We start from the raw sequence: 144,179 nt of genomic DNA on the forward strand, positions 1-144,179 counted from the left end.
AACATTTCTTTTTAACATCTTTCATTCCCCTCATCTCTTCCCCAGCACAGGGTAGCCAGCTGGTCTAAGAACTGGCTAACTTCCCTGTCTTTCCGCTTAAACTTTCTTCCTCCTTTCCACCAGTCACGTACCTTCGTCATCCATTGATGTCACATGATACCAAATTCGGCGTTGGCGTATGTGAAGCTATTCAAACGACCGCGAGCGTACCAAAAGTGTGGCATGTAGTCATGCTGTTACATGACACGTATGTTGTTATTCTCATGTTTGAATGTGTCATTTACTTATGTCGTCCGTTCGCGTTGCGTAATACCAAGTTTGGTACATGTGAAGCTAGCGAAACGGCCGCCAGTGCATGATGAGCATTACATGTAGTCTTCTTGTTACATGACACGCATCTCATGATTATCATGTTTGCACCAGTCACATACCTTCTTCATCCATTCACGTTCCATAATACCAAGTTTGTTATATATGACGCTAGCAAGACGGTCGCGAGCACATCATGAGCGTGGCTTGTAGTCATTTTGTTACATGACACGCATCTCATGTTTATCATGTTTGAACCAGTATCATACCTTCGTCATTCGTTCACATCCAGTAATACCAGATTTGGTATATGTGACGCTAGCGAGACGCCCGCGAACGCATCATGAACGTAGCATGTAGTCAGTTTGTTACATGACACGCATGTCATAGAGCTGCAGGATTGTGAAATGCCAATCATGACATTCATGACATCCGTGTCATAATTTTCATGTTATGACTAGTCAAATATGTTCTTCAGACAGTCATATTATGCCATACCAAGTTTGGTATCGATACCATTATCAAAACGGCCCGGAGAGCTAAAAGTCGTAGGCGGATAGATAGATAGATAGATAGATAGATAGATAGATAGATAGATAGATAGATAGATAGATAGATAGATAGATAGATAGATAGATAGATAGATAGATAGATAGATAGATAGATAGATAGATAGATAGATAGATAGATAGATAGATAGATAGATAGATAGATAGATAGATAGATAGATACGCTCAAATCGCCGAAGTTCGCTAAGAAATGCTTCGCATTTAAAACAAAAGTTCGTTTTTCTATTATACGCAGTCTTACGTCTTTCTAATGATGCTATAGGCTAACCTTTCACGGGAGAGGTATGGTTTACCGGTTATCTCCCCCTCTCGAGCTTCGCCCACTTATCATCATTCATTCTGTGGATGTTGTGTGATTTTTTACAACTTGGGGAACACAAACATTTCCGTAACTAGTGAAACACACCTTCACATTTGCGTTCCTTCATTTGTTATTTCTAATTTTGAAAGGACCGAGCAACGCAACAAGTCTTTATTTTGTTTATCGAGATGCATCGTTTTATTCTCATTGTGTCGCTTTCAGCTGCAAGCGCCATGCTTTCGGCATAGCATCTTCGAAAGAAAACACCCAAAGGAAATGGTTGGTGCCGTGTATCGGCGCCGCGACGCCTTTTTTTTTAAGTATTTCAGCTTTGTAAAATACCGCTTATGTAAAAGGCTTTTTTTTTTGCGTCCATAAAGCTCAGTTATAACTTCTTCACTGTGTAGCCATGGGTTTTGCATTGAAACTAGAGTGGCAACGCTAAATGTTAGAGGCCTTGCTGCTGAATGGAAACAGAGCCAAGCCTATATGATGCTTGTAGACCATGATCTGGATGCATTAGCTGTACAACCTAAGGTTTACGGCGCGTTATTACGCAATTATAGGTCGCGCAATAGGGACGTCTGCAGGCTGTGTCTTGTTTATTAAGAAGGTACCGAGTCTCGTAGTGCAAGATACCATCTCTTGCCCGTCTGGTAGATTTGTTTCCTGTGATTTATCATGTAACAAATACCAGAGGCGTATTGTGTGTATTCATGCACTGATTCTTTGCGAGAAACGCTAACTTTTTTCTCAAAGCCAAAATACCACTTGAAGGGGTCGTGAAATGGTCAGTTTACAACGACAATGCGGCACCATCGGCAGCCACACACTCTAACTATATCAGCCCGAGTGGACCAACATAGATGCTTTTCCTATCGATGAATGCGGAATTATACGGCATATCGAGTGTGCACAAGAGGCGCTCATCGGCGTTTGCCATACGTGATCGACGTCTCACAAGCAGGCTGCCTAATATGACTATAGTGAAATATAATATGATCTAGTGACGTGACCGGCTGGGCTCCGGCGTCAGCTTTCACGCAGATGCCGCCTGGTGGTGCCGCTGCTACTTTTCATGTAATACAAATATGCAATACGAATATCTGGGCGTATGGATAAGCAGTGGTACCGAGTACCTGAGGGAACACGAAATATACGTGACGACTAAAGGTAACAGGAATGCAGCAGTGATGAAAAATAGGGCACTGTGGAATTACAATAGGTATGATGTTGTGAGAGGAATATGGAAAGAGGTCATGGTTTCTGGGCTGACGTTCGGCAATGCGGTCTTGTGCATGAGATCAGAAGTTCAAGCAAGATTAGAAATTAAGCAACGTGGAATAGGTAAACTTGCTTTAGGAGCTCACGGGAATACACCAAATCAGGGAGTACAAGGTGATATGGGATGGACATCATTTGAGGGCAGGGAAGCTAGCAGCAAGATAAAATTTGAGAAGCGATTGAGAGAAATGGGGGAGGAGCGTTGGGCTAGGAAGGTTTTCAGCCACTTGTACATGAAGAATGTCGATACAAAATGAAGGACGCGAACCAGAAAATTGACAGGTAAATACTTAGAAAACAGCAGATGGCCAAACCAAAAAGAACTATCGGTTAAGAAGAAAGTGAAGGAAACGGAGACTGACATGTGGAGAATGGGCATGATTAAGAAGTCCGCACTAGAGATCTATCGAAGTTTTAAGCAGGAAATCGCCAAGGAAAGTATCTATGATAATACTCGGGGTAGTTCTCTATTGTTTGAGGCCAGGACGGGAGTACTGCGAACCAAGACATATCGGGCCAAATACGAAGGGGTAGACACAGTATGCAGAGCGTGTGGAGAGGAAGAAGAAACTGCCGAACACTTGATAATGTTCTGTAAAGGGCTTCACCCTATAGTTCAGGATGATGGCGCAGAGTTTTTCAAAGCACTGGGGTTTAGGAACCGAGAGGGCAAACTAGACTTTAAGCGAGTAGACTAAACTAGAAGGAGGTTATCTGATTGGTGGCTAAAGTCAAGGCACGAGTGAAAATTAAACTCTTCACTGCAAAGTACGAATCCTCAAACTCACTTCTTAAAGAAAAAAATAAATCTAGTTTTTTGTTCATTGAGTGTTACGGCTTGGTGGCGCAAGCCACCGCCCGATCTAAAGGGTACAGCCATATCCATCCATCCATCCATCCATGCCTCTGACCGATGATGAAAAACAGGGCACTGTGGAAATACAATAGGTATGACGTTATGAGAGGAATATGGAAAGGGGTCATGGTTACTGGTCTGACGTTCGGCAATGCGGTCTTGTGCATGAGATCAGAAGTTGAAGCATGATTAGAAATTAAGCAACGTTGAATAGGTTGGTTTGTTTTAGGAGCTCACGAAAATACATCAAGCAGGGAGTACAAGGCGATATGAGATAGACATCATTTGAGGGCAGGGAAGCTAGCAGCAAGATAAAATTTGAGAAGCGATTGAGAGAAATGGGGGAGGAGCGTTGGGCTAGGAAGGTATTCAACTACTTGGACATGAAGAATGTCGATACAAAATGGACGAAACGAACCAGAAAATAGACTGGTAAATACTTAGAAAACATCAGGAAGCCAAACCAAAAAATAATATCGGTTAAGAAGAATGTGAAGGAAGCTGATATCGATGTGTGGAGAATTGGCATGATTAAGAAGTCCGCACTAGAGATCTATCAAACCTTTAAGCAGGCAATTGCCGAGGAAAGGATATATGAGAATACTCGCGGCAGTTCTCTACTGTTTGAGGCCAGGACGGGAGTATGGCGAACCAAGACATATCGGGCCAAATACGAATGGGTAGACACGGTATGCAGTGCGTGTGGAGAGGAGGAAGAAACTGCCGAACACTTGATAATGTTCTATAAAGGGCTTCACCCCATTGTTCAGGATGATGGTGCAGAGTTTTTCAAAGCACTGAGGTTTAGGGAAAGGGACGGCAAAATAGACTTTAAGCGGGTCGAATTGACAAGAAGGAGACTATCTGATTGGTGGCCAAAGTCAAGGCACGAGTGAAAATTAAACTCTTCACTGCAAAGTACGAATCCTCAACCTCACTATTTAAAAAAATTGTTTTTAATTCACTAAGTATCAAGGCTTGGTAACGTTAGCCACCGCCCGATCTAAAGGGTACAGTCATATCAATTCATCCATCCAACCATGCCAGCTTCGGCTGCGTTGTCGGGCCGTCGTTACGACACTGCATAACTGCGGATATGATTACTTCTAACACGCGTTTACTTTCTGGTTCGTGCATACGTAAAATTGCTAGGTTAGTTACTGCGTGGACAACCTGGAAAAAGCGTTAGCACGGCATCAGGAACCAGTGACATTTTCCCTCAGGAAATGCACTCTTCCATGCCGTTTATCACGTGCACATTTTCGCACGGGATGTCCCTTGGCTCCAAATTATGTTAGCGCACCACTGAAGTTTCGGTCAGAGGCTTGCCAGCCCTCCGGAGGTTGCGCTCCCATTTACTGCGGAGATCGTCATCCATGGGAGCTGCAAACAGGTACGCCTTCAGAGCGCCCGGTCACCGATTGGGCAACCCGGAGCAAAGCGATGAGAATGCGTTTTTCGCTACGACATGTCGCGAGCTGCATGTTTGTTGGTGCGGGATATCTCACAAAGTACAAACTCCACCCCGGTACTGGGCAGAGAATGCATCACATTGCACCGGCATACTTGCAGTAGAGTATCTTGTTACAACTGGAAATGCAATAATCCGGCATGCACGCTCATCGGCTTCGCTCTCTTACGCTGCCCGCGTCCCACAAGAGCGCGGTACGCGCACCGCAAGAACACTTGTGGAGAATCACGCACACAGACCGGGGGAATAAAAAGTGTGTCTCGTGTCAGCTAGGAATTTTTTCTGGCCGTCACTGGCCCTCTCATCTACATCACTTGGTTTTAAATATATTTCGATCATCTGCAAATGACAAAAACGTGACAGCATTATGCTTCCCCTTTATGGTATTGGCCTTAACGCGCACTTAGAAACGCGCGCATGGGATAAAAGTGACACGGAATAACTTGACACTATATGTAATGCGTACAATACACGAAACTAAAGGAACTTTACTTTTTCTTGTTTTGTTGGGCTGACACTATCCCTTACGATAGCCTGATTCTGTGCCTTCCGCATGCGTTGGTCAGCTTAAAATTCGAATACATACACTCGCGGCCCAGATTGGTGGTTTCCATGAAAATGTGGACACAACACTTGCTTGGCACAACATCTGCTTGCAACTTGGTCACTAACCAACGAACACGAGAACAACCACAAGCCGCTAACATCTCGACTCTGAAGAGCCCGACGGCACACATAGAACGATGCAACATTCGTTCTTTCTCGTCGAAGCGCAGTATAATGCTGCAGGGACTGCAACGCCGATGCAAACGCGCCGCCGAATGCCGGTGTCTGTTGCAGTGTGTACCACCACAGCGTAGAACGCAACCAGCGTCGTCAGCCCACTGAGATGTGCTGTAGATCTTCCAGGCCTTCACGATGTATCTTCAGGTGGCGGTGGCTCAACGCACCAAACTCACACACATACTCACGCACACGCACTGATTTATTCCCGCGCTGCCCGCGCTATCCAGAGAGGACGTCACCGGCGCGCACTCAACTCGCGCACATGACATGAAAAGGCGCCGCAAGAAATTCTAGTGGCTGTCCGTGTCGTTTTGGGCCAGCGAGACAGCAGCCACGGCCTGCCGGTTGCGCCACTAGATCAATTTCTAGTTCACTATAATATGACGTCAGCTGGAGAGTTCAAGTTAGTGCATTCGCGTATGGCAAAGACGCTGATGGTGGTGTCCCAATTTCACGCACTCTCAATACCGAAGAGTTCGACATTCCTCGATAGGCAAGCAAAATTACTTAAGATGACGTCACCAAGTTAGTGCCTACGCACACCGGTGTCCTCGCATTGTCATTTTAGAGCGAGCGTTTCACAACTCCTTTAAGTTTGAAAAAAAAATGGCAACATATCCACGGAGTGAATGATGCAGTTTGGGGCGAAGCATCCGTCCATCCAAGCGTTCTCGCTTCCGTCCATCCATGCGTGCGTCTGTGTGGCCGCCCGTGCGTCCAATCGCCTGTCCGTGCGCGTGCGTCTGTTCGTGCGTCCGTCCCTGCGGTCGTCCATGCATCCGCCCCTGCGTCCGTCCATGCGTCCATACGTCGGTGCAGCCATCCGTGAGTCCATTCATGCATCTGTTTGTGTCCGTTCGTCCATCTATTCAACACTCCAAGTATTACCATCTCGCATCTTTTCATCATATATTCCCGATATAGAAGAACCGCCATCCAGCGGACATTCCGAGGACTAAGCGAGAGGTAGCACTCGCACACTTTGTTACAGCTTGCGCTTCGGGTCTACTTCCCATCTTTAACCACCTCGAGTTCATGGTATATACTAGTTCACTGTATTCATGGCACTACGGCCCAACGCTCGCTAAACCTTTCTAAAACCAAGGAGGTTATGCCCGGCGAGTATAACGTAGCAACCCTTTCTTGTCAGATGTTTCTCAATGTACATGCCAATGGCTGCTAATGGGGAATGAGAGACAGGAGAATCCGGCTTTTACCTTCTTACGGCTTGCGCTTCGTACCTACTTTCCACCTTTTACCACCTTGAGTTTATGGTATTTACTACTTAACTGTATTCATGGCACTGTGGCTCAACGCTCGCTAAACCTTTCTAAAACCAAGGAGGTTACGCCCCCGTAGCAACCCTTTCTTGTCAGATAGTGCTCAATGTACATGCCAATGACTGCTGATGGGGAATGTGAGACAGGATAATTCGGCTTTTAGTTCATGCGCACGCAACGATTTTTTTATTGTTCAACAACGCACAGGAGAAATCTCCCACCGGCATCACCTTGCAGGTAAAAACGTAAGACTGGTTACACACTATGACTACGACTACGACAACGACTACGATTACGAGGGATGAATGGGTGCCGCTATAAGGAGCTTCGCCCCTAAAAGTAAATTTGTAGTAGTAGTAGACAACCTCATTAAGGCAGCCCATGGTTTCTCATGTGGCGAAGGCTGTCAGGCCATGCCTGGTCGCCACTTAGCGCATTTGATGATCCGGAGCTGGGCAGCCAGGCTCGTGGTCATGAGGATTCTCTCCCAAGCCTCATTCAAAGGTGACTGTCCTAAGGGGTCGGGTGGGGGAGGATTCTTGCTGCATCCCCAAATGATGTGGTCCAAGGTTGCGGTCTGTTCCAAAGGTGCACGTAGATGTGAATAGGACTGGGTATACAAACCCAACAATCGCCACTGTCATTACATTTAAAGTACACTTCGCTTTCTCGTGTAGCAGCGAACCGCCAAAAGGACACTTTGTGAGCGTAAGTACACTCGATCAAAGTGCACTTAAGTTGCCACTTGTGACAGAGGTATGAGACGGAGGTCCTGACTCAGTTGTCATAGCGTCATGCCTCTTTTGTTCGCTTGTAGACAGCCCCATTCAAGGTGCCTAGAGTATAATTCTCCCAATATAAGCAGTTTTGCACCTCGGGATAGCGTTGTGGCTTTTTGGTAAAACAGGTTGAGGTCATCGGCACGTGCACGAGGTGCGCAATATACGTTGAGGACAAAGACTGACTGATTCGAGCGTTTTTGCGGGAGAATCTCCACAATCGTGTGTGGAATGTCAGGGATTTCTGAGTCGTGTCGTTTTGCCGTGATGCTCTTGTGGACGCGCGTGTCTGTACTTGGGGCTTCTTGGTTGTACAGGTCGGTTAATTGTTGAAAAGCACCGTAACCAGGGAGTGAGACAGCAGCCGTTGTTTCTTGCAGTACGATGACGTCTGGAGGCATTAGACGATTTGGCAGTTGCGATTCTTGTACGAATAGCAGTAGGTGGTCTTTCTTTTTACGGAAGCCCTAGCTGTTTCAATGCCGTATAGTGAAGTGGGTGCTGGTCACGATGCATCAGCTGGAGCGTTACTTGAGGGCATTGTGGGTTCACTTTGCTGGGTAGAAGAGTGAGAGGACGCTCTGTTTCGTATGATAGATAGCTTGTGCTCTGGCCAAGCTTTTTTCAATTACTGCAAAATAGGTGTCTGTGGCAGTTCTGAGTGCTTCTAATCTGGCTACGGTGTTGTTGGCGGTGGCTTCCGTGTTTGAGAATAGTGTCTCTATGTTCGTTAGGCGTGAGTGTATGGTTGTGAAAGCTTCTGTTACGGCAGCGCGAACGGCCCCTGTGCCCGTGGTATGGACTGTCGTGCAGAAGGCTCCGACAACAGATGCGTTGACTAATTGAATTATTCTCGCCATCGTGTCCTCTTAGCCCACCTTCGGACACTGGTCCAAGTGCGGTGGGCGATCGTCGTTCGAGGTTGGCTGCGTTGCTGGTGACTCGGGTTGTACCGTGTTTCCGCTTGTGCAGCGTTGACTGGTTCAAGCTTTTTGGCGAAGCGGCACTGGCATTTAAGCTGTTTGTCATGTGTCCTCCTTGACAGGTGTGATGAGTGAAGAAAACGACGACAATGACGGAAGTGCGGGGCAAGGTGCGTGTGATTTCGAGGCGATAAGGCGTGCTTGGCATGTTGGTGGCGTTCCTTGCGGTAGTGGCTCGTGGTCTTCTCCACAGTGCCCGCAGCGTCGATGCCTACGTTGAGGGCCCACATCGGAGCGGAACCATACGTCTACTTTGGGATGGAAAGGATATACTCAGGTTGGACCTCCATGGCGTGGGAGCTATCTATGTAGGTGGTCACCGAGCAGCGTTATCAGTAAATTTTTCGTTTTACCTATGCGTCTTCACCCATACTACCGGCAGATTGTGATCAAGGCCTCCTAGAAAAAACTGCAATAAACTGAAGCCGAGAAAAGTGCCGAAGGTCAAGAAGTATACAAGAGAGCGATAAAGTGTAATTTTGATAAAAGGCACAACAGCGACACCACCCATCACGCCTGGAGATTATATCCTTGTGAGAACAGGAGTTACTTCTTTAAATGCCAAATATTACGCGGGCCATTTCAAGTTAAAAGGCCACATCTCAGCACGATATTCTGAAGAACGTGCGGTACTCTGCAGCTGAAGCTGGTGAAAGAGAGTGTGCTTCCATTGACAGCATATTCAAGTATTACATTAGGAAGTGTAATTAAGGAAGTTGGGAAAAGTGAAGTGGACTGCAATGCCCAAGAAGTCAATGATTTTGAGTGGGCAAAGCTTCAGGGGATTATTTTGGTAACCGTGAATCCCTCCTCGAACATACAAATGAGTGACAACACGTGTCTGCAGTAAGTTTCTGACTTTTGTTGATACTACGTCTCTCTGTCATTCATTTTGCCTAAAACGAGAATTGGCACCCACATACAAAGAGGTAAGTTTCACAGCGAAGGCTGCTATGAGATCACAACATGGCTCATGTGCGTGCCGTAGTTGTCCGCCGCCGCCCGGTGCCCGCAACCACTATCGTACGAATTAAGAAAAGATGTCAGTAAATGAGAAACACCATGGGAACAATGGACTTCAAACCAAGGTCCCCTGCGTGCCAGTCATATATGCGACCACTGAGCCACGCCGGTGCTTGGAACTTCCTTGCACCTTTCAGATTGGTTCTAGATAGGCTTGATTCCAGGAAAATAATCGCGTTAATATGAGCAATAAAGCGTTATAGAACAGCAAAGGAACAATCAGGTCGCAGATAATACGAAGTTCACACTGAGTGGGTCATCAAACGATCCAACCCTTTACAAAAACTTGATCTTGTTCACCTATTAACTGCGGTGCATACCCACTGTGGCAATTGTGGGGATTAGAAAAGCTTCAGGCCTAATTCTTCATCGTCGTCAGCCACAGCACACAAAAACTGCACAAAGTTCCTCGAAAGTTTGCTGCAGGTACCACGCTTCTCCAAAGAATGACGAAGGATAGCATAGTGAATGCTTGCCTACTACACAGTGATTAATGGCATAGTGGATACCCTGCAAGTGTGGTTGCAGCAGCTATCCAAAAAGTGTTAAAAAGGCTCTTAATTTCACTCTTCTACCTTTCGCTGTAATATTGCTGCGTTCAGCGTAGGCCTTGCGCTTTGTTATAAAGGCTAAGCTCCTCAAGCCGTGCGCCTGTGCTTCCTAACTGATACGCGACTGCCTAGTTCGTTGACTCATTTAAGAGGTGCGGATGAACAGACAGAAGGGCGGAAGGACAGACAGATAGACAAACAGATGGACAGATGGATGGGCAGACAGATGAACGGACAGACAGACATACGGACGCACGGACGGACGGATGGATGGATGGACAGACTGACAGACAGACAGAAAGACAGACAGACAGACAGACAAACGGACGGACAGACGGAAGAACGGACGGACGGACGGGTGGATGGTTGGACCATTCATGGTTTACCGATGAAACCCTCTGAAGCTTCGCCCCATTCATCATCATTCCCTCCGTGGATATGCTGTGATTTTTTTAAAGCTTCACCACAAAGTGAGGGCTGAAAGGCTTTCAGTTCGGCTTCATCGCCACAGACCACGAATTGCTCAGTTTATTTTGAGACTATGTCTCTGTAGTCCCTTTTGCAAATGAAACCCATCTGTATCTGAACCACGCATATAGCGCGACTTCCCTTCATGCCCCACCCACTCAGCTCTCCTTCACCTCACAACATCTGCCTTCCCCTACCCTACCTTTCTCATAGTTCATGAACCGAATCTGCCCTGGAACTTGGCTGGACACGTGAAGACAATATTAAGACGCCCTTGCGTATGTGCCAATGTATGGTTAAGTTAGGCTCATATTAAACGAACAGGCAACGTTTTCATGCCACCAGCCTGAAACACCCCCAGCCAACGACTCCGAATCCACGTATGATTCATATTGAATTCAAATGGAAGAGTCGGAGCAGCCTCCTTGAGTGCCCACTCTGCTTTGGGCTTAGAGCAACGCCTCCAGATCTGTTATGAAAACACAACACGTGCCGCAGGAGCAAGGCGAAGCGGAATGTCTATCTTTTGAATGACAAGTGGCCCAGAGTACTTTACATGTGTATCTGATCGGGCTATCGCGCATGTCCCCAGATACTCCTTCTTTCCTTTTGCATTCCCTTCCCCTCACTGGCCATGCAGCTACACAAGCGATACGAATACGAATGGGGGTTTATTCCTTGATCAGCAACGTGTCGCCTCGCTTCGTTACAACGAACACGGTACAACATGTAGTTATTCTATACCACTGTCGAATTTTGTAGAATTGCAGCTCACACGCGGCACTTCCAGCGTTGCTTTCACTATGCGATGAACGGCTCGTGCAGGAACATCCTTCTGACTCGGCGCTACCGCTATGGAGCAGCTGAAGCAACGCCGCAAGATTTCCCGACTTACACATGTCCTCCGCCCTTACCACTGAAACAAGCGACTACCGGCGGCGCTCCCAAGCAGGTACCAAGAAAGTGCGTCACGCCGAGTTTCGGTCAACTCCGCTGATTTTTTTCCTGCTTCATGCAGTGACTCCCGCTCTTAATCCGCTTCGACTCCCCCATTGGAACGATTGACTCCCGCCCTCACTCCATCAGGAGCAAGCTTGCTCCGCAATGACCAGAAAAACTTGCTCCGATTCCTCCATTGAAATTCAACATAATCTAACTCCCTCCACGGGTTTTACTTCAAAACAAAGTAGCGTCGCTTCATAAGCCATGGAGATAAATGATAGTAAATGTTGTGTTCACTTCAAGAAGTGCAGTCTCTTTTCGTTATTTCATGTAAATCCATTGTGGAGCAACAGTATGAATGATTTGCTTGTGCAGCCACCATTTACAGAGTGTGCTCGTAACTAAATGAACGTGCTGTCGTATTTAACTCTCGCTACGCTTCAATATTAGTAGTTCAAAGTGAAATTGTGGCCTTACACTATTCAGAATGAGTTTGTACGAGACAAAGTGCTTGTTCTAAAGATTGCGCCTAGAGTGTAAAAGCACCTGTCTTCTTTCTTGTTCGTAAGTTTCAACCTGGAGCATTGAAAACACTGGTTGACAGAACGGGTCGCTACACTACACAATGTAAGTAAGTGATTTTCGCATTCGATAACAATGCACATTCAGTACAGCTTGCGTAGTTCGAAAGACAATGTTTTAGTAAATCTTCTGCTCACCGTAACCGCACAGCAGCCTCATTTGTTTTCTTGCTGCATTTAGAGCGCCGCTTTCACCCTAAGTATGTTCACGTTAGCTCTTCTGCGTTATTTCACCTTCACGACAATAATTTTGCTTCCTTCATGCACGTATGGCAACAATGGGCTGCGAGAGCTTCTTCAAGTAAGTTGACATCTCAGTCACGTGTGATGCTGTGGCCCGCTTCATTCATTTCTATGCACTAGACACACAATTACCGTACAAGTATTAATGAGAACTAATCGACAATAACGCCAAGGAGAGCATGGGGGATCCGGGGATATTAGAAGAAGTATTTTCAGTGTAAATGTGAAGAAAGAAAGGTGCATCAGAATATCACTCGCCACCGGCAGGAATCGAACCTGCGACCAGAATGTGCGCGTGCGTGCGCGCCCGCGTATGTGTGTGGTTGTTTGTTTCTGTGTGTGTGCGTGGGTGTGTGCGCGCGCGCGTGTGTGTGCGTGTGTGTGCGTGTGTGTCTGTTTGTGTGTGTGTGCGTGTGTGTGCGCGTGTGTGTGTGTGTGTGTGCGTGTGCGTGCACATGTGTGCGCGTGTGTGTGTGCGCGTGTGTAAGTGTGTAAGTGTGTTTGTGTGTTTGTGTGCGTGTGTGTGTGTGCTCGTGTATGTGTGTTTGTGCGTGTGTGCGCGCGTGTGTGCATGTGTGTGTGCGCGTGTGTGCGCGCGTGTGTGCATGTGTGTGTTTGTGTGCGTGTGTGCGTGTGTGTGTGCGTGTATAGGAACGTGTGTGCGTGTGTGTGCGCGCGTGTGTGCGTGTGTGTGTGTGCGTGTGTGTGCGCGCGTGTGTGTATGCGTGTGTGTGCACGTGTCTGTGTGTGTGTGGGCACGTGTGTGCGTGTGTGTGTGCGTGTGTGCGCGCGTGTGTGCATGTGTGTGTGCACGTGTGTGCGCGTGTGCGCGTGGGTGTGTGCGTGTGTGTGTGTGCATGTGTGTGCGTGTCTGTTTGTGTGTGTGTGTGTGTGCGTGCGTGTGTGTGTGCTTGTGTGTGCGCGCGTGTGTGCATGTGTGTGTTTGTGTGCGTGTGTGCGTGTGTGTGTGCGTGTATGGGAACGTGTGTGCGCGTGTATGCGCGTGTGTGCGAGTGTGTGCGTGTGTGTGTAAGTGTGTGCGCGTGTGTGCGTGTGTGTGCATGTTTGTGTGTTTGTGTGTGTGTGCGCGTGTGTGCGTGTGTGTGCATGTTTGTGTGTTTGTGTGTGTGCGCGTGTGTGTGCGTGTGGGTGTGTGTGTGTGCGTGTGTGCATGTTTGTGTGTGTTTTTGCGTTTGTGTGCGCGTGGGTACGTGTGTGTGCACGTGTGTGCGCGTACGTATGTGTACGCGTGTGTGCGCGTTTGCGTTTGTGTGCGCGCGCGCGCGTGTGTGTGTGTGTGTGTGTGTGTGTGTGTGTGTGTGTGTGTGTGTGTGTGTGTGTGTGTGTGTGTGTGTGTGTGTGTGTGTGTGTGTGTGTGTGTGTGTGTGTGTGTCGCTCATATCGAGAAGACAGGAAAGTAGCCAAGGCAACTTTTCTGTCATTACTTTCCAACGAGAAACCAAATTGGAGCAGTGTAGCCAAACCTGGCAACCCTGCCTCGTGGCTCAGTTGCAACACAAAGATTTTTGCAGCTCCTGTTATTCAGTTCATTTTTTTTCCAACACACAATTATCGGGCATGATTTTCGTTGGTCATGTTAACCTTAATTGGACAGCTATCGCATCGGTACAATTGCCTCTATGCAGTATTTTAATTTTTATTGAAGTGCAGATTCCATTTCCAAAGCAGTGTTTAACCACTGTCTGCTTGAGGCGCAGCCAATTACTGCTGCTACGAAGTCGCGTAGACTGATACATCCCTCTCGCAGGTCGCTTTCACATGCGCTAGGCATGATTTCGTAGCAGCCAGCAATGCAGCAAATACCAACTCGCATCAATATCCTATGCTTCAAGGAATTCTAAAAGTGAATAGCTTCGTCTAATTTATAAGTAATATTCAGGATTATTTATTTTTCATGTAATAGCGCCTGAGTACAGCGGTACACATGTGTAACACTTTTCATGACCGGCTAAAAAGCAGTGGTAGATATATCTACCACTTTTTTCTCGGAATTTATTATGCCTACTTTCTTGAAAATAGTGTCAAACGTTTCGCTAGGTCACTTGAATTGTTTTTCTGAAGATATTAAATAAGAAATATCGGTTTCAAGGTACGGCTGGACAACAAATTAATTCAATGTCACCAGTGAATGTAACGTTAATTCTAGGTACTCTTCATTAACTGTTATTCCTAAATTTTCCTAATGTAGCTTCCTGAAAAACTCCACTTTAAGTACACAGTGTATAGCATTGGTAAGGTTGTATCTTCTTGTCTTACGCCATTCTTTATTGGTATTTTGTCGATTTTGTCTGTAGAGAACGGTCGTGGCTGTGGATTCACTGTCCATTTCTTCTAGTATGTTATATAGTAACAGCTTGTCAATTCGAACTCGACCGAAATTATAGAATTTTTCTAATTAAGTAGAGTTTGTATTCGTGGGTGGCGCTGGAATCAACGTTGATTCCAGCGTGTGGGCACTATAATGAATGAACATCGCGCCGCACTGCGCGGGCAGAATCTTGAGTAGCCACCTCTCAACTCGTTATCGTGACTTAAGCGCTACTCAGCTTGTGGCAGGTGGTTTCGCGAATTACGTTCATGGACAGACATCTAACAGTGAATATTAACTATTTTATCGGTCACTGACACTCCGAAACCAGGCCCCCACACACACTCCTGTGAACATTGAGATGTTAATTTCAAAATACATGGCAAAAAATGTGCGCAGCGCTATTCATGCTCCAAAACACGTTTATTTACAAGGCAACGCCATCTATATTAAAACTAATCAATATTTTGTATCTGCTTGCAGTTCTGTCACGATTCTATGGGCATCTTATGGTGTTGCGCAAGAGCTTCAGTGCAGCTTTAAAATTTTCATGTGCTGAGAAGTTCTCCGGTTTCGTTGTTTTGCTTCTCTAGTGAATTTCGTTCATTTTAGTGCTGCAACACATTCTGATCACTCGGGACCGACTTTGGCAAGCATCGATGAAAACAAGGCGCTCCCACTTCAAATAGACTTTTGCGCATACCGGTGCCTTCGAATTGTCACAATTTTTTTCAAGAGAAATGTACAGGTCTATGTCGGGACCAGGGCTTCTGTCGAATTAACTGTGTTCTAAATAATGAGTTTTTTTCTGTATAAGCTTTGTCTACATTCTAATTACAGTGCTTGCATGACTGCTGCAGTCTCAACCAAATCAAATGCCCTCTCGCAATCTATGAAGGCTATATATGTATAAGGTTGGTTTGTAATCTGCGTACTTTTTTAACGCGAGAGCATGAAAGAGCTCATTTCGCATAAACTCAGACGTCGGCGTTGGTGTCATTGCTTGTGAGCTAAAAATAATCATCTTCGCGTGACTGAAAAATCTATCATGTTTGCGTGACAAAAAAATAGAGAAAGGTGAAAGTAACATAACTAATAAAAAGTCCGTGTCTCAGTCGACCTCGAGTCGTCTGCGTGGCAAGCGGGTGTTCTATCACTCAGCCACGATTTTTTTTCATGGTGTGTATTATAATGTGTATTTGAAATTATACCCTTTGTTTGACGTAGTGATCCATTCACTCAGCGAGAATAATCACGTAACTACTGCACAAGCATTCCAAGGTTTACGTAAATCCAGAAAAAAAGGTAAAGCCCTTCAAAAGGTTGTTAATAATGTACCCTTTAACAGGATGGGTGCCAGTCTGTTTTGGAATCAAGTTATTCGTTAATGTAATTTAGACTAAAAGCATGCATACTCATGAAACGCATACTTGAAGCAGTCGTTGGTTTTGCATTAAGGTCTAGCATGCGTGTTTTCTACAGAGTGCGCAGTCCCATAAGAAAGAGCGCATCAAAGGGCACTTCAACAAGACACGTTGGGAGAAGGTAACTTATAGCATATAAACCAATATTAAAATCTCATTAACAGCTATTTGAAGCCTGCCCCAAAAGAGAATGGCATATTTGCAGCTAATAAATCTTTGACATCCGCTGCGTTAAATATTAAAATCATGTAAGCATTCGTTGGAGACGTTTGCGTTCTCACCGTCCAGAGGCACTTCGTATGCAGGATGGAAAGTTTTTTTTCACAAAATCTATCCACCGTCTTTCTACAAATTCGATATTATCTCTGGTACATTGCAGAGATGGCAATGGACTCACGAAACAAAAATACCCTTTCTTTTGCAACCATGCTTTTACCGGCAGCGTATCAGCAAGGAGTTTATTAAAGCAGTTTTTGTATCAGGATAACTATATATTTTCCGTACTCATTTTAGTATATCATGTCCTGGAAGGTCGGAATATGATGAGTGGTAAAGTGGCGGAGGAGAAAGCAAGGATAGTAAATATTTTTTTAGTTTTCTGCGTGATGCTGTATATCTGTATGTTATGAAAAATCGCACTTTGAATTATAGTTTTGACTATGAGGTACTACGGTATGCATGTTCACAGGAATGAATTGCACTAGTATTCCACTAACGTACTTTGTTCTGCCAGTAGATGCGAACAGATTCAGTGTCCGTTACTGGAAAGAGCGTGTTACTAAGCTTGAGCGGCAATCGCAAACTTTTTCATCTTTGGGAGAGTTGGAGCTTGCAATATTTCTTTAGCTACAAAGCTTTACTATGTATAGCAACTTATTGACTGCATTCGATCTCACATACAGCGTTTTCATCAAAATTTCGCAGATTTCGTGTGATCTTCGGCTTTTGAATCAATGAAACGGGACAACCTATTCACGCCAGTCAGAGATGGAGGGCTGGGATTTGTTCATTTACTTCTATGCCAAATAGTTTCGCGGTTCTCTTTTCGTGACAGTTCCCATGCCAAAATTCGATCATTCTTCCAGATTACCTGACTTGATTGTTTCTTGAGATTTCTCTGTACGCCTGTGTTTCTTGAAATTTATGCAAGAGGTTTTGATCGCTGTCCAGCTTCTCAAACTACTCAGTCACGCATCTGCTTGTGAAAGCACGGAAGTTGATTTCATCTGCTAAAATTCAGTGAAAGTAACTTTCATGCTTTAAAAACACACACGTTCTGTGTACATGCTTGACAATACAACATGAAATATTGCCGTAATAATAGGTGGTACAAGCGTGCGTTGTCATCGGGTATCATAGTATAGGATTATCATAATAACTTCATAGTTTAAAGCCAGTCACCCACTACAAAAGGCACACACGCTACTGCACCCTTATGACTACGTAGTGGGTGCATAGCAAGCTCGAAAATATTTCATACACCAAGTGTTTGCATTACGCACTAAGAACAGGACATCGCTACCTCTTTCAACTCTTAAAGGGGAATCTTAAAGGTCCCTCAATTTTTTATCACCGGACTTATAGTATGAATATGGTCTGTTGTTGAGTAGCCTGTACGAAATCTCGGTTCCTACTTGAGTCGACTAAATTTTATAGTGTTTTACTTCTGTTTGCTGGTACTTTTGTAAATACTCTTTAGACGACGGGCAATGAACTGATCGGCCTGTAATTCTTCAAATCTTTGACATCCGCTGCGTTAAATATTAAAATCATGTAAGCATTCGTTGGAGACGTTTGCGTTCTCACCGTCCAGAGGCACTTTGTATGCAGGATGGAAAGTTTTTTTTCACAAAATCTATCCACCGTCTTTCTACAAATTCGATATTACCTGATCCTCGCCAGCGACTTTGCCTCTTTACTAATAATACCTAAAAGAATTTTCTTACTTCCGCTTTCGTTACTGGCAGTATGTGCACTTACACTGAGCTATTCATACTTCTCATATTATCGACCTTGAGGCACCGACTAGTACTATTGTACAGTTCACTGTAGAAATCCTGCTCTGCTTCAACTATCCTATGCATTTGGTAGTGACTTTGCTATTCTTATGGCTTTGTGCATACTTCTTGTTTTTCCCTATTCCTAGTTCTTCCATCAGGCTTCGTCTTCCTACACGTAAGGTAGTGAACCTGTTATCTTGGACTGGTTAACCACTCTACATTATCTTTTTTTTAATATTTCGTTCTAGATTGAGGCTTTGTTCGTTTTTTTCTTTGAAAAATGTTTAATTCTCTCCATGTTGCACCTTCTTATCTCAGGTACGTTACGCTTATTGATTACTTTAATGGCTCCGAAAGTTCTATTTTGTCGGAAATGATTCAGGTTTTGTTATTTTGAGCGGGCTTGCGAGTGTCCGGTTTAATACCTCTACCCCTGCCTTCCATCACACACTCCTTAATGATTCTAGTCAGGTTATCACTAATTGCGTCAATGCTATGATCAGCTTCTTTGGTTATAGCCGAGTAACTGTTCTGAAGTAAGACACCGAATTCGTGTACTTTCGCTCTCAGCGCATACTCATTAACTGGCTTCTTGCATATGAGTTTCTGCCGTTCCTTCACCAAATCTACATGAAATCAAGACATCATCTTTCTATGGTCACTGCATCGGATCTTACCGTCAACTTCCACATCTTGTACAACGACCGGGCGTGAACACCGTATGAAGCCCATTTCATAATTTGTTACACCATTAGGGCTCCTCTACGTTCACCTACAATTCACCCTCTTTCAGTATAACGTATTGAAGATTCATAAGTTATTACATTCGGCGAACTCTACTGGTATCTCGCCTCTGGCTTTCTAAAACCGATGCCATATTCCCTCGGTGCGGGGTCTCCAGCCTGCTTCCTGCCTACCTTAGCTCTAATGTCATTCATTATTGCATTATACGGAGTATTCACGTTATTCATCGATGATTCTGCGTCTTCGTTTAAGCATTCAACTAGATGATCGTCATGGCGTAATGTAGGTACAACCTTAGTATTGTACATCTTGTTAAGTTTATCTACGATACTTGCCACCATCTCACTAATACTATACTGTTCTTCCATGTATGCAGCTATGTTGTTGTGGATAAAGAACCCCACCCCCAGTTCTCTTCTGTCAACCAAGCCATGCTAGCATAGGGCGAGCTTGTTCTTTAGCAGTGTGTTAGCACCGTCTGTCCAAATTTAACTACTATATCCCATTTAACACCCTCCAGTTCCTTAAATAGCCCAACTAGGTTCAAGCCACTCGATAACATTACAGCGTTAATCATTCCCAGATCCCAGGGGTGGCTAGCCCGGATTCAGATATACTTAGCATTCTCCACTATCTCGCAGGTCCGATCAACACCTTTGTCTGTTTCTTGATGACATATTGTAGTCGCAAAATCTTCCATACACAAAGCAAGGAAACACGCGACGACAAGATGAGTCACCCATCCTGCCAATGTGTTTTTCTTCGCTATGTATATGTGCTGTTTCGCAACTAAAATATGTAATTATGCAACTACTCACTAGGCCAACAAACAGTTTTATCAGTTGCTTCGCAGCCGCTGGTGACCAAGGGCCGAGAGATCATTTGTATAGTCATGAGTGAAGTTTGCCACAATACTGCACAATGGTGGTAAGTGCTGCTCTAGTGAGGGAGTGCATTGCCAGCTGTGGTCACCGGTGACGCCGCATTCCAGGCCTCTTTATGCAATTCCATCATATCACGCAAATTTCTCCTAATCTTGTGGTGAATTGTGTGAAGTGCTTGTTTGGGCTAGTTCGTACTCTTCTGAACTGTTAGGTAGTGCAAACTTCAGGGACGAGAGACCTAGAGAAGTAACTATGCGGCACCGGTTTTTGAACCTTGGACCTCTTGCATACAAGGCTGATACAATACGTCTACGCCACCAGCGTCATAATTCAGCGGCTCTCCTATAATCAGCATCGTTGTAATTCACAGGCGCTTGCATTTGGTTATCTGTTACGATGTCAGTGCGGCTTCGTTTAGTGCCTTTACATCTGTTGGGACTTAAGAAAGAAAAAGAAAACGAAGAGGAAGCGAAGAGGCTGACCCACCACGCTCGCACCATGCCCCGATTGCCTGACTTTACGCCAATTCATCTCACAAAATTCCGGGCTATTACATTGGCTCTTCAAAAACTAAGTTCTCAGCAATCAAAAGCTATTATTGTTTCGGATGTTTTGTCGGTTTTTACGCATTTAACCTCCGCAAAGAAGTCTCCTCTTCTGAAGATATTTTGGTCTCTCGTACCACCTTCACCTATCAACTACCACCTATCACCTTTACCTATCAGAAGTTTGGTTTCTTTGGGTCCCTGGGCATGCTGGAATTGCACTAAATGAAACTGCTGACTTGCTCGTTTCAGCATCCTTAAATGTCCCGGGAGTACTAGTAGCTCCTCAGTTTTCTTTTATTACTGCCGAACAATTCAACGGCCTGTTAATCTTAAAAATCAACGAAACATCGCTCCTACAATCTGAAGAGTTTCGGCACTTGCAATTCACTTGGAACACCGCAAAATGCCTTCGCCGTCAATGTGAGGTGACCCTCACGAGCTTTCGCTGTAGAGCTCCTCAGTTAAATTTTTATTTCTACAAATCAGAATTTTCATTAACTAACCTATGTGCAGTTTGCGGAAACCGTACATCACTTTCTTCTCACATGCCGCCACTTAGCCTCACTGCACTGAATAATTCTTGAAAGACCGATTGGTATGCTCGGATTGGCAGATAACACATCCACCCTTTTATCGTTTGGAGCCAGCCAGTTTGGTGTGGGCCACAGTGCTAGTTTGTCAGCGCTACATAAATTCATTCAGGCAACCGAAAGAATACGCTGGTAGTGGTACTACCAATGATATCTCATTCTTTGTCCCCCTTCTTCATTTTTGCTAATTTGTTTTATATATTCTAGTTTATTGAATTTTTCTGCACTTCCCACCTTTCTTTAAAGGAACAATATTTCTCTTCTTATCTAATTTTTCTCTGTTTTAGCAAACGTTGGGTACAAAATTTATTTTATAAGGTACAGTGTGGCCAATACCCCTTGTGGGTATAAGCCAAGATCTAGGCGACAAGACATGTTTTTCTTCTCCAGATTCTCTGTTGCCATTAAAGGCTTCCTTAGTTTTGTCCTGTACGGTATGATTTTTTGTGGCCGTTTGGTACGGTATGTCCATTTACTCTTCTTGACTCCAACTATAATATTCTTAACCCCGGTTTGTTCCCTAATCCACTGTTCTCTCTTCTTGTCTCTTAAGATTACACCTACCGGTTTCCTTGCCATTTCTCGCTGCGTCGTCTTCAATTTAAGCTGAACCCTCTTTGTAAGTCTCCAGGTGTCTGCTCCGTAGCACTGGCAGGATACAGCTGTTATATACCTTCCTCTTGAGAGACAGTGGCAATCTACCTGTCATAATTTGATAGTGCTTGCCAAATGTGATCCACCCCATTCTTATTCTTCTAGTTACTTCAATCTCGTGGTTCGGCTCCGCGGCTATTACGTGTCCTAAGTAGACATAGTCTTTTACAACTTGAAGTGCATTATTGCCTATATCGAAGCGCTGCTCTCTTACGAGGTTGTTGTACATTACTGTCGTTTTCTGCAGATTGATTTTAAGACTCACCTTTCTGCTCTCCTTGTCTAACTCCATAATCATGAGTTGCAATTCACCCCTGAGCTCAGCAATGCAATGTAATCGGCGAAGCGCAGGTTATTAAGGTACTCTCCATTAACTCTTATACCTGTTTGTTCCTATTCTAGGCCTCTTAAAACCTTCTGTAAGCACGCGGTAAATAGCATTGGGGAGATTGTACCCCCTGCCTTACACCCTTCTTGATTGGTATTCTGTTGCTTTCTTTATGAAGCACTATGGTGGCAGTTGATTCCCTGTACATATCTTTCATGATGTTTATATAGTCTTCGTTGACGCCCTGATTCCGCAGTGTCTGCACGACTGCTGATAGTTCTACTTAATCAAACGCCTTCTCATAATCTATGAAGGCTATGTATAGTGGTTGTCTGTATTCTTAGTATTTCTCTATTACCTGATTGATGGTATGAATGTGGTCAATTGTTGAGTAGCCTGTTCGAAATCCTGCTTATTCCTTTGGTTGATTGAATTCTAATGTTTCCTTAACTGTGTTAGCAATTACCTTTGTAAGTAGCATGTATACTATGGAGAGCAAGCTTATTGGCCTGTGATACTTCAAGACCTTGTCATCTCCTTTCTTATGTATTAAGATGATGTTAGCATTTTTCCAAGATTCTGGTACTCTACTCGTCAGAAGACACCTCGTAAACTGGGTGGCTAGTTTTTCTACACAATCTGTCCTCCAACACAATCTGTCCTCCATCTTTCAGCAGATCTGATGTTACCTGATCCTCGCCAGCAGGTTTGCATCTTTGCATGCTCTCCAAGGCTTTTCTGACTTCTTCTATCATTACTGGTGAGGCTTCATCTGGGCTACTGTGCAGATCTTTGTAAAACTCCTCCGCTAATTTAACTAATATATCCACCTTGGTAGTTATTTTGCCTTATTTGTCTCTTAGTGCATACATCTGATTTTTTTTCCTATCCCAAGTTTTCTCTTCACTGCTTTGACTCTTCCTCCGTTCTTTAGAGCGTGTTCTTTTTACATCGTATACTCTATGCTAATTATTCAACTTCGAAAGCTCTACCAACTCTATTTTGTCTGTTGTACTTGAAGCTTTCATGCTTTGACGCTTCTTAATACAATTCTTCGTTTCCTACGACAGCATGTCTGCGCATTGTCTAACTACCGTTACTCCTACTTCAACTGCACACCCCGTAATGATACTCGTATGATTATTATTAATTGTGTCAACGCTAAGGCTGGTTTCCTCGATGAGAGTTGAGTACCTGTTCTGAGCGATACTCTCAATTCATGTACTTTCTCTCTCAGTGCTCGCTCATTGATTGGCTTTTTGCGTATCAGTTTCTGTCGATCCTTCTTCCCGTCTATTCGAATTCAAGACCGTACCTTTCTGTGGTCACTGCATCGTACCTTGCCAAGCACTTCCACATCCTGCACGATGCCTGGATGTATACGTATACGATTTACACGTATCTAGATATATGAAAACGCAAGAAAGAAAAAAAGACCCTAGTGCGCGGAATCAAACGGGGGACCTCAGCGTCGTGAATGCGAGGCGTTAACCACTGAGCCGCCGAAAAGTACTTTCTGCAACGTTTAAACGGCAAGCTGTTCATATCTACCACTTACCTCTGTTGGCGAGCGTCCAGAGGGGGGGGGGGGGAGGGGAGAGGTACCATAGTGTTTTCAGAATTATCTTCAAAATGGCGCAGTGAGTGCGCGGCGGCTCTCTTCTCCCACGCGTACTTTGGCCCACATAGTGAATAAGGGTGTGTACGCTCGATCACGCACCCTTGTCTTGCAGTGGGGAGTACTGTACGTCTTCGCTAGCCTTCGAGTTTCATCGGAGCGATTCTGTTGTAGTTACCGGGAACACAAAGGTCGCTGCAATTGTTGCACAGCCTCCTTTTGCGAAAAGGGCGCGCTTTTCCGGCACAGCGAAGTAACAACTGAGACGCCTATTCGCGTTAATCTGTACCTGTGAGTACGTTTCATGCGTTTTTTGTGCGTGAGGAACGCGGGGCACGTTTCTATCTGCTTGCCAATCTGCGCGCGACCTTCCAATTGGTTGCTATCGCATTCATTTCTTCACCCTTGCGGCAAAGCTGTGACTTTTTTCGCAATGTTGTAAATGGCTCTTAAGTTCTAAATAAAATTATTGAGGTAACAGCGCACAGTGACTTCTGCAAAGTTAAAATAAAGCCATGTGTTTCTTGTTTCAGAAGTGCCGAACAAACTCGCTCTTTTTCAGATGCTCACTTCTCAACGTGTTTGGATATTTGCCCAGAGTTATACAAAATATTACCGAGGTAGGCCTGCTGGCTGTTTTGCTTATAACAAAGAAACCCTAAGAAGAACATTTTACAATTTTTCTTTTGATATTGTGACTGATTTGAAAACGTGAGTATGTTTATTTCAGAGGAGAGTGTGGTGCTATTTACCATTCTATAGCTCGTCAAACTGTCCACGTGCGTTTTGTTAGGCAAGAATGACAGAATTTTAAACGTGTACATCGCTTTTTTGTTGTTGTTATTGCTGCTGCTAGAATTTTAGAGAGAGAGAAAAAAGGCCGAGAATTACCGAATGCATACCCGGTTGCCTACGCTACACTCGAGAGCAGAGAAAGGATTCTCTGTTTGGCCATGTATATACATTCCAAGATAGTGTCGCATGAAGTGGCTTAAATGAGCTCACTTTTCCTGGGTTTAATATGAATGGGTGGGTGTAAAAGATCGTCACACTAATCAGTAGTAGTGGAAACTTTATTGCAATATATAGAGGAAATTAGGAAGAAAGTGGGTGGTTTCCATAGTCCAGGGCCCCACTGGCCTTTACAGCCTGATCAAGCTGTAGTGTAATGTAGGTCATTTATGGTCAATGTTTACACAAAATCGCTTTGAGCTTGACTACTTATGTACACGGAAGAGTTACGTGAATCCACTACAGTATGCAGAATGCAGTCACACTAGCCACTCCTGATGTTCCCTTTTTACGTAGGCCTACGCCGCGATTGTTTAAACTAGTGTCATCAATCCAGCGATTGGCACCACTCATCTAGCGTGGCATGTTGACCTTATTGCAGTACCACCACCGATGACCTTGCTGTCGGCCCGGCTTTGCGTAAACGGAAGCTGCATTAAGGGAAACGCTTCATTGGAAATTTGTGGTCATTTATGCGGCCTTTAACATTGAGCTGTATATAGACACTATAAACACTCCCCGCATTACTTACTTCAAAAGACACAAAAAAAGACATAAACATGTTAAAAATTACCGAGGTTAAAACACCGTGCACTTGACAAAGATGAACAAATGGCTATTCAGGACAGATTACATGTGCTGTGGCGTGACGGACATACGATGGGTGTATAGTGGGTAGGGTACCTCGCATGCGCTGCACCAGACAACGGACAACTCACAACCGATAACGGACAATGCTTGACCCCAAGGTGCTTCGCCCCTAAAGGCTACTTTTAGAATAGCATGTGCTAAGTTAGAAGCTGGCCGTATCGCGTGGACTTGTGGTTGTGTATTTGTGTGGTGCCGAGGGTCGTCGAGGTGTATACATTTAAGCTGGCTCCATGTGATGAGTGATGCAAACACTTCATTACTTTCTTGCGAAGTTTCTTGCCTTTCGCCCCTCTCCAGAATCGGAAATAATTCGCTCCTTTACTTTGTCATGCACTATTTTACGTTATTAGGCTAGCCGTAAATGTAATTACTAGTAGGTATATCGGACTCCTGGCTGAAGATCACTACTATACCTACTTCCCATAGTTTTATTTACTACTCCAAAACACCAATGAAATAAGATGCAGCTTTAAAGGCAGCGCCAGTTTACTGTTTAACAGTTAGAAACTTCTCACGTTTACTTTTCATGCACTCCAACCACCCGCGACGTATACGCTCAATGTAACAATAGCATAGAAGTAGCTGATTATTCCGCAAAACAGGAGCGCGCAACTCCTCATTTGACAGGAAACATCCAAGTAGGAGTGCTGCCACTCGAAATCAGCGAGACTCTGACATTGTGGACACCTTCAAGCCAACAATGCCAAAATGTAGGGAGACATGAAGAAGTTAGGAGAGCATGAACGCTTGAGAAGTATGGTTATCCAGGACGCTGGATCGGCCTACGCTCGCAAGGTCAGAAGTTCGAAACCGCATTGTTGTTTTAATATTCGAAATGTGGACTTTAAAACAGTCTATTATGAAAAAAAACAAGTATATTATAGCAATTAGTGAAAAAGGAAAGTGAGAGCGAGGCTGGGAGAAACGGAGCGATGAAATGAAGTATAGAACAATCTTGTTTACTATAGTATACTAAGGGGTTGAAAAAAAAAAGTGGGGTGAGGAGGAAGAAAAGATAAAGGGCAACACCACCAGCTCACACCATTGATGCACAGCTACGCTAATCTTTTTTTCATTCTCACACGACCACAGTAAATGCTTTCCGAAAACAGGTATAACCCGACTTTTTTGCGGAAGGTATCAGAGAGGTTATAATCTCATTATACGCTATTACAAACGCTACGATGAATATTTTTCATATCACTTGTTCGCACCTACCTTGAATTGGAAAATGTTATGCATTACCCAAAACACGATATGTTAACATCATATTTTAGCCGAACAGCGCCCTGGCTAGTATCATATTGAAATGAATCCTAATACCCATCTTTTTGCATAGTGAATTGTAGCAGCTATGTTTTAAACAGCACTGACTCACGCGGGAATCGCTTGAGGAAGGGGCATCCCCACTTTTTGTACATTCGTAGACGAACTTGTTTCGCATTGAACAACAAAATGCCCGCCGAAATGCCACGTACGCAGTACCGGGGCCGCTTGCGTGGATGGGCGCCCAGTGAAACGGTACATCTATTGTACGCAAAAAACGCAGCGAGCACAGTCGAAGCGACCCAAGCAACTAGACGGTTTCGGCTGTCGGGAAAAGAAAGGTTGAATACAAACGTAAAAAAAAAATCAGGAATTGTCTAAAGTGCAAAATGAATGCTAATTCTATAAATAGCTACGAAATGGAACCAGTTAATAACTTTGCACCTACAAAATAAATTTTAGAAGTGCATTGTTGCTACTTCTGCCAGTATTGATTCATTATTATAAAAAAGCGAAAAATCTCTGCATGTTCATGGAGTGAATCATGATGAGTGGGCTGCGCTAGGTCCTAAGGTCGGTTATTTCTACGTTGAAGTCGTTGACTTGATTGATTGATTGATATGTGGGGTTTAACGTCCCAAAACCACTATATGATTATGAGAGACGCCGTAGTGGAGGGCTCCGGAAATTTAGACCACCTGGGGTTCTTTAACGTGCACCCAAATCTGAGCACACGGGCGGTCGTTGACTTGTGTAAATTCTTTCTGCTCGTAGGTGTTTTGTATTGTTTTGTCCCAATACGATTGATTTTAGTGTATTGTTAAACCTTTTTTTGTGTCACATGGTCTAGTGGCTAAGGTACTCGGCTGCTGACCCGCAGGTCACAGGATCGAATCTTGGCTGCAGCGGCTGCATTTTCGGTTTAGGCGGAAATGTGGTAGGGCCGTGTGCTCAGATTTGGGGTGCACGTTAAAGAACACCAGGTGGTCGAGATATCTGGAGCCCTCCACTACGGCATCTCTCATAATCATATGGTAGTTTTGTGATGTTAAACCCTACATATCTATCAATCATGTCATATGTTTCGACTACAGCCATGACAAATGACACCGTGGGTGGACAAGCCCTGCTATAGCGAACTAGATAAATGCAGAGGGACGAGGGTGGTCCTCCCAGTGAGGCCAGTGACATAGAAACCACTCTACGGCACCTTTTTTCTTTAGTGGACGCTTGTTTGCCGCACTTTAAAATTACTAGTGCAATAGGCTTCAAATAATTCTTGACTCCTGATGTACAAAACTGTACACTGTGTCAACAACAGAGAATGAATAGTTCTGTCTTGAAAGCTCGAAGACGTGTGGTTTTGGGGACAAACCTGTCAGAATGATTTTGGAACTGTGCGTGGTTACTCAGACAGAATAGATGTCGCCTTGCACAGCTGATGGCATGCACGCAAAAACACAAGAAACTGACAGCTAACTAACTGAAAGAAGGAATCAAACTATTTCAATCAACACAGTGACACTCTTAAAAAACTGTATGTTGGAACACCAACCAAGGCAGTTAGGTCGTTCAGCTCGACTTAATGATGTGTGTTTTGCTCTCTGTCTAAGCACCGATACGTGAAGACACAGACGAAATAACTGTCGTGTTTGTTTCTTTCTTGTGAGCCTCCCATGTAATACCATTTGATCACAGGAAGTTGCTTTTCACAAGAACCACAATGCAACAATAGCTGTTCGTGTGTTGCTTCGTGACAATGAAGCATTCAGCATATATGTATTTTGAAGAGCGTCTGTGAATGCGCAAAAATCAGGGCTTGACAGAGATACTCATAAAAGTATTCTGAAAATAAAAATATCAAAGTACACATGCTCAAACCCTAAAAATGCAGGTGCTGAGAAACATTCATAAATGCATAACGGAATATTACGAAGACGATTTTGCAAAAAAAGTGTTGGTGATTAAAATTACAGTAATCGTTGATAATGCTGCAGATAATTACACTGCAAGTCAGTCGCATCGCTCGACTCACTGACAAACCCCACTGATGTAAAAGAAAGTATGCCCTCGATTTTTTTTACAAGCATGATCGACTTGTGTTGCTGAGAATGATTACGCTAAAAACACAAAAGTAACAGCAACTTCTAAAATAGAATGGTAGTAGACAGCGCTGATTCAGTTTCAATTCAAGATTGTCAATATAGAAAACGATGTCTAATATTGTAGGCGAACAGAACTTTGTGTTATAACTACTAAATACCGCAGATATCCTGAAAAAATGAAAACTGACAATGCTTCAACAGCCTTGAGTGAGATCTAAGATCGCCAGCACTGCCTCGTCTATTTTGCCGTCAGTCACGTCAAACACGTGACCACATAGAAAATTATCTGCGTGTGGAGGATTCTTCGCTCAACTCTATGTATCGCCGACTGGCGAGGCACTTTTGCCCTGATAAACGCATACAAGTTTTTCTTTCGCTATTCGATACGCATCGGCTTTGTTCCGACAAACGAGTCGCGAGATAACCATGTATTCACAGTATTTCGATGCATTTGATACATAGTAAAAACATTTCTATACTGGAATAAAATACATTTTTCTAGATACAGGATCTAAGATGTATCACTGAGATACTACAGCTTCGCGATACCATCCAACTATGTACGACAAATCTTGTGAAGGGTAGAAATGACAACCCCACTCATTCAGTATAGTCAGAGGGCACCAGTTTCTCTCTGCTATAACCAGTTTTACAACTTGCCGCAAAATAACATTTATGTCACGAAGGTTTTCCTATCCAACTCAGCGTTTCTTTATTAACACCCCCAAAAATACCACGCACAAGCAACTACAATCGTCAGTGTTTGTTGTGAGAACGCACGTTGCTATGCTGAGGCTTCAGGAGAAAGACGCAGTGGCGCCACCACGCCGCGCACGAAGATTTCCGTGCATTTCGCCTCGCCGCCGGTGCTTGCTTTTTCTCTCCACTCATCCCCCTACCCCTATCCAGTTCACTATAGCCTCGCTTTTGTTTCTAAGTATCGTGCTTCAGTTTCCCCTCCTATATCTCTGTGAATGGATATGAACGTCGCACCACCCGATTTCAGAATATTTGTTGAGCTAGGGCGACGTTAGGATAACGCAGTATGCTGGAACTTCTCTGAAACTTTGAATGCGGCTTGCTGAAATTTATAGCGACGAGGTGATTCGTACGAAAACTTGACGGCGATGCCACCCCTTGCATTTTTTTTTTTGCCGCATTTTCTCGCTTACCGCAAGAGTTTTCTGCTCGCCGCAAGAGTTGTACTTTTCGTATACGATGAAAGGGTACTCCATTAGTAAAGAAAACATTAACTTCCTTTGTATTGTCCTTTGAACAGCTTGTGTAAATTAAAAAACAATGTGAATGTTTGACTAGTTCGTAGCATATGACTGACCGAGATAAATTAGCGAAAATAAAAACAATAAATAGAAGAAAGGAGGTAAGGACAAACGCCTCCTTCGTTGTTCTTTGTCGTTTTTTTATTTGAACTAATTTATCTCAACCAGTTTTCGAGTGACCATGCAATGTTCTAACGCCACCATTTATCTTCATTATACCGTTTCAGATATTACCTCGAATATCATGCAAGGCTGGGAGTAGATTGTCAAGGCAATGCTTACATGAATATACACGAACGCCGACGTAAGAACCAAATCATGTTATTTGACGGCGTAAAGTCTCTGGAAAGCGTGGATATATTTTTTATATATAAGCCAAAACAAAAATGGCTAGAAAGCTGCGGTTAATAACTTGGCATTTTATTTTACACAAAAGTGCCAATGTTCTCACATGAACAGAATTAAGAGGAGTCGGTGTACTTCAAGCTGCCCTAATGAGCTGGTGTTGACTCCATGACACTAAAAATATAAGAAACAATTGTGTTTTAACGTTTGCACTTTTACAAATTACCTTCTAATTCACCCAGTTGTTTTGATTTTGTTAAGCCTTATTCTGCAGCATCTGCCATTTACTTGAATTATACAAACATGCAGAGAGTGGTGAAATAATAAATAGCGGCGTCGTGTGCTCCAGGAGTGTGAATTGATAGGCCGCTTGATATCGGTACCTATTTGTTCAGCGACGACCAGCTAAACTATGTCACCTTTTTTGAGGTAATAGCGTTAAAGAGCTCGTTTCGCAGAAATGTCTGTGTCGGCCTCGGCGCCGGCATCAGCGTCATTGGTTCTTACGAAAAAGTCATTCTTGTGCGTGACCGAAAAATCGAGAACGATTCAAATAAAATAAATAAGTGATAAAAAATCCTGGAGCAAAGTGGGGACTGAACAAAGGTTGTTTGCGAGTGGAGATCGAACCCGGGTCATTCATGTTGCAAGCGGCTGTTCAACGACACAGCCACGTCTCTTTTTTTTCTTTCTTACATGATATTTAATACAAATGCAGCGTACGTATACACATATCGTACAGCACACATAAGGTCAATTCGACAAATGTACAGTGGATGTTACAGAGCAAATCTCATTCAGCACAATGTCTAAAGGTGTACTTGTGCTGCACACTTCATGAACTCACTATAGCAGTCCGGCTGGAACTGCAATTGGTCATAAAGGTTTTTTAGCTGCACAGTCATTTGTACAAAGTGGCATCGCGAAGACATCATTGGCTCCACATGCCTATCCAACATGCGATTTTTCTATAAACTTTGCATGCCCGTTAACGACAGCATGTCAACTGGCATATCATTGCATTTGGGTGGCACAAGATAACGGATACTATGAGAATTTGAAAGCGTTTTCAAAAGTACCCTGCAGGACGTCCAAGAAAAGGATGGCGTCCTTACAGCTAATAAAGCAATGTTCTATTGTTTCTCAAGCTTTACTGACCCGGCAGTTAATTGAGGATACAAATATGCCTTCGGTGTTTAACCAAGCCTATGCAACTTCCTCTGCTCGGGAATGCAGTGAAAGTAGCTTTCATGCTTCACAAACACACGCGTCCTGTATACATGCTTCACAGTGCAACATGAAATATTGAAGTAATAATGCGCGGTACAAGCGTCCATTCCCAACAGGCGTCAGAATATGTTATCATCATATTGGCTCCATGGTTGAAGGCCAGTACCCCACTACAAATGGCACACACGCTGCTGTGCCTATTCCCTTAAGGCCACGTATAGTGGGCGCATAGCAAATTCGAAAAGGTTTCATGCACTGTGTGTTTGAAATACGCACTAGGAACAGAAGGTCACTATCGTGTTTAACTCTTAAAGGCAAGGCTTTCGTTTCCTGTAATTTTTATGTGTTTTTCAAAGAACCCGGTATTATCCACAGCAACAGCATTGCAGTAGAATAAAATATATCATTAGCAATCGAAATCACACTCTAGCGAAACCACCGTTATCAAGCTAACCTTGAACCAATTTGCTCCGAGCTTACAACCGATACAATGTGAATGTTCCTAGAGAATCGTTCGAATTTGGCCTTCGTTCGCACCAGAATTAAGGTTACGGTACCTACCACTTGCCAAGGAGCATTCATGTTACAACAGCTTGAAACTACAAAAATGGGGTTGTTTAGTGATGCTTCTTAGCTTATGGAAAGCAAAAAAACACCACACTTTCGCACTTGACCTGTAGCTATTTCAGTGTGCAATAACTGCATTGGGCAGCCTCATTATTCGATCGGGTCACCAGATGCATCACCTTGGAAGGGAAGGGGGGCGGGTGCAAATAATGTTGCCAACTCTTCACGAAAGAAGTCGAGGTAGGGCTCTACGTACACTAGCATACTAACAAAAAAAAAGCCAGTGAAAGCAAAACTGCTAGCCGGCCTCTTTTGAACAAATTAATCTTTTACCCAGTTTGCGTTCGTCCTTGTTTGTTCCACGTACAGTGACCAACGGCAAAATCAGCTTTTTTATTCCTTTATCTCTCAGACAAATTTATTATTTCTTTGTTGTAGAGGCCTCTTAAAGTGGTACTCCAACATGTTCCTCCCTTCGTTTCGCATTGCTCAAGGATCTACCCCTAAAGGTGGTCGAACTTCAAGGGGAACTTTAGCTGTCAAGTGCCTTTAGCTGTCAAGGCGCTGCATCACCGCTCACGGAGCTGCTGTTTTGTACCGTTAAGCGGGCCGAACATTAAAGGGACACTAAAGATAAACAATTACTTCGGTAAGATTCATAAGCTTCACTCTGAGAGCTTTAATGCCATAAGTTTCCCATCATAAGTTCCTTATTAGCCGACTCGATGGCCTTGGTCACGCCTAATAGCATACCCTCCTGGGAAAAGGCATTCGGCAAGGATTGTGCAGCGAATTCCAATAAAGATATATTCCCTCGGGAGCAGAACTCACTGTGCAACGAGTTTATAAATACAACATCAAAAAACCTATAGCACTCTTTGTTCATTCGCCTAATATATGACAAAAAGGTGCAATCTGCCTCTCTTTGTGTTTTTGTATTTGCATTATAATTTATTTGCCCGCCGCCTTTGAGAACTTTCTATAACTGCCGTGATTTTTCACTCATGCACAATAAGAGACACTGCAAGCTCTTGCACTTAACTTGCCTCCGCGATTGGCTCACCTTGTTAGTGCTGACGACATCAGATGACGCCATCGTTGGATAGTTACGTTGCATGACGTTACAGTAACGTCACTAGGACTTCATGATGATGTTGCCAATTTTGGTGATGTCTTAGGGGGACGTCATCACAGGAATCACAGGATTGTAATTTTTTGTACCCCTCGTTTTGACGCCCTCCCGGGCAGTCACTTTTCGTGCTTGATTAGCCTTATATGACTTTCTCAATATACTAACTGTATATGCGAGCTTCATTGCCTTTTTTTTTAGCTCAGTTTACGCGGCGCTGTTTAGAATCGACCTCGGCATGGTGTTTTAGTGGCTAAGGTACTCGGCTGCTGACCCGCAGGTCGCGGGATCGAATCCCAGCTGCGGTGGCTGCAATATTGATGGAGACGCAAATGCAGTAGGCCCGTGTGCTCAGATTTTAGTGCTAGTTAAAGAACCTCAGGTGGTCAAAATCTTAGCACCCCTCCACTATGGCGTCTCACATAATCATATGTTCGTTTTGGGATGTTAAACCCCAAATAATATAATATTAATAATATGTTTGGAATCGCTACTTCTAGTAAGTGATCAGTCCTAAATATCTTTCCCGTTGTCTCCTGCTTCATATATATTATCTTGAAGTGAAAGCAACATATCAAAACAAATTGGTCAATCGTGAAACAGGGAGTTTGCGGCAATCTTTGGTGTTTCGGACATGAGCTCTCTAGTTTCGTCGTTCTTACTTACTTATGTTCAAATAGCTGTACCTTCCGGCCTGTTTTTATTGCAGTCAGTTTCTTTTAATTCATGTTTCAACAATAATTTACCTTATCTTTGTGGCAAATGTTTTTTAAAGGGAAAGCAACTTAGCCGTGCTTTGCATTTCCCTCAAATGTAGCCCTGTATCTGTTTTTAAATTTGGCTCTGTTGGAAAAAAGAAAGCCCTGCGTGAGGTGGCATTCTGGTCCTTCAAAACTGGTTAACACCCCTGCCTTTCCGTTCTCTCCTCTTCCTTCCTTCCTTCAGTTTTTGAGCCCAAAGTTTCTTTTTTTTATTTCAATTTCATTTCAGAATATAATAGATATTATACTACGTTGTAAGCTGGCTCTGAAATCAAGCTGTCGTGAATGAATTATTGTTGTGCAGATCGCAGACAACTAGTGAAGACGCTTAGGCACTGGGACAATGTTAAACGTTGTGGAATACTTACGCTACAGCGTCAAGGTAAGCGGCGCTGTTTTGTTCCAAACTTGACCCCTCTAAGCATCTCGGCATGCGCGAGCCTATGCAAACCGCCAGCAGGCGACCGCATGGACAGTTGACGCTACATTCAGTAGTAAACTGCCCGCCAAAATCCCGACCACACTGAAAGCGAAGAAACACATAGACGGAACAACAGCGTGGTCGCGATTTTGGTGCGAATTTGACTCTTGATTTCAGACATGGACCAACCAGCCTAACAGCGAGTAAAACTATTGTTGACGCTACTTTTTTAAGTATTTTTCGATGTGTGTTTTCTAAGACAATAGGGTCTTGAGCCCTTCATAAGCCACTTTTGAAACAGTCTGCTTGTTCCGTAGGTGTAATTTGTTCTTAAAAAGTCAACAAATCTATATTTGCATAATAATAACGACTGCATATTTACGCATTTTGCGTGTAGTGTGTTTTCAGGAGTCGATTTATAAAATTAGCTATTTCACATACTGAGATCGTCCTTAATATTTCACTTTGTTATTATTGAAATGTAGAAAAAAACATTATAGGAATTCACTTAACCTTTTCGTAAATAGGAGTTTTACACTTATAGGAACGACTCTCAGATGTCACGACCTTCGCGATAAGTGACTCCTTACTCGTGACGCAATGCCGATAAAGTATAGCAGTGTTGAAATTTTTGGAAACATCTCGAGCACAAAGTTTTAAAGGTTCTACTTTTTGATGTGTTAGAAACGTTTTACGCTAATCCTACGATCCACCTGATTTTATTTCATAGGGCTACATCACTGCGAGCTTCTTGTGTGGGACCGTAGAATACGAGAAGTTTATCAGCACCACAAAAGCTACACTGACTGTCACAACGAATACAGAATGCACTGCGGCAATGCTTCTTTCTTGGTACAGCTTCATCCCAGCTGCCCGAATTTCGTTAGTAATGTTCAGAATTGGAGATATGAATAAAATTATTGTTTCATATAGCTATAGTAATATTATTACGCAGGGGAGTGTGCAGAAACAGGTGCTCCCTTTTTTGTTTTCTGTTAGTAGTAGTTTGAGTTTGTGGATAGCCCTACGTGGTTATCTCTGGAGTTTATAGCCCAAATAAAACACAACTGTGGGAGTTGACTAGGACTTGCAGTGCTGAGAAACTAGCAGATGAGTAATATGGTTAAAGCCACTGTTTTGTTTGAGAAATATCTGGCGACGAACACTGGTAGTTTTCCCTTTTGTCGGAATCCATCTATTGGCCCAAACATTGAACTCCCCTACTCCCCCTGTAACGCAATGAATTGCTGAAAAAAAAAAAAACAGGCAGCGCCACAATCTAAATCACAAGCAGGTTGTGATATCTTACATGAAGAGCATAAACGGTTGGCTCGCCCATAATAAAGCGGTTGATGTCAACATAAAAAAAATCTATCGGCATAACAGGTTTGTTTAACGTGACAACCCCTATTTTAACATGCGGCCACAAGCGATGCATAACTGAAAGCTTACTTTCTGCCGAACCTCGTCGCAACCATATCGCATCGCCTTCTCTTTCACACGGATGCTGTTGCGTGTTCATGCAACACGGCTCACTCTCTCGACGGAGTCCACGCAAAAACTTTGCCGCGAAACTCACAGAACGCTGACGTTGGAAAGAGCACAGAAAACTATGTCTCCTCACCAACAGATGGTAGTCGAGTGCACGGTACGCTTTACCTGCCTTTAGAACGCTGTTATTGGAAATAAGAAATATATTTTCAGTGTACTACAAGTTAGTGTCAGTGAAAAGGTGAGCGCACGCAAGAACTATGAAGCAATACTTTAGTAACTTGTTTGGGCAGTAATTACGCATGTAATGTGATACCACGCAAAGGTTTTGGGCACAGAAACTGCAATGTTGAGCTTTTCGACTTTTCCCGGATTATGTTGTATTGTTCTCGCCACAATTCCCGGATTTTCTCTTTTTATATCTTTGATAGTGGTTCTGGTTTCGGGTTCTGGTTCACTTAAAAGTAGCATAAAAACGAGCTGAAAATATTTAACGCTTTTAATTAAGACGTTGCTCAAGGGAACAATATTTCGCACCAATGCCACTTGAAGCAAGATACTTGCGGTCCATATATCATGCCGTAAGCCCGTTACACATCTAGTTTCATTCGATTTGACGAGAAATGTTCACCGCCGCCTGTTGCTGTGGCTGCTATAGTCAGCAAACAAATTATGTACTTCACAGACATTTTACGTTAAAAACTTCAATTGCAATATGGCGTGAATAATGCCTTGTTGCCTTGAGGTTAAATGAAAATATACCGACCCGTCACGAGCTTCTATAGAAATATATTCCAAAAACCATTGCTTTAGTCACAAACATTCAATGTTCCTACGAGCATGTATAGGCTCATTTTCTGATCTAATACTTACAATCATGGCATATAACTGAGGAGCTATTAATCATTTCGTTGTCATTTTGCGTCGGCATACAGTTATCTTCTCCGGGAACTGGCCTACGCTGTCTTAATTTTCTTCCTGATCGTCTGCTTCACTTTGAGAACAAGTGCATTGGTTCATCCGACCTGGTATGCCATAACTTTTATTGGCGAGATAACGTTTTCTTAAATAGAAAAAAGTGATAGAAGTAAAACAAAATAGAAATGCCAAGTGAATAAAAAAATCCTTGTGAGGCGAGGCTCGTAGCCATTAACCACGAACGCAATACTAGCACCGTAACACCTCCGCAATCCCGGCGGAGAAGTGAGAGTGAGTGGATGAAAAAGAGAAGGGTGACGTGAAGGCAAGCGTAGAACGAAATACAAGAGAAAGGAGAGTCACAACAATGAAGAGAAGTATCTAGACAGAAAGAAAAAAAGTGGTAGAAATGGGAAGTCAGAAATATAGAAAAGGTGAAAAAAGAACGAAACGTATATAAAGAGAGAAATAACTACAACTAAACAGCGACAAGATGACATCAAAAAGATAGAGAGAGAAGAGCTAAAACAGAAATACCAAATAAATAGACACAGAGAAAGCCGCCCCGCTCACCACTTCCTACTGGTGTGGCGCCACCAAGGGTGAAGGTGCCTTCAGCTGTTTTTTTTTTTCTTATATTTGCTGCTAGTTCAGGCAAACTATATGCTCTGATTCAAATATATCTCATATAAGTTACTGTTACTATTTGAACATGGGATCTACCTGACTGAAATGCTACTGTAATTACATTATCGCTAATACTCAAATACAAGCTAGTTGATACGGGCACATCGTCATAACTTTTTTCCGTAGCACCGAATGGCACGCCGACAACTAGAGGGAACGACTCTAGCACCCCGATTATTTGAAGGCTTTATTCAGCAAAGAAAAACATACACACCGACACTGTCAACCGTTCCCCGTGCACATGGTCGTAAGTGCTGACCGAGCTATCGTGCCGTATCTGCTGCCACTCATCATTCCCTTCAGAAGTGACACTTCTTTCTCATGAATATTTACTGGCGGGTGGCTGATTCGAGGTAATTGCCTGATGCGAATGTGATATGCCTCTGCGATCTCCCGTGCGGTGGGATCATGCTGCCTAAAGAAAATCACTCTACTCGAAAAGTGTGTCTCGCACCCACACTGCGCACAATGGGCCACCGAATGCGTTAGCGGCCGGCTCTTTAAAGACGCGTGGCGCTCCCTTAGGGGTATGTTTATGCGGCGACCAGTATGCCCTACATAAGCTACTTCACCAGGCTGCCTCGTACCGAATTAAAAGGACTGCCCATTCAACTTGGACTGCCCATTCAAAGGTGGAAGAACCTGCCATTAAAAGGCTCATGAACCTGCCAAGATAAGCACCAGATTAGTTTTGTTTCATGTGAGTCTAACCTTTTTTGCTGTATTCCTCTAACATGTGGACGAGCGTATGTGGGGCAGGCTGGTTGCTGCAACATGGTGCTCATTGGCCGCTAATGGCCCTTGTGCCACAAAATCCCACTAATCGTGATCACCATTCGATGTTATCATCTCCGAACCTTCAAATATGTCCTCGTTCCAGTCTCGTCTGCCTCTTTCTCAAACTCACACATATCATGCCCACGCTAATGTGAGCAGCTGGTCGTGAGCAGTTGTCTCAAAGCCTTCGAGTCTCTCTCTCTCTCGCTTTCGTCTTTAAAGTGTAGGGTGATAACGTTACTATGCCTTGTTCGCAATTTTTTTCAGTCACTTTCCATACTTTAGTTCTCGATGTGTACGTTAACTAATACGTGTAAGGAAAGGATAGTGTCGACGCATGACATCGACTCTTCTATACATTCCAAGGGTGCCTAGTGCAAGAACAGTTTCGAGTGTTCCCCCCTGCACTTTTTTTTTCATGTAGCAAAGTACCCACTACGCGTCTCTTAGTAAATACACGCACCTACGCAGTTTCATGCTTTCATTCATACACTGAGGCGGTTGATGATGATGATGATGAACTATAGCTGTACACTCTATAGAAAGTAGACTGCTTTAAGCTTTCCCCTCGTCACAAAATGCATGGGTGCAACGACAGGTACGATTCCACGCTTCTGCCACACAATGGTACGTCGGTTAACTTGACCATTCGCCTAATATGACACCTGTGTATGGAATTTCCCGAAGTGGCTCCATGTCAGCAAACTTTTTAGTGCTTTGAGGTTGTACCTCCCTAGGAGTTGAAGGGGCATAATAATGTTCTGTCTGTTGTATATTCATGCAAGCGCCACCTCTATTTGTAATAAACACCGCGAAAAAAAAGGAAGCACTGGCGTTCATATGGGGAAGGGTACCTGAATTAAACGTCGATTTTCTGTGTGCCGGTTCGAACACTGATTTTTATTCTTTGCACCGATCAGGTTTCTGGCTCATGGACAGCACTGCTATTTCGTTCGAGTGACACCCGCATAATCGGTAAAATCGCATTATTGCTACTCCTGTGGCTGGCAGCCACGTTTATAGACAATCACGATAGCGCTTGCTGGTATGCACGGTGCTTCCCACGAAAAACTGAGAGAGATATAATCAGGAGAGAGAGATAAAATACTTTATGGAGTTATCCGGTGGATGACTATCCCAGCCCCGCGAGGAAAGGGTCATTGTCATGCGGCCACACATCAACTCGGCGTGTGGTGTGACCGCCACACAGAGGGCTGAGCCAGGTAGACTACTCGGCGCTGGAGAAAGGAGAATGGGGAAGAAAAGCTATTAAAGAATGAATTGGGTCTAATAACACTTGCTTTTGGGCTATTTGGTGCATTGCACCAAAAAAAATATATACAGCCAAATATAAAACGAACGCAGGGAACGAAGGACACAGGAAGGCGACAAGACTACCAAGTTTTTGTTCACGTTCACGAGGCTCAAGTATATGTACTGATGCGGTCACACGGTCATACTACAAGCGCTTAACGAAAATTGCAAAATACAATAAACTGACGTACAATCAATTTATACATTTCTTGCCCAGCTGATCACTCAATAATACAGAAAAAAATTGCAGGAAACCTTTTTCATTCCTGTGCAACGCCACAGAACTACCACTACAACATGCCCCGTCATTCTTCGTGATGTCAAAAGATCGAGGTATTTCAAGTGCCATTTTTTTATGACTTCTGTGCGAAATCCTTATTGTGTACAGCACTGGCTTACCTTTGCACTGTTTACAATGAAGGGCTAAATTAAAGCCTGTTCCTTTTTTCAAGAATTGAAAATGTTCCCAGGCTCTAATATTCACACAGCGACCTGTTTGGCCTATGCACACCATCCCGCAAGTCAGTGTAACTTTATTCATCACGCCAACAACACCATTCACGAACTTGTGCTCATGCTTCGCCTCACACTGTGGCTTCTTTTTTTTTTTTGCCCGATGCGTGCGCATACACAAACCTGTTACCTTGGTGTGGGAGACACCACGGGCACGCCATACCAGACGGCAACTATTTCAGCCATGCGCAACCCAGTGCGTATAGGGCACCACTTGTGGTCTCCTCTCTTCTGGCCAGGTCTGTATGTTTCACTTTTTTTTTAAAGACCATAGTCTTTCTTGGCAACCTTCGACGCAAAAACGTCTGTTTGTCCACCATTACTGCGAACTGAGTACTCTAAACAGCATCAGCCACTACCACGAACGGCCGACCCCATCTGAAGGGACCACCAATGTTGCTCAAAGATAAGCGTTCATACGTGTGCGATTGTCAATTAAAAAGCATTTATTGTGCATATCTGAGGCGCCATAACACACGTGTATATTCTGCATGTTCGTCTTTTGCTAGAAAAGGCATACATAAGTAATACGAAGGACCGTAACGCTTATCACGCCGCACTGACCATCCAACGCTTGCACGGAAAGGCGAGTGTTTCCAACGCTTTGCTAAAACGAGATGGTGGTGGCACCTACCCGTTGCCTTGCGTTCTTCACCTTATTATCTATTAGGCGGGCGCGCACACTTGTCTCAGAGCCAGGCGCTCTGTTTTTGAAAAAACTGCCAGATGGCAGTTATGTGTGCACTCATTTGCCACCGCTGCACGCTCGAGGCACTCTAACGCAGCGCCTCCAGAATACCATTCACCTATTTTCTTCAACATAACATCAAATAAATGTTTTGTTCACTCTCTCCCCACGCAAGACTACTGTCTTTTTTGTCTTTTAACGACATTTGCAGATTAAATGCAGATACGGGGCCTACTTTTTCTTTCATTTTTCGTCGCAAAGATTCAACTACAGCAGATAAAATATATCTGGGCAAGCCGGCGTGTTTCAGTCTATCAATCTGGGCCCTAAAGCTTGTCTCAAGCTTGAGTTCACAGGACTTTGCTAGGGCAGATTCCAGGCAAAAAGAACAGTTGGTCCTCTTAGTAGTTTTAGTGTGTTTAGACCCATACGGTAACGATTCTTTCTTGGCTTTTGGCAAATACATTCAACACAAGTGTCTTTCAAAACACATAATGTTTATGTCTAGAACTGTTGATTGTTAACCATCAACCGACGCGTAAAGCTCTGGCTTTTCCTAGGTTTCTAAGCAGCACAATATTGTTTTCACGGTGTTGTCATAGACAACGTTAAAATCAGTTGCTAAAATTACCAGAAATTTATCAACCTATCTAAAAAGTCACCAGGACAGTGCACTTGTCAAAGGTAGATTCCAACTCCCGGTCAATAGAAAATAAAAAAGTTTAACAACACAGAAGCAACACAGGATTATATGGCATTTTTTTCAGAATGGCTACACCATTTAGTGGTCACTTCAAGCGCATCTGCTGGATCATGAAGTCAGAAATTTAGAGGCAGGTTGAACTACTGTACGATTTGATTTCGGTGCCGTGCTGTGCTCCTGATGTGGCGTGGATTGCTGAAAAAAAAAATGAAGACCTTCAGGCAGATCGCAATCTAGAACACCGAGTTCTTGTGGCAACGAGTCATTCAGTGTCTTGCCTAGAAAGGCTGGAAAGGCGCCCACGAAACCTTGCGGTCTGGTTCTTTTAGACGAGGCGTCTGTACCTGAGGGTGTAGCTGCCATTTTGCAGAAAGGATCCCGGCTCACGATCTACTCGCCTGAAGCAGTAATTTAGCTTATATAGCGGGCGAAGAGAGTGAGAGGTGCTTGTTGGATGGTGTGGGCAGCATCACGAATACTGCACAAAAATGGGTCTTCTATACCAAGGAACAGCATGCAGCATGTCGTCTCCTACTTTAAAAGTAATGGCCTACGACTACTGCAAGCAGACAAAGAAGGTGGATTTGTGGTGATGTCTTCGTAAACGTACAAAGAAAAGGCCGCGGAAGCATTATCAAAGAGCTTTGTACAGGTGAACAGCAGAACTGGCACAGTGAAGACAAAGGCGTTAGCTATGTGTAACGATATGCAGCTTCCCAGATGAGCGAATGCTATTATTATAACGTAAAAATAAGCTCTGAACATGTTTTTATGCAAAGATGAATGAGCAAGACATGTCATTGAGATGTATGGTCGATGAACGTGGTACTTGGTTATAGCAGCTTAGCTCATCTACCCTTGACCACTTTAAAAGGCTTGAGTTGCGTGACCCATTCCTAACGAGGAATTGGACAGACATCATTGCTTTTTTTTCGAAAAACCAGAAAGAAATAGGTTTTATGTTTTCTATTGATGCTGAGGATTTATATTATTTCAGGCCGCACCATGTTGCGTATCGCCTGAAAAACGTTGCCGCCAGGTATGGTGTGCCCATACAGTTTTCCGCGCTGAAGTATAACAGGGTGGTTTATTAGCACGCATCGGAGAAAAGAAGCCACAGTGTGAGCAAGCATAGGCTGGCGTTCGTGAAATGTGTTCTTGGCATGGTGTATGAAATTTCACTGACTTGTGGGATGGTTTACATAGGCCAAACAGGTTGTTGTGTGAATACTAGAGCCTGGCAACATTTTAAATTGTTCGAGAAAGGAATGAGCTCCAATTTATCCTTTCATTGTAAACAGTGCAAATGTAAGCCAGTGCTGAACAAACAATGATTTTGCGCAGAAGCCACGAAAAATTGACATGTGAAATAGTTGAATATTTTCACATCGCAAAGAATGGCGAGGCATGTTATAACGAGAGCTCTGAGGCGTTGCGCAGGAAGGAAAAAAATTTCTGCAATTATTTCTGTAATATTGAGTGATTTAGGGTGAAGAATGCGCACAGTGATTTCTCATTAGTTCATTGTGTTTTGATTTTTTTTTGCTAAGAGCTTGTAGCATGACCATGTGACCGCATCAGTACATATACTTTATCCTCGCGTATACATGAATAAACCGTTGGTAGTCGCGCCACTCTCGTGTCTCCTTCGTTACCTTGTTTGTTATTTTATTGGCTGAATACATTTTCTGCTGATGCATTGGGACAACGAATTGTTGGTGTGAACCTACACCATGCCGGAATAATTGACGAGTACTTCACCGGCCTGCCATCACCGTTCGTCCGGGCACTTCCCGCAGTGCACCTGCTGCATACCCTCACTCATGGCTCTGGAATTTCAATTACACCTAGCACTGCTGCAGCAAAAAATTTCATCGATTGGCCCCAACGTGGACGGCAAGACACAACATATGCGGGACTGTTTCACACTACTACATTTTACCGTCGTATACGCTCTCGATCGAGTTTCAACACCGATTGCATACGCAGCCTTCCGCTGGAATCCAAAGGCGCACACACGGGTTCTCTCTGTAAGCCTTATTGCAGTGAGAAAAACAGAAACAATCTTATGTGAGTTGTTATAGCACCATACTGGCTAACAAAGTTAAGCTCGTTGCGTGAACATGGCTTTGCGTGAAGCGTACAGGCGCCTTCACTTGTTTAGCGGCTGCAGTAATCTGAGGGAACATGAGTACAATTGCAATTGCACGTCTTACTTTCTTAAAAAGGAGAACGGAAGCACGTATTTCGAAAGCAGTAGCCGGAGCACACGCTCGCAACGTCATCAGCTTGAAAAAATAACAAGGGGCAAAGTTTACGGCCTATCTTTCTTCGTTCAGCATTCCGAGTTCCTCCTTGTGTCCAGCAAGAGACGCAGCAATTCGTCGGCACTGCAATAGACGCCTCACGTCGATACGCCTTACGTATGCGTAAACACACGCGGACTGCATCGCGCTCCAGCCTCTAACATGTCGGTATGCACGCGACGGCCGACAGATGGCAGCAATTTCGCACGAGGTAAGTACTGCTTGGTGGCGTTAGCCACCACCCAATTTAAAGGGTACAGCCATATCAATTCATCCATCCATCCATCTAGTACTAGTCACAAGGGAGCAAAATCGGGCCAGGAAGATTTCGGTTGTCCCAGATATTACAAAATAGCTTTTTCTTACACACAACGCATTTTTCGCTGCACCCTTCCCACAGCTAATGTCCTTCCGCAAGGCTTGATCACGGGGCTCAGTTTTACAATCAAGGTTTATTTTTTAAAGGAGTACCATCCAGCCATTCTCCTAAGTACAAAAACCCAATGTAACCTTGGCGGAAGTACAACTGTTTTTTTTTTCGAACACGTGGCAGCCTGGAGATGACGGTGTTTGCATTTGGAACACGCCTGTTTTTTTATGTTGAGCCCAACACGTGCGCAAACTACGGCAGCCACCTGTACTCTATTTAACCGATTAGCATGCGCCAGAGGTGCGTTTGTTTGATTTTACCCCTTTGAAGCGCTACGCCACCTGTCGTTTCTTTTTTTTTTTTTTTTAGGCTGACGGTTGAAGAGGACAAGCATTGCCTTTTTCGACGACATCAGCGTGCTGAGTTCTGAAGTGCGTCCTACGGCCATAGATTATTTGGTAGTGAATTTCGCTACTACCACGCGCTTACGAGGGCAACGAATCCTTTACAGTCGGCGTTGTCTACGGTACATGGGGATACGATTAGCTCACCCCTGTGTGCACGAAAAGTAAGTGCAGGTTCCATCTTATTGCTCGATTTCCGGAAACTCGAACCAAACAAGCGCCTCATGCATTCTTCTCTTCGCGTATCTAAAAACGCACTATCCTTTAGTAAGGCAATTAGTCCTGTGAGTTGGCCCGCCACTATACCGACTTTTCTTCAGTGACGAACATGTAGTTTGTACAGTCGACTGGCCACCGCGACATATGACAACGTTTGTGTTTATATTTTTTTTGTAAAAATGGGTTGTCAGTGCCTGCTTGCCGTATGTTTTAAATGGGTATGGTCCGGCCATATGCGTGGCATTTTTCACGCATCATTAGATTTTATATAACATTCAACTTGTCTAGGTGCAATCTTAGAAAGAAATGTTTGTACATTCGCAATTTAGTTACCAACCCATTACTTGTCACAAACAGCACGAAACTCTTAGTGAGTCAAGATTTTAAGCTGCACGTTAGTGAAATATGCTTGATTTTATTTTAAAGCGATAGCGAAAGGCAGGTCGGTAGAATATATTTTATTTTATTTCAAAGCGATTGCGTTAAACAGGTAGTATCGCAGAAATTACGTTGACAGCGTTGGCGTCGTTAGTTGTGAGCAAAACACTGGAGATGTTCGTGAACGAAATGTTTAAACAGATGCAAGGAAACAATCAGTGGTATAGTGGCTAAGCTACTCGGCAGCTGACCTGTCGGTCGCGGAATCGAATCCCAGCTACGGCGGCCACATTTTCGATGAAGGCGAAAGGGCTGCAGGCCTGTGTGCTCATATTTGGGTGCAGGTTAAAGAACCCCAGGTGGTCAAAGTTTCTGGAGCCCTCCGCTACGGCGTCTCTCATATACATATGGTGGTTTCGGGACGTTAAGCCCCACATATCTCAATCAACCAATGGAGCAAGCAAATAAATAAATAATAAAAAAATCTTCGTTCAGGTTGCGCCCACGTGCCCGAACACTCACTTCTCCGCCTCGTTCATCCCCCGAACTGCCAAAGACTGGAACGGCCTTCCTGCCCATCATTGTTTCAGCAGCATATAACTAATCAATATGAAATGTCTATGTGAAAAGTTGTAACCCACCCCTTATGTAATGCTTCCTTCGGGAAGCCCTTAAGGTTAATAAACTGAACTGAACTGAATTGAACTCAGCCCTTCCGCGTGCCAAACAGGGCCTTACCATGAAATCATTGCAGTGCTTGAAGCCATCTATAAAAAGAAAACGCTGTAAGGGTGTCATATTATGGGTGGGGTCTCCTTAGCACATGTGATATTACATCACAAAATCGCAGAACCCCAACAAGTGTCAAAAGATGAGAATTTAGGCCTTCCTGCCATCCCCCCCCCCCCCCCCGTAAGCAACCCTCCGCTTAGAAAGTGGGCAACTATACGCAGAAGCGCCTGGTACTTTACTGAAGCGTAGTAGGTTCTTTGGCGATTCGTAGAAGGTAGAATTTTGGCGCAGTGAAGATTCATGAGGCGTATATTTGGTAGACATTCAAGGATAGCCTGAGAAGGCCATCGTCATGAGCACAAGTGTTTTTTCGCTTTCGACCCGGATTAAGACCATGGGTGGGGGGCCTGAATACGATATTGCCTCTACTCCTAAAAACTAATGGGACCATCGAACGCCTCGGGCTTTCACCGGCATGATTCTGTTGTAGTTACCAGGCGCACAAAGGTCACTGCACTTGTTGCACAGTCTCCGTTTGCGAAAGGGCGTGCTTTTCATGCAGAGCCGCCACGCTCCTTTCTTGAAGTTTGGTTGTCGCCCCTTTACACTATGTTCAGCGCAAACCGCGCCTACGCTGTTAAAGAAGCTTCGAGGCTGTACGAGATTGTTTTGTTGAGATTACGCCCAATTCGTGAATTTCTCAGATTATTTTGGAACCAACGTCACTGCTAGCGATAACGCTAGAATGTTCGATGGCAAGTGTACGAATACCGACACACTTCGCCGATGTTCAGTTGATTGACGGCCGACGCTGCATGAGTACTTCATGGGAACCATAAGTGCTGGCGACTTCGAGCCGACCCTGAATTTAGAGGGCTAGTGGAATACCTCGAGAGCCGGACTAGTGTCGTCCCAAAAGTACTCAGGTTGGGTCTGGTAATTTTTTCTTGAAAAACAACTTCCTCGTAAAGAACTTTTCTCCGGCCCGAGCCAGCTACTTTATCGCTGTGCCTTCGGCGATGTGACCAGAAATTCGGCAGGCCCTTTGCGACAACCCGGCGGCTGGCCACCTTTGTTTTTTTCACACACTAGCGAGAATAGAAGGAAAAATTGGGGACCCTTACGCTTTGCCTTTGAGAGTTGAACACGATAGCGAAATCTGACCCCTAGTGCGCCCTTCAACCGCTAAGTGCATACTTAATGACGTGTTGTGTTAAAAACACAAACACGCACACACCCAGGCACACAGTAGATCCTACCAGCACGCGCGAGCAAATGGTACATCGAGATTTTTGATCTAAAGCAAGAATCACATGGCCTCCAAGAGACACGCCGCGTGCTCGCCATTTCGGAGGCCATAGAAAGTCTCACAATGTCTGAGATAGCAGCACAGTATCTAGCATTTGCTCTTTGTTTAATCTCATGCCTCTGGAAAGGCATGATAGGTTTTCTGCTAGATGGACATAGTTGTCCATTTTTAGAGCTGTTTGAAATTTCCTGTGTGTCTTTAGCGGCGATGGCTGCTCCCGGCCTTTTTCGGCGTAGTTTTAGGCTTCTCAAATGGGCCTACAAATTGCCGAATGGGCTCGTTTTTGTCGTGACACCTGTCGAACGAAGTGCGTTAAAAGGGCCCTGAAACATTTTTTCAAGTAACCATGGAATGAATTCACTAGAAGAGCTTATTGCCTCACGAATTCAGTGCCACAAAAGTGTTAAGAACCCATTCAGTGCGAGTGAAGTTACAAAGGTTTGTCACATTCTGCTATTACATTATCTCTTCACTCATCCCGACCAAAGCGCTGGAGGCTAAGCAGGGAGGAGTGGCAGGGGCAAAGAAACTACAATGCATCGTGACCTTGAGTACTTTTTCTTCTTCGAACGCGCGGCTTTTTTAGCGCGATCGCGTGGACAAGCAGCGGCCTCCCGCAGCGATCTCTGTAGTTTGCTTTTTCGCTCACAACCAACGGGGCCGACACCAACGGCGGGATTTCTGTGACACGCGCTCTCAAACGCTATCGCGCTACAATACTACTGGCCACGCCTTGCGTCCGACGTCACTCATTACGTGAGGACATGCTGGGACGGCCAGTGACGCAAGACACCACCGACAAGGCCAGCAGCACTTCTGCAGCCCATCGAACCACCTCGCCGACCATTCCAGCAAATCGGTATGGACTTACTTGGGCCGTTCCCGTTATCAGCTGTCGGAAACATGGATCCCCATAGCTACCAACTACCTTACCCGCAACACCGAGATAAAAATCCTGCCCAAAGGTAGTGCATCAGAGGTAGCCAAATTCTTCGTCGAAGTCTTCGTCACGGCGCCTCTGAGGTCCTCGTACCCGACAGAGGTACGACATGTACTGTTGAGCTAACCCAGGCGATTTCGGCATACAGCCACACAAGCCATCACCATACGACCGCGTACCCCCCATAGACGAACAATTTCACCGAGCGCCTAAACAAGACCATCACCAACATGCTGGCCATGTACCTCGACGACAAACACAAGACGTGGGATGCCATCCTTTCGTACATGACCTTCGCATACAACACCGCCGTTCAAGAAACGACGTAGATGACGCCGTGCAAACTGGTCAACGGAAAGACCCCGGCAACGACGCTCGACGCCATGTTACCCAACGTCACCGACGAAGAAAATCTCGATGTGAGTGAGTACCTTCAGCGCGCCGAAGAGGCCCGACAATCGCCCGCCTCCGAATCAAGAAAAAACGATGATGGATAGCCACCGTTACAATCTTCGACGGCACTTCATGGAATACAAGCCCGGTGAACGTGTTTGGGTATTGACGTCGATACACCAAATCGGACTCAGTGAAAAACTTCTGCGATGGCATTTTGGACCATACAAGATAATTCGATGTCTCAGCCCACTCGATTACGAGATTCTCCCCAGTTACATCACGAACTTTCGTCTTCTGTTAAAACATTGAGGCGATGCCTTTTTCGGAGGGGGGAGGCGCGGTCCTTTCCTCAAGTTTTGTTATCGTCCTGTTACTATATGTTCAGCACAAACCGTGCCTATGGTGTTAGAAGCTTCGAGGCTCCAGTAGATCGTTTTGTTAAGATTACGCCCACTTCGTGAATCTTTCAGATTATTCTGGAACCTACGTCACCGTTAGCACTAACAGTAGAATGTTCGATGGGAAGTGTATCAATACCGATACGGTTTTGCCACTGGTCAGTTGATCGACGGCCGACACTGTATTCGCTGCTATCAGTGTAAGTGTGCTACTGTAACCCGACTTTCCGTTTATCGGGCACAGATTCGCGAAAATAAAGTTTGATCTTACCATCCATTCTCCTGACTCCAGCCACGTCACGATCCCATGATACAGCGAAGTAACAACTGAGACATTTGTTCACGTTCATGTTTATCTGTATGTTTTGTGCGTAATTTGTGCGTGAGAAACACGAGACACGTTTAGGTTAGCCTGCCGTTCTTTGCGTAACCTTCCCATTTGTTGCTATCATGTTCATTGCTTCGCCTTTGCGGCAAAGCCGTGACTTTTTTAGATGCAAAGCAGCTTGAGGGAGAACTCAATCCGGTGTGCGGCCTGACCACTCTTACTGCGCATGCGCCTTCACACACCTTCTCTCTCTCCTTTCTTACGTTCCCCCTCTTTCGCCTCGCAACGCCGATGCAGGGAGCGTCTACTAACCTACACTCAGTCCCCCCTCTCTCTCCTTTAGGCGGTAGCGTCGTGCCAGTCTTGGCCAGCTGCCACGCTAGTAGTGAGCCACGTGGATCCACGAAGAATAGAGAACAGCCAAGCACCTGGCCTGACTGGGCGCTGCAGCTGCGACCTCGCCTATGCCCAGGTCCCAAATAAAAGCCGCGACCACGGCACGGCCTCATGAGCAACCGTATCGCCCCTCCTTCTTCAGCATTTGGTGACCACGTACCAATGGACAAGCGACAGGCGCTGCACCGCTGCCACTGAGCTTCGCGGCCATATTACAGACAGCTAAAGCCTTGCAGCCGCACTTTGATCCACATCTACCTCAATTCCGGACCTCCAACATGGTTCCAAGAGTTTGGCGCTGCCTTGGAGCTCAACAGCATCTGGCTCCAAGAATTCACATTTGAGGTCCTGGAGTATGTTCTTCCATCTGACCTCAAACAACGCCTCACCTATTTCTCTTAGAGCCCTCGTCCATATGATGAACTACGGGACGCCGTCTTACGGTTTTGTGGCGTTGAACACCACCTTCGACAAGCGACCGACCACACAGAAGGTGCTTGTTGATCTGCGCTGATAAAGCCTTCCTCGCGGTTCCCCTCGACCGCATCTCGTCCAGCGCTATGCCCCAACAACGAGGTAGGCGACCTTCCTACCACAACCGACTGTGCTGACGTATTGCAGTGTACGCCACCCGAAGATCGGCCTTTGGTTGACTGGTTGGTGCCTGAGGACACGTCGGTGAACACGACAACTTCAGCGCCTACTGACGCAGCGTGCGCCGCCCAAACCAGCGTTATCTGTAACCAATTCGCTGACACCACGTGTGCACCGTAACCGAACCAGCTGTCATCTCCCAAGCCAGCAGCAAAGCTACCACCAGCTTGGCAACGACTGCGGATGACGCTCCAGATCTGCCTGCAGTGGAGCGCCCCATCGTGATCCACCGGCCACGAGGGCATATGGTCAGCATGCCATCCCGCACCCAAGTCCCCTGTTCCGGCTGAACAAGGTGGTCCTGTATCTACGTACACGCCGCCCCATGCCCTGGCACAGCTTGAGCCTTCTGCGATGCACGACTAGCTGCCGAACCCCTCTGAAAACAGCGCGGAAGAACTTGGGCCAAATCAGCACTCCCGACATAAATTTCAACGACGGAGTCGTTATCACGAGTGCTGCTCAAGTACAGGCGACAGAGATGTGCCGGCGTCGGTACCATCCAGGTGCATCACGAGCTCCTGCCACCAAGCCATCTCTGTCCAACGCGCCTACCTGCCGCTTCCTCTACAGCCCGTCGGAAATCGCAGTGTGCGTTGCAGTGCTTTTCTTCCGGCATGCCGTTCTAGGGACCATCGGCCTGCTCACTCACCCAATGCAGGCAGCGTCAACTTCTCACCAACGTTCGCGCCTGCGCTGATCTCCCATGACTTGTGACGCCTGCCCACACGAGCCGTCAATGAGCTCCGCATCGCACTCAGTGAGCCGTCTCCTCAGTGGCGGCCACTGGTGTCGTCGATGCTCGTTGCCACAAGTGCATGGACATGTCACGTCACTGCTGCCTACAACATCTGTTCGGCGCGCATTTCGTCCAATTCGCGGCTCCCAGTGTCGCCCTCTCAGATACCCAACGTTTTTGAGGGTAACGACTCGGACTTTCCCACTGGCAAACCAGGGACTGCCGCTTTTGTACATAGTGTCCATCCCTCTTGATTTTTTTTGTACATGTTACAAATCGCTCAAAGCGCTAGGGGAGGGGGGGGGAGCCGAAGCAGCGTCGCGCCAGTCTTGGCCAGCTGCCAAGACTGGCGCTACACCAGCCACGAGGACTTGAGAACGGTCAAGCCTGGCTGGACGCTGCAGCTGCTACCTCACCTATGCTCGCGTCTCAAATAAAAGCTGCGACCACGGCACGCCCTCATGAGCTGCCATCTCGCCTCTCCTTCTTCAACAAGGCATTCTTCCCCGGGGCGCTTACACCCCCATAGCGCATGCGCGTCCTCTCCCCCTCTCTCGCCTCGCAACATTGCCGCCGGCAGCGTCTGTTAGCTAGTTACCTGATTGGAAAAAATATGACCGCCTAAGCACTCCGTACCAATGGTTAACCAGTGAAACCTGAAACGTGTGGCCCCGTGTATAGCAGTGGGCGCAATCCGACGTGGCACAGAATCATTTTACAATTATTGTTCTTAGGTGCGTGAACATTGGCATGCAAGTTTGTATATTGATGTGTATTGAAGTATAGATATGAAATGAAATAAAAATTACATTACAATATAATTACGAATGTCTTTACTAATGTCTTTACATTTCTTGCGGCTTCAACGTCAAGACATTTCGCCCATGACCCCCAGCCAATAGCCGCGGGGTCGCTAATGGGAATAGGTTGGCAGGCCCGATTACTGTATTGGCAGTCCGCGTGTCAGCGTAAGCGCTCCGTTTTCTATTATACAAACAAAGAATGTTCTTATAGTTTAACGTCCGGTGCCTGAAGCCTCACGGATAATCTTCAAACGAAAACACCTGGCGCAGCAAATATGATGGTTCTTAGTGAACTAAAAAAAATTAAGGGCAGGCCATTAGATCTGGTGCCAAGCATGCAGTGATTGCGGAGCTAGGTGGCCGTTTTTGTTTCTCTTTATTTTTCTCTCTCTACTGATTTTTTCTCTTTCTTTTTCGTGTTTCATTTATTTCTTTTTCTTGCTATCTAACAGTTTTTGTCTCTCGTGCTATTTCTATTTTGTTCTGTTTACTCTCTTTCTATCTCTCTCGCCGTATTTCTCGCTTCCGCTTTACTTCGGGACCTCCTCCTGTAGTAACCATGCTACTCGTAATTTCATGATGTTACAATAAACTTCCCACACTGTCTCTGTCTGTCACTCTTCATCCTGCAATTTTCTCTTGCTTTCTATGCTAAGCTTCCCCCTCTTTCCTTCTCCTTTTCCACCTCCTCGCTCTCACTTGCCCTTTCCATATCCTCGCAATACTATTGTGTACAACGCTACGCTATGTATGCTAGCGTGGCTGGATACGATGCTCACCCTTCGATCATAGGTACGAGGCTTGATATCCCACCTACGCTGAGAAATCTTTCTTTTTAACGAGGATGCTTCTCTTCCTCTATCTTACCTCTTTATTTTTTTATCTGTTTATCTCTCAGACCTCGTTCTCTCACCTATAAAAATTATTACATTCTATGCCAGACAAACTGGCGCACATATTCTGGAAGCGAAGCAAAAGATGAGGACCAAGAGAGTACACGCCATTTCGTGATGATAATAATTTTCTTGGGTGGATCACGACGGATTCTCATAAACTTTGTGTGTGTGTGTGTGTGTGTGTGTGTGTGTGTGTGTGTGTGTGTGTGTGTGTGTGTGTGTGTGTGTGTGTGTGTGTGTGTGTGTGTGTGTGTGTGTGTGTGTGTGTGTGTGTGTGTGTGTGTGTGTGTGTGTGTGTGTGTGTGCGTGCGTGCGCGCGTGTGCGCGCGTGTGTGTGTGTGTGCGTGTGCGTGTTTTCAGGTGTCATAATGTCTTCGTCTGTGACACCTTTCATAACTGTTTCCTATATAAGCACGGACACATAATTTCGAGGGCGAAACGATGAGCAAGGTGGATTTATGCGGAGAAATGCACAACATCTGCGAGATATCAAAAGGCATACATGACCTGTAACATATTTAAAATCAATTTAAAAGTGCACGCCACGCAACTGAACGAAACGTGGAGCCACTCGCAACATCGACATCAACGCAGGGGGCAATGTAAATAAACCTACGTCACCAGTTTGTGTTGCCTGGTTGCTGACACGCGCTTGGCGCTTTATACTGCGACTTCCTCCTGCCTGCCTGGGGTTTCGCGTGTGCTGAATGGGCTGGCTGTCGGTGCGCCACTCACCCCCGTATTCACAAACACTCCTCGACTCGACATTCACCCTTCACTTGACAGAGTTGAGCATTGCGCCGGTGCTCGTTGGAAAGTGATGCTGCTCTACTCAAGAATCACAGCAGATTATCGCTGATATGCAGGGACTTTCCCTGCCTAGAGACGGCGCTCCCATCGGCCATCTCGAGTGAAGGTGAAGTGTTGAGTGGAGGGACGTTCTAGAATACGGGGGTCACTCTCAAGCTCTCGTACGCGGTGCCCGCGTCGTAGTTTTGTGAGGTCACTTGGTCAGCTGTGTTTACCATGCACCCCAGAACAGCTCCTTCCCAGGTAACTGTTCTTCGAAACCTAAATTGAGACTGGGCACTCTTAAAACAAATCCAAAGAAATAACCCTCATGCACTCACGCATACGAGCTTTCCAGCCATGATAAGTGAATCATAAGCTACCTGATGCAACCCCAAAAAATAGGGTGCAAAATTTTTGTCTCAGTGCATGCTTCTTTAAGTGCGTGTGCATTGAGCTGATTTAAGTATTGTTTTACGAGACGCTTACCGCACTCCCCTTTCCATTTCCTCAGTTGATCTGCTCATGGAGGATCTCATTAGAACTGAACTACCAAAGCTACAACTTCTTCAGCATACGAGTGAAATATGCTTCAAAGAATGGGACCGCCGCAGCAGACAAGAGCATCCCAACGAATCCGAAACGGTACGAGAGCTTAGCCGCAACTTGAAGCCTGGTTGCATAAGTTGTTCCTATCATAATAATGTTTTAGTTTTTTAAATTCTCTGTATTGATAATTATTATTTAATGTGCTGGTCAAGTGCGCTTCCGTCAAGATAAAAAAGACTGTCGTTAGTTGCGAAGTCTACGAAAACAAAAATACTGCAAGTCAACATGCTTGATAGACCAAAGTAGGCAATGTTCTTCGGCAAGTTAGAGCCATAATCTATTTTTACTGTCATACGAGTAAGATCAATGGCAGCCTCAACTCGCCGAGTTGAATCGTCTATATCTTTTCATTTTTTTAAATCATGGTAAATGACTACAGGTAATGGCTTCGTTTTATTCATAGCCGCAAATTTAGTGTCTGCGTGTATTGAGGCAGTGAAAGATGCTTCCGGAACAGCGCGGAACTCTCTGCCACTTCTGTAACTTGCGTGAAGAAAACTCACCTCCCGTGATTCCTTCTGGGGTTCTTCGGCCTGCAAACAGGAGGCAATGTCTAGTTTTGAACAAGTGGTTGCCAGTAAAACAGTAGTTTACACGTACGACGGAAACTCAATTTGACGTAGAACATGTGACGTCTCAGCATTTTGGCTTACAAGGCGGTGTTGTGATTTCTGTATGCGTCGCCTCAAGGGAATGAGTGTTTTCGAAATCAAGTTTTGTCTCCGAACCTAAGTGATTGCCGTGCACTGTACTCTTACTCAAAGTGGCGGCAAGGCATATATATATATATATATATATATATATATATATATATATATATATATATATATATATATATATATATATATATATATATATATATATATATAGATGAAATAGATGATCAGAGTTTCTTCTGGCTACCGTAGTAAAAGTTATAAACTTCGAGAATAGTGCAGTATAGGAAACAAAACAATAAAATATTTATTTATACCTAACAGTTTCGGCTGGTGGACCAGCCTTCTTCGGAGGATGTAAGTGAAATGATACAAGTTCCCGTAGCAGAGGGTCACCCTCACAGTTTAAAGACCCTCCAAAAAAAGAGCGAGAAAAAGACAAGCGGGCGAACGAGGTAGCAACAGACAACAAGAAGCAGAAGAAGGAGAGGAACTAGAAAGGAGCGACGGAGAGCCGCCGTTTCCGGCGGCTCTCCGTCGCTCCTTTCTCCGTCACGTCGCCCAGTCATCGTAGCGTTATATATATATATATATATATATATATATATATATATATATATATATATATATATATATATATATATATATATATATATATATATATATATATATATATATATATATATATATTACTAACACTTCCTGCAAAGAGCTGCTTTACGTTCTCTTCTTGAGCTAATGACACCGAATGGCCTTATAACATTCAGGATTCGCTATGGCGAATGCATCGCATGCATCATACATCTATGTGCCAAATGAACATCCTAATGCAAGGCGACAATGCGGTCGTACATACTGTTCACCGGGGAATTCGGGCTATAAGTTACGTTGTATCTTGCGCGGCATGTCGCGCCCTTTTACTATAGACGTCATATAACGAACTAGATGAGTTCTAGATTCCCAGCAGTACAGAGTTCTTGGGTTTAACACGGGCAGTGCCCTATAGGAATTCATTTCCTGGGCATTCAACAACGCGTTAAGAAATGCTTGGAAAGCAGTTCTAGATAATGAACTGCTACCACTATGCTGGCATAATGTACATAGTATGGTGGCAGTTGTTCAGTGCATTCCTAAAGACATTATTTAGATGACTTACTGTACCGTCTTCAGCATCCCTGGGTTATTTTTACACTGCTTCAAAATAGCAAGGCACACTTACATTTGTACAAGGAGGTGTTGCAAAATAAATGACTCCAATTAGGCTCGCTTTTCCAGACATTGGAATTCATGGCTCATCAAAGGTTATAGTTTCGGAAAATAAATTATTACCAGAAAATTAGTGCATGTCATTGAGGAGCAAGTTTTGGCATAAGCAAATATGTGTATTTGGACTTTTCAATTTCCGTTACTCATGATATCATGATATCATTATTTCCTAATTTTTATTTGAAGGCATCAGTACGAGCCCCGATACATGAGGGCATCGTGCACTCTCCATACAAGATATCCGACGTGGTCGAGCTGTCATTTTTTGACTTCCTCGCAGAAAGCCTCCGCTCCCACGGAAAGAAAATCGCACTGGTGAGAATGTTTCTATTTATAAAGGTCCAGTAGATAACGTTTTCAGATAATAGAGCTTTCGCTATATAGAGCTGCCTTAAATTGATGAGTTGGGGAATGAAATGCGCTTATTTCTAAGGCACACACATGCACAGCACCCCGTCCCATTTTTGTAAGATTTCTTTCATTGTATTACAGCCAAGAAGAGTAATCGTTGGTTGCGAGCAACGATCACTTTTTATGGTAATCTAGTCTTTAGTTTTGAGATGATTTTAGGGCTGGCAAAACAAAACATGACAGATACATCTGTACCACATTAAACGCGCTGATGCCAAAAGAAGTCTTCTTCAAGAAATCTTGTCCTTCGAGAGAATTGACAATGATATTGGTGTGGAGCACCTTATAATAAACCACGCATCAAAATTGAAAAACGAAAAGCAAACGAATGAGGGAAAGACAGAAAGAAAAGCCAAAAATAACAAAAACAAGAAAATAAGCCGAAAGAAAAGGAAAAGAGGCAGCAAAAGCTGTAAAATTCAAAAAGAAGAAAGGCAGAAAAAAACGCAGAGAAAAAACCAAAGAAGGATGTCCTCTCTCAGGCATTACTAGTGTGAAGCCGGCCTAATTTTTCTTTGGTAGATTTTGTTTTTGCAATTACACTCTCCTGTTAGAAATTGACCTATGTATACCATATCGCGAATACACTCTGAGTGTTGGTTTTTAATCGTGAAATATTTCTCTTTCTAGATGTTTTATGCGTTTTTTGTCGTTGTCATATTGCTATGCTTTCAAAGTGATAGGGAGGACAAAGAACGGTTGAATTGTTGGCACTTGTTCCCATTGGCCACACACTTTTTCTGCGTTCCGTCGCATGCTAAACCAGTAGAATCGGCACCAATGGCGTTGGTACGTTTTGATGCAACCCATGTGCGCATTGGTTGCGTTCCAGCGGCATCAGCACGCTGGTGGCTATATACTCTCGCAACGAACGGCAAAGTAAAAATTCCCGCAAGAGCAGCGCCCACCGATCAAGGCTACCGGACAGGTCAGGTAGACTAAGCAAACAATAAAGTGAGTGGGGACCAGTAACAATCGTAAAGTGGCATTCGTATATGGATGTGCACCTCGCTGGGACAGTGGCTAGGGTGCTCGGATGCTGACATGAAGGTGGCGTGTTCGATCCCGGTCGTGGCGGTCACATTTCGATGGAGAAGAACTGCAAGAGCTCTGTGCACTGATGGATGTCAGTGCAGGGTAAAGAACACCAGATGGTCAAATTTTTCGGAGCCTCCCATAAAGGCGTCTCTCATAGTCGTACCTTGGTTTCGGGACGTCAAACTACCGCTATTATTATAACTCCTATTAATTATTAGAGATAAGAGTAGAACTATAATGGTGAGCAAGAGCCACAAAGAAGAGCTCAGTGACGGTGCAGTTCTGTTCAGCCTTGTGCAACGAACGGCTGGCGAGTATAGGAATGGCATACTCGTCGCCACCGAAACGCGGCGTGAGTACGGTGCCGATTCCAACTGCGTTGGTGTACAGCGTTGCTGTGGCAGAAGGATCAAAATGACGCAGTTTGGATCACGCATAGGGTAGGATTCTTAGTTTTTGAAAATAGCAATCGCTATCTGCTGTCAAGGTGAATTACGTAGTTAAGTCCGAAGGTACCAGGTTCACTCTCTGAAGGTGAGAAGTTATCTTTTCGTGCACTCTAATATCTTGTCATTTTTGTTTCAATTACTAATAATAGCAACGCTACAAATATGATTAGAAGTAACACTGTTTTTGGCTTGATTGCCAATTACTTCTCCGGAATTATCCTCCTAACAAAACAAAAACTTGTCCTTCGAATAGTTTTTCCACTTGGTTCATTCACGTCAAGCAGAAGACTTGATGCATTCAGGTATCACGCGAGGAATCACTCGTGAGTAACAAGCTTGGAAAAGATCATGTACTTCGTAAGGCCAGCTGGTTGAAAAGGCACCGCCATGGCTCCAATAGGCGTTGATTAACGATGCCAAGTTTAAACGCACAGAGATGCCCAATAAATGGCATAGGAGGATGAACATCGCCATAGCTACAATGGAAGAGCGTTATTCGAACATTGCAGGTTCGGTCCCTTTCACCGGTAAGCTACTGTTTAGTTCACGTTATTTCCTTTTATTGATATCAAAAATATGCGTGGTCGAGTGAAATTCGGAACTAACCCGAATACGAATCGAATAGTGGTCATACCAAATCAACCGCGAATACTTATGAAATATTATTCGAACAGATTTGAATAGTAAGGCAACCACTTTGAAGAGACCGCTATAATTTTACAGCCTATATTCTAACAAATATTCCCCTACTTTAACGAAGCAACATCTCCGTTACACTTAACAAACAAAACATGTCATAATATTGTAAACAGAGGTACGTTTTTACTCTGTAGTGACTGGAGCCCTCGAGCTATTGTTTACCTGTTGGGTTAATAGAGCAGTAACTTGAGTGTTCGAGGTGGTTCTCCGTCAGCTAGTACTTTATGGGTAACACTAAGACTTGAACTTCGAGGAACATTCCATAAATTTCATGGTTCTCGCTGGCCGTAACCTCCTTGGTTTTAGAAGGGTGGGGCCCACGGGACGGCTCTTTGCTCTCCTATAGTATACTACCAGATACTCTGAATCGTTAACTTTTTTTCCAAACACAGCCAGTTGGAAGCGAAAGTTGCTTCATCTGGTGATGAGCAGCGCTTCGATAGTGTCGTAAATGCTTAACTTGCATGAATATTGCCAATTCACTAATTAAACGAACAAAAATAGTCATTGGCTCTTCCAACTTGTTATAAATGCGAAACATTTTTTGTGAATGGCTAATACTTTGGCGTCTATCTGCGTATCTATCTATCTAGCCGCTTGCATCTGAGTGCTTTCGGGAACACCCCCTTAACTTGGCGTGAATTAGAATCAGTATGTGAAGGTACGCTGGTTTGACTACTATGACGCCCTGGCCAGGACATGAATAATGTCACAATCTCGTCGCGTACGTCATCAAACACTTCCCACCAGAGAGTCACAAACCTCCGGGCGGGTATGTCCCGCTTGGGTGTTTTGGTATGCAGGTGCGCTGGTATGGTGCGCTAGTACTGACACTTGTTCTCTACTTAGGAACGACGAGAACACACATGGGTAATTTTGACGCGTGAGCGTTAAGAAAAACCTAACATCGGCAGCGTTGATCCGATCACTACAAGGAATAAATGTCAGGGACCCAGCAAGAATAGAAACCAAGCATTGTGCGTGGCAATCAAGCATTCTCCCACAAAGGCACGCCAAGTCTCGGAACTACTTTTCATATAGACCCTAATCTTCGTGAAAGGTCAGTAGTGGGTGCTGTGCTATCCAATTGGATAAGCATTACATATGTACCCCTATTATACAGCCGTCACATCGGGCTAACGTCAATTGCAGCTAGTTGCCATGCGCTGAAATAGATTTATGTAACAGTGTCAAGAGTTACCACACACGTGATCACCAGCGCTTCATATCAGCTTATCACTTCTGGTGTTGCTAATACTCGTGTTCCTGTTGTCATTGTTGCGCAAGCGCAAAGAAGTGGTTCTATGAACACCTGCCACCCTACAACACATGTTTGTGCGTGCAATATTTATACAAATATTTACCGGTCATTTCATGACGTGTAGCTTAATAAAAAATTGGCCTGGTACCTGCATGTTAATCTGTAAATGTCGTTGAAAGACGATAGTGTTGCGTGTGGAGAGAGTGAACAAAACATTTATTTTATGTTCTATGCAAGAAAATCGGTGAATGGTATTCTGGAGGCGCTGCGTTAGAGTGCCTCGAGCGTGCAGCGGAGGTGAACGAGCGCATCAAGTCACGTCACACGTAAGACATGAGCGCTATCTGGTAGTTTTCTTAGAAAACGAAACGCGCAGCTCTGAGACAGGCGTGGGCGCCCACCACCGTGTTGTCTTAGCAAAGCGTTTACGGTCCTTAGAAGTACTTATGTATGCTGTTTCTAGTAAAAGACGCACATACAGAATATATACGTGTTGTTATGGTGCCTCAGATATGTGCAATAATTGCTTTTAAATTCAAAGCATTTCTTAGCGAACTTCGGTGACTTTGAGCGCATCTATCTATCTATCTATCTATCTATCTATCTATCTATCTATCTATCTATCTATCTACCTCTATCTATCTATCTACCCATCTACGACTTTTAGCTCTCCGGGCCGTTTCGATAATGATATCAAAAACAAACTCGGTATGGCATACCTTGACTGTATCACGAGCATAGTTGACTACTCATAACATGAAAATCACGACACGTACGGCATGAATGTCATGATTTATATTTCATGGTCCTCCTGTTCGTGCGTTGGTCTTATTTACATGAAATGTTGCAAAACTTGTATAGTATGACATGATTTCATGGTGAACACAAGCGACAGACCCTAACCTGAAAATTATGACATGCGTGTCATGTGACATGACTACGTGTTACGCTCATTATGCGCTCGCGGTCATTTCGCTAGCGTCACATATACCGAATTTGGCATTACAATACGTCAATTGATGACGGAGGTATGTAACTGGTGCAAACATGATAATCATGAGATGCGTATCATGTAACAACATGACTACATGCCACGTTCATGATGTGCTGGTGGCCGTTTTGCTAGCTTCACTTATACTAAGTTTGGTAATATGGGACGTGAATGGATGAAGAAGGTATGAGACTGGCGCAAACATGATAAACATGAGATGCGTGTCATGTACACACATGACTACATTCTACGCTCGTGATGCGCTCGCAGCCGTTTCGCTAGCTTCACATGTACCAAATTCGGTATTACATGACGTCAATGGATGACGAAGTTATATGACTGGTGCAATCATGATAATCGTATAATGAGCGTCATGTGAGAACATGACTACATGCCACAGTCAAGGCGCCAATACATTTCGACATGACGCGGTGCGCGTGCTGACCGGCGTTCATTTCGTCGCGTCACGCTAGCATTGCCACGCCAGGCGCCGCTTGCTTTGATGCATGCGCGTTTCGGCGCATCCGGCATCCCACCTTCTCGAAAAGAGGCAGACGCAGTGTTGTCTGGGTAACGCATCGGTGCGAAATGCAGCATGTCGCATTTCACCCCGGTTGCCATCAGGCCGCGCCGATGGACGCCGGTCGCGCCTATAGCGTCGGACTATATATGGAGTGCTCACGTTTTGCTAACATAGCTTCCCTGTGCCCAGCGTGCGCGCACGTCACCATTACGTTGGAGTATATTGGACCCTCCATGATGCACTCGCAGCCGTTTCGCTAGCTCCCCATAAACCAAACTTGCTGTTACGTGACGTCAATGGCTGACAAACATGATAATCATGACACGCATGGCATGCAAAAACATGAACACACACCACGTTCATAGCATGCTCGCGGCTGTTTCGCTAGTTCTACATATACTAAATTTGGCATCACGTGACTTGAATAGATTATGAAGGTAAACGACACATTCAGACAGGATAATAATGACACGGAAGTCATGTACGACATAATTTACCTCCACCTCGTAACGCTGTGGTGATTTTAGTGACATATCATTTTACCTTCCTCATTCGTGCTTCGCATATCATGGACTCTCGCTGTACGTGGGATCTGCCAATTTTTTAATCGGCAATCGCACAAGTATGAGCGCTGAATCTTGAGCAACATTGGTGGGCGCTGCTGATTGGCTCGGCTGTTTGGCGTATCGACTGGTACCGTTCAGAGTTACCGATACCGTTAGGGGTGGGCAAACAGACAAATGTACAGACAGACAGACAGACAGACAGACAGACAGACAGACAGACAGACAGACAGACAGACAGACAGACAGACAGACAGAGACAGACGCAAACAGACAGACACAGACAGACAGACACAGACAGACAGACACAGACAGACAGACACAGACAGACAGACACAGACAGACAGACAGACAGACAGACAGACAGACAGACAGACAGGCAGACAGACAGACAGGCAGACAGACAGACAGGCAGACACAGGCAGGCAGACACAGGCAGGCAGACACAGGCAGGCAGACACAGGCAGGCAAGCAGACACAGGCAGGCAGACACAGGCAGACACAGACAGGCAGGCAGACACAGACAGGCAGGCAGACACAGACAGGCAGGCAGACACAGACAGGCAGGCAGGCAGACACAGACAGGCAGGCAGACACAGACAGGCAGGCAGACACAGACAGACAAGCAGGCAGACACAGACAGGCAGGCAGACACAGACAGACAAGCAGGCAGACACAGACAGACAAGCAGGCAGACACAGACAGACAGACACAGACAGACAGACACAGACAGACAGACACAGACAGACAGACACAGAGAGACCAAAATTTTTGTGACGAAAAAAGTGCAAAATGGTCACTTTCTCTCTGCGTGGTTCGCATAACGTCGATTTCCAAGGTATATGTGGGATCTGCTGAAGTCTTTCCTAGGAGTTTTTCGGAGTGGTCTGATTATTCTCGAATTATTAAAAAAGTATTCTGCAAGTATTTGATCCAAGTACCGAATTATTACCACGGGATTCGGTTAGTTATTTGATATTTCAGAATCGTGCCACATACCTAATCAGGATGACTACAAATAACATCCCCTTAGCTATATATTAGGGGCGAAGCTGAAGTGACTTTGAACTTTGAAAAGAGAAAAAGGAATATCAAGCGCAGTTCGTTACTGCCTCTCTCAAATGAGGACACCTCCACAGTTCTGTCCAGGGGATGGGGTAATTGTAATTAAATCGAGAGGAGAAAACTTGGCGAAAAAAGGTAGAGGAGAAAAAAAACGCATTCAAACTGCGAGTCGTGCGCGCGCAAGAAGACACGTACGTTACACGCAGTCAACTAAGATTACCACCAAGAAGGCCGGGGGTACAGTTATGTGCACTTTTTAACACGAGCCAAAAATGAACTCGCGAAATGCAGTCGGTTCAACCAGGGAGAGGCCAAACCGTTCAGCCATGGACTCGAAGGCGAGCAGGAGCACAGCACAGAAATTGCGCTCGTGGGAGCCAACTGGGAGAGCCCTGAACGCCATTTGAAATCCCGAAGCAAGCCCACTGAGGATTTCATTCCTGGTTTTGATGTCAGCTTGCTGCGAGGTCGAGGTAGCGGGCTCAGTCGTCGTGCTTCTAATGACGGTGACAGGAACCAGCGGTTGTGAAAAAGCGCGCGGTGTCTGCATCGCCTTCGAGGGCTTTCGGACGACGGTAGGGGCCGGCTGAGCTGTGGATGAGCGCGGGGGCATCGTCGTTGCTGTGGGGACGACAGGCGCACTCGTTGTGGGACGAGAGGCCGCCTTCGTGGCCGTGTCACTGATACCGGCAAGCGCATCTCGGAAGGAGCGTTCCTTGATGATGGAGGCGTTGCTGCCAGGGGACCTAGCCTGCTGCAGGGCTTGGCGGTGAGTCACGGTGCCGTCGGTTCAGGATATGATGACCGCAGCCCTGCGATAGGACTGCCAGGCTGGACAGCGCGGCTAGGTTGCAGCATGTTTCCCGCGACAGTTTATGCAGCGAGGATGTGCTGCACACGATCCTGGGGCATGCTTGTTGCCGCAGCGCAGGCACCGTTTGTCTCGAGAACAGGTGGCGGTTGCGTTTCCGAAGCGGCTGCAACGGGAGCGCTGCAGGAGCCGGGGCTGGCGGGGTCGAACAGGGCGCCTTTGTTTGTAAAGCAGTATATCCGGTGGGACGGTAGTCGATAGAAGGTGAGGGTGAGGCTGTTGCCTCTGCGTACACCAGACACGAGGGGCACTGGTGAAGCAATGTTGTCGGCGAAATCCTCGAAACGGATCGTTGGGTCCACTCCAAAAACCATGCCAACACAGGTGTTCAGGTCGAGTTGTTTGGCTTCAACCTTGGTCTCGTAGATTGTCCTAACCTGGAGTAGGGCAGTCAGATCAGTGGTAGGGTGGGTGTCGACAGCAGCGAAGTTGCGCCGGCAATTGACCCGCACTCGCTGAGTAGCTGGAAACCCCGAAAGGAAGGCGGTGATCGCGTCGTTCAATGCAGCCAGGAAGTTAGCCTTCTTCCCGGTGGGCCGAAAGACGATGGTGGCCGCGCATTCACCTGGAGAAAGGTAACAACGACGTGGGGACCATCAAAACGCGGAGGCGTGCTTGGGGGCACGCCGCGCTCACTGGAGGCGGACGCCGTTTGCTCGGCAGCTGCAGTAGTTGAGGACGAGATGAGGAGGTGTTGCTGCCAGGGGGGTATCCCTCGGAGATAACCACAGCCGTGGCAGGAGAAGAAGAAGCTCCGGTATGCACCATCGCTTTGTTCGAAGCCGGGAGAGGGCGGCATTGTGATGGCTGCTGACTTTCTGTGGCTGGGTTTTCTTGAAGCGTGCCGGCTTGAATTGTGCCTGCTGCTGCTGTGTTGGCACTGAATATGATGCCTAGGCTGCCACGACGGCATCCTGTTGTGGTGTTTTCTTCCAGTTGCCTCGCTGAGGCGCCATATGTAGCCCTTAAAAGGGCTGCGCGCTAAGAGCACGGAGCGAAGATCGAGGTAAGGACGAGAGCGCCAAAACACGCGTCCTTCTCAGTTGAAATCTCCATAAGGCGTATGTCGGTCGTCATCTGTATGTAAGCATGTATGTAGTACCCACCTCACAGCATATCCACGGAGTAAATTATGATGTATGGGGTGAAGCTTTGGAGAGTTTTATCGGCAAACCGTGAGTCATCCGCTGGCGGCGTCCACCCGTCGTCTCTCTTTCTGTTTGACGCACGGACGGACGCGTAGACGCACGCATGAACGCAGGGATCGACGCATGGACGAACCCATGGATGGACGCACAGGTGCATGGACGGACAAAAGCACGGACAGTTGGATGGACTTACTGACGGACGGACGGATGGATGTACGGATGAACGCATGGACGGAATGAATGGGTGGACGTACGGATGCAGGTAGAGACGAACGCATGGACGGACGGAGGCGTGGACGAACTGACGGACGCTTCGCCCCACTCATCATCATTCACTCCATGGATATGCTGGGATTTTTTTTTTCTTGAACGTCTATTATTTCTCATTATACAGCGGGAGCTCTTGTGAGATCACAGCAAGGGTTGCTTGCGCAGTAGTCGCATGCCGCCGCTACCACCGGTGTACATAACCACTGTCATGCGAAGTGAAACTTGGAGAATAAAACACCGAGGTCACGATGGCATTCAAACCCGTGTACCCTGCGTGCCAGCCCAGTGTTTTACCACTGAGCCACGCCATTTTTTCATGGTATTTATTAAAGTACTTGCGTAATAAAGCCAAAAAAACAAAAGAAAGTACAATCACATGGCGACAATAAACGCTCGAGCGTTACTGATAAACTCTCAATGCTTGGAACTCTGTTGGTTGATCGATGTGTGGGGTTTAACGTCCCAAAACCATAATATGATTATAATGCAGTAGTGGAAGGCTCTAGAAACTTCGACCACCTGGGGTTCTTTAACGTGCACCCCAATCTGAGCACACCGGCCTACAACATTTCCGCCTCTATCAGAAATGCAGCCGCCGCAGCCGCGATTCGATCGCGTGACCTGCGAGTCAGGAGTCGAGTACCTTAGCCATTAGACCACCACGGCGGGCGAACTCTGTTGCGAACTGACCTTCAGCAGGCTTCATGACGGGAAAGGAATCGCGTCAATATCAGTAATAAAGCATTTCATAACAGGCTATAGGATCATTGGGCGCGAAACAATGTGAATTGCGTAACGAGTGGGTCATCGAATGCTTCCACCCATTACTAAAGCTTCAGACACAATTCTTCAGCGTCAGCCACAGCATCCAAAATTGCACAAATTTCCTTGCACGTGCACAGCAGGTGCCACGCTTAGGATGGCATATACTACACAAAAGTTACGATGATTTAAGACGTAGTGGGTACCCGAAAGTGCGCGTAGAGCAGTTTCCCAAAGTGTGTTTAAAAAAGCCTCTGCAAGGCCACTCCTCCAGCTTTCGCTGCGACTTTGCTACGCATTCCGCACTGGCCTGGTGGTGTTTTTTTTTTTGTCATACAAAAACAGCATGACAAGTTTAAAACTTTGGGATACATTTCAAAATAAACGAAGGAATGCAAAAATACCTCGTGCTTGTTGTACGTAAGTGAGAGAGATCGGTGGTCATCATCCTGTTCAATTATTCTACAAGCTCCATGATAACTGGCGCGAACACTATTTTAAGACCGTCATGAAACCAGCACCAAGTCTATAATGAGCCTACTGGGAATGATGATATCAGGTAGCGTTGAAATGGCAAATTTTATTTGAGGTAGATTTATTTGCATGTGCAGTTATTTCAGCAAAGTCGCATATATTTACTATCGTGCACAGCCCTGCACACTACAGTGTACCCTGTATGACAACACGGATGATGCAGTGCCTCTCAAAAATTTACACTTTCTCTAACTAACCTTCTGATTCTTAAGAATCGCGTATCCTGTAGAAACTGCAAATTCTTCGGTAGCTGAACAACTGCCCGTAATACGACTAAAACTGGAGCATTCTTTTTGCATCGGCATATGTTACTATCCCTTTAAAGCTTTCCAACATTCCTCTCTTTTCTTTGTGATGCATATCTGCACTAGACTGATGAACACAGAACGGTCACCTACGAAGAACTTGTGAAAAATCTCCGCTGCTGCGCCGCGCTGTATCAAGCGCACAACGTTGGTCCGGGCGACAAAGTCTACTGTCATTTCGGCAACAGCATCGAAGCTTTTGTGGCGCTCTACAGCATCACTGTTGCCGGGGCAACCGTAGTGCTGAGTGATCCTGAATACAAAGAAGGTATGGCACGATTATTACACATATATCGAAACGGAATCGGTCGACATCGACACGCTGTATAAAGATGACTTCTCGCGAATGCACGATTTTCAAATCACGTGCCAATGGTAGGAAATAACTAAAAGTGAGACCGTCACAGCAATTCGGTTTGCTTGACTACAAAAGTTTGCGTGATATTTTGCTTCGAAATTCAATTACGCTTACACAAGGTTCGTTGGCTCAGCATACTAGATTCAGTGATAATGAGTTGCCTGATAGACATCAAAAAAATTCGTGGGAAGTGAATAAAGTTGTACACGTTAATTTGCGCACGTTAAGATACAATACAGCACATAGTTTCCGGCTAAAAATGAGCGATGGTTCTTGCACGTGTGCGATAAAACGTGTCATATTTTTAATGGTTTATTTCTTACAACAATAATAGCGAATAATACACAAGTGTTTCACGAGAACTTAGTGTCAGGAAAGCAAGTGAAGAAGCAGGCTGGTGGACACAATAATGAAGAAAACTTCAAATGCACAAAAAAGAACCAACTAATGTTCACAGCGGGATTATATCTGAAATATAGTACAGCCCTAGCAGGGCGGCAATATTTATATTACTAAATATGACCAAGTCGTTACTTATCTCCTGAATGCAGGCTGATTACTTGTAAAATTACGAACACTGGTGCAGCCAACATTACGCAAGTCTTTACGGAAAACTATATGGCACAGAACAAATCATTAGCACCGGTGACAGCTTTATGAGAGTTATATTTGCTAAAAGGGAGTTTATTCATTAATGAAGTGTGACGTGCGATTCTTATGAACCAAAATAAGCTGCCTTTTGGTTGTAATACCGATTAACCGAAAACTGTGTGATGCGCCTCTAGTGTATTGTACAAAATTTTCTCGTTTCTGCGGCGTAATCTTAACTACCAAGAATACAAATTGCATCTATGGTAAAAAATGAGAAAAGTACATTTACTTCTTAAAACCTTTTATAAAAATGTCTCAGTAAATAAAATATATCTGGACGTTATATGAGTAGCAGAGCTTCGCAAAGTTATTTTCTATATCTGAGAATGGACTGCTTGCCTCATCTTCCCATCCAAGGAGAAGTTCAACACCAGTTGGAAAGTAGTGACGCAACGCATGTTGTCACCGATCTGCGTCACTCAGCCAAGTTCAACCCCAGAGACATTCGAAGCCGCATTAAGGTATCTATCATCTCAATTCTGGGTTTCCCATTCTTTATTTATGCTGGTTTGTGATAATGTACGACCGGAGAAACGGCCTAATAGCCCAGGAGCCATGAGCTCTCACGCGAAAACTTTCAAAAATTACCATTCCCATTGGTCGGATGAAGAAAGCTATCTGTTGGCAACATCGTCAGTTGTCTGGTGGGATAGAATCAAAGAGCCATTTTACGGTATCGTACCGTTTAGAGATGAGCCACAATTTTAATGTAGTTACTTTGAGAAGTTGTTTGAATTAGACGAGTCCATTTTTTAAGGTGTGTCTTTAAATTTTTTACAAACACACTCATGTGCGTTTCTTGTATGACACCTCGAGGTCAGTACAATTATGAGACAATGAAGGAGCCAGGTTAGGCAAATCGTCTGATATCGCGAAATAGTTCAGAAGATAGTTACTTTTTTCGTGGATAAAACTTGCATGTGGTGTATAGCCACACTGACTAACTCACGTCTCCAATACCGATTTCGTTGACGCAGCAAGCCTGGTAAACTACTGGGACACATGCTCTCTATACTTCCCCCTGCGTGGCCTCGACCGAATCAATCGAATCGCAGGATATTCAATTAGGTTGCCTCGCTCAAAGCTTGAAACACATTTGGATCGATTGAGACATGGCATACTTTGTGGCAGAGATGTGAAAAGACAACACCCGTCGTCCTAAAAACCGCTGGTCGTGGCAGTCGAAAAGCAACCTATAGTGAAGATATAAGACCGTGAGCCATCTGAAAGATTTTCACTTTTTGTAACTTGCTGGTTCTTAGCACATACTTTGTGCATTCGTGCGACAGTAAAATGAGACGTAAATTGCATGAGCGGAAGCCTACCCGCATTCTTTCTTTTTAAGGGACGTTATTTCCGGCTTTGTTTCTAAGAGCTAGGATAGTCACTTATCCCCCCCCCCCCAAAAAAAAAAACTGGGGAAGTGACAATCGGCGTCAACAGGCCACCGGTAACATAAAACAAATGATATTCCTAGATGAGTCGTACGAGGTGTAAAGGTGCTAAATAATGTCAACACAGATCGCACAAATCATCCAATTCTATGACGTCATGAAGACATCTCACTCTGTAATGACAAGATCACCCCTTGGTGAGTGGTGCACCAATCCTGGAAGCACTCGAACACTAGTGTGGTGCAGGTACGCGTAAGGGGGGGGGGGGTGAGTTGGATCAAAGCAATCTTTTGAGATGTTTTCTCATTGAAGTCGTCCTTAGACGAATGTATAAGGAACGCTACGAGTTTCCTTTTTTATCATCTGCGCACGTGTGGGTTACCCCTAAGATTACTGTGCACTACTCTTGAAGAAGATGTCACTGTCGTGAGTCCCCATACCTACGCTCTGAGTATCATCTCAAAAAGCACTCCGCTGTTTCACACACATAGTCTCAGTAATTACGCAAAGATTTTCAATCTGTGTGGACACATGGTTGTTGGAAATCAAAAGCACAATTGGTGTCACATAAAGCCCCGAAAAGAACGCTCCAAATATGATGTGTGTTTAGAAGAAGTGGTTAATGATTTACAGTACTTCGAACTGTATTATGAGAGAGCTCAAAGTCGTCCCACGTGCTATCCGACCGAGCATAGTCGTGAGCTATATATTAGACGTGATCTATTATAAGCGCTTGTGACGCGAATTGTGGATCGACCATCTCATATGCTGCCAAGCTGACTTGTCATACTGTGCAGGCATTTTTTCCTGACACGTTTGATAATTCAAACACATAATTCACATATAAGATCGGTCATCGCGACCATTCTTTATCGATACTCTGCCGAGAGCTGCTTCACTGTGGTCCAAAATTCTTTTTAGCCCTGAATGCCTGCCTGCACCAAAAGACGACAGCTTCGGTAATAGGGTTCTCGAGCATTTTTAGCCACCAATGTTTCTTCCAGGCAATTTTGAGCGTGTTAGATAACCTTGTGGATAAAGCTTGCTTCAATCATTCATGACACTTCTATTTTTTTAATGGCATTCTACAACATATGAGATGACCATTGAATTCCCTACATGTTGTTTCTAGTGCAGTTGAGTGGGAATAAGATACTCAAGAACATTGATGCTATTTCGCTCGTCTGTATGCTTGTGATGCTGTGCTGCTTTTTCAAATCAATGAAAATGAATCCCATTCATACAAAAAACATCTATCCCACTTTGACCTTAACTTAGTTTATAGTACAAACTGTCTAGAAAGTCTGCCCAAAACTTTTTCGGACGTTATTGCGCAAGGTGGAAACTTGGATGAATTTATACAACAAAGTTTGAGATCAAAACATCAGCAACAACAGGATACCTGACGGACAAACTTGCTTCATATTTCTATGCCTTGCACTGTACCTTCAGGCTCGTTTCCACACCCACACTCTAAAAAAATATCGAGTAAAAAGGGTGTCCTTCTGTCCCACAACAATAATCGTCATCAGGCTTGCGTGCGCTTCCTTTCTTGAAAACTCGGCACTGGCCACTTTCCTATCGAGAATTCAATGTAATCCTGATAATGGGCATGTAGATCGTGACCGGAATGTACCGGGCGCGGGGCGATAGCGCAAGGATGGAACGCAATATAGATGACGATTATTGTTGTGGGACAAAATGACACCCTTTTTACTCGCTCTTTTTTTAGAGTGCATGTTCTAGCAATCACCAAGAGGACCACTCATTCATAAATATCGGTAGACTTGGAATTCATTTACCGTTGCTAGCCCCAGCGCTCTTACTTGGCACTTCCAAACGCAGCACAGTGTGGCACCAAGCCCAATGCATTTCGAGAGTGTCGTTTGATATGTCGCCAAAAAAAAAAAGAAGAGGTGGCCATGTCGACGACCACTGGACAGATGGGCATTAAAGAACGGCGACACCACAAAAGCCGTCGTAACGCAACGAATTTTCTGATATGGGCTTCATAGTTAACTTAACAACTTCTGAACACGTCTTAAAGGAATGTAAGGCAAATAATATGTCTTATTAGTCCATTAAAATATATTTTATTATTATGCAGAAGGAAATCGTGTAATCACAAACTGAAATAAAACCTTCACTAAAATAGTGCGTACTATGGCATCGGTGTTTATACAATGTTCTGTGCGAGGTTCGAAACGAGACAAACAGAATGAACCACTTATATGCATTGACCCATTAAAGCCCGGATGAACATCATTCTTGCCTGATCTGTTATACGAGGCTTACCATATTCAGACAATATTCAGTAAAAACGCGGATTAACATCTTTGTTCGCTGATCTATTATGTGATGCTTGCAATCATAATTAGACAATCTTCGATGCAGTCAACCTTGCCTGAAGTTGGACCATTCCATCTACTGACAAATGTTGACTAAGCGTATATTTGCCCACTACTATGAACATTGTACTGATGCCTGCGTGGGCCGATTGTGTTAATAAGTCAAGTTCAAGTGTTGATATGATATTTCGACGATGTTTCATGTAAACTTCAAATCTTAAGAAAAGTGTTGTTGCCGTTATAATTGTGCCGATCATGTCACTATGGAATACCCCGTTGATGTTTTGTTTGTTTTTTTTTTGTCACACGGACGCAGCTAAGGTTTAGCCATTACTATTGATTATGGCACAATTTATGGTTTGTTATTAAAGCAAACGGTGCTTTTTGCAGGCGTATTTTGCTGTCGATGACGTACCAGGGTTCATATCTGTTTCGAATTATGGCATCTACAACGAAGATGATTTCCGAGAAGTCAAAAGAAACCCTGAAGGCATACTCGTCATGGCTTACACTTCTGGAACAACCGGTCAATCTCAATGCGTTGAAATCACGGAAGAGCGATTCCTTCGAAAAGTGTGTGGAATGGAGTAAGTATAGCAACTTCATGAGAATCCTTAAAATTTACTCGCTCAGACACATAAACACGTGTGAGATATTTAGAAATCCAGCCACCGACACGTCGAATGGAGATCATGACACATGTCCGAAGTCCTAACCAAACTATAAAGTATATGTATATGTAGTGCGATTTATGGCGTTCATAGCAAAGCATGCCGGTAGGACCAACCCATGCAAACTGTACGGCGGTTGAATTAGTAAGAACCCTCACCTCAGTGTTCTTCCCAGGATTTTTCTGCCTGCATCTCAACAAATTTTCTTGTCAGGTGAAGTTTATATGATAACGCACAGCATTAATCCTTCACTCACGTATTGCGTTCGGATGTTATAAAGCTTTTCCGACTGAATACTATGTTAGGGGATCTTTTCCTGGGCGTATTTTTAAATGATCATTTTTTTCTTATAATTTGACTGTGTCTACGAGAAAATGAGGTAAACATACTGTATTTTACGTATGTTTGGTGTCGGAAAAAATATACAATTACAATTTTCACGCCATTTTCTTCCATCCTGCAGTGAAATGCACAGATAGCTTTGCGACCCCTATTAACGTGATGTGGTAGGTTTTCGCCCTATACGTTCACCGTTATTAATCCTTAGGAATGAAACACCAAACATGGATCGGTTATGCATGAACCTTGGTCTATGTTTTCTTGCATCGGTAATTCATCATACAAGCTTGCCTCCAGCACTTCACAGTTTCCAGAATAGTACAGCGCTCTTCAGTGAGACAGCATCTGAATCGACAAATTGCTAATCAAATATATTTACCACAACAGACGCTCATCCATTCCCTGATGTATACCTTATAGTAAAGAAATCCTTCACGAACTGTTCTCAACGATTTCGCAGGTGTTGAAGTTGCAATAATTTAACAGCACCAAACTGTATCCTTACTGATATCATTTTAGGTGCTTTTTAAAGTGCGGTATTTCGCGGCAATGCTATGGCTACGAGCATAGAGTTTCTTTATGTACACTAGAGGGAACTCTGGCGCTAGTGTCTATGGGAGCTGCAACGCACGGCGCTTCGACGAGCATGGGAATGATGGGTAGTACACACATTTGTCTAATATTCGTACTTCTGGCCTGCTTTTGGCTCCGTGTGTTTTCGTGTGGCTTGGAGCTGTTTTCTTAGGACACAAGTATTAGCAAATGTTCAGCGGTTGCGCTTCACCATTTTATCTTTTTTTACTTGCTTTTCAAATTGGCTCACGAAGTTCAAAAAAGTGCAATCTTTCTTTTAAAACAAAACTGAAAAACAGCATTAAACGAAGCTGCAAATACGATTCACCGCCCGCAAATACGAAGACTATGCAAATGTGTGTGCTACCCATCATTCCCATGGTCGCTGAACGATCGCAGCACCAGAGTGCCCTCTAGTTAATTTTAGGAAATTCTATGGCTACGAGGTAGCATGAAAACGTCCTTCTTCGTGGCTTGGTTGACAGTGCGCGCTGTTCTCAGCATCGCGACAACTTGTGAAAATATCGCACATATAGCTTTCCTGTTTTTCACCACGACTCGTACTGCCGTTTCATCTGCTTTTGTAATGTCAACTACGGAGCACCTGTGCCGTGCTAGCCACATACGAGGAAAACAGCTGTTAGTCAACGTATACCGCTTATATGTTTCGATGAGGTAACAAGTTGACAAAAGATTCTAAAGTGTGGTACCTGACTCGTTTATCGCGAGCACTCCGCTCTCAACGCGAGCACGCTCTAGCGATCGAACAGCAACCAGTTCAGTAATTTTCATTGCATGTTCACGCCAACTTTTAGATATACATCATCTCGGCCTTATACAGGGTTCCCTAGCTATTTCTGGCCAGAGCTTGAAATTTTGCAAGTATACTGTTGAGGACTATTGCGTTAGGTCACACTATTTTTTTCAGGGGCAAAGCTCCTTACAGTGTGCGTCGTTCCCTCCTCCATTTGTATGTATATAGTATGTCTGTAGCCACCTCTAGATTATGAATTGCTCACTAGATAGCGTTGTCTGTATATCTCCAGGGAAATAACATCACTAGATGACGTTCGTGGTTTTCGTATAGCTGGCGAATAGAAAGGATACATGGTGGTGTTATAATGAGAAATCGCAAAGGGGCAGGCCACTACTACATCATCATTCACAGCATATCCACAGAGTGAATGATGATGAGTGGGGCGCAGAGTCAATCTGCCGGTCGAATGCGTGATCTAGTGAGATATAAGCGGGTGGACGGACGGGCGGACGGGCGGATGGATGGACGGACGGACGGGCGGACGGGCGGTTGGACGGGCGGATGGACGGACGGACGGGCGGACGGACGGACGGGCGGACGGGCGGACGGGCAGACGGACGGGCGGACGGACGGATGGACGGACGGACGGACGGACGGACGGACGGGCGGACGGGCAGGCGTAGGGGTGGACGGGCAGGCGGACGGACGGACGGACGGACGGACGGGCAGGTGGACGGGCAAGTGGGCGGACGGACGGGCAGGCGTACGGACGGACGGACGGACGGGTGGACGGGTGGACGGGCAGGCGGGCGGACGGGCAGGCGGGCGGACGGGCAGGCGGACGGACGGGCGGACGGGCAGACGTACGGGCGGATGGGCAGGCGGGCGGACGGGCAGGCGGACGGACGGGCAGGCGGACGGACGGGCAGGCGGACGGACGGGCGGACGGGCAGGCGGGCGGGTGGATGGACGGGCAGGCGGACGGACGGGCAGGCGGACGGGCGGATGGGCAGGCGGATGGACGGACGGGCAGGTGGACGGGCAGGCGGACGGACGGGCGGACGGGCAGGCGGACGGACGGGCAGGCGGACGGGCAGGCGGACGGACGGACGGACGGACGGACGGACGGACGGACGGACGGGCGGGCGGGCGGACGGACGGGCGGGCGGACGGGCGGGCGGACGGGCGGGCGGACGGGCGGGCGGACGGGCGGGCGGACGTACGGGCGGATGGGCAGGCGGGCGGACGGGCAGGCGGGCGGACGGGCAGGCGGGCGGACGGGCAGGCGGGCGGACGGACGGGCGGACGGGCAGGCGGACGGACGGGCGGACGGGCAGGCGTACGGGCGGACGGGCAGGCGGGCGGGCGGGTGAACGAACGGGCAGGCGGACGGACGGGCAGACGTACGGGCGGACAACCAGGCGGGCGGACGGGCAGGCGGGCAGGCGGACGGACGGGCGGACGGGCAGGCGGACGGGCGGACGGGCAGGCAGATGGACGGACGGGCAGGTGGACGGGCAGGCAGGCGGACGGGCGGGCGGGCAGACGTATGGGCGGACGGGCAGGCGGACGGGCAGGCGGACGGACGGGCGGAGGGACGGGCGGATGGACGGGCGGATGGACGGGCGGATGGACGGGCGGATGGATGGGCGGACGGGCAGGCGGACGGATGGACGGGTGGACGGACGGGCGGATGGATGGACGGACGGGCGGGCGGACAGACAGACGGATGGATGGACGGACGGATGGGCAGACGGGCAGACGGACAGACAGACGGATGGACGGACATACGGACAGACGCTTTGCCCCACTCATAATCATTCACTCAGTTGATATGCTGTAATTGTCTTTCTTTTTACATGCCTAGTTAGGCATTTTAATTGACCAAGTTTTCAGAAAGCGAAACTAGGCAAAAGGTTGCTGTATGAAAGTTGTAAATTAGCCAATCGTCCTATGACATAGCTTTCTTTTTAAATTATCTGTCTATCTGCAGGAGGCTTTCTCCCTGCTATAGACTGATTTCCGTAAGGCATATGGGAGTCACCATGTCGGGCTGTTAAGCTGTTGTTTCCTGTTTCTTTTTTTTTTCTGTTTCACGGTGCATAATATTAAGGACATAAAACATCATATGCCCAAGTCCAATCATATTGATGTCTGTGCGTCTGCTGTAATACTGCTCGATTAGTTGTTAAAGACACAAAACTCAAAGGTGAATAGCCCATTAGGCCGCGTTCACACTGAGCATTCCGGCCGCCGAAAGTAGTTCGAATCCGGTTCGGCGGCGCCGAGATCCGCCTAAAGGGCCCTCTCCGCGCCGATCGATCTCGAACCGATTTTTGCGGCGTCTGCCGCCGAATCGGTCACCGCGGACCAGTAGGAGCGTTAGTCAAGGAATTTTGAAAAATGGCGGACAAGCCCTACTCACTTGTTATGCCGCAGTGCACGTAACTGAATGTTGAAACCAACGGGAGTGTGTCCTACCCTGTGCCTACTTCGCCTTCGTATTTTGTGAAAGAGGTGACCGAGCTTGCTGTTGGCGGGACCGAGCTTGTTGCGGTCTTGCAGAGCAAAACGAACCCACCAACGCCGCTGGCGTCGGCGGTTTTTCTGCTCTTCGTGCGTTACAAGAGAGCCACTTGCCAGCAAAGTAAGCAGTACTGTCTTTTCTTGCTTCTTGTGTACGAGAATCGTCGAAGTATACACCACCGGATACCGTAGTAGCGTTTGCGAGCCGCGGCAACAACCGGGTGACAGCGCATCCATCCCGCGTTCCCCGTAGTAGATGACATATTCGGCGGTGCAGGGCGCGTCCAGTGCGAACGACGCTGCGTTTCGGCGGCAGGGGAATTTCGGTCGCTGTAGAAAGCGGATGTTTCAGTGTGAACTAGGCATTATGGTGGCACCCGGATCCCATCGGTGAAAGGTTCTGTAGATGCTCGCAATAACGGAAAATATCACGTGACACATCCCTTCGCGCGCCTACGTATGCCGAGATTTGCGCGTTTCCTAACGTTTCGCGTGAGTGAGTGAGTAAAAACTTTATTGAACATGTCCGGCGTCATTGAGCGGGGTGGGGCTACAAGCACCCCGGCCTAGGTGACGGCCTCGAGTCCTTGGACCCGGGCGGCATCCTGGGCTTGCCGGACGGCCCACAGTTGATCAGCAAGGTCGTGGCTGAGCAGAGCCGCCTCCCATCGCGCCTCGCGGTTCGAGACTGCCATGTCTGCCGGGTTCGTAGGGGACTGCTGCGCGTTACCGGTACACTTCCACAGCATGTGCTGCAGCGTCGCTCTGGCTCCGCACGCCTTACACGCGTCGGACGTATAAATGCTTGGGTAGCAGAGGCGAAGGATCACCGGATTCGGGTACGTGTGTGTCTGTAGTTGTCTCCAGGCAACCTGCTGTTTCTTGTTTAGTTTGGCGTGGGGTGGTGGATATTTGCATCTGTTCAGTCTGTAGTGTTGCGTGATGTCTCTGAAAGTGGTCATGCGTTCCCCCCACGTCCATTCCCGCATCGCTGTCGAAGTGTGCGAGACATCGGGACTGTCGGCAGTCGTCGCAGCTCGGCGTGTAAGTCCTCGAGCCGCGGCGTGGGCAGTCGCGTTGCCCGCAAGCGGAGGGTCCGTGTGGGCGGGGGTCCATACGAGGAAACTGTCGTTTTTGCGGCAGATGTTGCGTTCGTGAATTTGGAGAATGCGGGCCGCTTCGCGGGAGATCCGGCCGCTGGCGTAGTTGCGTATCGCCGCCTGCGAGTCGCCTATTATCACCTCAGCGTCCGTGGTGGCTATCGCGAGGGCTATGGCAGCTTCTTCAGCCGCCTCCGTGTCTTCCGTGCCTATCGTCGCACTCGTGACGCAAGTTCCTACATGATCCGTGATCGCGACCGCGAAGCCGCGGTGGCAGTCGTAACGGGCCGCGTCCACGTAAACTGTGTCTTTGCTATTGCCGAATTTCTTTTCAAGGTCTTGGGCGCGCCTGTTGCGCCGACCGATGTGATGTGTCGGGTGCATGTTCTTAGGCAACGGCATAACGACGATACGCTCGCGAATACGTCTGGGTATCCCGACCTTTTCGCCGCGCTGCGTATGGTAGTTGATACCCAGTGTCTCGAGGATGTGTCGACCAGTTCTGGTCTTCGCCAGACGTTCGTACTGGGCGATGTTGTGTGCTTCGATTATCTCATCTAGAGTATTGTGCAACCCCAGCTCTAGAAATTTATCCGTGCTGGTATTGGCCGGTAATCCGATTGCGCGTTTGTACGCCTTGCGGATGAGACAATCTAGTTTGGTGCGTTCAGTCGCCTGCCACTTGAGGTAGGAGGCGACGTACGTTATATGGTTCATAGCGAAAGCATGTACCAGGCGAATGGTGTTGCTTTCCTTCATTCCGCTATGCCGATTTGTTATTCGTTTCAGCAACCGGATTGTTTCATTGACCGCGCCCTCTAGTCTGCGAACGGTTTCGCCGTTGTGGCCGTTGGCGGACAGGCGCAAGCCCAGTACCCTAATGGTGTTAACTTGTGGGATGACAGCGCCGTCTGATGTGCGTACATTAATTTCTCTATATGCGCACTTGAATGCGGAATCGGCGTTCTTGGGTTTACGGCCCCTGCGCGATGGTCTATAGAGCAGGAGCTCCGATTTAGCTGCGGAACATTCGAGGCCAGTGTCGCGAAGGTAGTCCTGCACCACGTCGACGGCTTCCTGCAGCGTTTGCTCTACGTGGCCGTCATTTCCCTCGGCAACCCAGAGGGTGATATCATCGGCGTACAAGCTATGGTGGAGGCCTTCTATCTCAGCGAGTTTTCGTGGTAATCCGACAAGCACGAGGTTAAAGAGCATGGGCGAGATTACGGAGCCCTGCGGCGTGCCCGTACAACCCATGTATATGTCCTGCGATTCTAGTTCGCCGATCGCTAATCGGGCCCGGCGGCCCGTAAGAAAATCCCGTACGTAGTGGTACGTTCTCTCGCCAAGTTCCAACGCTCGTATACTTTCAAGTATCGCAGCATGGCTAACGTTGTCGAACGCCTTTTTGAGGTCGAGCCCGAGTATCGCTTTGGTGGATCGTGTGGGATTGTCTACGATATCGTGCTTGAGTTGAAGCATAACGTCCTGTGTGGAAAGGTTACGACGGAACCCCAGCATCGTGTGTGGGAGCATGTTTCGGTCCTCGAGGTAGTTGGTAAGGCGAGCGAGAACCACATGTTCTATGACCTTACCAACGCAGGACGTCAGGGATATCGGTCGAAGGTTGTCAATCTGTACTCGTTTGCCCGGTTTGGGGATCATAATTATGCGCGCCGTTTTCCACGAGTTCGGTATAGCGCCCGCATTCCAGCACTCGTTCATGTAAGCCGTCAGTTGTTCTATCGACTCATCGTCCAAGTTACGTAGCGCTTTGTTGGTTATCCCGTCCGGGCCTGGCGCCGACTTTGTGTTGAGCCTGTGCAGCACCGCCCTCACCTCTGCAACGCTGAAGTCCTCGTCCAGCTCCGCGTTACCCTCACCCTCCCAGGCGTATGCCGAGTGCGCGAGGGGGCTACGTGACTGAAAGTAACGGCTTCGCACGTCATCTAGAAAGTCCGCGTGGGTGCCTTTGTAGTCGTGCAGCAACTTGTTAAGCTTATGTGCGTGCGATGTTTTCGTGTCCTCTGGATCCAAGAGGTGCCGGAGGAGATGCCACGTCTTGGCCCGTCCCAGCTGGTTCTCCATCCCATTGCAGATCTCTTCCCATTGAGTTTTGCATACCTGTAACGCGTGCTCTTCCATGTCCCTGCTTAGCCGTGCTATGCGTCTGCGCAGCGTTCGATTGTGGCGTTGACGCTTCCACCTGTCTTGCAGGCTGCGCTTGGCTTCCCACATGTGTAGGAGTTTGCTGTCTACCACTTCGAGCTGGGCTTCTGGCGGAACCTCCCGCGTCGCCGTTTCTAAATCCCCCTTGAGCGTCGCAGTCCAGCTATCTATATCCTCAATAGCCGCCTTGCCACGATTCTGCTCTTTCCGGACTTTGCGAAACGCGTCCCAATCCACCAGCCGGTGGTTCTTGCCCTTGGTACCTTCCCGATGAACGCGGTGGTGAGGTTCAGCGTCGACCTGGATCTCGATCACTGAGTGATCGCTACCCAGGTCCTCCTGTGTATTGTGCCATCGCGCGCTAGCAACGTTCTTGGTAAATGTGAGGTCGGGTGAGGTGTCTGCACATACGCTGTTACCCCTGCGCGTAGGCGCGGAAGGGTCTGTGATGAGCTCGAGGCCCTCATTCTGCGCATCGTCCCAAAGGCGCTTACCTTTTGGCGTTTCGTAGCCGTACCCCCACGCCGCGTGGGGCGCGTTGAAGTCGCCCGCGATGAGCAAGGGCCCGTCGGCAGCTGCCTCGCGCGCCTCTCGCAGTAACGTGCTAAAGCGGTGTCTGGCTTTGGGTCTGCTATACACGTTCAGCACAAACAGGCTGGGGCCGCGCCCTTTCGTCGGAATGAGCTCTATGAATACATGCGGTATGCTAACGTTCATAAGTTCGCGCTGCGCCACGGTGAGGTTGCGTCGCACTAGCGTTGCAGCGGCCGGTGGGGCTCCCGCGGTCACAGCTTCGTCTATAGATTTGTACCCCGCCAGCTTGACCGGGTCATTGGTTTCCTGCAATAGTATTACGTCCGGTCGTTGCCGGCTACGTAAGAATTGTTGGAGAAGCGCCCGTTTCCTCCTGTACCCCTTGCAGTTCCACTGCCAGATAGTGAACGTGTTTCGTGTGTTATGCTGTTGTGGGCGTTGTGTTTGTGTGGTTTCGTGTCGAGCCATGGTGACTGTACGTGTTATGGTTTGCCGTCCGGCTGATCCTGCGCCTCTTCGTCGGGTAACGGCCTAAAGTACGGTTTCCCAGTCGTTCGTACTGGGCGACCCACTGCGGCCGGAAGTCGCATTTCGATATTGTCTATGCGCGTTTGCAGCGTCGCGACCATTTTTGTGAGCTGAGATATTGCAATGCTCAACTGTTCGGTTTGTGCGGTTTGCTGAGCGATTGCGTTGTTAAGTTGCGCGGTTTGCTGCGCGTGTTGGGTCATCATCGCGTCTACCTTGTCGTCGAGTCTATCGACTCGTTCGCGGAGTTTCTCCTCGCGTTTCTGCGATTTGACGTCGAATTGTTCCGGGTCAAGTGCCTTACGTTTGGTGGGTGCGGGGGGCGCGTCTTGAGCCTCCATGACTTCCTCCACTCTCTCGGCTGTACTAGCAGCCGCGTCGGCTGCGACGGGTTTAATTAGAGGAGGAGGAGGAGGAAAGGGAACTGTCGGGGCCTCCCCCTTCAACGTGGCAATTTCGTTTCTTAACCTTGCATTTTCCTGCTTTAGTTCTTGGATTAATGATTCGAATTGATCCAATCGTTTCTGCACTAGACTTTCTGGGTCGCTGTTGCGTTTGTAAGCAGAGCTGCCGCGTCTGTCTACATCTGGGTTTCTATCAATGGCAGTCTCGGTTCGCGTTAGCGGTGCGCTAGGCGCGCGTCCGGAGGCGACGTCCACCCACCTCAATTTATGGGGGTCAACCTCTCCTCCGCCTTTGGCTGCCGCTGTGTGGTTGGCTCGGGCCGTCGACGTGCTGCGAGGCTTCGCTGAACGGGGTCGGGAGACGCTACGAGAGCGGGCTCGAGAACGAGTACGGGAGCGAGTGCGGCTCCGCGCGCGGGTCTCCCTCGAGGCCGATCGACTGTTGCCGCGACGTCGTCTCGGTGCGTGGCGTCGTCCGTAGCCCTCCTCCCCGTCGTTGACGGTGCTGCTCCTGCTGTAAGCGGCCTCAGCCTCGTCGCGCATTCTGCGTTCCCACTGTCGGCGCTTGACTAGGTAGGGTGTCTTGTACTTGGCTTTGCACTTGCGGTCTCCGGTGAGGTGACCCTTTCCGCACAGTTGGCACACCGGCTCGCACCGATGATCGTCGGGCGGGTTACCGCATCCGCACCCACGGCACTTCTTGTCGTTCGGGTTGGGGCACACGTCGGCCCTGTGTCCCAGACGACCACACTCGTAGCACATATCGATATGTTTCTTGTAAAGAGTGCACCTTATCACCATCCCGCCGTAGTTCACGTAACGAGGCACGTAGTAGCCGTCGAAAAGGATTATCACGTTGGTCGTGTTTCCCATGCGCTTGGCATGCAGGACGTTCGGGTTGCGGTGGTTAACCAGACTTCTCACGACGTCCGCCGGCTTTTCGTCTAGCGATATGCCCCTGATGAGGCCTTTGGACGTGTTCTCCGGAGCCGCTCTGTAGGCACTCGCTTCGAACTCACGGTCGCCAATTCGCAGCTTGAAAATGCCTCCATATCGTCTAGCACGATCTTCTGGCGGCGTGCTTACCACAATAACGTTTTGTCGCTCATTGAGACAGACGCTGTCTTCCTCGGCTACCTCGCGCCCCACCCCTGCAGCGTTGCGTATGCAGCAGTGGACGCGGTCCTTCTGGTAGTGGGATACGTTGAAGCCGTCCCGGGGTCGCACGATGATCTTGTAGTCATCCGTTGGCAGGTTGGGCATTCGGCTCGTCATGGTGATTTTCCGCACGTACTGCGTCGCTTTCTGTATAAACGCCGCCTTCTCGGTAGACGCTGGCGTTGCTTGCTGGTTCTTCGCCGGGTCGGCGTCTCCACCCGCCTTCTTGGTGTTTCGTTTGATCTCGCACCATCCCTGCTCTTTTCCGAACTCTGTCGGCGATATCTCCTCCCCTTCGACTTGCACGAATTCCATTTCGGGCGCCGGTGCAGCGGATGGGGCACCCGCTTGCTCCGACGACTTGTCAGGCCTACCGAGCCTTGTCTACTGGCTTGACTGTCGTGCCAGCGTGGCGGTACGGGCAATCTTCGAAAAGTGACCGAAACACGGGCTCACCTGCACAAATGGTATCGGGAGAGACCGCAGGACTTTCGCAGTCACTTGGGAATACTCTGAACTGAATGGCTGGAAAGAAATCGCCGAAAACCATAGAAAATCTGCGGAGCCGATGCGACGCGCGTCCGCACACCGTGGCCCCCTAGCGGCCGCTCCTTCGCGTGCAAACAACAATAGCATTTTGCCGGGTGTGCCACGGGACAGTGACGATGGTGGTGGCTGTACCCGGACGCACATTTTGCTAGTGGCAAAATAAACAATAACCACGGCGCCTGCTTGTCGAAGACGTTAACTCTAGCGAGGGAAGCATATATGCATACCATTTATGCGATGTGCTTCAGAGCGTCGCAGTCATGGCGTGCAGAAGCGCGCGTGCGGGGATGTTACGTTTGATGATGTCATTTTGCACGCATCATATGTCATTTTGTCACGCATCATAAGTGAGAAGCGTGCAAATGACATCCCACGCATCATAAGTGGGATGTAATTTTGCACGCATCACAAGTGAGAAGAAAAACACTAATACCTAACAGAGGTTAGAAACTGCTGAATGGGACTCTTTGCCAAACGTTGTGCAACTTGCTTGGAGGAACTTAATGACCAGGCTTTGTAGCTTCGAGTGTGAATTCTTCAGAGTACCTCATTAGACAATCAAGATGAAAACAAGAAATTGACTTACCACAGGCAACAGCGAGAAACATGGATTTCGTTCCATGGTAATCAGTATATTGGCATATATTTAAAATGTGGCTTCAGGAAGCGGAGGCACCTCATATATCTCAAATACAACGTTCCTAGCGTGGTCAGCAAAATTACTCCGGGTTATGCTGGTGATGGCTTCAGCTCTCATACGGAAAAGGTTCTTCGTAATAATAAAACCATGGTTGATACGAATCGGTATAACACGGAAGCAAAATGTGTTCTTACAAATGTAGGTAATGTTTATTCTACATTGATATCAGAGAACTTGTGAGAGGTCAGCTATTTGACTCTCGTTGTCGGAACGTTTTTGATTGCCATCTGATCGTGTGCATTTTTATATGTAATTTCCGTGACAGAAATACGTCACTGAAGTCTTGGTGGAGCCCACCATAAAACACTTTCTTGTTAAAAGAACTGGAACAGGCACAACGCGATTACGCCAAAGTCGCGTTGTGTAACTCCCTGTTAACCAGGTGGCTTTCGGTCTTACGTTCGCTTCCGGTTTTCGATCGATCCCGGTTTTCGATCAATCCATGAAGGTTATACTTTTCCGCTTCCAGCTTAGAGCGCCCACTTTCGCTTATAATAAGCATATTTGGGCTTCTTTCTTTTTTTGTGGCGAGCTGTCGCTTGTAGAATTTCACGTCCGCTTGTCTTGTTTTTTTTTTTTTCTGGTTGTGGGGAAGGAGGCCTATTAGTTTTTTTCTGCATATATTGTTATTTTACTCATGATCACACTCACCAATAACCCGTTTGCCCGTGACATTACGTCAAACATACGTTGAGTGTTTTAGTCGAACATATACGTTCGCGTACCAACAACTAACGTTAATCACGCACTGCATTCAGCGATATGGTGACTACCCTGTAAGCAATGGTAAAATACGGGATTTCATTCACTGTCGTGCATATGTTTACTGCTCAAAAATAAAAGGAATAAGCTCATTTTTTCAGCTGATCTTCGTATTCTAGTGATATTTTTATTACATCTTAAAATATTTTCTAGCATGGAAAAAGTTATTGAACTGAAAAAGTTACTGCTTCTCCTTAGTATTTTCGGGAAAGTCTGATGGCTTTGGGGAGGGGGGGGGGGGCTTCCTTTGTGAGGATTACTTGCTCGTGAATTCGGTAACATCTGACAACTCAGAGCTCAGGTAAGAAAGGTCCTTGAGGCGGGTAGTTTGACGTGTTAGACGGCATCGGGAACGTCATAACACGTTGCACGTAGTTGGTGTAAGAGGTTCGAAATGATATGTGGCGTCGTACGCATCTGTAGACTGGGCGAGAGACGAAAATACGCGGGGCTTCTCCCAGCCTCGATTCAGAAAGGATGAGTTGAATCTGCTGTAACGTTTGCTGATCAAACGATTGTGGTATGTCTTTCCGTTTGAAAAGCCACAGCCGCCAGTTGAGGAGCAACACATCTTTAAATCAACTATTCCTTTACAGGGTCACCGGTCTCTACATTGCGGACGACGTCTGTCTGGCTTGCGAGTACCTCACCATATACCTGTCATTTTCCTTCAACTTCAAGTTCATGTGCAGCGGTGCCCGCCTGGTGATCAGCGATAAGTATTGGTCGGTGAACGACTTTATTTCAACGGCCATGAATGAAAAGGTAAACCAACACGTGGCAGACTGGCAAAGTATAAGCTCTGCATCTTTTATTTTCTTTTTTCTTGCTTTTAATTGTTGTTGTTTTGCGTCACGGAGCACTTTCAGATTAAAATAAAGTTTCTTTCCCACACGCTAATGGTAGATTAGCCTCCGAATGACGATTAACTTGTAGGCTGAATTAAAGTCAGCATTACGTGTGAACACGACCTCTGAGGAATTATCCGTAAGGTATGGTAGGTTGCGTGGCAGAAACCAGACTACATGTTGGCACCGTCATAAACCTATAAAATGAAGATGGATTTCAGTTTCATGCAATGATGGGACCATTTCTAATAATGATAGTGGTATTTGAGATTTTATGTGCGAAAACAACGATATGCTTATTAGGCACCCTGTATTGGTGGGTTCCGGAAATCACCACCATATCGTGTTCTTTAACGCGCACTGACAGCGCACTGCAGATAGGCCTCCAGCATTTAAACCCAGTCGAAATGCGAACACCGCGGTTGAAATAAAACCCATGTAATTCGTGTCTGCATCCTAGTACTCTAACTGCTAAACCACCACGGTGCACATAACACAATTTCTGGAGAAATGTCTACATGTGCCTCTAGTTACTGTCGCGCATGTTTATTATGTTGCAACTCGAGCATATTTATTGCGATGCCTGAACGCTCACTAAGACATAACACTGAAGAAGCTTTCCCCTAGACTAGCACGCCACTCCAACTCGAGTAATTGTTTTCAAGAATGGAACCTTTCAGGCGCAGCTTCTTGTAGTGGACTTTTTCTCACGGAAACAGCCTCCCTGGGGCCACCGTCAACACTATTAGCTTTTCCGAACCTTCTCAATATTTTTTTATTGATTGAATAATGTATAGGTACATTTTAGTTTTCTTGGTTGCGTTTTTTTTTTTGTTGCTCTACGTACCACTTCTGTGTTACGTTGTCTTGGTGTTCGCTGTGTTGCACCGCACTCCTTTCGAAGGCATGAAATGTTGGCCTGCAGTATCGCCAAATACATAAATATGAAAAATTACATTTTATAGTAGGTAATGCTACATGCCTGAATATACCCAGGCAGAGAATTTTTTTTTTTTGGAAAAGCTGTGGTTTGTTTAGGTGCGACATTAAAACTCACAAGGTCCCTCATGCATTCGCCTAGGACACCTTCGTCTCTTTTTTATCCGTAGTCAGTGTATATCCCCTCTCTTTTGCCCTTTCGGAAGCTTCCCCACCCTTGACAAGGCGGCAATGTCATGTGAGGACGTAACAAACTTTGACTATCTTTGGTGTTATAACGACGTTATATGGGAGTGTCATCACATCACAATTATTTTTGCGGGACTCGTGCACAAGCCGAAGCCGATGGCCAATTTTCCACGCTTGATGAGGTACCTCAGACTATTGCCTCAAGAACATGGACGCTCATTTCAGCCACCGCCACCACTGCTCGCAGCACTCCGCCGCCTTCGTGCGGTTCCTCTTGGCGACGGCGCACGAGCGTTTGTGAGAGGGTGACCTTTTGAGAACGGTCATTGTGAGGCGATGAATACATCCAAATTTCTATATGTCATCCTTACGTCCCTACGACGTCCCATGCATTACATGATGACGTCCTCGCATGACATCTTTGCTTGGTTAGAGGCGAACTCATTACGGAGGTAGTGCTAAACCAAGTCAGGGGCAGACAGCTTGCTGCAACTCCAATCCCGGAGGCTGTGCTATGTCATGTTAGTTGCCACGTTAGGGGCCACGTTAGGTGATTCCTGAGAGCGGTGGGGGGGGGGGGGGGGGTCAATAGATCGATTGAGAAAAAGAATGAAAAGACTTTCGCACTCGAGCCTTTGCAGGTGAATCTATAAAGTATCATGTGTGTTCTTCCTTCGCCAATATGCACGAATAACACCTCCTTCAAGCAATAGAACCTTCCGGTGCTGAGAAATAGAATAATTTCAGAAAGGTATCAGCTTGATATAGTTTGCTCTAGCCTGCTACTCCACTCAGGGGAACAAAGACGGGGGAAGAAAAGAAGTGATGAAGAGCTTCCAGTGTGGATACTATTAGAAAACAGTTAACGTCCTACTTGTGGCGCCTTATCTCAAAGCGCAAAGGTTAATCCGTGCCAATATTCCAGGTATCTCTCTTAATGACGACACCGTCGGTGTTGTACCTGTTGGCGAGTGCCGTCAAGGCATCGGGAACTACGCTTCTTTCGCTGAAGAAAGTGGTCAGTCTCGGTGCAACGATGCCCAAAAGCACAGCTGGTATCGTGCTGTCGGCGTTGAAGCCCAAGGAGTTCAGAAATGTCTATGGCCTGTCCGAGGCCAGCGGAGTCGTTTGCTGCCCTCCAGCTGGTCAGTCATGTTTTCAGAGTGTGGGCTTTCCGGTTCCGGATACGCAGCTGAAGGTAAGGCCTTTTAATGCTCTTCCGTCGCTTTCTACAGCGTTTTTTTGTTTCTGGTAACATTTCATGTGTATGTCTTATTTTTTCATGTAACACATCACTTAGGACCACTCAGTTAAGTGACACATACTCTTTTTTAACAATAGTTCATCAGTATGAGGCTCTAAAGAAGTACTTTTCTGCCATCAAAGTCGGCGTTCAACAAATCTAGACTTGAGGGAAGTCGAAATGTGTTCGTTACTTCCTTCAGAAAACGCTCTTTTGTAATAAACTGACATGCAAAGTAGAACGTTCTCCATCAGGGTATTTTTGTGCGTGAAAGTGTATGTACTTATACAAATGCAAAATTCAAAACTGCCGGAAAGGGGTGGCGGTGGAAGGTGGTTTCAACAACCTCACCCCCCTCCCTCTCTGGTCGTGACAGTGTTCCCAGGATCGTCACAATACAGGCGAGGACCTGAAAATACTGTCCTAACTTTACAGGAGTGACTGGTCCTCTGAGCCCTATCACGGCTCACGGCTCCATATAGCAGCCGATCACCAAATACTGCTCTAATAATTCCGACCAACGTCGCGTGAACGCAGTCGCATGAGGACGTCAGCCGTAGCATTGACTTCAGGGTTCAGCTGAAAGTTCAGGCATCTTCGTAAGACAGACTCAAACCACCGCTGTATCACATTTAGAGACCTCAAACGCCATAATATTGATGATAAGATGCTGGGTTCAACGTCCCAAAACACTATATTATTAGAAATGATGTTGTATTGGAGGTCTTTGGAAATTTAAAGCATCTCGTGTTCTTTAGTGTGCACTGACGCCACGCAGTGCAAGGCCCTCTACCATTTCTCCACCATTGAAATGCGACCACCGCGGCTGGGATCAAACCCGCGACCTCCGAGTCAGCATCCGAGCATCCTAGCCACTGATCCGCTAAGGTGGACACCTCAAATGCGGAACTACACACTTGAGACATGTATAGTTGAATATTTCTAGTGATGAATGTTTTCGCAAGCGACTGCTTACAGCTACGTCGCGTCGCAATGTGCGCCTATAATGGCATAACCTTGTCCATATTGTGTGCACCTACGCGTGATTGGTGCCACCGAAGATTTCCCTGAATTGGGATCTGTGTTAACAGAGCCCATTTCTTAAGCTATGCAGGAAACACGGCTTGTTAATAAATGTTTGTAAAGTCTTTCTGCAGCGCAGACTCTTTCGTATATTATCAAATTGAAAATCGAATCAAAAATTATTTTATTTCAGAGCACATCAAGCGGAGACAGCGACTAAAGGCTTAAAGGGCCTGATGAAACCCCTGCCCCCGTTCAATTCATACAGAATGTCGAAAGACAAGTACAATAATATGACCCCCTTCTGCAGGTTCCCACATGATTCTGTGAACGGTTCATGCTTTTAGACACCCCGCCGCGGTTTTGGTGCTCGACTGCTGACCCGCAGGTCACGGGTTAGAATCCTGGCCGTGGCAGCCGCATTGTCGATGGAGGCGAAAATGCTTTAGGCCTGTGTGCTTAGATTTACGTGCACGTTAAAGAACTCCAGGTAGTCGAAGTTTCAGGTGCCTTTTACTATGGCTGGCGTCTCGCACAATCGTATAGTGTTTTCGGGACGTGAAACCTTATCAATTATTATTATTACCATTGGCGCTTGAACAGAACGTGTGAAAGGATTACTAATCGGTCATTCTCTACACCACCCATATTCACTGAAGCAGTTAAGTCGTTTGCTGAGAAGTTTGTCGTTCTTGTGCACTGCTTTTGTTTAGTTGTTTCCTACCTTTCACTTGCAGTGCTGTGAATTGTGGCTACAGTGCCGAATAAGTGACAAGTACAGTAGTGAATACAATTCAGGCATTCCCGCACTCTAGGTGATTGATCCGCAGTCAGAAAGAACGCTGTCGGTGCATCAACGCGGCGAAATAATGGTGCGTTCGCCCAACATCATGTCAGGCTACTACAATAATCGTGGGGCAACTGCAGCCGCCGTTGATCCTCATGGCTGGCTGAGCACAGGTGAGTCGCAAGAGCAGCAGGCTGCAATGTTATGTGCATTTTACTGCCCAGGCTATTACGAGCTCGCAACGATGGCTGATTTTGATTGCGTAGTTGCCATCCGCCACCGCCACCATTGTCCATTAGCTGTTAACCACGCAGTTGGGAACAAAATGGCCTGTGGCATGAAAAAAAACGGCCTCCGTTGAACATGCAGAACTGTCCCAGCCAAAACAGTTTTTTTTTACTTTCTTGTGGCAACTACAAGTGTACTATCGAGGCACCCATTAAGCCATTCGATGCAAGGAAGTGCCCACTACACTATTATTCATCATTTCAGAACCAAGCAAGGTACCCGCTAGACAGAAGAAATTATGCCCACTATGTTGATGATGTGCCTGATAGCGCTGAAGAAGTATGGCTCAGCCCTTTGTAGTAGGTGGAAACCTTTGAACAATCAATGCCTATGATGCCTATGAAGTACGCTATGCCTATGATGTACTGGAATGGGCAGCTTGTCATTTAGTCCCGAAACAATGGCTCTTTTTTGTGGTGACGGCCAGCAGGGCACACCTTACTACTGTCTCACCATCTGTCGGCGCCTCCTAAAGTAATTTACGTGAAGTTGAGATCCGAAGCCTCTGAGATTTGTTGTTTTAGTTCCCGCGCTCATCGTGTGTGGGCAGAGGAAACTTGTCGATTGCCGTCGTCTATTTCTCTCAACGCGTCAGCTGCGAAAGCCTGATGCAGATCAGTTTTTGCAGACCAACAGGAATTTAGGGGTTTACTGACACAAACTATATCCCTTACCCTGAGTATTTCGCGGTGAATTTATAGTTACGTCCGGCACGTTGGCGTCCTATATTTTTAAACATTGCGATCTCCTGGCTCATGTAGGTATGTGGTAGTCGTGGAACTCACCCGATGATTGCGTTATCCTTCAGGACCTCCTTGTTTGTTTCGTCACATAACACAGTTCGCGTAACAGCTAGGCAGGGGTACGAAAAGTACAAGTGAATAGCGGTGTGCTTTTCACGCGTTTTGAAATCAAAACAGTGTGGGAACAGAAAGACGACCTGGATACCTGTCCTGCGATAGGAAATGTGTGAGCTCAGGCTACGTAAAAGCAGCATTATTTATCTCATTAGAGCATCCATATGTGTTGGATGTGTTTTAATCTTGGAGATACTTTTGATTTCAATTGTTTGATGTGACTATTCTACTAAAACTGCATAAACATCCACAATGCAAACTTAAATTACGGTCGTTAGGCCCACCGTTCGTGACGCACTTCTAGCGACGTCATCGCAAAAACGACCACCGCTTTCCGATTGGTTTGCTGTGAAGACGGCACATTGCAACATTAGAGTACACCAACTGCGCTATTCGCAATGAGTGACACCTTGTTGTTATTCTACTCTTCTACAACACATGTTAAATTTGCTAACATAATTTCTTGCCTGACATCACGCCTGTATAGAGTATTTTTGCGAGTGAGTGTCAAGCACAGACGTGGTTTCATGAAATAAAAAAAATCACAGCATATCCTCGGAGTGAATGATGATTGGTGGGGCGAAGCGTTCGTCAGTCCGTCCGTGCTTTCTTCAACCCAATCGTTCTTGCGTCTGTCCGTCCATGCGTCCGTCCATTCGTGTGACCATTGGTGCATCTGTCCTTCCATGCGTCCCTTCGTGCGTCCATCCGTCTGTCCATTCTTCTATCTGTCCTGCCGTCCGTCCAAGCGTCTGTTCGTGAGGCCATCCCTCTGTTTGTCCGACTGTCTGTCTGTCTGTATGTATGTATGTATGTCTGTATGTATGTATGTATGTATGTATGTCCATCCGTCCGTCCGTCCGCCTTTTTGTCTGTGCATCCATCAGTCCGTCCGTCTATCTGTAGGCCCGCCCGTTCATCCGTCCGTCTAGTGAACACTCCAAGTACATCATCTGCACACAAATGAAGGCAATAGGCCCCATGACTTTGCTGACACCCTGGCAGACTTATACCTGCCGACAGAAAGCAAATCAGTCCCCTGAGACGACCCGACACACGAGTACAAGGGGACACCTCAACGCTCACTGGGCCGTCCATTCAAGGTCTCCGAGATTGTGCACGTCCTTCAGAGCCTAAATGGCTACTCGGCCCCTGGTCCAGACGGACTAACTAACGAACTGCTCAGAAATCTAGATGACCAAGCCATCCAAATCGTTACGAACAAAAAAATGGTTCCAGATCTGAATGTTACACCGCAAATGTAGTCGAAAGACGATAGTCTCGCGTCTGGAGAGAGTGAACAAAACGTTTATTTGATGTTCTGCGCAAGAAAATCGGTGAAGGGTATTCTGGAGGCGCTGCGTCAGAGTGCCTCGAGCATGTAGCGGAGGCGAATGAGCGCATTGAGGCACGTTTGACACAAGCGCCCTCTGGCAGTTATCTTCGAAAACGAAGGCGTGCAGCCCGCGGAGAAAGATGCGTGCCAGTCTCGGAGGTGATAAGGTGTAGAACGGAAAGCGACGGGCAGGTGCCACCACCGTAACGTCGTAGCAAAGCGTTGGAAACACCTTTTTGAGCATCGGGTTGCACTGTCAGCGCAGCGCGATAAACGCTACATTCCTTAGAGTTACTTGTGTGTGCCTCTTCTAGTATAAAGGCGGACATGATAAATCTCCTTTGCCGTATTCTATTTTTCTCGCACCCACAGATCCGGTTGAAGTAGAAAGATTAATTAGAAAACTTAAAAACAATGTTGCATCAGGGATTGATGAGATAGGTTCTGTTGAGTTAAAAATGGTGTCACCATTGATATCTAATGTCTTGGCCTATATTATCAACTTCACCCTCACTAACGGTGTATTTCCAGAGCAGCTAAAAGTAGCAAAAGTCACTGCAGTACATAAAGGTGGTGATATCAATACTTTAGCGAACTATCGACCTATATCCGTGCTTCCAACAATATCGAAAATATTTGAAGAGGTTATTTATGATAGACTTGCATCCTTTTTCGATAAGCACCAAATAATAACAAAAAGTCAGTATGGTTTTCAAAAAAATAAATCAACAGAACAAGCTCTACTGTATATCAAAGATAAGATAATCGAAAATATGGAAAACAAAAAATATACCCTTGGGCTCTTCCTCGATCTTAAAAAGGCATTTGACTCCATACAATTCAAATCATTGATTCATAAATTATCAAGCTATGGGGTGCGTGGAGTTGCACTACAACTGTTTAAAAGTTACCTAGAAGATCGTTATCAATATGTAAAACTGAATAACACTATTTCTGCAAAGATAAAGTTGAACCAAGGAGTCCCCCAAGGGTCTATACTGGGGCCATTATTGTTCCTTGTCTATATAAATGCTATTGTCGATATACCTCATTCTCCTGAACTTATAATGTACGCTGACGATACGAATGTTTTCTTTTCATCAGACAATCTAATATCACTTGAGGTCAGTGTAAATAATTATCTAAGCAATCTTTCAAATTGGTTAAGGCAAAATGGACTGCGCTTGAATGCAAAAAAAAACAACCTATATGATATTCCGACCTGTAAATAAACCTATTAGTAACATAGCTATAAAATTCGAAGGAAATTGCATCGCACATGTTAGGGAACAAAAGCTTCTTGGTGTATGGTTTCAGGAGGAATTAAACTGGAATACACATGTAAATCATCTGATCACCGCATTAGCGCGAATAGTTGGTTGTTTTTTTAGAACAATGCACTTAATCCCATTGAGGTTAAAAATAAGTATGTACTATGCACTCTTCCATTCTAAAGTAAGTTATGGGATGTTAGTCTGGGGAACGACATCACAAGGGAATTACCATAAGTTAATAACTATACAAAAGAAAATATTGCGCTGCTTTGAAAATTACACGGGGAATCTACAAGACTTGCGCACTGCTCCACTATTCATTAAACATTCAATACTCAGAATTGATCAATTATATCATTTTAAATTACTTCAGTTAATACAAAAGACTAAGCTATATGAAGAAAGTTGCACCGAAAGACCACACTACAGTATGCGAGAACAAAAGAAGCGAGCTCCTAGAACAAGAACCAAGTATGGAAAACAAAGTATTGCTTACCAGGTACCTCAGGTTTTAAATACCCTTGCAGATCAATTGAACTTTAGGGCTAGTAGTGCGACTTTCAAGAAACAAATAAAGAACTTATTCATAACCACCGGTCTACACTATCGAAACTACGTAATGGAGTCTCATGCCTCTGCAAATGCTTAAATTGTTCATAAACTTATATGCCAATTATACGAGTGTATACCGCGGAATTCATTGTATCCACATGCATCTTATGTCTGTTTTTGAGTTGTTTCATTGATATTGTTTAGTTGTGAATTATAACGAGAGTGACCTCTAATTCTTAAAATGTGTTATGTAAACTTCTTATGCTATTTATGTTTGAATTTTGTGTTTACAATTTCAGGTTACTTGAAACCAATGTATTGAATATATATATTGTTTAAGCTTGCACTGTCACGGACTGCGGAGGGACAAAGGCCTTTGTCAGGCTGTTCGCCTTTAGCCCTTTGCCCCTGCAGTGAACTCTGTATCTGGCTTACTGTAAATAAAATACTACTACTACTACTACTACTACATACAAAACTTCGAAGTGTTGTTATGGCGCCTCAGATATGCGCAATAATTGCTTTTTAGTTGAAAATCGCACAACTATGAACGCTAAACCTTGAGCAGTATCGATGGGCGCTGTGAATGCATTTGGCCGTTTGGTGCCGTTCGAGGTATCGTTAGAGCAGACAGACATACAGACAGACAGACCAAAATTTTTCTGTCGAAGGTCCCCAAGAAAGACTATCGTCTTTAATAAACGATGTATGGACTGCAAGCCATGTACCGGATGAATGGTGAACTGCCAATATAATCCTCATCCCAAAACCCGGAAAACCACTCCATGCCGAGAACTTGAGACCAATTTTTATTACTTCCTGCCTCGGAAAGGTCGCCGAACATGTCATTTACAATATAATTGCAGAGCACATCGAAGAAAACAGCCTTTTTTGCCACAATCTCATAGGCTTCTAATATTCACTATCAACACAAGATGCCATGCTCCTCATCAGGAGCGCTGTCATAGACAATAAATCAATGGACGTAAAAGGCATCCTGGCGCTCGACCTAACTAAGGCCTTCGACACGGTCAGGCATGAACACATCCTCAATGAAATCTCCACTTCAGATCTCGGAGTAAAATTTCACAACTATGTCAGATCGTTTTTGGCTGGTCGGACGGCCACCATAAGCATCGGACAAATCAGAAGTCGAACGCACAAGCTGGGGAACATCGACACTCCCCAAGGGTCAGTGCTTTCGACACTTCTTTTCAACATCGCAATGCATGATCTGTCGAACAAACTCTCGAATATCCATGGGGAGGACACGTGATTTATGCGAACGACATTACCATCTGGTCTGCAAGCGGCCCACTAGCACCCTGGAGCAGAACCTACAGCATGCGCTAGACACCACACAAGTTTTTCTTCAAAAATACAGGGCTGAAGCTATCTTCCAGCAAATCAGAGCTCCTTCTGTGTAAACGTGGCCCCAGGAAGGGAAAGCTCCTTAGCTCCCTCCCCGTTCTTCTACACACCACAGATGGAGGTATTATCCCACGATGTAACACAATCAAGGTCCTGGGCATGCAGGTCGGTGCATACAGCGATGACAACGTGGAGGCCCTCAAACATATAGGGAAGAGTGTCCTCAGCTTCACTAGTGTCTTATCAGGGGTCTCTAGCAGAAGGGCTAGTCTGAAAGAGGACAATCTCATGAAAGCATTTCACGCCTTTCTCGTCAGCCACGTGACACGCCGCCCCCTTCCTCATCTGGAAGAAGACAGAGCTAAACAAAATTGATACATTAATTAAACAGGATTGAAAAGGGTCCTCAGCCTCCCTCGCAGGACTAGTACGGATCGACTCCTCCAATTAGGCTTGTACAATACAGCTACCGAACTATTTGACGCACTGTGGCATGCACATATTAGTCAGCTGTCACCCTCAAGGGTGGGTAACAAGATCTTGTTAGGAGCCGGCCTTCAGCCCCTCTTCATACCACCAGAAAAATCCCAACTTTGCGCACACGCCATGAGTGATAACAGTTGACCCGATTCCCAGATACATACACCCAAGCCACAATGAAGGACGAAGAAAAGCAAGAGCCAAGACCATACTCGCCAACATCATGTGCAATGATACGAAAGTCCTCTTCGTTGATGCTGGAAGGTATTGGAATCGAGGTGCCTACGCAGTCTCTGAGGGGGGCGCCCATGGCTCGCTCATCAACGCAGCCATGGTAGTTATCAACTTCACCCATGAAGCAGAGGAACTGGCCATTGCGCTAGTTCTTCAAAACTGCACGCGAGCCTCTGTCATTCACTCGGACTCTAGAACAGCTATAAGAACTTTTCCGGCAGCCCTAACCTCTTCGGAGGCCGCTACAGTCGTTAACAGGCTCTTCAACCAACAGACGAAGGAGGAAAATTTTCCGTCCTCAGACGTCGTGTGGTTCACGGCTCCCATGGGAAACATTTCCGGCTTTCCTGGCAAGCCAAATGAGCGGGCACACCAACTGGCGTGAGAGCCCACTTTCCGCGCCAGCCCTCGTTTAAATGCAGCCTGCAGGAACCTCGACCACAAAAACCCACTCGTATCATATCACGAACTCACCTTTCATCACAGATTAGAACGTCGAACTTTTGCTCCTCATCACACAAACCTGAACAGAGCACAAGCAATCACTTGCAGACAGCTGCAGACTCGTACATACATCACACCAACGACACTAAGCAGAATAAATCCTGACTTCTCCACTGTATGTCCGCACTGTGGTAACAAATATAACAATTTCGACCACATGGTCTGGCTGTGCCCTGCCAACGTGGGTACTAAATTTTCTGACAAGTCTTCTTGGGACTCCACCCTTCGAAGCACAGAGCTCATCGCTCAGCTCAAGGCTGTCCAGAGGGCCCGGGCCGTTGCCGAAAGACTCTCTCTACCGTTTCCGACCTGGGTGGAGCCCCTAAATTCATTGGTGGGGTTTTCGTCAACACTTTCTTTCTTCTCAGGACCTCAATGAAGTTCATACTCACTCACTTTCATCATGTATTCATAATGTATAAGTCCCGCCATTCAGCGGACATTCTAAGGACCGCTCTTTTGGGTATGTGCCACCGGTGGCTACATACACCATCGGAGGGTGGACAGACTTACACCCTAAGTAGCTTCGCCCCTAAAATTCGGCAGATCCCACGTACCTGAGAATTTACGTTATGCGAAGCATGTGGAAGGAAGGTGACCGTGTTGCAATTTTTTTATTGAGCCACACTTCATGTAATAACGCTAAATATATGTACAGATAGTTCACGCACAAACATATGTTGAAGAGTTGCAGATGTTTATATAACCAGTTGTTTGCACTTGCGCAACGATGCCAACTGCAACATGCGTATTCGCAACACCAGAAGCTGATATGAAGCGCTGCTGCTCGCGAATATGCTGGCCCTGGAGACTGCTACATAAATCAACTTCAGCGCATGGCACCTAAGCATAATTGACATTAACCCGGCGTAACGGCTGTATCAAAGGTGTACATATGTAATGGTTATAAAATTGGGTAGGCAGTTCTGCAACCAATATTGACGTTTCAAGAAGATTAGCACCTATTTAACAAGTAGTTCCGAGACCTGGCGTAGCTCTAAGGTAGAATGCTTCATTGCCACGTTGAATGCTTTGGTTCAACTCAAGCTGGAACCCTAACATTTATTTTATGCCTTCGTTGGGTCGACACTACCGATGTCGGTACTTCTTAACGCTCACGCGTTAAACTTGGCCATGTGTGTTCTCGTCGTTTCTGAGTTCTTACTAAATGTCACTCACCTGTGGCACATATCCGCATACCAGCAGCATATACTTGACAGTGGGTATGTGCCACTGCTCTGTGGCAAGTGTTTGACGACCATGCAAATTTTGGTTCATGCCAAGTAAAGGGGGTGACCACGAGAGCACTCAAACGTAAGCGACTAGATGGATGGATCAAGAAATGAATGAATGGACAGACGGACGGATGGATCGATGGACGAATAGATGGACGCATGGGTGGATGGATGGATACGCTTAAAGTCACCGAAGTTCACTGAGAAATTCTTCGCATTCAAAACTGGCAGATCCCACGTACCTTTGAAATCAACGTTATGCCTTGCTCGTGGATGGAAGTCTGTTAGCTACGCGCACCACACGCACTACCAGCATGAACTGTGATAGGCTGAAATGTTTCATTAGCACGTGGTGGTATTTACGTGCGCACACATCGCGGATACGTGTACATCTGTTACGTCGATGTGTCTATGGGTCATGAGTACGCGTCCAGTGGGTTGTTGACACCTCCTCAAGTTTCTGGATATTTTTATCATGCGGATGATATCTGTTGTCGACTGCTGCGACGCTAGATAATTACGTCACCAGAATCAGCTCTTGTTGGGATCTTATATACGCTTTCGTGGTAAAACTTGACTTGTCGGTTGTGCGCGGGATGAAACCCTCTCCCCCTACTCACGTGTGGCGCATAGCCGCATCACGTGAAGGGCCACACGTGATTCACAGCATAAATAAGCTCAAGAACAGCATGAATTGGCATTACAAATCTTAATACAATTGTGTGAAGGTACCCGAGGCAACGTCAATGTTGGTTGCAAGGGTGGCTATCCGCTTATATTGGAGTTTATTAAACGTTGCATATGTACACCTGGAACTCAGCTAGCTCCAAGTTGGCGTCCAAGTGTTGTTCGAACTCAAGGCTTATTGGAAAAAAAACGTTTCTTCAATAGTAAGGACATTTATTCTGTCTCTCTCTTTCTTTGTCTATCTCAAAGCCGGAGGAATACGCGAAAGCTGCTGTTTGTGATATACACCCTATTGCACCAATTTTCAAAGTTTGTTTCGATTAAACTGGTTTCGGTACTGTTACGTTCAACCGCAGTTTAGTCTATGTGCCTGGTAAACGCGCGGTTCGCACAACGCTACTAAATTTCCACAACGACGTTGTTACACTCCGTAATGCTTGCCATAAAGCAAAGAAGAAAAAAATGCGGCATTGGCAGCTAGTGGGGGACTGATTCACATGAAAACGATTCTCGCACTGCGCGTTATCTCCCGGTATTTTTTTTTATTTTTTACTATTTCTGCGACCCATTACCGCTGCCCCGATGAAAATGTAGGATGAAGACAATATGGTTTGCCTGACAATGGTTACCGCTTCGTACTTAAAGGGCACCACTAATTGGGGTACTTTCTGATGAAACAATGCAGTAATGAGGGGAGTGTATAACGAAGGCCATGGTGTGAATTCGTAGTGGGACTCTAATTTTCAGTGCTTTTCCACCGTCTTCCCTCCCCTGTGGCTACAGTTGACAATGGCTACCACCACGAACACCAACACTCTGCAAAGACCCACCACGCAAGATACATTACGAGTGTAGCTGAGAGCGACAGCTATTATTACTTCTTTATCTTACTTGTACACCACGCACCGCTCCACAGTAAAACGTCGTAGGGAACTAAAAATATATCGCAAGAGTGGTACCGCTTTTGAACCGGTCCTGCCAGTGTCCGTCCTTGTTTAACAATACGATCGTCAGCCAAGCTAATACGGCTCACCCGACGAGTTGGGTTCTTGCCCTGACCACCTCCCTCAAATGAAGTGAGGCAAAAGTTGTGCCGGTATATAAAGAGGGCAATCGCTCTGATCTTTCAAGCTATCGGCCCATATCTGTGTTAAGCATTATAAACACCATATTTGAAAAGATTCTTGGAAAACGAATGCGCCTATTCTTAGAAAAATATAATGCTTTTTGCCCGGAGCAGCATGGATTTAGATCACACCATTCCACATCAACAGCTGTGTTATCGTTATCACAGAAGATTAACAAAGCACTGCACAACAACCTTCTTGTGGCAGTTGTCTTCATTGATTTAAAGAAGGCATTCGATACCGTCGACCATAATATTTTGCTTATGAAATTAAAACACTATGGATTCCGCGGCAAAGTTTTTAGCCTCCTTTCTAACTACATTGATGGACGTCATCAAATGGTCAACATGCAAGATCTTACGTCGTCATTATTAAACATAAAGACAGGGGTACCTCAGGGGTCAGTCCTGGGGCCCCTATTATTCTCATTATACGTAAATGATCTGCCATGCATACTCAAATCGGCCGAGTTGCTAATGTACGCTGATGACACAGCTTTAATAGTTTCCGCCGATAGCATAGCCGATCTAGAATGTAGAGCTAATGAAGAACTAGAAAATATTTTAGGTGGTTTACAGTGAACAAATTAACACTCAATGCAAAGAAAACCAAATACACCATTTTTCACTCCCGTTACCGAAATGTAAACTGTGAGTCATTTCGACTTACAATGAACAACTGCCAACTTGAGCATGTAAATGAATTTAAATATCTCGGTGTAGTGTTCGACAGCCAATTACACTGGAAAAAACAAATTAACTCTGTTTGTACTAAGGTAGCATCTGGCTGCAGTATGCTACTGGCTGCTAGAAATTATTTTAGCAGAAATATTCTCAGAGTCCTTTATTTTTCGTTTGTTCATAGTCATCTATCATACTGCTTAGACTCATGGGGATGGACCTTTAAAACTTACCTTGATCCTATCCAGATATTACAAAAGCGTGCACTTAGAATTATCGATTATGCGGCATATAATGAACCCAGCGAGTCTTCGCTTCACAAGTTGGATATTCTACCTTTTGATTACATAGGGCAGCATAAAACCGCAGTCACCATCAACAATGTTATTGCACTCAGCGTACCTTTCGATGTATCTATCTTTTCTTCCTCGTCCCGCGTCACTAGATGCATGACATTGCGGAATTTTAATCTTCCACCCACTAAAAACGTGTATGGTGAACGCTTACTACAGTTCGTAGGAGCTAAAGTGTGGAATAACATATCACTTCAGATTAAAGATTCTAGGCTTTTCTCGAGCGCACTCAAAAAATAGTTGCTACATGTAGATCAATAGTAATGACCATGTACTAAGCCTTACACATAGTTTGATGTTTTGTCTATACTTGATTATTTCATTATTTATGAAAAAAGTGCAACAATGTGTATCTTCTTGTATTTGTGTTCGTTTGTTGAAAAATCAACGTTTTTTGATGTTTTGATTTTTTCTTATATACAAATTGTATTCTGCTTGTACACTTTCTCCCGTTAGACCCCTTACTAGCCGATGGCTATGGGTCTAATCAGTGTTGTGCATTTCTTGAAATGTGATAATAACAACCTCAATAAAATGTAAAATGTAAAAAAAACCTGTGCCATCACCTCCAATCGGAAAGATGGTGACATCCCGGGCAACGTGTACTACCAGTGGCAAATATTTGTTTCGCTCCCACAGTCACCTCCCAGGCCGATGAAGGGCTATTTGTACCATTGCACATGGCTCTGGTGACAGTGCTACAGTTTCAGATCTATGAGTACTTGACATTTTTTACTTGGTTTACTGAGTTGTGAAAAGACCATGAAAGGAGTTCGAAGAGAATCTCGATTGTGTTTTACGTACTTCATTACGTTCGTGATGACTTGTCCGCCCAATTTCTCGCCGTGCCCACGTGAGTGGACAGGTACCCGTGTTGATGATAATATTATCATAATTACGTCAATAATTTTTTCTTTGCCACCTTGAAATTATGAATATTGTTACATAGTAGTACCGGGGCATCTTCAGTGGGAAAACTTGCGCACAACTGCAGAACAGCGTGCGTTCGGTGACGGCACTTGGTGCTTGAACGTACCGCGATGAACAGGGTACAAAGAAGATGGGCTATATTGAACCAATACTAACATTTTGTTCTTACTTAAGCTTAATGGCTGGCTCTACGGTGAAAGCTGTTATGAGCTAGATCTCAAGAACACCCTATTTTTTAGTGTAGTTCAACGAAATGGTGCTCCGATTGGCAAATGACATTAAAGGCAAAAAAATCAACCATACTCATAATGTCGAGAAAAAGGAATAAATCATTATTCCCGTATAAAATTAATGACACGGAATTAAGCGTCATTACTGAACATAAATACTTGGGATTAACAATAACTGAGGACCTTAGATGGAGTAGTCACATAAGCCACATAACAGCGACCGCGCTCAAACGACTCTTTTTCATCAGACGCCGCCTCCGTTTAGCCCCCATAGATACCAAACCATTGGCTTATAATACATTTGTCCGACCGATACTAGAGTACGGAAACATAGTATGGTTTCCTTTTACTAAACAAGACATCGCTAAACTTGAAGGTGTACAAAGAAAGGCAATACGGTTCATTTTTAACAAGTATGGGCACACGAATCACCTACGGTGTTAATGGAAACTGCTGGTATAGATACTCTTCAGCGCCGAGCCAGAATAGCTAGACTGAAATTTATGTACTTAATAGTTCATAACAAAGTAAATATTGATGCCACAAACTTCATAACAAGCTTACAAACACGCCCTACCAGACATAACCATACGCTGATGCTCACTGAATACACATTCCATACCGACTGTTTCAAAAATTGATTTTTTCCATTGACCATAGGAGAATGGAATAACCTTCCCTTACATATCATAGAAAGCACATCACAAACACAGTTCTTAACTGCACTTGAAAGCGTACCTTGAACCCTGTCAGACAGTTCTTTTTTGTTGTTGTTGTTGTCGTTTTCCCCCTCCTATTGATGTATGAAGCTACACCTGTTCACAGTTCTTCATGCATTTTCTCTCTTACATTTTTTTCTTTTCAAATACCAGAAACCCCACAGTATGCATTTGTCGCCTCGCTCTAAAGCACCACTGTATAAAAATGCTTACACCATAGTCTCACAATGCTTTTTTCTCTTTTTCTCCTTTTTTTTTCTTCCCTTGCCTACGGTTTTATTATGCGAGCCTGTTTTCTTTATATTATTGTACCACTAATCGCTCTTGTGTTGCACTTTTTTTATAATTAGTTGGTGTTTCCATTGTATCACAATTTGTGTTATGTTGTACTCAACTATTGTATATGCCCTCCTGCTATGATCGCTTTGGGATTGGCAGTATTTACAAATAAATAAATAAATAGTTGTCCGCCGGCACCACGGCCGCCGGTGTCCATCAGCGCGATCACCGATGACGAGGGAAAAATCTAAAACCAGTACCACAGAGTGAAATCTGCTGTGGCAATGCAGCTGTGGTCGTCTCTTTAGTTCTCGAACTTCTGATATTCTGAATATAGACGAATTCAGTTGCAGCTTAATGTGCAAATTGCTCTTAATCAAGCAGTCGTGGCCTAAAAAAATTGCTGCTTTCGCCCCTCGGTGACGGGCAAACTACTTGCATTCAAGCGAGTCAGAATTCTTCAAAGTTTTGCTCTGAGGACACCTATCTTGCTTGGTGAGTAAGGTATCAAATCAAAATAACCAAGTTTCTTGCTCGTATGAACGATAATACTTTTGGAGCATATGTTCCCAGGCAGCATTCACCAGTGCCTATAAGTCGGCTACAGTTTGTGAATTACGGGGAGGCGCCGCAAAGATGAACGAAGCACGTTGGCTTGCCGGTTCCGCGAGTAAAGAAATAGTCCCGTTGATACGCCCGTCAATGTTATCCTTAGGCAGAGTCACCTGCTGTCCGGATCGTGTCGTCAGACAAACGCCTGCTTCTATTGGTGAACGCTTTGTGGATCTTGCTTTTGAGAAAGAAAAGTTGTATCTGACTTAGAGTTATTTAGCGTGAGAGTGGTGTCACAGACACAACGTGTGTGTGCAGGGGATGTTGGTTACTACGACGCCATGGGCCGGTTCTACGTGACAGAGCGGCTGAAGAGCGTCATCAAGTGTCTGGACACCAAGGTTGAACCCTTCGAGGTGGAGCAGTGTGTCCTCGAGTTGTGCTGTGTTGCCGAAGTTGCCGTCCTGGGAGTGCCTCACCCGGTCCTCGGAGAGGCACCGGCAGCCATTGTTGTGCTGAGGCAAGGATGGAAAGTGGGCATGAACGATCACATCGCACAGCGGATCAAAGACCACGTGACAGGTACAACACTGGAAGTGTTGCTTATCTTTTGCAGGCTACTTCCACTCATGATGCACTTCCTATAAAGTAGGGTTATCCAATTTACATAAGCTAGCTGACTGAAGTCGAAACATTTAGCGCCGTAAAGGTCTGGAATAGTGCGGAAGTTAGAACCGGGGTAGGATGGGGGGGTGGAGGTGGAACAAAATGTCAGCTAACGTTTTTCAAAAGGGTCTTTTCATTTCTCGTGTATACGTCACTTTTGGGGAATATCTGGCGTACGGATTCGAGAAACATATATATATTCAAGGAAGTTTAAAATAAATTGCCGGGGTGGAAATTCTTGCCTACGAGTGAAGCCGTGCCACCCGTAAGATTGCGGCTGCGGCTGCCATCTTGCTAGGGGCATGATGAGCTGTTGGCGTTGGGTGATTGAGAAGAAGCGTTTTCCTCACATGCCTAACGAGTTTAACGTAGCAACCTTTTCCGGATCAGATAGTGCTCAAAGTGCATCCTTGGGTTACTAGTTTTTTTTTTAGTAAGCCTCGAATTCAAGGCAAATTTTATTGGCGATTAAGTTGCCCGTACTCGCCCCGCCGCGGTGGTCTAGTGGCTAAGGTACTCGGCTACTGACCCGCAGGTCGCGGGTTCGAGTCCCAGCTGCGGCGGCTGCATTTCCGATGGAGGCGGAAATGTTGTAGGCCCGTGTGCTCAGATTTCGGTGCACGTTAAAGAACCCCAGGTGGTCGAAATTTCCGGAGCCCTCCGCTACGGCGTCTCTCATAATCATATGGTGGTTTTGGGACGTTAAACCCCACATATCAAATCATTAAGTTGCCGGTACTTATCCATGCGGATTATTTTATCGGAAACAACTATCTTTTGATTTATATACAATCTATGTAGCTTTTACTCTAGCAAATCACAGCCACTTGATGTTCAAATGAGCACCACCAGAAAATAACGTGTTTCTGAGATTTTAAGAGGGCAAAAGCTGGCTTCACTTCTGCTGGCAAAGCATTGTGGAAGCTTCCATTCCAGCATTTTTTAACCTCCTTTATCTATACTGATCTGCAGGATGACTAAATTCTGGACGTCCATTTTGAAGAATATGGGTCCTGCCCTGCGCTTACTTGAGCACATGGTGACCGTGCTGAAACCTCATGAAAAAAATGCTTATGGCCAGTCACCTCTTTATACTCAAGCAGGGTAGCTGTTGACACAAAGAAAGTTTCAATAAAAAGGTTGGTGGGTCATGTGTTTGGGCTATGTGTACAGCCTGAGCATAAAGTGTCAACCACTCTCGCCGCAACACGCACATTGGTTTGCTACTAGTAACCCGAGCGGTTTGCGTGAATGCCTCTGGTCATAGTGTTGCAGTACTGCACGGGTAAGCACGCGCTCGACTGGTTTCATTTTTTCCCTCCTTCTTTGCAATGTTTGAGCTCCCCTTTCTCATTCCCCTATCGTAGGGTAGCCCGATAAACGCTTTTCTGGTTAACCTTCCTACATTCTGGCTGTTGGTTTCTTTCCTTCCTTCCTAGCCCAAAAAGAATGGAAGTGATTTTTTTGCCGTCCCTATAAATAGTCAAAAGCTATTTAACACTGCATTCGTAGGAGTGGCTGTATCGCTCATTTTTCTACGATTCGGTAAGATTTATGCGCGTGCCTGTGTAACTCATCGGTAACGAAAAACATCATCGCCGTTGCTATACAGGTCGTCTGTTGTATTCCGTGCTCTGCGCAAAATAAGATACATTTGTGTCAGAAGTTCACTAGTGCGTCACATTTTATTTTGTCTCCGCGATGGGAAGGAGCTCAAGTTTACCTTTTTGCGTTGGCAGTATTAAGCTGGAGATTAAATTGTGATTTGCATGTCTCCCCGTTTATTTTCCAGAGAGGCTAGCTGTTTACAAGGGACTACACGGTGGGATTGCCATCGCTGAAGGGCTGCCCAAGAACAGGAGAGGCAAAGTGCTGAAGCGCCATCTGATGGCAGAGTTTCTGAAACTTAAGAAAGAAGGGATGTTTTATCGAACTTCATGAAGAACACACAAAGATGATTGTCCTCATACACTGTAGTTGCTAGGCTAACTTACTGTCGGAACTTAGTATCACCACTACAATAAATGTGATAAGTATTTAATACACAAATGGGCTTAGTTATTGCCAGCACGATATATATGATGCGCTGACGTGGCATTTAATAGTACCATGGCCAATATGACGGTATGCGCATTTTAATGGCCTTACTGGTTGATACATGATAGGTGACCAACCTAATTTTGTGGAATGTGCCTCAAACTGAACCAAGTCTGGACGAAAACAAAACAAATAAAAACGAAAGCATTAGTATTCGCCAATTTAGTGAAACTTTCCAAATGTGCTTCTTTGTATAAATTGTTTGGAAATTTATTATTTTCCAAACCATTATTCTTGAGCTCACACGTCTCACTAGTGATTTTCCTGGCTTTGGCGTCGCATGCAAGAATCTGCACTAAAACTTTTTTATGCGCTAGTATACAAAGCCACCATAGCCGAAGTAATGGCAGCGGTGATCCACTGTCGGACCTTCGCTCGAGTGTAATTCATTGTCATTGCTAATGATTCCAATTCGGCCATTTTAGTGGGTGCCATGAACACCACACTTAACGCCAACAAATGCTTCTTGAGCTATCTTTAGTACTTGTGAGCCACACGTTTTGTCATGAAGGCAAGTCAAAATCAAGCGGCGTTCTTTTAAAAAGGTTAGACTAACGAAAAAAAGCCTTCTTACCAGCGCGAGTATAACAGTGCCAAAAATGAGCGTCGTCATTCATATTTGTGGAATTTATGACATCTCTGAAGTGCGTATAATTTTGGTTCACTTCGAGAGATCGGCTGCATGCGTCCTAAGTGTCACAAACTAAGCAGAACTAGAGTTGTTTAAGGTATTGTTGTGTTAGAGCACGTGAGCGTTTAGGATGCTTTACGGCATGCAGTTTTGCAAATTCAAACGCAATGCAAAGATAAAAGTATATAATACATAAGCATTACTTTGTCTTGGTGAAAAAAAAAAAAACACTCGGAGAACGGAACGCGCACAAAAAAAAGAAACAAAGAATGACACTGACTTTGGTCTCTTCTCTCGTGCACATGTTTGAACACTTCTTTCCTTCCTTCACAAAAAAAAGTGATCCCCTCGAAGAAAAAATACAAGTGTTTAAGCGCACACCAATACCAGAGAGTTGACAATAACGCCAACCTCGCCTTCAGCCCGCAGAATGATGACGCTGCTAATTATAAAGACGGCATGTCTAAATACCGATACTATAACGTTACTAGCTCAATCTTCTCTTCAAACTTCCTTGATGGAATATTTTTTTTTTGTTTTGCCTTAAACCAACATATGCATCAATGGCATGTGGTGCTTAGACAGAAGGGTCTCTGCTGAGTTCTGTAAAAACTATATGTATACAATGTATTCATCTATTATGAATACTGCCATCTTTTAAGCGTTTCAACCAATAAATGATAGATAGACCTTTTTTCTTATATACAGGTATAGCATAATTAGCGTTAAGTGATAGGGCTAAACGATAATTTTCATAGTAATGAAAGTTTACATTGTAAATATTGATTCATGTCATATTGCGTACTTCTTTATCGTAAGACTTCCCTTCCTGTCATACATACCAACGCCATTATTCTTCCACTTCTCAAAGAGGCAACTTCTGTATCATGGCCTTTTCGGCTGCATGTTATAAATTTCTCGGACTTCAATCGCAAATACGTTTGAAAAACTTGTCAAGCATTGACACTTATGGGCCCCTGGTAAACGTCAAAGGTAATCTTCAAAATTAAAAAATGAGTACGCTAAATAAATTGTAGAAGTGGTTCACATTGGTCGTTTGGGGCAAGCATGCAGCCGCATACCTTCCATCAAGCTCCATAAAAAGGAAGTTGATCACCTTTCCTATGTGGATGCTCTCGTAAGGTAGTGTTTTCTGTTTTTTTTTGTCACTTATCAGCGTTCATGCGTGGTGGTTGTCACATGCTCTGTGGCGCAGTGCAATTTTTTCACAACATATGTGTGCTGTCTGTATTAAAATAATAGCTGAAAGTCCGTGCTCATCGGGGTCAGCTCTCTTTTCGCCAGTTCGTGTTTTCTCCGGCCCTGTTGAAATTTTCTTCCCAATAGACAGAAGAGCTACGGTTCGTTACAAGCCTATACGTCGCTAACAGGGCTACTCTAAGTAGTGTATTTAGTGCTTCAGCTAAGATACTAGTATTTTGATCTTTCTTTGCTGCAGTTTCTTCGGAATTATGATTAGTCTATAGATAACGTTTTATGTGCTTACGTACCTCGGACGTTTGCCACTCATCAGCTAGTAATAATAATAATATTAATAATAATAATAACGTAATTCCTGTGGTTTAACGTTCCTATGCCGTGACATCAGTATGAGCGAGGTCATAGTGGAGGGCTCCAGAAATGTCAACCAGGTGGCGTTCTTTAAAGGGCACCGAATGCAAGCACACTGGCCTCAAGCATGTTCGCTTTCAGAGCTGTTACGGCCGCCGAGGCAGCAATTTTACCACGAGACCAGCACTCGAGTGCGCTCAGCAGCTATTCAATCACGCCTCGTTCCTATACAGTCCGCCTGCTAGGTTCGCAATGATAGCTCCCCTATTCGCGAGGTTGCGCTCTGTAGCCATCAGTTGAGATGGTGAAGCTTGCGACTTCTGCACGATAGCGTTAAGGGCTCCTTTCCCAGAAATGCAGGTGTCAGCATCGGTGTGCAAGTCAGCGTCGTTGGTTGTCAGCGAAAAAAGAAAAACAGTCATTTGTGTCCGTATGGTCGCGACATGCACCAAAGCTAGGCTAGTAGTTGAGGCGGCAATGCGCACGGAGTTAGATTGCGCAATCACGTTCTACTCTTGAAGATGAAGCTCCAGTGTCCTTGAAGTCTTTTTTCTCGGGAAACTGTAATCATTGTGATTCGCTTCATGAATACATAAAAGTGTGTTCAGTGCTGCACACTGCTGGCTGATGATCACGTTATTGTTGGTTATCTCAATTATATTGGTAATTTGGAGGGTTTAACGTCCCAAAACCACCATATGATCGTGAGAAACGCCGTAGAGGAGGGCTCCGCAAATTTCGGCCACCTGAGGTTCTTTAACGTAGACCTAAATTCATGCACACCAACCTCAAGCATTTTCGCTTCCGTATGGTTATCCTAATTAAAATTACTATTGTTGTCGTGGCCAGAACTACAGATACGAAGACAGTTCCAACTACACCTATTGTTCGTTATCTCGACTACAATTTACGTATGTGAGCCTCGAGCACACAAGCCGCATAGAAACAGGACATTTTTAGTAGAATACAAAGCGCCACCTTGTCTCTCTTAGATGTTTCTACGCAAGCCATCGACCAATAAGTCTGATTGGACGAATAAGCCTGATCGGGTAGCACATAAGCAAGAGCTCGCGTGGGATAAGGGCGACCGAAAAAGATGGAGGCAGCACTTACGCTACGGGCTGATTGTCATCTTACCTCCCCTTCCTTGACATTATAAAGCAAATAACAAAATACTGAGAGACATTTATTGAACAATATTGTGCTTAATTTTTTTGCGAGAAATACATTTAAATAGGCTCACAATGTTTTACCGCGCTTGCTGCATGATAAGTCTTGGGGACAGCTCCGCACAAAGATAGCCGCATTGCATTTGCGAAATATTTTCTTAAAGCGTCACAATCCTGTGTAGAAATAACGTGCGTACACCAAGGTATTTATATGTATAAGCTCAGCTTTATTTCTGACAACTGTACATAGATACTGGCACCGTCACGATCTGTTTACCAAATGAATTACACTGAAACGGGAAAAACTAAATTTTCTTTCCTACGTACACAAACTAAAATCATTACAGAGAATGGCGTAGCTGGCATGTTCACGTGAACTCAACTGTAGTATATTTCTAAGAGTGTCTGCAACTTATGCCATATTTCACAAATTCACATGAGGTGACTCGAAAACGGCCGTGCAGCTATTCTCTCCCTGCAAAGCTTTCTGTTTATCCCTATCGCAAGGGTAATCTATTAAATTGTACGTTTATAAATTTCTTGTTATGGAGTCATTACATCTCGTTGATAATAATCAACATGCACTTCCGATCTAGTCGTTCGAAGTTTTTTAGAAAGATTGTTTACGTCAACTTAGAAATTATTATTTGTTTTACCAGATACAGAGCCATATAGGAACCACCTACAGGCTTTGTCCATCGGCAGCTCTGAACAAAAGTACTTTTAAATTGCGCTGTCCACCGATGAGCTCTTAATGCATGAAACATGTTTTTCAGTAATGTCATTCGGCCGCTGATATTCTTATGAGGTCGAGCAAAAATCATCTTCGGGCTGTTTCTACAATATTTTCTAGGATATTATTTTATTAATAGAAGCACCCGAACGGGACGTCCGTCGTGAACGAATGTACGTCGCATTTACTAAGGCATATGCGGACAAAAAAAAAACGCGGCGATGGCGTAGTGGTTAGAGCATCCGCCTCGCATGCAAGAGGTCTGTGGTTCGAATACCGGTGCCGCGCAGTTCCCAACCGGATTTTAAAAAAAAAATCCGCGTGTTGATGGAACTGCATTAAAAGGCCTGGGGTGCGGCCTCACCGGTAACCACCGCCGGGAACGCACTCCCTCACCAGAGAAGGATTGGCCACCCTGGTGCAGTATCTGGCCACTACCTCCCACATGCATACGTCAAATAACTCACGGCCCTCAGTCCCCAGCAGCTGCGAAGCAACTGACCACGGCGGCGGTCAGATCTGCAACGCAGCAGAGGGTGCTAAGAATCTCTGGATCCAGACAGGCCGCTATTCGAACCTGAACTTGGCAACGTTTAACGCTAGGACCTTATCTAGTGAGGGCAGTCTAGCTGTACTATTCGAGGAGCTAGAGGGTGTTAAATGGGATATAATAGGGCTCAGTGAGGTTAGGAGGACAGATGAGGCCTATACTGTGCTACAGAATGGGCACGTTCTTTGCTATCAGGGCTTGGCAGACAGACGAGAACTGGGAGTGGGGTTCCTAATTCACAGAAACATAGCTGGCAACATAGAGGAATACTATAGCATTAATTAAAGGGTGGTAGGTATTGTAATTAAACTGAATAAAAGATACAAGATGAAGGTAGTACAGGCTTACGCGCCTACATCCAGCCATGATGACGCTTCAGTTGAAAGCTTCTATGAAGACGTGGAATCGGCAATGAGTAAGGTAAAAACACAGTATACTATAGTGATCGGCGACTTTAATGCAAAGGTAGGAAAGAAGCAGGCTGGAAACCAGGCAGTAGGAGATTATGGCATCGGCACTAGAAACGCCAGAGGAGAGCTACTAGTAGAATTCGCAGAACGCGATAATTTGCGGATTTTGAATACTTTGTACCGAAAACGAGAAAACCGCAAGTGGACATGGAGGAGCCCTAATGGCGAAAGTAAGAACGAAATAGACTTTATAATGACTGCACACCCAGGAATCGTGCAGGATGTGGAAGTGGTTGGCAAGGTACGATGCAGTGACCACAGAATGGTATGGTCTCGAATTCGCCTAGACTTGAAGAAGAAATGACAGAAACTGATACGCAAGAAGCCAATCAATGAGCTAGCACTGAGAGGGAAAGTACAGGAATTCCGAGTGTCGCTGCAGAACAGGTACCCGGCTCTTAGTGAGGAAACCAACCTTAGCGTAGATACAATGAATGATAATCTGACGAGTATCATTACGGAGTGTGCAGTTGAAGTTGGAGGCAGGGTAGTTAGACAGGACACTGGCAAGCTTTCCCAGGAAACGAAGAACCTAATTAAGAAGCGTCAAATCATGAAAGTGTCAAGTACAATAGACAAAATAGAACTGGCAGAGCTTTCAAAGTTGATTAATAGACGTAAAGTATGCGATGTAAGAAGTTATAACAAGGAGAGAATTGAACACGGTCTGAAAAACGGAGGAAGCGTCAAAGCAGTGAAGAGGAAACTTGGGATAGGCAAAAGTTGGATGTATGCACTAAGGGACAAAGAAGGCAAAATAACTACCAATGTGGATAGGATAGTTAAAATTGCGGAGGAGTTTTACAGAGATCTGTACAGTAGCCGAGACAATCACGACCTTGATATTATAAGAACTAGCAGTAACCCAGATGACACCCCACCAGTAATGATAGAAGAAGTCAGAAAAGCTTTGGAGAGCATGCAAAGAGGCAAAGCTGCTGGTGAGGATCAGGTAACATGAGATCTGCTGAAAGATGGAGGACAGATTGTGTTACAAAAACCAGCCACCCTGTTTACGAGGTGTCTCCTGACGGGAAGGGTACCAGAGTCTTGGAAGAACGCTAACATCATCTTAATACATAAGAAAGGAGATGACAAGGACTTGAAGAATTACAGGCCGATCAGCTTGCTCTCTGTAGTATACAAGCTATTTACAAAGGTAATTGCTAAAAGAGTAAAGAAAACATTACAATTCAATCAACCAAAGGAACAAGCAGGATTTCGAACAGGCTATTCAACAATTGACCACATTCATACTATCAATCAGGTAATAGAGAAATGCTCAGAGTATACCCAACCACTATCCATAGCCTTCATAGATTACGAGAAGGCGTTTGATTCAGTAGAAATATCAGCCGTCATGCAGACACTGCGGAATCAGGGCGTAGATGAAGTATATATAAACATTCTGGAAGAAATCTACAGGGGATCAACTGCTACTATAGTGCTTCATAAAGAAAGCAACAGAATACCAATCAAGAAGGGTGTAAGGCAGGGGGACACAATCTCCCCAATGCTATTTACCGCGTGCATACAGAAGGTTTTCAGAAGCCTAGAATGGGAACAGTTAGGGATAAGATTTAATGGAGAATACCTTAGTAACCTGCGCTTCGCCGAGGACATTGCATTGCTCAGTAACTCAGGGGACGAATTGCAACTCATAATTACGGAGTTAGACAAGGAGAGCAGAAAGGTTGGTCTTAAAATTAATCTGCAGAAAACTAAAGTAATGTACAACAACCTCGGAAAGGAGCAGCGCTTCGAGATAGGTAATAGTGCACTTGAAGTTGTAAAAGACTATGTCTACTTAGGGCAGGTAATAACCGCAGAGCCTAACCAGGAGATTGAAATAACTAGAAGAATAAGAATGGGATGGAGCACATTTGGCAAGCACTTTCAAATTATGACGGGTAGATTGCCACTATTCCTCAAGAAGAAGGTATATAACAGCTGTATCTTGCCGGTACTTAGCTACAGAGCAGAAACCTGGAGACTTACAAAGAGGGTTCAGCTTAAATTGAGGACGACGCCGCGAGCAATGGAAAGAAAAATGGTAGGTGTAACCTTAAGAGACAAGAAGAGAGTAGAGTGGATTAGGGGACAAACGTGGGTTAAGGATATCATAGTTGAAATAAAGAAGAGGAAATGGACATGGGCCGGGCATGTAGCGCGTAGACAGGATAACCGCTGGTCATTAAGGGTAACTAACTGGATTCCCAGAGAAGGGAAGCGGGTTAGGGGGAGACAGAAGGTTAGGTGGGCAGATGAGATTAAGAAGTTTGCGGGTGTAAATTGGCAGCAGCAAGCACAGGACCAGGTTAACTGGCGGAACATGGGAGAGGCCTTTGTCCTGCAGTGGACGTAATCAGGCTGATGATGATGCGGACCCCATTAGACCGACACCGCAACATGAGACTATCACGAAATAACATAACGAGTGACAGTGCGTAGTGCGTACAGTTGATGGAAACATTCACATTGCAAAGCGCTCAAAAATTTGGTTGAACTTTGTCAAAAGAATAAATATCGTGCCAACACTTCGGTTCCCAGCATAAAGTTGTGCAAGCACTGGATCTGTTTTTAGTAGTAGTGACTTACTGAACTGGCGTTCTTTTTTGTGTGTGGGTGTGTATTTTTTAAGGCGTTATCATGTGTCTCATACGAAAATATCCTTGGTCAAATAGCCGGGTTGATTCGTGATCTAACAAACGTTGACGAGATCGTTTATTTAAGTCGCTAACTCAGTCTGTCTTTGCAGAAACATGAGGCCGGAGCGATAAACAACCTTAAGCTGTGCTTTAATGGAGTAGTCGTAAACAATGTTTATTAATCAAATGATGAGCACACCACCCACACGATGGTTCTGGTACAAATGTGAAGTTTTGTACACGAATGGTACCTTCGCTGCAAGGTGATGGGACTGGAAATGTTTCAAAACGCGAATGTATGGCTATGGAAAATGGCCCACCAAAACACAGATATTTCAGCATTCAAAAGTCAAAGCCTCAGTAAGTTCCACTCCAGAACAGCTATTACAATGCAAAGTCACTTGCTATAGTTGTGTTTCGCATATCCCTAGGACGAACTCTTGCTTTCGCGCAATACATAAGTTTTCAAAAAGGCAGAGTAACCTGAGACGCGTACAAACTTGCTTTATTTAACAGTGACGTGGCTCCATCGATGTCATCATTGTCTTTTTTTAGGTGTACATAGCCTTTCATTTACACATGGACCACTGGGCCCTCCCTTTCGAGAGTAACCTGAATCACTGAAGCATCCTTTTTCTTGAGTCTGTTTTGCGGCGACTTGCCTTTCGATTACAATGGCGCTCACCGCAGTTGCTGCTTGCAGCCTCCATGAAAACCTCATGCAGGTGGCATGGTGGATTATGATCTGCAATGTGTAAGTTTAAAGAAACAGTTCTTTTATTTCGTGTCATGGAATGAAAACCCGATGTCACTAGATACATTGATCTCCACTTGAATATCACCTGTACATGCCATGAATAGTCAATGTCTAATCAAAGGTGTTCACATCTCAGCCAATTTCCCATCTCAGTATGCGCTACAGAAATGTCGAGCTTGGAACGATGTGGAGCTGAGTCTTGCATTTCTTGTACCGAGTTCACCTAACGCACAGCAATTCTTCGTTCGGCCAAGCTGTGCGAATGCTTCAACTCTCTCCTGTTAATCAGCCACAAAAAGTAATGCCTGCAACATTTCCTCCCTGGACACTTTCGCCTCTAACTATAAAAAAAGCTGTACCTGGAATCATTGAGGCAAAGAGACGAATGTCCCAGGCTGCGCGGATGCAGACTACTCTCCTCTTCTTAGCCGAGAACTTTGTTCAGCACTCGCACATTTACACCGACGCCTCAACCACTCAGGAGACTTCCGCTTATGGACTTTATATGCCTTCTACAGAACAAATGCTATCCTGTCGACTGCAACGAAAGACATCCTCGACAGCAGCAGAACTTCATGACACCAAAGAAGCTGTCGTCTACATCTTGCGCCAAACGCCGGACCGATGGGTAATTTTCACCTACTTCAAAGGAGCACTACAGATATTGTTCAACCTCCTAAAGAAAACGAATTGTCACCGTATTCGTTCGACATAGCATATCTACATCACCTGGCTGTGACCGCAGGGAACTCTATCACATTTCAGTGGATACCGGCTCATTGTATAATTTCCTCCAACAAAAAAGCAGACGAAGCAGCACGCAAGGGTCTTCGACACCACAATGACAGACGAACTTATTTCACTAAATTAGATGCACCCCAGATGACCAAAACACTTTGGATTGAAGAAAATAAGAGACGCTGGAACCTTCCGACACATCATTATTCCTTCCTTCACTCAATCGACCCCTATCTGAGAACAAGACTCGCATTCAAAATTCCTCGCCATCTAGAAACGCTATACCATCGTCTACGTCTAAACTGTGCCTATGTTAACAGCCTACGGTACCGCTTCCGTCAGTCAGCGAGTCCGTATTGCAGCAACTGTGGCCCCATCGAATCTGTGGAACATATATTGTTTGAGTGTAGAGCGTATGCTGAGGAGCGTGTGCATTATGAACATTGCATGCATTCTACCGAGAGAACTTTCTCCCTTGACTGTGTATTGGGACCTTTAGCCTGCCCCACTTTACAGAGGCGTGCTACGAAACTTTTGTTTTCGTACTTGGACATCATCGATCAGCTAGACAAGTTGTAGCTGTAGCTTGACACTACGAAAAAACTATTATCGCACGTCCTCACTCAATGGTCAAAGAGGTGGCCTTTTCCTTTATTTCTTTTTATTCTGTCAACCATATTCACAATTTGTCTTTTTTTTTTCTCTCTCTCTTTTTATTTGTACTTTCAATCCTCAATCCCCTTTCCCACGCAGAGTAGCAAGTCAGCGAATTTTACATACCAGCTAAATTCTCTGCATTTCAATAAAGAGTTCTCTCTCTCTCTCTCTCTCTGCAGCACGCGACCATGAAAAGCGCTAGGATCGCTGTCAAGACCAGCTCATGTGCTACCAATGAAAGGTACAAATAATAACGCGCGATATAAGCGCCGAATATATCGTAGGTGTCTAATTTAGAAAAACTCGCCGTGTTGACTCTTCAAGAAAGAATGCGAGCTGTAAAAGGGCACTGTATTGGAACGCAAACACTCGTTTCTTCGACTACGCACGTTGAGCAGATTCTCACGTGCTTGTTTGAAAGTGAATTTTGTAGAAAGTATGTCATCTTTCATCTAACGACAGACTATGCTCGCATTTCTAATGCAGGGTGTATTTTACAACACTGGTATGGTTAAAGCACGAACTGTACTGAATACTCTGCGATTTAAACGCACAGACACATTTCAACGTTTTGCGGGCCAAAATGTGAATGTGTGCTATAGCGCTGTCTGTTCTGTGATTGCATAACAGAAAAGTCATCAGATATCGTTTAGATGTCAGTAGCATTTCTTTAGAGCTTACATGACAAGTTTTTGATGGCTAATGTATCTGGTATGTGACGTCACCAACCAACGGCGAATGGGTAGAAGGGTGCACTTATGTAGACACATTCAGTGCAGCTGCGCTCTCTGCGGATGCAGTAGGACACGCGAGTGCACTTGAGTGAGGTCAGCGCTTCTAATATATTAACCTAAAAAGGATAAATGAAAGAAACCGACTACAAAGACCGAGCACGTTACATTGTACACAGCACTACAGCGGCGGGAAAACACTCATCGTAACGTGCGGTGGCCGGTGGGCAATTTCATACGTCTGTTCAAGTGATTCAGGAACACCACTCTAACCTTAGAAGTGCTGCGTCACTATATGTCAGTCGACGCACGTGTATGGGTACTATCACTACCAGCTAATTGTCACTGCGGCGCAGTTGTTAGAATGACCTCCACTCCACTCGGATGCCCACCATGGTGTGTGACTAAATAACGATTTTTAGAATGTTTCGGCGATGCGGGGAAGTGGAATGTTTGACCTTTGAGCATCGTGCACCAAGCACGACGCTCTAACTACTGCGCAAGAGACGTAAGAGTTATCAAACAAAAATTGAGCAGATTTGAAGAATGTCCCGTGTGCAAGCACGCGTTTTGGGGTAATTGGAACGTTTTCCAATGCACTAGTAATTGCATGTGTTCGATGTACTTGCATTGCGATTCCCAGTACTCGGTCATCAAAGCCACTGATAAAGTTCGGGGGTGTATTTGCCCAAAACAAAGCTATGGTTATGAGCACATCCCAGTGGGGCACTTTGCATTAGTTTAGACCACGTGGGGTTTTCCGACGTGAAACCAAGCCTAAGTAGCCGTTTGTTATAAGTGAGAAAATAGTTGTTGCATTCTGCATGAAAAGCATTTTTTAAAAGAGGGTTTATATTAGTGATTCTGGCGTTTATTGCTGCTGCTCAACAGATAATGTAGTTTATGACTGGAGAAATGAAAGAGGTCGCTGATGCAGAGTAGCTAACCACCGTTAAGCACACGTGTGGCGTCTAGACTAAGACGGGGACAAGCAGCGTTATACCAGATAAGCGGATAGAATGACATACGAAAGTGTGGTCCTTGTGTAGCCTGCAATCTCGCAGTCTTTGTTTATGCAAGCTTTCGTTCATTCATTCTTATGTTCCTTCAGAATAATCCATGATGCTCTAATCTTTTAATAAAATAACAAGCGTTGCAATGCACACTTGATGTCCCTACGACGTACTTCTCTTGTATTAGGAATAATTTTGGTATGATCCTAAGGAAATGTAATGCAGCCGTATCGCATGCGGTGCACATGCGTGAAATTTTGGAGATCATATCAAATCAAATGAAACTTTATTTCGTGTACAAGTTTGTGTGTTATAGACAACTAGCGCTCGAGAAAAATGGATCTATTCGATTGAGAAGCCTCGAGCCCTTTTTTACATGACATACAGCGAAAGCACACAATACTTATAGAGTATTTATAGAACATAATACCAAAACACAGTACAGTAGTTACAAGAAATACTATATAATACGATATGTATTCATTAGTACTATAATAAATCATTCTCTAATCATGACAGCAAGATGAGCTTTCCTCAACAAAAGCTTTGTGTGAAGAAAAAACCGTGTTCTAGCTCTAAGCGAAATTTCTGTCCCTAAAAACTATCATCATAAACGGATCTGTGCCCATTAGGCAAATCCCACTGCTTAGAACTGGCCTAATAAAACGGAAAGCAAAAAGACTGGCGGCGAATGCAAATTGAGACTTCCGGACAGGCATGACCAGCAATTCAGAAAATCTTTAATAAACCATCGAGAAAAACCTATTGATAAACACCATAGACGCAAGTTTCAGTCTCCTTCAAGCATCTGTACGCAGTGCTACAGAGGCACGTATGTACAGCCACGGCCACGTCTGTGTAGAGCACGCGAGGAGCCGGTTTCAGCTTCACGGGGCGAAACCTCGAGGCAGTTGCGGGCTCTGATGGGGTCGGCCTGACAGCTAGGCCGCACATGCTTCTGATACAGCACTTCAGAGCCCAAAACTGCTTCGAGGTTTCGCCCCGCAGAGCGATAGCCGGCTTCTCGTGCGCTATATACACAGATGTGACCGCGGCTGTAAAACGAGAGAATACTAAAGAACAGGAAAGACGACGCGCCTGCTAGAAGATGCATGTAGCACGGTGAACCGGTGATACCGGCCGCAATGACAAAGGGGCATGCGCGAGGAACCACGTGACTTTTCTTCGTGAGCTTCGGAGAAATAAATGTTAATTTGGTTATGCGACGCGTGTCGCTTCTACTCTCATCGCTCGGCCTAGCCACGTGTTTCAACATTGGTGACCCGGCGTCTTCGGGCAGCCACTGGCGTCGAGCATCAACGTCGCTATGACTTTGACGGCGAGGATGGACTTCACGAGTATGGCTTCGACGTCCATGACGAACACTATGTTGACAGTATCTTCAGTCGACGGTAAGCTGCCCCCCTTTTGTACCGCGAGCTATGGTTTGTGGCACCTCGGTAAGGGGCTCCCATCAAGAAAGAGCCGCCACGTGGTGCGTCGGTTGGCTGAAGTCCCGGAGAGCACAGAGGCGTCGAGGGGCGACAGTGTAACTGGAAACTGCATGACTGTTGTTGATGCGATGGTTGAAAATCATCGAGGCGCCTGGCAAGGACGTCCGAACGGTTCTCGATGCTCGCGAGGGCGGGGCCTGCAGCGGTGGCTGTAGGTGGTGTGGTAACGGCGTTGAGGCCATGCCCTCGTGAGTAGTCGGCTATTCGATCACGCATTTCAGCGAGCACGTCCCATCGGACATATCCTGTAGCCACGAGGACCGGGACCATTCTCTGCGCTAAGCGCTGACGTAACAACTCGCGCAAGAGCTTCTCCTCTTGAGGGGTGGTGAATTCGCCCAGAGTTATCTTGGGCGTCAGAACCGGTAGGAAGAATGAAAGAGTGAGCGAGATACATGCGGGGTGATTGGGGCTGCGTGTTCTTATCAGGTCACCGTTAACTGTCGGAACTAAAACAAGAAAGATCCAGTCCTGACAGCGTTGAGCTTCGAACTGCTTTTTTTTTATTCTCATACTGCACGTGCCGTGCAACCGGATGCCAACTTCTTCCTTGACGGGTGCTGCGGGTCGAGGTGCCTACAGGTTTATGCCAGTATAGTTGGTAGAATCGCAGCTGGCAGCACGGTGCGTCACAGCATACCTAGTCAAATATCACTTTGTAGTGATTAGCCTACCAGTGTCCATAGCCAGTGAAATACGGGAGATTTTACCCGACCCACCTGCTGACAAAGCGTATGCCATGCTAAAGGTAAACGCTCATCTGCCGTGTCACGCCCACCTGAGTCACAGCGACTAGCAGTTGCTTAGGCGACCGCAGTTGCTTAGGTACCTAGGCGACCGTACCTCCGGTGACCTGTTGTGACAAGTTCAGCTACTGCGCGGCGAAACAAGAATAATAGCTGACGGAGCATTATTCGGAGACCTCTTTCTTGCAAAAGCTACCTTCAAGTGTCCGCTCGGTAGGCCCTGCGTCAGAGCAGAATGGCTTAAAACTGCAGTCGCCGAGCTTGCTGACCAGCTCATGGCGGCCACCCCATCCACACCATCGACTGTCATGCGAGCTCAACCGGCTCACGAAAAGCTTCAGCAAATGCGTTAAGATATTTTTCGACTTAAGGAGACTTTATCAGCTTTACGCATGAACAAGAAAGCGCAAAATTTAAGTCAGCCCAACATGTCGCTATCAAGACCTCGGGGGCAAAACGTATGTTGGTATCATCGGCGGTTCGAAAATGCTGCGCGTAACTGCGTTAAACTTTGCACCAGCTTGGTGGAGCCACGAATAATTAGAGGTCCTATACGAGTGATGACTTGCCCGCAGATCAGTGAGAAATACAAACGCTAGGTTTCAGTGCGAGCTGCGCTAGGCCGTGCATGCGCAGTAGCTAAGCCATGCCCAACAACGCAGACATGAGGCCAAAATTTCGCACTGCAATTTATTGCCTATCCTCACATCACGTTACCTAACAAAAAGTTACGTCACTGCTTTTGACACTGCTCCAAATAACTGCGCCCGAGTAGACATGGGGCACTCTCAGAAAATGTACTCCCAAAAAGGAAGCCGTACATCTCGAAGCTAGACGTGTCCGTTGACGGGAACGGCAACGGCAGCGATGGGCCGATCTAGCTTGGCTTGCCAGGGAAATAGCCGCCAAGGGATGATGACGAGGCAATGCTGACTCTGCCGAACGAGAAAACACCCGGAAGGCGACGATAAAACGATTTCTTAGCGATGACTACGGCATTATGGAAGCACCGTACGAGCGGTGACGGGCCCATGCTCCCCTGGGGCGATCTTTGCGTGAGTTACGGCAAACTTATCACATTATTCATTTATTTATTTAAAAGAAGTTTGACGCTAAATTGTCTTTAACGTTGCTGTTCAACCAGGCTCGGAAATTTCGCTCTTTGAAAATTTGCGCGATAGATAGCTGTTTCCCTCGTTTTTGGTACCATAGAAAGAAACGTGGGGAGGGAGAGAAAGAGTTCCGTGATAGACAGGCTGCGCATGCTTGCGACGCGACGCACTACTGCAAAGATCACCATATTTATGGGCAGCCTATCTAAAAAATAGGGTGTAGCTATTTTGCATAAATGTTATGATAGATATTGACAACACATCAACGTTTACCCTCAGCCTGATTTCCCGCTCGTCCTTATAGAACTTCTCAATGTACCATGCACTCCGCAATGCACAAGGTTAGGAATAAAAAGAGAATTAAAATTTTAAAAACCTACGGTATAAAAGTACTCGGGAACTTACGAGCATAGTCACTTCAAGGAATGTCTCTAACTTTTTTACTTAGCCCATTTAGTCCAGTAGCCCGAACCTCTGCCAACAGGTTCGAGAATCTCTTCGCAACACAGAGCCCGTGACCGAGCAACTCCAAGTTTTCTGTTTTATTACGAAAAAAATCGATTTCAAAAAGAGAAAAAAACAAGGCGTTATCCATGTGAAACTAAACCGAACCTATACTTCTTATTCGACATTGTCATTCTTGCTGGTGCTCTCTCTCTACATTACTCACATCTATCCTTATTCTACTCTGAATCGTGAACGCATATTTGCCTCGAGAATGTAGGCTGTGTTCAAAGTCTAGTCAAGCTGCTTATGGCCGTTTTGAATACTGAATTCTGTTGAGATTTGTGTGGGGAAATAAATCTTTGAACTGCCACTTTTGTGTGCACAGTATTCCTCACGCACACCCCCTTACGCCCGTCTCCACCTTTTCTTTGCGTGCTCTTTGCAATTGGAATGCCCTGCATAAGCGTACCAGCTACTATTCTACTGAATGTACTGTTTATTTCTCATTCCACACACACTACCACTGAAATTGAAAAAAAGCATTCGTCTCGATTCACTAATGCACTTATTTCTCGTTCCTGGCCATCTTACTTATTTCGACTGTGAAATTTCTGAGTCATCATCAGGTAATAGGCACTCACCAAGTTCACTCACGAGCCTTCGATTACAATATCTGAGCAACTGGCGAGAAATTTATGTAAGTGACATGTCCAAACAAGAACAACATAGCATGCGCCTTGAACTGCCCTTGCTTACACGGTACGGATGTGAGAGTTGAGCGCTATATAATACAGGCAAACGTAATAAATAATTCCTTGCCTTCGCCATAAATAAATCGATTTGAAAAACGGGGACGAAGCACGCCCGGCTGTACGGGATCCCTGATTTTGTCAGTCGCTGTGTTTAGTCTTCCATGATAAATCGTGAATTCACAACTACTGTCAACTTGGATTCTTCTGCAAACAAAAACATTCACAAGCGCCCTACTGTTAGGACATACTCACATGCGAAAACGTCTTCAAGAAAGATGATGCCAAAAAGCAGAGCAGTCGGAATGCTTATCTTTAAACTGTCGCAGTCTTTTTTTTTCTTTTTTGTACAACTGTTAGTTATCTCAGGATCACCTTTCTGAACAGCATGCGGAAGGTCATTGCTATAAAAAGAACTTTGTCTACATGCACTCAGATAAGACGCACCATTACTTCCAAACCCGAAATTGGCAACAAGAAAACATTAGCCATTTTATCTCAAGGGTATTGTTTCGTGGATAAGTCGTTCTTTACGTTCAACACAAAAGCAGTCATACAATGCGCGGTCCCCATTGTTTGTGTACAGATGTGCTCAAGTACTGGCTGCAAATATAGTCCAATATATGTCGGAAGCTTTTTCTATGTTTGCTCCAGAACGACTTTCGTAACGTCAAGCACATTGTCGTCATTTGGTGTAGCATATGCAGTGCAAAGAGAATCTAGCTTTTTCTTTCGCCTACCATTAAGCGATTTCACCTGCCGTCACACTTGCATGTTCTGCAATTGAGGACTATTACTTCCCATTCTATAGCCAAGTTCTTCACTTAACGAACGACATGTTTTAGATGCGGAGCATCTAATACTCGAGGCTTGTAGTGCGGCGCCGTCTGCAAGCTTCCTCCTCCTTCTTCCACCATCTGTGCATCCCTTCCTCCTCTACACACCGCGCGCGCTTCACTCCTCCACCATCTGTGCACCCTTCCTCCTTTACACACCGCGTGCGCTTCTCCTCTTCACGAACATTCGCTAGCTGTATATTGTAGCGCGCATGCGCCGTCACGCTTCGAGAACACCGGCAGCTGACGCGCGCGCATGCGCCGTCGCGCTTCGAGAACATCGGCAGCTGACGCGCGCGCATGCACCGTTGCGCTTCTCCCCCTTCTCGAACATTCGACAGCTGACAGTGCATGCGCCGTCGCGCTGTATATATACTCAAGGTCGGCGCTCGCTCGCTCAGTTGCCGCTCGCCGGTTGGTTTGTACGGCGTGTCGACGTCCAAGGTCGCGGTGAAATGAATTCCAACGAATCCACAAACACAATGATCGACGTCCCTTCGACCAGCGCCGCCCTTTCGCATACGTGTGTACGTGTTCACTCATTTAACACCCCCTCCTACAACCACGTTAACCAATTTAGCCATCGACCCAAGTAAGTCGCAATTTAACACCCCATTTCACAACCACGTTAACCAATTTAGCCATCGACCCAAGTAAGTCGCACTTTAACACCCCGTTAACCAATTATATGCTCCGCATCCTCCTCAGTGTTCCCCCGAGGGAAGCTGCGGGCAACTTTTTTTTAGAGGTTGAACTTACGCTACCATAAAAATTCGCATGCTTGAAAATGGCTCCACAAAATCTATGTCGAACATGTGAAGATGTGCATTCTAGCAAGCACCAACATCTGCACTGGCCAGGCCAATCATTTTCGTTTCGTTCACTATGTGAACTTTCTCGACACCAGAAGTCAATATTTTCGCAATTGGGACTTGACTCCCGACTCCTAAAGTTATTCGCCTGCCACGTCAGGATGAAAAATGGTTCCGCTATGAGTCTCTGTGGCACCAAGAAAACATTTACTAATGGTCTTTTGCTGTTGTCATTTTTGCAGCGCGCTCAGGTTCTTGACCGATGCTCCACATTCACAGCAAAAAAATATATTAATGAACTTAGTCATATTCACATGAAATATATTTCCTTCTCTGATGAACCATACCCAATGCAGTCACCATATTTCATCTATTTGCTATGTGGCGAAGCCTTATAACAGTGGGTCGTCCTCTCCAGCACCTTCTAGTGGGTCGCACTTTTTAGCAAAAAAGAAGAGCAGCTCGTGCAGAGAGTCAGTACCTGCATTGACTGTCGCTGTCAAGCATCATCGACAAGTGTCCGCCAATAAACGTCTCAACAATTTGTTGAGATCGATTTGTTGGGCACAGCACTCTCCAACAATTTGTTGGAGAGTGCTGTGCCCTTCAAACACCTTCGGTTCGCATTAGATGCCCTTGGAGCTTAGATCCCGTACCATACCTTCTACCATGCACCAAGATGCCGCTCAGCAAACGCTTCCTCCTGCGCCGACGCCATGTTCTGGTGTCCCCCGCATCCGCGACTCTCCTGTCTTCACCGGCGCGGATGGCACCGACGTCGAGGACTGGCTCGCTATGTACGAACGCGTCAGCGTCCCCAATCATTGGGACGAGGCAGGTAAACTCGGCAACCTGGTTTTCTACCTCGCGGGTGTGGCCGGCATGTGTTACAACAACCACGCATCCGATTTCCCCACTTAGTCCGCTTTTAAAACCACGTCGTCGACGTGTTCGGTCGTCCTGCCGTTCGTAAGCTGCAAGCCGAACAGCGGTTACGTGAACGAGCACAGCAGACCGGTGAGTCCTTCACAAGTTACATAGAGAACATCCTTGACTTGTGCAAGAAAGTGGACGCGAGCATGTCAGAGGCTGACAGGATTACCCATGTTCTAAAAGGCATCGCCGACGATGCCTTCACCATGCTCCTGGCCAAGAACCCTCGCACTGTGGCAGAGAACATTACATTATGCCAAAGTTACGAGGAGCGGCGGCGGCAGCACTCGATGACCCGTCGACTACCCTCACGTGACGCTGATCTCTCGGCCTTGTCAACACTTCCTGACCACACCACTTTGCTCGCTGAAATCAAGTCATTCGTGCGTGAGGAAGTTGCCCGCCAGGTCTCTTTACTGGCTTTTGCTTCCCCGCAACGTGCTCAACAGCCATCAAGCACACTTTTGCCTCCCCTCCGCCGAGCCATTCAGCAGGAAATCGCGGAGGTCGTTCATGAATACCACCAGCTGCCTCCAGTATCTACAACACTCAGTTACGCCCAAGTTGTTGCCAGGCCACCCCCACCGATTCCTGTGACTGGCCCCCTTGGTTACACCGAACCCATCGCCAGGCCCCCGGCCTTCGGAGAAACTGTGCCGCCTACATATGCTGACATCATCCACGTGCCCCGCGGGCCGCCTACTATGCAGTTATATCAACAGCCGCCTCGCCCATCGCGTTCTGCGACATGGATGGGACCCGCGAACCGATGGCGCACTGCTGACAATCGCCCCATCTGCTTTGCTTGTGGTTGCGTCGGTCACGTTGCACGCTATTGCAATCGTGTGCAGCAACCGCAGGTCACCTCCAATTTTCCCAGCCAATCGAGCCGCTTTTATGACCAACCGGCGCCCACGTCACCGTCCTCCCACCCCGTTCCATCTACCTGCCGTTCACATTCTCCGCGACGTCGCTCACTGTTGCCGATTCGGCCACGTCCACTCGAGGGCGACCAGGAAAACTAGTCGTCGCAGTCCACGAGGCAAGGGCTGCGACGCTGTCGAACTGCGGAAGCCCTCAGGAAAGCCCATCGAACGTGATAGACGTACTTGTGGATGGCGTTCGTGCATCTGCCCTTGTAGATACTGGAGCCGCCGTATCAGTCATGGACGCAAAACTTAGCCGATTACTGCGCAAAGTGACCACGCCACTCTCCGGGCTCTCCCTCCGCACAGCCAGCGCCCAAAGCATTCACCCTACGGCGATGTGCACAGCCCGCCTTATGATTCAGGACGTGATGTATGCGGTCGAATTCATCATAATTCCTTCATGCTCTCACGACGTAATCCTAGGATGGGATTTTCTCTCCCGCCATGACGCCGTCATTCATTGCGCACCAGCAGAAATTGAACTCACCCAATTTTCTTCTTTGACGCCGGCCGACAATCCATCTGCCGCAAGCAACTTACACGTCAGATATGACACCCAAGTGCCTGCAAACTCGTCCGCGACGGTGTCGGTCTACTGCGCAAGCCTTTCTGACACCGCTGCACTCCTCTCGCCATCTCATCGTGTTTTCATCAGAAAAGGCTTGCTGGTTCCTTTCGCAACCGTGCAAGTCACTCACGGAAGCACCACTATTTTTGTACTGAACTCATCCCCGTACAGTGTTACGTTGGTGCTAGGGGAGTGTCTCGGCAGCGTGGAAACCATCGAAGACGCACAAGTCATGGATCAACCTGATGACACGCACTGCCGAAGTTCCAATACGCTTAGTGCTGTTTCTACATCTGTTTCATTATCCGCTAATGTATTCGGTCCTTCCATTGCCGACAACTATAACGGGCTATAATAAAAGCTCATGAAGTTTTTCATATAAACGTACTTATGTCTCTGTATTTCGCCTTCATTCATTCCCATATCATGTATGGTATCGCTGCTTGGGGAAACACGTATAACTGTCATCTATCACCCATTCAGAACATACAAAATCAGGCGATCCGCATTATCACTAATAGCTCACGATACTCCAGTGCAGGCCATCTACTCCAAGACAACAAAATCCTACCTGTTCGTAAGTTATTTTTTTATAGCATAGCCGTTCTTCTGTTTCAATTGCGCAATGCACTGCTACCGTTTGAGTTCATTGATTCAGTTTTCTTACAAAACAACAATGTAACCAGATTTGCAATGAACCTTAACTTTTTGCTACCCGCGTCGCGCACAAATTATGGTAAAATGACCTCTGCCTTTGCGGCCATTACTTTTTGTAATAACATGCCTCTTTCTGTTAAAACGATGCCCACATTGTCATCATTCAAAAAGTCGCTTAAAAGTTTTCTGTTAAATTATTAGCTGCCTGTATATGGGCTTTTTGGGGGCTTTGCGTTTTTGGTTATGCCATTTAGATCATTGCATTTCGATTGACAATGTCCGCCACTGAACGAGATGTTTTTTTTTTCGTTCTTTCTTTTTTCTTTCCTTATTTGCCTTGCTTTTTGTTGCCTGATGTGTCACTTAGCCTATAATAATTACTCATCACTCTATATTGTATAATTGATTTCCATTCACTCGTTGCTTGTTAACTTGATCTGATTTATTGATTGTTATAATGCATCGAGGGTCCCGTTACAGTTTTTAACTTTGGGACCCTCGTCTGTATATTAATATTACTGTACTACTTTTTTGAAATGAAAAATAAACTGAAACTGAAACTGAAACCTTACGCCGGTCCAGCGCTCCCAGCTTCTGGCCCTGTTGGAAGAATTCCGCTCTTCTTTCGATGTCGCTCAACCTTCTCTTGGCCACACATCCACTGTTACGCTTCGCATCGACACAGGCGCACAACTACGGCAACGTCCGTATCGCTTATCTCCCACAGAACGCCGTGTAATCAACGAGCAAGTGGACGACATGCTTTGCCGCGATGTTATTCGACCCTCTAGCAGCCCCTGGGCGTCTCCTGTCGTTCTCGTCGCGAAGAAGGACGAATCTGTGCGGTTCTGTGTGGACTACTGGCGCCTCAACAAGATCACTCGTAAGGACGTGTACCGCTACCACGTGTAGATAACGCGATTGCCAGCCTGCAAGGAGCCGAATTCTTTTCATCTCTCGATTTGCGCTCAGGGTACTGGCAAGTACCTATGGCTGAGGACGCTCGACCGAAGGCCGCTTTTGTCACTCCCGACGGCTTGTACGAATTCAACGTCATGCCATTTGGGCTGTGCAATGCGCCCGCTACCTTTGAGCGCATGATGGATACCGTTCCGCGTGACCTGAAATGGCCCACGTGCCTGTGTTATCTCGATGGCGTCGTCATTTTCGCTCCAGACTTCTCCACGCATCCTCAACGCCTGCGGCATGTTTTAACGCGTCTGAGTGACGCCAGTCTGCAACTGAACCTAAAGAAGTGCCGATTTGCAGCTCGGCAGTTGACAATACTCGGCTACGTCGTGTCCAAGGACGGAATTCTCCCCGATCCAGCCAAGCTTCGGGCCGTGACCGAGTTCCCCAAGCCGACATCCGTCAAGGAACTGCGCAGTTTCGTAGGACTGTGTTCCTACTTTCGGCGCTTCATCCGAAACTTGCGTCTATCGTATCGCCACTGACGAAGCTCCTCGAAAGTAACGGGCCTCTTCATTCGTGGTCATCACAGTGTGACGACGCATTCACAACGCTCCGTCGTTTGTTGACGTCGCCTCCCATACTCCGCCACTGCGACCCTACGGCCCCTACACAGGTACACACGGACGCCAGTGGTGTCGGTCTCGGCGCTGTCCTTGCGCAGCGCAAACCAGGGTTCCCGGAATATGTCGTGGCGTATGCAAGCCGTACGCTTACAAAAGCCGAGACTAATTACACCGTCACTGAGAAAGAATGTAGGGCAATCGTCTGGGCCCTTACCAAGTTCCGACCTTATTTGTATGGTCGCCCATTTGACGTAGTCACCGACCATCACGCACTATGCTGGTTGTCGTCATTGAAAGATCCCTCAGGCCGTCTCGCCCGGTGGGCACTTCGCCTGCAAGACTACGACATCCGCGTGCTGTACCGCAACAGAAGGCAACATGCTGACGCCGACGCCCTGTCGCGCTCTCCCTTGCCTGACGACAATGCCCACGACTCAGCGTCCCACCTTGCCGTTTCTTCCATTAGCATTCATGCCGTTGCTACTGAACAGCGCAAAGATCAATGAATTGCCTCACTGATAGACTTGCTGACTGATCCATCCACTCCATCCACTCGCGCGTTGCGTCGTCAAGCCCACCGTTTCGCCGTTCGCGACGACCTCCTCCACCGACGCAATTACAACGATGACGGCCGCCAGTGGCTACTAGTCATACCCCGCAGTCTGCGCTCTGACATATGCGAGTTCTTTCATTCTGATCCGCATTGTGCGCACTCCGGGGTATTGAAGACTTACCACCGCATTCGCCAACGGTACTTTTGACGCGGCATGTACCGCTACGTGCAGAAATTCGTTCGCTCCTGCATAGAATGTCAGCGCCGCAAAACTTCAACGCACCTGTCGCCGGTAGGTCTGCAACCTCTACCTTGCCCTGCCAGGCCGTTTGGGCGCGTTGGCATCGATTTGTATGGGCCACTTCCACTAACGTCGGCTGGTAACCGCTGGACCATTGTTGCTGTGGACCACCTCACGCGGTACGCCGAAACTGCCGCTCTCCACGCGGCTACAGTGAGCGATGTGGCCTCCTTCCTGCTCCAACGATTCATGCTGCGACACGGGCCACCTCAGGAACTGCTCAGTGATCGAGGCCGCGTCTTCCTGTCTGAAGTCGTCGAAGCCGTTCTCAAAGAGTGCAACGTTGTTCACCGCAACACAGCTGCTTACCACCCGCAGACGAATGGCCTCACTGAACGCTTCAACCGTACGCTCGGCGACATGCTCTCCAAGTACGTCGCCACCGATCACACAAATTGGGATGCCATTCTACCCTTCGTCACCTACGCATATAACACCGCCCCTCAGAGCACTACTGGCTTTTCACCTTTCTTTTTATTATATGGAAGGCACCCGTCGCACACCATCGACACTATACTTCCGTACAAGCCAGATCCGTCCGAGTGGGCGCCTATTTCTGCTACAGCCAAGCATGCTGAACAGTGTCGAGAGCTTGCAAGGACCTTTACAGCACATGATCAAGAGCGGTAAAAAGGTATTCGCGCTGACACCAGCACTACTGCGCCCACGTTCCTCCCTGGAGCGCTCGTCTGGCTCTCGATCCCTACCACTTCAACTGGCCTATCTTCAAAACTATTGCCCAAATACGAAGGCCCCTACCGTGTCGTCGAAGGCACTTCCCCTGTAAATTACTTGATCAAACCCATCGAACCATCTTCGGACATCCGCCGTCGAGGGCACAACATTGTCAACGTGGAGCGCCTCAAAGCCTACCACGACCCGCTCATAGTAACCAGCTGTTAGGTCGCCAGGCGGCTCCCTCTTCGTACCCGAGGTAGTTGTGGCGAAGCCTTCGAACAGTGGGTCGTCCTCTCCAGCACCTTCTAGTGGGTCGCCCTTTTTAGCAAAAAAGAAGAGCAGCTCGTGCAGAGAGTCAGTACCCGCATTGACTGTCGCTGTCAAGCATCATCGACAAGTGTCCGCCAATAAACGTCCCAACAGCTAGTGTACTCCTCGTCTCTATCTTCTTCATCAAACTGGAAGCCAGGACGTACTAATATGTAAAGCCCCAAAACAGCACCATTGTCACCAGAGCCATGGTGGAGAGCGAAGTGTGTCTGCTTGACTTAGGTTCTGTTGGTGGCAACTAAGATTTCCTCCAACCACCAGTGGTATCTGCTGCCCAGGTTGGGACCGTCGCTTCAGCTTAAAAAGCGAGAGTCAGGGCAAGAAGCTTGCCCTACAGCTAAGCTGTGAGCGCTTGGTTGATGATGATAGCCAGCATTAATGAAGGAAGGTTGGCTGGCGGGACCGGTTCTGAAGCAGTGCCACTTTTCATATTTCAGCCTTCGCTGAGACGTTTGCTTATGGTTCTTCGACGTTTCAGTACGGGGTTGATAGGTACGCTGATTGAGTCCTTTGAACAAAGGAACAGCGATTTCACGGTATCTTACAACTCGTGTAGTGGTTACGTGAAATCAGACCAGTTTAGTCACCTGTCTTTGCATGGTGTTTTCACACTGCAACGCCCTGCGCAAACCATAGCCAGAGAGAGGCAACAAAGTTGACAATATCGGCCAGCACTGCCGAGAGCAGTCTGCATCTGTTCACGATTACCATGTGTCAGAACGCAGTTTTGTTCTGGATGGATATTGCCCTCAAGCAACTCACCTTGGTACATTTAGATGACCGATGCAGCGACTCTGTGCACATTTACACCGATGGATCCGTAACTTCATCCGCCTCAGCTGCAGCCTTCGTGATCCCTCAACTCGGTATTTCCCGACAGTACAAATTAGATCATACGTCATCTTCGACAGCTGCAGAACTTGTTGCTATACAAGAAGCCATAAAATTTGTGAACCACCAAGCACCGCGTAAATGGACGATTCTGTCCATTTACGCGGTGCTTTCCTAGTGTTGTATTTCCTTTCCCAGTGTTGTACTTGTAACCCTATGTATGATGAGGGGTGTTGAAATCACCTGCTATGACGAGTGGACATTCCCCGGCGATATTAACAGCTTTCTTTAGAACCATCTTGAACTCTTGCTTTTGTTCCTTTGGACTGCTATAAATCTTAAAATAAAAATGCTCTGAGGGTCTAGTACCTGGCACGATCTCTACCATGACGTGTTCCAACCGGCCTGCTTCAATCTTGAGGTCGTGAGCTACGTGCGTTAGTTTGTTGCATACGAAGGTGCAGACTCCCCTCCCTTCAGTATCCCCTATTACAGTCCGGAATCCAGGCAACGTTGCTTGCGGTGAAAGGGTCTCTTGTAATAATATATTATGAGGCTTTTCTTGGCCGCTCCTGATATACTGCTGTAGGGTTGCTTTCTTTTTAAGGTAACCTCTACAGTTCCATTGCCAGGTACGAAATGCTTCACGTAGCGCTGCCATCATGGTTATTACATGGGCGGCCTGAGTCTGATGCTGCACCTGTCGACATGTTTGGTACCACTAGTATTGGTGGCCGAAGAGGTGAGTTTGGTGCATGAGGAGGCCTTGCTGTATTGTGCAGATATGCTTCGACCTCTGTAATGCACAGTCATATGCCCTTCCAGTGCCCCCACGCTTGATTGTAGCCTACCAATCTGCTGGCTAAGATTGGCTACTACTTTTCTGAGCGTGTCAAAGACCTCTTTCATATCTGACATGGTCGTTTGCTTGGCTTCCACGTGTTCTGCCGTGGCAGCCCTCTTTTTTGTGGTTCTCGAGTCTCCCCCGTTTTCAGCCACAGGGACATCAACTGGCTTAGGCATTGGCTGTGAAGACTGCGCGCTGGTTAGCTTAGTGAGAAGAATTTTTATTTCCTTTAACTCAGCTTATAGCCTCTCATTCGATTTTGTAAGTCTCGCGTTTTCTTGCTCTAGCTGTGCAATTCTATCATGCCCTGGCAGCTTACCTGTCATCACCTCTGCCGCACCGTTGCGCACTCGCTCAGCCAAGCTGCCTTTCGATGTAACTGCAGGCGTCCTCCCCGGGTGTGAAGCCGTGATTTCGAACTGAACGCCAGGCAGCTGGCCATTCGGGTGCCGCCCAGGCTGATCCCGACCCTGATGGTGACCTTGAGAACTCGAGCGCCCCTGTGATTGGGAGTGGGCCTTGGGTCTAGAACCTCTTCTGGAATGCGACCTCCCCCTGGAGAGGGGCCGCCTTTCCTGTTCTTGTGTAGACTGGATGCTCCGGGTCCCGTAGGCTGGAATAAGCTGCTTGTCGTTGGTGTCTGGACGCGATGTGATTGATGCGTCCCGGGCTTCTGCGGCTGCTCGCGATCTTTCCCAACGTCTGCGTCTGACGACGTATGGCACTAAGAACCTGTTCTTGCACTCCTTGTCTGCCGTGGGATGGTGACCGTCGCACAGCCTGCATCTTGGATTGCACTGGTGCAGGCTATCTGGGTTCTTGATCTCACAGATTCTGCAGATGGTTTCAGCTGGGTTCAGACAGACGTCAGACCGATGTCCCAGCTTTCTACAGACGTAACAAGTATTGATGTTCTTGCGGTAAAGAGAGCACTGCAAAAGTGAAGGTCCATATCTCACGAATATGGGCACCTTGTGTCCTTCGAACGCTATGATGATTGTCTCAGTGTCCTTGATTCTCTTGGCCTGCAGCGCGAGCAGGTTGTTCGCGTTCACAATCTTTCGGGTCAAAATGTCCCGAGTATTGCTCTCGGGGATCCCGCGAATCACTCCTTTACAAGTATCGTGGGGTGCCATGGGGTACGCGCTAACCTCAAAAACTTTGGCTCCAATGTCAGTTTGCTTGACCTTGAGGTATCTTGAAGCTCTGTCTTGGTCCGGAGTGCTTGCCACCATAATGTTTTGCTGCAAGTTAGAACAGATGATGTCTTGCATGGCCTCCTTCTGTTTGACGCCGGTTGCCACTACTATCGCGTCTGCCACGGCTCCAGTGCCAATTCTCGAAATATATATTCCTCCACGTGGTCGTAGCACAATTTTGCTGAAATCCTTGGGTAGTGGCGGCATGCGTCCAGCCCGCATAATTGTGTTTAGAAAAAATTTATTGCAACAAACGTCAATAACACTCAACAGAACATTTCCGTCTTAGACATACTCTAACGATGATAACAAGACAGATTTGTTGTATGCTTGGTGTCATACCTACTAAGATTGGCTCGAGCGTCTCCCGCAACGCCAGCCTTGGTCGAACCCTTGGCAGCAGGAACGCTAACCGCGGCTTGCTTGTTCCTTGAGCGTCTCGTTTCGGCTTCCTTCCAGCCAATGTCTTCCGTGCAATCCTCTGGAGAGAGTTCCTCTCCATCTACTTGGTATTCCTTTCTCAGTTGCAGCATAGAGAAAGAAGAAGACAAGAGCGGACACTCCGCGAAACCTGGCCTCAGGAAGTGCGTCACGACTACGTAACGAACTAGTGCTCCCACCACACGTCAGAGGGCGCAAGCGCAAAAAAAAACACAGTTATAATCAATGCAACAGAATTGTTTTCACAAATTAATAATTACACGCCCAAATTTGGTATGTTCTTTATACATAAAAACGATTTATTCAACACACCTTACGCGATTATTTTTCTTCAGCCGTACTGTCATAAACACCATCTACCCAGCGACAAGCCCATGCATGACTGACAGCGAGACGCTTTCGTCGCTTTCGTCAACGTCGGCTGCGTCGGCGTTTTCAAGCGTGAGATAACAGGTGAGGCACGTTTTCAAGCGAAGCTTGTTGAATGACATGTTGTTGGTCTTGTTGGGTCATTTTTTCAGAAAACGGTTACGCCTGCGCGAAAAAGACACCATGCAACAAACATAGAAAGATGCACACACACACGTTGCGCTTCGTGTGTGCGAGTTTGTTTCTTACGTGGCGTGTCATTCACGCAGTTGTAACCTTTTTCTGAAGCTTGTAAGGACTGGGAGGTTCGCTAAAAAGAAAGTTTGTGGCTCTATGCGGCGGTTAGACGGGAACATTGTGCAACGTATGCAGTATAGAAAAGGCGGCACGGCGTCAAGCCGAGGCGACGCGTGCTGCGTCTGCCACGGACGCGAGCGTCTGTGCGCTGAGCATAGCTGGGCAGCTAGGTCGTAGGCTCGGTGCAAAATATTGAGAAGCGTTTGTTGGGCCTCGCATGCTTCACGACGCATTTCCCGAAGGCTCGGAACACGAATAATTCTTGGTGTGCCGGAGGCAAATCTGGACTAGCCAAGTGGCCATCATCTTCGTTTCTTCGCTAGCCTTGTGCCACTAGTGCAAGCTGCCCACAAATTTTTTTGACGTTTCCAATATAATTTTACCGCACAAATTTCAACTACGATTTTTCTTCCCAATGTACTGCTGATACTGCGTACGCACGAAGGTGTTCTAATGTTCCCAGGCCGCGATACCATTGCATTACAAGGGATAGCGGCCTGGAAACTTCTGAAGATCTTTGTTCGTGGTCTTGACGTATATCTTTGTAAGTCAGAGTTTTATGGGTCAGAGATGTATCACTGGTTTTGTATTGTGCATCGATTAGCTAATCATTCAAAGGGGTTTGCTGGTACACTTATGACGTGCACATATCTTTTTTGTAATTTGACAGCGAAGCATCCACTTACTAACATTTTCAGACCGCGCTGACGCCATGCCGTCCGGCGGTCCAAGCTACGGCAGCTACTGCTGTGTATCGTGGTGCTTCAACAATGGCAGAACCCACAAGAAGCCTGGGACGAGTTTCTTCCGCGTACCACGGGACGGCAGGTGTGTTAAAGCTTTTGTATGGTTTGCATGTCTGTAGGCTTACTGTTCGTACTTGCTAAGTGAGGGTAACAATAAAAAATCACTATTCAAGCACTTCCCCTTTCAGCTGATAGTTCATTGCCAATGCAGGATGAAAGCATGGATGCAGTATGCTGGACGCGATGATCTCCTGAGTAAGCCGGCCAGCCTATTGTACGCAACGTACAGGGTTTGTAGCGACCATTTTACTGCTCAAAGTTTCATGGACCCTGGGCACACAAGGCTTACAAGAATGGCTGTTCCCAGTGTGCAACCAGCTGCACCATGTAAGTGATTGACTGAAACTCAAATATGTGCAATAGCAGCCACTTGTATTGAATCAGTGGCGACAGTTAACCGTGAAGATCTCTGTAGCCGATAGAGAAACCTCACTACAGAAGTAACACTTGGAAAGTCTTAAGTTCTGTGAATTGTGGGCTATTACCTTCCTAACAGCAGCTTTACATTTCTGTCATTTTTTGATGCTCTGGACCTGCGCAACTTGTTTTGAAAGACTTTAAAGGGCTATTTCACGTTATCTTCAAGCCTGAGTGCACATGTACGTATACCTTTCATCAGTGAAAGCTGCCACTGTTGATAATTCCAAAAATCACAAATTACTTGTTTCCTAGTTGGTGCCGTCTCTTTTCTTCCACGTTCGACCAATTTATGCGTTTGAAAGAGCTGTTTAAGCTTCCCCATGCTACAAGCTTTGTAACTTGTACCAACTGCACATATATGCAGGTTCTCTGAGCGTCGCTTCAAGTAGTGACTGTGACATGGCTGCAGAAGCTGCACTGCAAGGTGCGGATGAGCTTCAGTTTGTGTTATTATAAGCCTCTTACTGACACATTGTCGTAATTTCATCTCTTCAGGACCTGCGGTAGAGGCTTCAGAAAGCGGCTCCCACACATTGAGGTGCCCCGATGAACAGGGTGCGTTCAGTGTCGCGATTTCTTTTTTTTTTTACCCAAATTGACTGTTGACCAAACCTCTGCAGGTGGCAGCTCCCTTGTAGCTGGTGAAAGAATTTCTGATGATTTCGTCTTGCCGGAGAAAACCTTAACCAGTCGTTCAGCTGTCACAAAAGGAACTTGTGTGGCCGGTAAGTTGTATGTTCACTTCAACACCAGAGTGGATTGATATAGAGACTTCCGCAGGCCGCTCGCAAGATTGTTCCGACAGCATTGTCCGAGGCACTGAACAAGCTTCACAAGACCCTCCAGAAGACGTCTCCGCCAACAGCTCCACGCCTGAGTGCCTTAGAGAAAATGGTGACTATGCTTTTATTGCAGCAGTTTTTAATGTGCTATTTTATGTTTAGGACATTCTGAGGAAACTATCCTCAAAAGGACACTACGTGTGCACTTACAAAATGTAAGGGTGGGCTCTCAGTGATTTTCATTTTTTTTGTGCATTGTCAACATTGTGAATGGTTTGTTTTTAGGTAGTGGAATCGAAAACTTTGTACCACAGAAAGTTGTGCACGCAGGCTTCAACAGGATCCTCTGGAGAACATATTTGGCCACATTAGGCAAAAACAGGGTTGCAACACCAACCCCAATGTAGCACAATTTATTTGTGGCCTGAAGCACATCTGCATAAGAAAACTCTTCAAGCTGTCAGAATACGGAAATGTCGAGGATGATGAATGTGACCTCCTCCAGGAACAGCTGTCGCCATTCTCCCTCACCAGTGCGTCTCTTGTGGATAATGAGGAGTGTGCACAGCCACAGCCTGACGACTTTCCCGCTCTAGACGATCTCTCTGAACTTGCGACAAACATTCACTCCCATATTATCGATGACTCCGCTGCATATTATGTAGCTGGTTTTCTCATCAAACACTTCCTTCGGAATGCATGTGACGGTTGCAGTTGCCCACAGTTACTGAAAGACGACAGTGAGACGCTCAAGGGTACCCACCAGTATTTCACAATGCTCAAAGCATACCACGTCCCCAGCAAACTTTTTGGGAATCTCACTGTGCCATCAGAAGCAGCTTTTGCATACGTACAACAACTTGAATCTCGCTTTCTTGCCATAATTGAGGCCACTGCACATCACCTGAAAGTGTGCGATGTTTTGTATCACCATCTGTCAAGTGTTGGCGATTTTCATTTCTGCTCTGCTGGGTGTCGCGCTAAGTTTCTGAAAATGTTTTGCCGGGTTCGTTTATGTTGGCATGTGCGTTTTGTGAACCGAAACTTAGACAGGGTTAGGTTCCAGTCTTCAATCTCGGGCATGCAGCTTGACAAGTTCAAAGGTTAGCAATTAGCGGCGGGTTTACACTAAAGTATTGGAGTTGAGCCGAATCCTGCAATAGCTTTGTTATGTTATTACTTCGTTACAGCAGACTTCATTATGGTCTTATATGCTTATATTCAGTTCAACTGGACTAACCACTCCTTCGTTGCATTCATTGTTTTGGTTACCCGCTATGAGGAGTACAAACACTGTGTATTCGCTCGAAGTGATTTGCATAACCTTAAAAAGAATGTTGGGCATCCTGTCTGTATTTTTTGTAGCAAATACGGGCGAACTGTACACTTTACTGTGGGTCGCTTGGTCACTGTGTATGCTTTATCTCTCCAGCTCAAGTAATATATCGATAACAAAACCGCTTGTTGAAATGTCTTCGAGCGGGTAAGGAACACAGTATGAAGTGGGCACGGTTCATGTTATCACGCTTTTCGTATTTTAGCTTCTCATCAACCTCCTCATCTTGCCCATCAAAATTTTCAAAAGAATACCCAAACTTGTAGTGTTTGATGGGGCTGCGGACGCTGCCATTTTATTTTTATATAGCTTGTGAGTGATAACGTACGATGTAGAGCCTTTGTGAAAAATAATGAGCCAAAGTGGTTTCCTTCTGCTATTTATTAGCCCTGTAATACCGCTCTCGTAGCACCAATTAAAGTCCACAATTCTGGATAAAGTGATGACTACAATCTATTTTAGCTCGCAAGCGTCACAGCAACACCCAAACGCAAATCACTTGGGATCTTAAGTTTTTGATGAAGGCGACGCATAACAAAAGCCACAAGACCTGCCAGTGTTGTAGCATAAAGTTTGTCTTTCACGTAGTGAGCAAGCTGCAAAGCCCTACCTTTCTGAGGACAAGCAGGCATCAAGTCTGCTTTTTTTCATTTTGGACTAGCTGTTCTTAAGCACAGCCAGCACACTGCACCTTTGCCTTTTTGTTATATTGTGTCGTGTGGTTTCTGTGCGCTCTTTTTTTCTATGCATTATTTCAGTTAAGCCCAGGCGTGATTCGCGACTTCATTGCTGTGTATATGTCACTTCTTCCTTCTTCATCAGCATTGTGCGCTATGTTTTTGCCATAGATCCTTAGTTACCCACTGGCCCGGTGTGTCATACTTCACCAGTTTCTCGGCTTCTGCCAACTCTAGCGATGTGTGCGTTGTCTGTGTTCTCTATGTATTTGTTACAATATTTGTTACAATTTATTTGTAAGGCGAGATGCATTTGTTGTCTACCTTTGTCATATTGTGCTTTTTATATTCTCATACTCTACCTTGCCTTTGAATAAAACATTGCGGATGCTCTGTTTCTTTGACTGATATATACATTGATCACTTGTTCCAAAAGAAAAACACAAGCGCGATGAATAAAACGATAGTGAATTATCATTACCTGCATCTCTTTTTTTTATAACTTAATCAAAATAAAAATTACGTCACGACCGATTCGCACGAACCACTGAACAAAACAAAACAGGGAATCGCTAAATCAAAACGACCTACAAAAACTATCCATTTGGGCGATGAATAGTGGTCTGAAATTATGAACTTACGACATAGCCAAACGTCGGTTATGCAAAGTAATTCAAAAGTTGCGCCAGTGAAACCGAAACCGGAAGCGCAAGCCACTTGCTCTCATCAACCACTAGGTGTGCTAGAGTCGATTGGGCCGCTGGGGTCTACGGGAGTGTCCACTCTTCACCTTTTTTATTTCTCTATGGTTGCAGGTCCTGGAACGCCCAGAGCGTTGAGTCACGTTAGCGCCGGGTTGGCGCATCGGCGACAATCGCCTCCTTGGTTAGGCTTGAATCCCCCGGTGGCGTTGCCGTGTAAAAATGTCCGAAAAATGGTTTAAAAGTCCACTCACCAGCACAAAAGTGGTATCCGCTGATTTCTTGAGAACTTAGGCACACGATTGGACTGAAAACTCGTTGACAAATTTGTGAATAACAGGAAAGCATTCTTGAAAGCAGGAGCCAAACTTCGCGCGTCCGCACTGGTCGGCCAGCAATAAGGTGAAACCTGTACCTGCTTTTCATGCACGCACGGGCGAGCTGATTGTAGCTTCACGTACTGCAGACAACGCCGTTTACGGAGGATTCTTTGCCTTTATAAGCGTGAGGAAGTAGTGAAATTCATGCCAAAATTAATCGACTCATGCAGGACGCACTTCAGCACTCGTCGCAAAAGCCAATGCTTGTCCTCTCTTCAACCGCCAGCCTCAAAGAAACAAAAGGACAGGTGACGTAGCATTTAAAAGGGGTAAAATCTATCAAACGCGCCTCTGGTATGTACCATTCGGTTACACGGAGTACAGGTGGGCGCCGTAGTTTGCGCACGTGTCGGGCTCAACGTGAAAAACAAGCGCGTTCCAAATGCGAACACTGTCATCTCCAAGCTGTCACGTGTTCAGAATAAAAAAAGCCAGTTGTACTTCCGCCAAGGCCACATTGGGTATTAGAACCTAGAAGAATGATATTTATGGCTGGATGGTACACCTTTCAAAAATAAACCATGATTGAACAACTGACCTCCGTGATAAGGCCTTGCGGAAGGACATTGGCTGTGGGAAGGGTGAAGCGAGGAATGCATTGTATATAAACAAATTCTTTTTTGTAGTACTTGGGTCAACTGAAATCTTCCTGGCCTTATTTTGATTCCTTCTGAGTAGCGATAGACCTTTTGCAAAATCGCTGCTATCTGTCGTCCGTCGTGCTCATACCGCCATGTTAAAGGCTCGAGCGTGACGCAATACGCGCGGTCAGCGTGTGTTTACGTATACGTATAATTACGGAGTTAGACAAGGAGAGCAGAAAGGTAAGTCTTAGAAGTAATCTGCAGAAAACGAAAGGAATGTACAACTACCTCGGCAAAGAACAGCGCTTCGAGATAGGTATTAGTGCACTAAAAGTTGTGAAAGACTATGTCTACTTAAGACATGTAATAACCGCGGAGCCCAACCACGGGACTCATGTCACTAGAAGAATAAGGATGGGGTAGAGCGCATTTGGCAAATACTTGCATGTCTTGACAGGTACATTACCACTATCCCTTAAGACTAAGGTATATAACAGTTGCATCTTGCCGGTGCTTAGTTAGGGAGCAGAGACTTGAAGACTTACAAAGAAGGTTCAGCTTAAACCGAGGACGACGCAGCGAGCGATGGAAAGAAAAATGGTAGGTGTAACCTTAAGAGACAAGAAGAGAGCAGAGTGGATCAGGGAAAAAAAACCGGGGTTAATAATATCATAGTTGAAATCAAGAAGAGGAAATGTACATGGGTAGGGCATGTAGCGCGTAGACAGGATATCCTCTGGTCATTAAGGGTAACTAACTGGATTCCTAGAGAAGGCCAGTGGGTTAGGGGGAGACAGACAGCTAGGTGGACAGATGAGCTTAAGAAGTTTGCGGCTCTAAAATGGCAGCAGCAAGCAACACAGGACCGAGTTGAATGGCAGAACATGGGAGAGGCCTTTGTCCTGAAGTGGTTGTAGTCAGGCTGATGATGAAGATGATGATGATACAAAAGGTGTATTGACGTGAGGCATTCATTGCCTGATAATCGCAATGCCGACGTATTGCTGCGTCTCTTGCTGCACACAGAGAGAAATTCGGAATGCTGAAACAAAGATAAGCTGCAAACTTTGCCCCTTGTTATTTTTTCAAGCTAATGACGTTGCAAGCATGTGCTCCGGCTACTGCTCCCGAAACACATGTTTCCAAGTTTCTTAAACACGCGTTGCTAAGCAAGTAAGACGTGCAATAGCGTTTGTACTCGTGTTCCCAAACGTTCTTACTAGCATCCGTTCAACAAGCGAAGGCGTCTCGTACGCTTCACGCAGAGCCACCTTCACGCAACGAGCTTTGGCGCTGTTAGCCAGTACGGGGATATGAGAACTCACCTAGGATTCTATCTTCTGTTTTTCTCGCGGCAACAAGGCTTACAGAGGGAACCCGTAAGTGCACCTTTGGATTCCAGTGAAAGGCTGCGTATGTAATCGACGTTAATACTTGATCGAGAGCGCACGATGGCTAAATGTAGTTGTGTGAAACAATCGTTCATCTGTTGTGTCTTACTGTCCACATCGGGGCCACTTGATGTAATTTTTCACTGCAGCAGTGCTATGGCTGTCATTGAAATTCCAAAGCCGTGCGTGAGGGTATGCAGCAAGTGCACTGCGGGAAGCGCCATGTCGAACAGCGATGGCGAGCCGGTGAAGTACTCGTCAATTATTCCGGCACTGCACAGGTTCACACCGACAACTCATTGTCCCAATGCGTCAGAAAAAATTATCGATCTAAAAAAAAAGAACGAAATTAGGAAATGAAGAAAGACTCAGGAAAGTGGCTAGACTACAAGCTGTTCATTCACGTACGCGAGGCTCAAGTATATGTACTCATGCGATCACAGGACCATGTTACAAGCGCTTAACAAAAAAGTGGCAAAACACAATGAACTAACGTACAATGAATGTATGTATTCTTTGCCCTAATAGGTGACTGAAGATTACAGAAAAAATTGCAGGAAATCTTTTCCCTTTGAGTGCAACGCCACAGAGCCATCACTACAATATGCCTCATCATTCTTTGCAATGCGAAAAGATGCAAGTATTTTACGTGCCATTTTCATGGCTTTTGTCCAAAATCCAGATTTTGTTCAGACCTGGCTTACATTTTACACTGTTTATAATGTAGGGCTAAATTGAAGCTTGTTCCTTTCTCTAATAATTCAAAATGTTCCCAGGCTCTAATAATAACACAATGACCTGTTTGGCCCATCTAAAACATCCTGAAAGTCGGCAGTATTTTATATACCACGCCAACAACACGTTTCATGAAAGTATGCTCATGCTTCAGCTCACACTGTGGCTTCGTCTTTTTCCCTATGCATGCGCATAAACCGCCCAGTTACCTTGGTGCGGAACCCACAACTGTGCTGACAAAACTCGGGCAGCTGGGATGATGCTGCACCAAGAATGGTGCATTTCCGCAGTGCACTCTGTATTCGTCACGACAGTCAGTATAGTTTTCGTGGCGCTGATCAACTTGTCGTATTTGACGGTCCCACACAAGAAGCTCGCAGTGATGTTGTTTTATGAAATGAAATGAGGCTCATCATAGGATTAATATAAATCATTTCTAACAACAGCTTAAAAAGTAACACCCTTAAAATATTGAACGCGAAACGTTTTCAATAGTTTAAACACTGCTAAAATTTATCAGCATTGCGTCACGTGTTCACGAGCATTGTAGCCACCAGTGGGTGGCTGCGATGGTCGTGAAGTCATAGTAATTCTTAAGAGTGAGAAATTTGTATATACAAAAACGTTGGGTGAATCCCTATTACTTTTTTACATTTCAGTAGGCACAAAGTGAAATTTTATGGACGCCCCCAGTATATGAAATGGCCAATTTTATAAATCGACCCGTGAAAACACAGTATTCGCTTAATTCAAAAATATCGTGTCACTATTATTACTACGCAATAATAGGACTGTTGACTCTTCAAGAACAAATTACACGTACGCAACAAGAAGACCGTGTCAAAAAAGTGGCTTAAAAACTCCCAAGCATTTCCCCGAGGGAGGCGAGAATAGTAGAGGCCATAGCCTGTAGAGGCACGTAAACTGTGCAATGCAGTGCGCGTTAAAGAATACCACGTGGTCGAAATTCCGGAATCCCTCAACTACAGCGTTTCTCAGTCGTATAGTAGTTTTGGCATGGAAAACCACATATAGAACCTCATAGCATCACCCCGTGCGAATGCACGGGGTGATGCTTTGAGGGGGAGTAAACTTAAAATCCGTAGTCTTGACGCCGGCCTTCATCGCCCTTCTCCGTCTGACGCTTGCGTTGTCGTTCCGCTTCTTGGGCCGCGTTCGCGGCTCGATGCTGACGCCTCATCTCGGCCTCGCGAGCGCGCAGTTCACCATCCGCTGCACGCTTCGTCCGCTTGTCCTCGGCCTAGCGAGCGCGAAGTTCGGCATCCTCTGCACGCTTCGCCCGCTTGTCCTCGGCCTCGCGAGCACGCAGTTCGGCATCCTCTGCACGCTTCGCCCGCTTGCACTCGGCCTCGCGAGCACGCAGTTCGGCATCCGCTGCACGCTTCGCCCGCTTACGTTCGGTCTCACGAGCCCTTCGAAGCGCCGCCTTGTCTTCCAACGTCGGCGAAACCACCGCGGTACCGTCACCTCCAACGAAGGGTGCAGTGCTGGCATTCGGTTGTACTGCACTTTTTTATTTATTTATTAGAATACCCTCAGGGCCCGTAGGGCATTACAGAGGGGGTGGGTAAAACATATATAACACACAAGAAAAAAAACAAAATAAAGAAACAAGTATCAGATGCGCAAATCAGGAAGGCAACATAAGTCAACTAAAAATGTATAAGAATTCAAGCACATACAAGACAAAGATAGATAATGAAAACTGCGTATGGTTACAAGCATTGCTGAGAAATTGCAGTCTTGAATAACAAAGGATCTGTTATTGATACAACGGAAGAGGGAAGGTGGTTCCAATCGGCGGCTGTTTTCGGTAAGAAGGCTGCTGAAAATAATTTGGTGCGGCAAAACGGAATGGCAACCTTATGCTGATCACTTGTTGTTGATGGTAGCGTTGCCTCCGGGACATCCATCACACGACCCACTCTCGACGGGAGACTGAGAGAGAAGGCGGGCGCGCGAGAGAGAGAGGGGTGCACGCGCAGCTGCAGCGAGCGAGGAGAGCGGAGGAGCGAGTGAAGGGGGAGGGGGACGCGCGCAGCGGCGTTAAAGATATAAGGCGCGTTACGGACACCGATATCAGCGTCGCGTCCGTGGCTTATTCGGTAGAGC

The 144,179-nt window shown here is 45.9% G+C and overlaps 2 protein-coding genes and 1 long non-coding RNA gene across 4 annotated transcripts; all 3 read left to right on the forward strand.

Moving 5' to 3' along the window:
• The first annotated feature begins 12,367 nt into the window (after window positions 1-12,367).
• Window positions 12,368-35,228, forward strand: LOC142767011 (uncharacterized). Its single transcript, XR_012884706.1, has 5 exons — window positions 12,368-12,484; window positions 24,108-24,256; window positions 30,086-30,162; window positions 34,195-34,272; window positions 35,042-35,228. It is a non-coding gene; the product is annotated as an uncharacterized LOC142767011 (long non-coding RNA).
• A 9,209-nt stretch (window positions 35,229-44,437) lies between these two features.
• On the forward strand, window positions 44,438-106,042 carry LOC119185685 (uncharacterized). 2 transcript variants are annotated; one of them, XM_075868229.1, is made up of 11 exons: window positions 44,438-44,646; window positions 53,974-54,104; window positions 56,177-56,305; window positions 66,947-67,148; window positions 68,247-68,350; window positions 72,022-72,218; window positions 84,998-85,166; window positions 87,303-87,575; window positions 89,459-89,603; window positions 103,437-103,700; window positions 105,577-106,042. In XM_075868229.1, exons 2-11 carry the CDS (start codon window positions 53,985-53,987, stop codon window positions 105,723-105,725), a joined length of 1,752 nt encoding a protein of 583 aa, XP_075724344.1. In that variant the 5' UTR covers window positions 44,438-44,646; window positions 53,974-53,984; the 3' UTR covers window positions 105,726-106,042. The 2 variants fall into 2 exon arrangements, with proteins under 2 accessions (XP_075724344.1, XP_075724345.1); XM_075868230.1 differs by lacking the exons at window positions 66,947-67,148; window positions 68,247-68,350.
• Window positions 106,043-133,652: 27,610 nt separating this feature from the next.
• On the forward strand, window positions 133,653-138,735 carry LOC142767548 (uncharacterized). Its single transcript, XM_075869442.1, has 7 exons — window positions 133,653-134,021; window positions 134,933-135,062; window positions 135,192-135,367; window positions 135,825-135,884; window positions 135,956-136,015; window positions 136,081-136,185; window positions 136,241-138,735. The coding sequence occupies exons 2-7, from the start codon at window positions 134,947-134,949 to the stop codon at window positions 136,402-136,404; spliced, it is 681 nt and encodes a 226-aa protein (XP_075725557.1). The 5' UTR covers window positions 133,653-134,021; window positions 134,933-134,946; the 3' UTR covers window positions 136,405-138,735.
• The last annotated feature ends 5,444 nt before the right edge of the window (window positions 138,736-144,179 follow it).

Source organism: Rhipicephalus microplus, chromosome 7 (assembly GCF_043290135.1).
Source record: "Rhipicephalus microplus isolate Deutch F79 chromosome 7, USDA_Rmic, whole genome shotgun sequence".
Classification (NCBI taxonomy): Eukaryota; Metazoa; Arthropoda; class Arachnida; order Ixodida; family Ixodidae; genus Rhipicephalus; species Rhipicephalus microplus.

Coding starts and splice junctions, on each gene's coding strand:
- LOC142767548 (XM_075869442.1), top strand. CDS start 134,947: ATGCCGTCCGGCGGTCCAAGCTACGGCAGCTACTGCTGTGTATCGTGG. Junction 135,368..135,824: donor TGTGCAACCAGCTGCACCAT/GTAAGTGATTGA, acceptor ACATATATGCAG/GTTCTCTGAGCGTCGCTTCA. Junction 136,016..136,080: donor GAGGTGCCCCGATGAACAGG/GTGCGTTCAGTG, acceptor AAACCTCTGCAG/GTGGCAGCTCCCTTGTAGCT.
- LOC119185685 (XM_075868229.1), top strand. CDS start 53,985: ATGGAGGATCTCATTAGAACTGAACTACCAAAGCTACAACTTCTTCAG. Junction 72,219..84,997: donor CGAAAAGTGTGTGGAATGGA/GTAAGTATAGCA, acceptor ATTCCTTTACAG/GGTCACCGGTCTCTACATTG. Junction 85,167..87,302: donor CAACGGCCATGAATGAAAAG/GTAAACCAACAC, acceptor CCAATATTCCAG/GTATCTCTCTTAATGACGAC.